Source organism: Brachyistius frenatus, unplaced genomic scaffold, assembly GCF_029030835.1.
Source record: "Brachyistius frenatus isolate BFR_SWC_R1_liver_20210118 unplaced genomic scaffold, ASM2903083v1 Contig_158, whole genome shotgun sequence".
Lineage (NCBI taxonomy): Eukaryota > Metazoa > Chordata > Actinopteri > Embiotocidae > Brachyistius > Brachyistius frenatus.
This window is the reverse complement of record NW_027210757.1, coordinates 601123-745301: the sequence shown is the minus strand read 5'-3', so window position 1 is coordinate 745301 and position 144179 is coordinate 601123. Positions and strand designations below refer to the sequence as shown.

Sequence of the window (144179 nt, the reverse complement as noted above, 5' to 3'; positions counted from 1 at the left end):
TATTCAAAAGTAAGCAAACTTTTGGAAAGTGGAATACTCTCGTCGAGTTGTGAAAAAAAAAACAACGAGCAAAAAAACTCAGCGCGCGGACGGTCTTCACAGCACTCGTTGAATTCCCACTTTATTACTTGGTTTACATAGTTTTTAAATGTCCGCCATGGCAAACATCTGACATCCATTCGAACTATTTAGTTAACAGTGATTTAGGGCTAAACAAAAGCTGTCGTACAGCGGATGGGGATTGGATGTCACAGTTAGTCTTGGATGTATGAAGTGTATGTCATGAGTAAGTACGTTTATTTAGACAGTAAGAGATTTAAGCAACAAAAAAAAAAAAAGAGGCGACCAGATATTGCACGATGATTTGAGATGAAGCTTGTTTGTCACAGTTGGAGGTGTTTACATGATCTTCAGTACCCGACCAGTTTGTTTACAGCGATTGGGTTTCAATTAAGTTTTCCCAAAGCTGATTCTGGACGACAAGCAGCGACCGCCTGTACAGTCTTTATTTTTTTTGGGAGGGGTGTGGGGGGGAGGAATTCCCACTGGGGGGCTCTGGCCTAGATGAATCTGCATTATCATCCTTATTATGAATACAAAAATTTAAAAAAAAAAAATCATTTTGCATTTCAGTTGAGAAACTTTCCCGCTTCAAGGGCATGATTAATGATTAAGAAGGAAAACTTCTCATCTTTGAAGCTCTTGGAGACATCAAAGCTGTTGGAGCTTATTGTTAAACTTTAGTTTATGTCCTACAGCACAGCGAACGCTTAATGGCACTAAAGAAAAGTTTCAGCGAATGTGAGGCAACGAAGAGAAGTGGCAAGTGAACTGAAAGCTGTCCAGAAAGTATTTTGTTTCAGCGTATTAATGGTATGTATGTATTCAACTGGGTTTCGAATGGAGTGTAACATGGATGTGAGAATATAAACATTTACAATCACACAGCCGGTTCATGTTTAATGCTATTCTTATACCTATGAAATACAGGTGAGCATATATAAAGACAACATACTGTGCTTCATATCTGTTGTTTTACGTTCTTTCTTTATCAGGTAAATGAGTGCGATAAAATTGTATGTGGAAAAAAACAACTGTTAGAGATTCTCATTTTATCCAGAATTGCGCAGAAAACTCAGAATAAATCCACAAACAACAGTTCATAGGAGTCATTAACTCATTTATATGATACCAGATACTTGGGAAAGACAATCCTGCAGACAAGTAATCTGTTGGTCAGTCGAGACGAGAAGGAGGTTCGATTTCTTTTCTTGTTAAAAAAGATTTTACTTTTTGCCATCTAAAGTAGTGAAATCGCAAACTTTGGAAGTTTGACTGAAGCCTATTTTTCCGGTAATGCAATATTTGGGACATATTACAGGTTGTATCGCAATTTTTTTTTTAAGACTTATTGACATAAGGACCTTTTGCAGACTTCGGCTACCTGCAGGCGCACTTACAAATTTAGTTTCAGTATTGCATTAACTCGTTATTTTGCAGCCACACATCTTCAGCCTCTTTCGCTACAGTCCGATCGGTTACGGCCGAACTGAGCGCTTGTGTTCGCTGCTCGCCCTTCGGGGGGGGGGACGAAGACACTGCAAACCTCCAGGAACTTCTGGACCGTTACATTAATTGTTTAGTCTCACACAGAGACAGTTGGTCTTCTCCCAAACCCCACGATAACTAACAACAGGCTCCATTAAGTGTTTCTGGTGTATCCGCACAGTGCCCACAGGCATCCACGCTCGCACAGGAATGTGTTTTTAATCCAAAAATAAAGAGTCAAACAAAGGTCAGGTAAAACTTTTGGAGTGGGTATTTGATAGTGGCCTAAAGGTCAGAGACTGTCGAATAAGAGGTCATCGGTTTGGGCACAGGTTACATCGAACTCGTTCAACGAGCAGGTGTTTTAATCGAAGGCACTTCGAGGGGAAAAAAAAAAAAAAAAAGGTCACACCGCAATGACAACTCAGTCCTTCGCAATGTATCTCATCAAGCGTATCTGTGGTGAATTTGAGCCGCCGCCGAGCCCACGGCCATTTAGATACAGTTTCTCGAGCCGAGTCTTATCTCAGACATTAAAGCGATATAGATCTGAATGTGTCGAGATCCAAAAAAGAGCAGAAAATAACCGTCAAAATTTATCTTGGCGACGAGTGCAGGATAATCCAAGTTTGTCGGCTCCGAGTAATTTAACTGTCCTAAAAGGCGGCGATTTAACTGCAGCGTGTAGCTTTTGTTCTTGGGAACTGTACAGTTTCTAGTTTGAAAGTTGTCCACTTGATAAACTCAAATAGACACGAAGGGATAGTCAAGATTAGCACAACAACCTCGATCTGTATCTGTCTTTATTCCAGTATGAACTATTAAAAGAGTAGGACAGCTCGCTGTTCTTTAAACAAAAAAACGACAAAAACTTTAGTTGAAGTGGTAAAACACATTTTTGATGAGACGTACTCGTGTTGCAGAACATTTTGGGGTCCAGCCGTCTGAATTTTGACTTTCTGCTGCCTTGAGAGACAATCAAAGATGTTTAATTACGGGGTGAATAATTCCTTTTCACTCCACCTATCAGACTGTTAATTGGTCTCCAGCAGTAGCCCGAGAATCAGACTGAAATACCCTTGATTGCCTCATTCAATTATTCAGTCCAACATCATTCACGTTACCTGTTGTCTCTTCAAAAGTAAACCCTCAGTAGTGAGTGATGCAGCACAGAAGCCGGAACAGCGCTTTCTGAGGGCAGTTCATGTTTATCCTCATGTTTAAAGAAAAAAAATACACGGGCTTAAAGAAGTGTTATTTCTGAGACTTATAATAAGTACAGCCCTTCCAGCTGCACCCTGTACAGCTGTGTCAATATTAGCCGTGCTCGTTCTTGTTTTTTTGTGGCTATTTTCTCTGTTGCTCTTTTGTGCCGGGTGTCCAGATCGCGATACACTTTAATATCCCGTGAGGAAGATTTGTCTTGTCACTGCCGCACAGAAAACTTCTGACACACACACACACACACACACACACACACACACACACACACACACACACACACACACACACACACACACACACACACACACACACACACACACACTAATGCTTTAAAAAGCCAAAGTTAAAGTGGATACGGTCCGTAAATGAACAAGATATGGTCCGAATTGCGTACTTCCCTTAGTACACTCGAAAGGTCAAACTTAAGAGCGGAGGACGCGAGTTGCGTCATTTAGTGTTTTCTCTGAAACATACTTCTCGTACAGATACGGCAGTATCGGGTGTGAACATGCCAGCTTCTGAGAGGGCAATTAAAAAAACATTCATAACAATAAAGCGCTGTGTTTTCCCCCTGGAAGCCTGCTTTGCACGATTTGGTCCAAGAGTTTGACATCATCTATGCCGTTATAAACAAATAGCCACACCGTACACTTTTTTCTTTTTCTTTTTTAATTTAATTTGTTTTGTTTTTTTCCTCACACACAACCCATACAGGTTTGCACATCATGCCAAGTGATCCCACCTTTGGGTCAAAACGTCACCGCTGGCGTTTTTGATCTAATAATAGCTCAGCTTGAGATCACTTCCACATCGAACATAAAAATGCAGCCTGGTTATGATCATATCTTACTCATTTTCCACGTCTCTTTGCCATCCTGAACCAATCTAAACCGAGCCGGGGAATGTTCCTCGGAATGACAATTAAACGGAACAAAGAGCAACCTGAGCAATGAACCACAACAAATGGGAAGAGCGGGCTGTTGCCAAAATCTATAACTGTGCAGCAGCATTTTAAGCATTGTTAAAAAAAAGAAATACAACAAAAAAAAAAAAAAGAAAGTAAAAGGAAACGTTTCCGTGTAACGGCACCACGAGCGTGTACACATCATGCACGGTGGATACACCTGGATCCCTCCTCAGGTCGCCGGGCGATGGTGACAACCCGTGTCGTTGTTTTGTCTCCACTATTTCCTGAGTCTTTAATTAAATAATCCAAATGGGATTAGCAACGGAGGTCTTTGAAGTCCCGTACAACTTTTGCTTCTGGTGAAATATCGAGACACGGTGCTTCTTTTGATCAGTGCAATCAAAAATCAACTTTCGGAGTGGTCCCCGCTGTGTCGGATCCAGTCCAGGAACTGAAGCTTCCGCATGGCTTCACCTCCGCCGAGGGATTCCCTTATTTACCGCAAAACCTTGTTATGAGCTCATATTTATAAAGCGTTCAGCTGTTGTTGCAGCGTGCATGAGGTAATGGTGTTGTGGTTGTTTTTTTATGATCAGATTCTGGTAAATTAATTAAGCCGAGGCACTCTTGCAACAAATCGTATGTAAAACTTTACAGCCTTTCAGTTGTTGTTTTTTTGGACAACAACAAATTGCCTCATCTCCCGGGGTGAACCGGTGTGTGTGTGTGTGTGTGTGTGTGTGTGTGTGTGTGTGTGTGTGTGTGTGTGTGTGTGTGTGTGTGTGTGTGTGTGTGTGTGTGTGTGTGTGTGTGTGTGTGTGTTCGCCCCGGACATCTGAGCTAATTAGTGCTTTCTTCCGGGGTGGGGGGAGGCGGGATGGCGGGGGAGGCCTCGCGTCCTCAATCTATAGCTCGATTCAACAAATTTCACCTCTGGGGTTTGTCGTTCGTGAGAACCCGGCGTTTCCAACTTGTTTTGAGGCAAGTTCAAAGTTATTGAGGGAGGATGGCGCTTTGTGTCGCCTTTAATCACCCCGAGGAGACTGAAAGGAGTGAAAAGCGTCGCCATGACGAGCTCAGTCATCTGTGAAAATAAGCAGCGGTGTACGTTCACTATGATTAACAAGTAGCCAACATGTTATGATGCAGTGAGGTGTTGACGTAGTGAAGGATGATTGTCCGGTCAGTTACTTCATTTGGGGGGAGGGAGGAGAATACAAAAGGAAAATATTATATTTACGAAAGTAAATGACTTTCTTTAGATTAGTTTTATGATCAATCAGCACGTTGCAAATCTAGATAGTGAAACATGTCCGTCACATCATGTCAAGAGTTAAAGACGATATCACAAAATGGCTTTTGGAGCATTCGGCAACAGAAAATTCCAGAATATTTACTTAAAAAATGATGTTAAAAGTAGCAAATCTGCAACCACCAATTTAAACAATGAATTACCAAACTAGTTGATGATTGATTTAATCCATCGTAAAGTTTTCCAAACCTAATCTTAGAATAGAAAAAAGGAGATGCGGGTTAGAATGACAGCTGCTCATCGGAGGTGCTAACGTGCCATCTTTTTGGATATTACACGACTGCATGTTCACATTAACGCCTTCCGTCCGCAGCTCCGTCAAACTCCTTCCACCCCATTGATTTTTTTTTTTTTTTTTTGTCTTCGTGAAGAAGAGAATTCGGAACAGATTTGGACTGTAAATATGGGGGCTGTTTTATTATAGAAATGTTTGGCACAAAATGAAACGAGTGACACAAAAGAAAACTCGGGGCACAGAGAAACGCTCCGGGTCCGGTTCAGTTTAACACGAGGGGCCGACCGGCTAAGGAACGTACGACGCGTCCAAATGGCACCGAAACGCTCGCACGTGTGAGGAGCGGCGGCGGCGGTGAGCGTTTGATGTCCCGACCGAGCGCCGCGCGGGCTGGTTAAACGCCGGCCTGTGAAACACGAGCGATGTTGTCTCCGCGCGCCGAGCGCCACGTGGCTTTACGGAGCGCCGTCGAACGTCCATCTTCTGCCGCGAGCCGAATTTGTGGCTCGAATTGGATCCGCGGCTCATTACGGCACCGAGTTACACGCAGCTAAATTTAACACGGCGAGGTGAGACGTCCGCCGAAGTAAATGTCTTCGGCGACTGGCGCTCGTCCATGTGGGGCGCGTTTAAGCTCGAAGAGTTGTGAATTAGCCGGTGACATGCAAACAGGTGCACACGGCCGGAAATATCCACCAGCTCAGCTAACGTTTACTGGGAGTGAGTCACAGCAGGCGTAATGATTATCATTCCACGACCTGTTCAAGATGCCCCCCACCCTCCCCCCACGACGTTGACACTAACCATTTTAGTACCTTTCAGCTAATAGTTTTTTTTTTTTTTTTTTTTTTTTATTTTTTTGCCTGGCACTTTTCTGTTATGGTTCACCATCACTATTCTAAATGAGGACATTTGTCTTTAAAAAAAAAGAAGAAAAAAAAAAACACCTCCAGAGTTTGAAAGAAAAAAAATAATGAATTGGGAACTTTTACTTAAAAATAAGAAAAAAAAAAAAAATCATACTCAATGGCATTTAAAAAAAGAAAGAAAGAAAAAAAGAAAAAGAAATCGACATTTTAGTCATGTTTAAGTAAAACTGAGAATTTCTGCTCTGGTTGGGTCCTCGGTTTCCCTTTAAGATTCTCATGTGCCGACATTATCTCAGAGCGGGCCGACACGCCAACTGAGCCGCTTGCTTGGCAGGCTGACCCACTAACCCGCAGCCGCCCTTGGCTCAAGTCTAAGCTACTGGTGAGATTTACTACCGCCAGCGACCAGCCAGAACTTTCAGTTTTCCCCCGAGCCGATCGCAACACGCAGGTGAGTAGAGACATGCCTCTCGGTTTCAGCCGATAAGTATCTGAAAAAGCTTCTGTATTTCTTGAAATCATACATGTTCACGTTGATGTTTTAAGTGGATTTGAGACACCCCCCCCCTCCGGGGTGATTGGACGTATTCAAAGAGAAAAACTTCAAATGAAATTCAGAAAAGAAAACTACAAAAAAAAAAAAGTTCAGCTGGCGAAAGAAGCAGTTCAGATTCCAATCATAATGTATGGACGCTCCAATATCCATCCTGAATGTAAAAGAAACCACGGGCAGAAGACTGCAGTCATTTGTCCGTCTATTTACTTTCGGCTCTATCTGTCATGCCAACATCTTAAGTCACTTGAAAACATCTGGCGAGACTGTTTTTACTGCACGATACTGTACGCATTCCCCTCCAAATCCAGTCGAGTATCACTTTTTTTTTTTCATCTAAAGTGAGAAGAAGGATATAATTTTAATGCCCGATTATTCGGTTGTCAAACAGCAACTTAAAAATGTGCTTCTACGGCAGAGGAATGCAAAAACAGAAGCGGCTTTTTTTTAACGTTGCGAAAGTCGTCTGGGGAATAATTCGGTATCGCGAATGCGTTATTTAAAACTTCACGGGGGAGAGAATAAACAGTTAAATGCGTGAAATCGAGGAAGTAACAATGATTTATCGTGACACGAAAATCTGAAGCGGAGCCGTCGAAAGAGGAATGCCAAAGAAACGCTGCGTTCGGCGTCAAAAACATGTCCGAGTTTGAAGCCAGAAAAGAAAATGCTGCTGTGAACGATCTATTAGCTCTCCCGTCCGCCTCGCGGAGGCCAGCAGGTTAAACCTGCGTGATTTACTTTTAAAAGATTGCTTGTCTAAACGTTAGACTTCAGGCATCTCTGCCCACACACTTTGTCTCTAACTAAATCAAACTCTTAAAAACAAACGCACAAGCCCTAAAAAAAAAATTTTTTTTTTAAATGTTTGTTACTGTAACATTTAAACCAAATATGAAAAATCTAGATTTCAAAGCCACATATTTGACTCATAAACAAGGTTTTATATATATATATATATATATATATCACATCAAGTTCTTCTACATTTCATAGCACATCAGTGAAGGTATGTCTCCTTCTCTCTTCCTCAAACTGCTGACTCCACATTTTTGCCCAGATCTTTTGGGGGGTAGAAGATGTTTTGCTAGGCTCCCTCCATCCCTCACTGTCCTCTCGCCTCCTGCCTGCTCTCCTCTCTCTAAGGTTACCCTTGACATTTCTGAAGTTTTGCACGGACTCCTGGGAAAAAGCCACGCAGCACAAGACCGTGAGGGATGTAATGCGTTTTCCAGAAGTCGCGAACTTTTAAACCGGGAAACAGAGACGTCAATAAGCCGAAGAAGTAAACAGAATTAAAAAAAAAAAAAAAAAAATAACTTTGCTGCCTTGTTTTTGCAGCGTTTAAAGTGTCATTGTGTCTGTACTTGTCTTTGATCTTTACAGCACCGTATGGATGTGGAGTCCGGGTTGGTTTTTTTTCCTACTTTTTGGATATTCGTTGCAGCTGCAGTGACCCAGTTTTTCCCCTCAGATGGTTTAAGCGGTGCTGAAACTGAACTAATCTGCAGACCTGTGTAAAATACTGCTGCATAGTCACTTCGTTTAGTGGCACTTCAAGTCCACATTCTTATATCAGCTGTTTTTAGGTGCACCGACTTCTTCACTGTGATCCTGACCCGTTTGAATCCAGTTTTCGACGAGCTTTTTGTCCCGACGGTCCTGCAGTAGGTTCATTCCTAACTTCTGCAGCAGATATGCAAATGTTTTCAGGAGCATTTTCTGCAGAAATTGGAGATTTGAACTTCAACGACGAGGACTCGACCGGCACTACTTGACAAAACAAAAGTCCTCAGTTGTGGGGATGAACAGATTCTTTTGACATTTTCTGAAATACTACAACTCTGTCTTTCATGTTAAGTATAAATCTACAGCCAGAAGTCAGTCAGCTGAACACTGGAAGACTGAGAGCAGTGATAAAACAGACAGCTTGGCTCCGTCCAACAGAATATACACTTCCAGCACTTTACTACCTTTCACTGCAGCCTCGATTCAAGAAATACTGCGGCACAAAACACCCAGCAAAGACAAACAAACATGTTATTTCGCTTTAGAAATGCCCTCACTTCGATTTTCCACACTTTTTGCGAAACGAAGCTAAAACTGGCCGATAACACTTTGATTTTTGTATCAAAATATAGCACTTTTTTTGCTTATTTGGAATCTGTTTTTAGAGTTTCTTTACCATAAATAAGGCTGTTGTTACACTTAAAATAAGTACAAATCTGCCTCTAAAGTTGCATTTTCCGCTTTCCTCTGAACCGCTTTTCCAAAAACACTACAAGTGATAGAAAAAGTAAAAAAAAAAAAAAAGATATCTAGATTCAGGGTGCAAAAATACATGAGAAAGAGGTTATTTCTTTTTTTTTTTGCGACAAAGTCTTCGTTAACCAACGAAAACCGATGTGAGGACGGTAACGATCTTCTCATTTTGCGGAAGGTCGAACTTCCTTTAAATTCTGTAATCAGCCTTCAAAAAACTCAAATCAACCACGTCTGCAAATGTACTTTAAACAGGTGTTATACAAGTATGATTTTTACATACTCTTTACAGCAAATTATTATATCATAAGATTAGACAGATAAGCATTTGCTTTATGGGATTTCTTTCAATCGTTTTTTTTGTTGTTGTTGTTGTAGCTGAGAATGAAGCCCAGAACAGAACTGAGAATTTGTAATTCAGCTAAAAACAAAAACAAAACAAAAATTACATCAGTCTGGTTTTAAAAAAAACCTTTCCCACCATCAGGGGAATACATTTCTGAAGGAAACAATGAATCTCCAGAACTTGTTTTGAAAGTTTATGACAGAAAGTGGTCAAAATCATTCAATTTTGGCACTAATAACGAGCTTTTGGCAGCTTCGATTTTCAAACCATCATCAATATAAACTTTCAAAAGCTATTGAGTGAATAACAACTCAGCCTGGCTTGAGAGCACAACTTTCCTGGTACTCTTTTCTATTTAGTTCCATTATCGCAGTTTTGAAAGTAGGAAAAAGAGTCGAGCGAGCACATAAATCCTATTGGCTGGTGGCAGAAAGGTCTTGCTGACTGAGTTTTGCCACTATTTCAACTTCCATTTATAGTGTGGCAGCACTTCCTGCTATTGTGTGCCAGGAAAACCCAGGCCCTCCTGGCTGCTCTGTAATGTCCTGCCTCCCTTATCCAGCCTGAAACTCCACACAGACGTACACAACCGCGCACACACACTGAGCTCTCTTGGTACACTGCCTCTTACCGCTAACCAGATTAGTGAACCGGGCTCTTGCTTGGACACGGCTAACAAAGTGCTTTTTGGAAGTCGATAAAAACTGATGTTGAAGTACTTAAAAAAAAGGAGCCAGCGGCCAGAGGTCCTCAACCAGGAAAAAAATTCTGGATCCCTAAATGTCACTTGAGACTATAATTGGGATTGGAAATATTTTTCACTTGGGAAAACGGCTGGTTCTGGGTATCACAAACAGGCCGGGCTGTCAGACACACTACCGAGGAAGCATTTCATTGCTGCACCTCATCAATGAGCTGCAGGCAGCGCGGATTACAGATTCAGACTCCAGCCTTCACTCATTCTCAGCCTCGTCTGAGCGACCGGCAGCAGGGACTCCTTTTGTCTCCGACGCCAAAGGTCCCAGGAGTCGGGAAAAACCATCACGACACTATAAATCACTGTCGTGGGAGACGGGGGGGCAGCCAAAGTATACTCGGTTACCTGGACCGCATCTCTGTGGTCGACCTTTTAACCATACACGTCTTTTAACATCTCTCTCGTCTCTCAAGTGGAAGTTTGAGCCTCTCCGCTCGAAAATCTTCTTGAGGAGATGATTGAAATAGTTTCTCAGACAGTTCATTGACAGCAAAAGCAATTAGCACCTACTTTGATAAATGATCGTTTCAGTTATTTTAAAGCAAAGGCTGCGAGGATTTAAGAGCCACAAAGACCCTTTTATAAATGATTACAGGTGTAGGATGCCTCCCAACAACACAATCAGACATGGAAACATTTAATATTGCCATGCAAGAGCTTCGTATATTACATTGAATACATCTTCTGAGGAAACTAAATCCTTTTTCCGACCGGCAGATTTCAACTCATTTAGTTGTCTGGCTTGTAGCTGTATCAGTAAATGCTACGATATTAATAGTGGAGGACATATTTAAGGGCAAAATGATGCTCCTTCTGATGGCTTCTGTTGCAAAGCTACAGTAAAGACAGCTTCATTTACAACAACCTGTTTTTTTTTTTTATAGAATCAACGGTACAACATTTGTAACTCAAGTGTGTTGGAAAATATTTATTAGTACCTTGACCAACTCTATAATCCTATTGTCTAATTTTAATATATTACAATCTGGTGAAAAATCTCTGTTAATCTGAAATTTAAAAAAAAAAAATCAAGACCAGACACAAATTGAGTTGCTGATGCTTCACGGTGACAAGTTCAGTTCACGGGAGGACTGATGCGTTTGAAGGTTGTTGGTTTTTTTTTGCTCCATTAATCTCAAAACGTGTCAACATATGGAACCACACATGCATACCGAGCTTTCTTGCCTCCGTTATATTCTCTCTGGTCTTTTCAGATACTATCTGAGGCACCAATAACTCAGCAGAAACGTCCTTGCTACGGGATCACGAAGCCACAGAATGCTGGAATGACAAGTATCTGCAAGCAGTTTTGCTTTTTCTCTGTACGTGTTGTTCCCTCGATTCAAAACAACCAACATCCACCTCAAAAATGCCAGAAAAATGTAAAAAAATGCTTGAAGTTCGTGACTGTTCATTGACTGTATTTGCTCTATTGCTTTTCACGCTAGACTGAAAGTCGGAAAGTCTTCACAGCTTCTGGTAAATTCAAGTTTTAGACGTCAAAGTAATTTAATAAAGGCAAACAACCGACTCGTGTTGCCTTGATTTCTTATACGAGTAGAAAAAAATATGTACAGAATGTGTTTGGTTAATATTTTGCATCTAAACTCAATTTTGTTACCGCCAGCAAGCATTCATAACGCTCAGCAGAGATCGGGAGTGATGATATCTTAATCGTATAAAACACACATCAGCAACAACCGCTGTATGTAAAATCTCTTATATGATGGACCATTTCCAAAACACAACCACTCCAACTGTCATGAGAATATTATCCATAGAAGCCGATTTGTGACATTTAATTATAATCTAGAAAAGTATGTTCAACCCTGAAAAATAAAAAAAAATCTTAAAAAAAAAAAAAATCTGTGAATAATTATGGAATTATATTCATAAGTAACAGAGGACCATAAGTAAAATGAATGAACAGTCATTTTGAAGAGTGGTGATGAGAGCAGCGCAGCCGCAGCTTTAAGTGTACGATTTGATTATGACATGAACAGTAAAGCAAAGTGACAGAAAACCGCTGCTTTTGAGTTTAAAACCCGAGCTGAATGTGAACTGTGTGTCAGCGTACGTTTCAACAGCCAGGCTGAGTTTCCCAGAAAAGCCAACATCACAGGGAAATAAACCATGTAAATATGCTTAGTGACATAGTGACAAGACAACAATCATGTTAAATTTAAAAAAAAAAAAAAAAATCCACACAGCTAGACTTGGTTTACAAAAGCAGGAAAGGCCAACAAAGTCAACAGGAACAACCAGGATGGAAATATGCTACATCATGAAAATGAATATCGCACAAGCATCACAATGCAGGTTGCAACCATCAAACAAATACATGAAGAAAAAAGAGCTCAACCAAATCAATACAACAACAAAACGCACAATCAGTGTTGCCAGATTGGGATGTTTTTCCACCCAATGGTGCGACTTTTTCTGCAGGCAAAAATATAGATTTGGGTGGTTTATTGTTTGTGTTCATTTTCAAAAATCATTTGAAATCTGTAAAATGATAGTGGCGGCTGAGTATTTGAAAAACTGCCCCGATCTGCAACCAAAATTGGGAGCCATTACTTAGTCAAATTTGAGCACACATGCGTGACACCCATATTTTTAGATTCACAGTGACTTACAAGGTCTGATTTACATCAATAACTGCAAGGCCCATTGCAAATAGACACATACAAAAAAAAAAAAAAAAAAAAATCACATTAGAAGTCATAGAAAATGAACCTCCTTCCAAATGCAGAACTGCATAGAGAATAAACACGTTTTTAAGTTTTTTTCTGCAGAAGAGTAATTTCTTCACAGTTGTCAGTAGATCCAATTGGTACATCGCACACAGGCACTGCTAACAGTGAATTCGGCATTTTTTTCATGTACTCAAATGTCAAAGGCAAAACCCACAGGGCTCAGGTTGTAGCCCACTGGGATATGCAAAAGCAGGCTGTGATACATGCATTGATTGGGCTACTTTTACACAGCACACAGCTAATACACAACAGCATAGGGCACAATTAAGCTTCAGCAGACTCATAACCTTGGCACAGCCACCAGGTGAACAGAACAACATCACAAAAGCATAATTTCCCAACTGACCTTGTTGAAGTGAAGCGGTTGCATCTCACCTGAGATCCATGAAGATCAAAATACAGCCCCAAAAAATAATAAACAAATCCACCAGAAGTTCTGCTTCTCTGGGTTGAAAGATGTATTTAAGTTCAACAGCTGAGTCCCATCAACAGTAGAAAACATATTATTCCTCCACAAAACTGCCACGAGGAGCACGAACACGTTTGCTGGCTGCGTAGCAGTGACGTCAGACCACACCGAACCGGAGCTGAAGGCCCCGACGGTTTAAATAGTCCGCCTACCTGCGGAGGGTGCGTTCGATTTACGTTACGGAGTCTGCCGTTTGTGGGCGGGTGGAGCAGCAGACACCTTTTTTTTTTCTTTTTTGTCTTTCTCCGATAGACATCAGCGTGTCAAGGAACAGGATAACCGACCACATCAAAACCGACTGTATTTGATGAACATAATAGTAGACAAATCCAGGATCTCTGTCATTGGTTCACTGGGACACCTGATGCAGGTGGTCTTAGTGAAACTATAGAAAATAGCAGATAAAGGGAAAAGTTAGGAAAGTGAAAGCCTAGGGGTTTTTTTGTGGTTTTTTTTTTTTAATTAAGCAACGTTATTTCAACAATATAGAAGCATAAAATATTTTTTTTAAAAGTAGATAATGAACATACTGTATGGTTTATGAAACAAATGTATAAATAAAAATATAATAAATAAAATTTTAAAAAAAACTTGTTTAACTAAATAGAAACTTACTATGCACATTTTTATTTGGAAGAGCTTGTGCGACATAAATTTGTGTTACACAGGATGAGTCATCCGAATCGGTAGCAATCATTCAGACAGTCTTTTTTAAAGTTTGGCCAGATTTATTGTCAACATGTACTTGGATAGAAGCCTTATTCTAACAATCAGCTGAAACCTTTATTGATTATTCCCTGATTTATTGACTTTGTCATAATTCTGGATATTGATGGCAGCCATCTTTTCTGAAGATCGTTTTGTTTTCCGACTGTATTTTCCAATGAAATGATTTCTTTTTCCACCAATTTGTAAAGAAACGTCACCGTGGTCGGTCGGTTGACTGGAAAAAACAATAAAACCGGGTCCAGGTTCTGAAGCGGATGAAGACTTCTCTGTGAATCAAAAGGGCACGCACGTTAAAAATATCCTTTTATTTTGATTTTTTTTTTTTTTCTGGATCAATGAAGATTATGAAAACAGTCCATTCAGCTGCCTCGTTCTGCAGAGCTTCAAGTACTGCTGACACCGACTTCTACCGGCTCCAAGTTTGATTACTCGAATATCTCCAGTGTCTCTGATGAATTATTCTGTTTTTGCCAGCAAGAAGTAGCTTTCCATGCTTATAGCCAGAGAGAGACTTTGGAGGACCAGTAAACCTATCAGGCTCCATTATACGTGCCCTTACTCAAGATAATGGCACGAAGCGCAGGAATTTACTGCTATCTATTAACCTTGGAACCACCTCCGTTCGCTAAGTAGTAAAAAAAAAACTTTTAAAAAACCTAAACGTAGACCATCCTGACTAGCAGACAGATGGAAATTCAGGCCCGTGTGCGGTTTCTGCATCCATCTGATCACATGATGTGTTCGTTGACGCTGTTCAGCAGAGACAGTCCACCGATGTGAGCAATATTCGGTGCCATTAAGTTCCTTTGAACTGTCTCTTAAAAATACCTCAACAGAATCCAAGACGGACTTGTTCAAATGGTGGGTACCCAACATAAAAAAAAAAAAAAAAGAAGGCCCATTAATAGATCCTATAATTGTTGCTCTATAGACTTGTATAGCTTTCTGTCCTCAGTCCACCCCCCTGCTGCCAAAACCAGCAATAAATCTCTCCTCCTCAGAATGAAAGGTTCCCGTCTCTCTCCGGCTCACTTCCTCAACCCCCCCCCCTCCTCCTCCTCCTCCTCCTCCTCCTCCGAAGACTTTTTTTTTTTTGAAGTATAAACGTGTATTTTATATCTCAAAGAGCTGAAATCAAACAAAGAAGAAGATGCGGCGTCCAATGAAAGCAGATTGTGCGGACGGAATACGAACCAGGTGCAGAGTTTGGAGGGTTTTCACAAGATGCTCGCCACCGAATTTAATCAGCTGGAAATATTCCAGCGGAGCCTTCCTCCCCGCCGACCTGCTGAACCCTCAGACGCCGCCTCTTCAGGCTCTCTCCTCTCAGAGCGCTTATTTGACATATACGTCGCACAGTAGGATATGATTACTCCTATTCCTGTGGCTGCATACTTTGTAATTAAAAAAAAAATCACCGTATCAAAGTATGTTCAGCTGCTGTAAAAGAAGCCGAGCGCTTTGTTTCCTGTGTTTCAGACGTAATCGCTGCCGATCGTCTGAACCGGAGCTGGAAATCACCTTCAGCTCTGCACACATGTACGGTGCATTAAAGCGCCGAAGGCCAGCGAGCAGTTTTTGAACGTCCGACCGTCTCCGAGATACTTTGTGCTTTGATTTATTGCCACTGTTGCAGCACACCTGCCTCTGCTCAGATCATTTAGGACTCATCGGCTACCTATTTTTTTCCTCCCACTAAATTCAGAATAATCCGGCTGCTAGTTGGTAGTTTTATTGTTTTGGTGCTACCTGCCCACAAAGCCGGCATATTTCCACATACAAAAGTTAAGTTGAAGCACGGGGGGAGATCATGCATTTTGCAGTTGCAGCCCCCCCCCCCCCAAATTTTTTTTTTTTTTTTTTTTTTTTTTTTTTAAATGCAGCCGGTGCAATACCACAGAGGGCCACTAGAGGACGGCTCCAAAAAGGATCCGGCTCCATTGACTCCCATTCGACTTCTCTCCTGAAATACAAAGTCAATAAATTGTTTCCACAAGTCACGATGGTGTCATTCAGTAAAATCACTCCTTAGTTATTCTGGTGATCCATCTGAAAAATAATCCCGTCATTAGTTCCATTAATTAGCCACAAAAAGTGGTATGTTTGGGGGCGTTTCTGTTTGATTGATGGGCCTGCGGTGCGGTCAGGTTTTTGCCCGTGAGAAAGTTACATGGATTTCTTTGATCAAGTAGTTTCGGTAGTTAACCCTAAAGATGCAGTTTCATCTTTCTCAAGCCAACCACGTGGCCAAGCGAAAGCGTAGCGCTGACACGGCATGCTGTCGTGGACTGACGGATGATTCAAATCCTGATTCCGCTTTCCAACTCGTCTGAATGCTTGCGATTGATTGTCAAACTTATCTCCTTTACTTTTTTTTACTCTGAAGGCCAACTTTTAATTCAAGGTTTTGGGAACTCAAAGCGGTTAAAAAGTGTCCGGTTGCAGGACTTAGCAGAGACTGATACCCTCTTTCAAACTGTAAAACCTCGTATTAGGCAGGTGGAGGGAGAGGCCAGCTTTTTTTTTTATTATTTATTTTTTATTCTGGATGTCATTTTATAGATCTTTCCAAAAGCTTCCCCGCTTTTGGAGTTTAGAGGAGTGAGCTTTCCCAGCTGGAGATATAAAAAGGGGGCTCAATCCAGCCCCCGGACCGGCGGTAATTGAGCTAAAGCTGTTGTGGCAAACTGTGTGGGCTCGGGAGAGAGAGAGAGAGAGAGAGAGAGGCGATGCTCGGCGGAGGTGAGCGCATCGGCGGAAAAGAAACCCGGGTGGTACCGGCGAGAGAGGAAGAGGAGCGCCGGTTGAGCGTGAATCCCATTCGTTATCGACTCGTCCTTCTCTTGCAAGTATCGCATGCGGGATAGCGCTATCATCCCCATGCATAAATAAGAGCCTGAAAGCGAACCCCGAAGAGGCATCTGCTTACATTGGCAGAGACTGCGAGACTCGAGCCGAGAGGTTCAGTGGCGGGTCAGCCGTGATAGGCCCTTTTTTTTTTGTGGGTGAAAAGCAGGCTCAGCATCTGTCGAGAGGGGAGAATCTTTTTTTTTCTTCTTCTCTTTGTGTGTGTGATTTCATGGTGTCTGACGCGAGGGGGTGGGGGGAACGCAATGTTTGCTTTTTGTGTGATTGATCAACACGGAGAAGCGGTTAGTCGGAGTCGGCGTCCAGATGCACACACACATTTGACCCAAACACAAACTCGCACAGCCGAAGGGAGGCAGACAAAAGAAGACGAAGGGTTCCCACACGGGGGTTTAATTATCTGCAGACTTTCATTTCTTGTTTTTAAGCTCAGGGTAAGTCTCAGCTGGAATAAAATTTTTTAAAAAAAAAGCTGCACCCCGGCATTTAGCAACAGATCAACTCACAGCAGTTGACGTTCAAAGATAAATACCAGACACTAACAATCAACGCATGGAAGTTATGGAAGTGAATGGGATCAAATTGCTGCATTGATATAGATCGCGAAAATGTAAATGTGGTAAATCTTGGTGGGTCAAAAAAAATGTTATAAGGTACATTGACAAAAAAAATCAGCAATAATACATCGACAAACAAGTTGAAGATCACACAGGTTTGACATTACGGCTCCACTAACGTCTTAAAGCCGAAAACAAAAGAGAACAAAAATCTTCATTAATTTAGCTGAAGTCTGCGAACCTCTCCTCTTCTTCTTCTCTTTAAGTCTTCACCGCCTCCAGAGTCCCAAAAATAAATTTGGTAAAAAGTTCGCCAGGTCGTCGCGAGCTTTGTCCATCGGCTGTTTGTTGCTGAGCAGGTCAAGTTCAGCGGATATATTGGAGCTTTTTTGCTAAAAACAACAACAACAACAACAACAACAATAATACCTGTTAAACCAAAACAGTAAAAGTCTCGGCTGTTGAACCAAAACAAGCTAAAAGATAATAAAAAAAAAGGGAAAGTTGCTGGGTTCATAACTACGAACGAAACTTTCCACATAAAGGCTAATCATTATTTTGAAAATGTAGATATTGATTGGTGCAGCTTCACGTCTGACATGTCTGTTGAGTACAATAAAAGAATAATTAAAAACTGACCAATAATTGATCATCTGCAAGGACATTTTGTGCCTGTATTGTTTTACAGTCATCATATGTATTGAATTAAAATGACTCTTCTAATTTAGCATTTTGAATTGGCATAATCTTAAAACGAACGATATATCCTATATTCTTTGCAAATGTAGTGCACACCTGTCTGCTTTACAGGTAACTTATCTGAAAAACTGATTTTGGATTTCTGCCAGCAGCCAGTTTGTCTCAAACAACCAAGTTTGAAAAAAAATCCTAAAGTTTTAAAGAATCACAATTTCCTTATTTTATGTCCACTTATGAAAAAAACCAAAAATAAATAAATAAAATGTCCGCGAGACATCATATTTCTAAACAAAACCAAACCCCGTAACAAACAGGACTTTTACTTTTTGTACTCTTTTATTTTGTAACCACAGAACCTGCCCGCCACCCAAAACAACCCCATGCACTAATCTATCGGGACACATATTGGAAATCAGCGTGCTTTCCTTCCGCAACTTGGATGGAAATTACAATTAAGTCATTTTTTGGCATTTTAAAGGCCCAGTGACATCAACAGTGACCAAGGAAAACATTCAAACTGGAGAGAACTTATGGCTTATTATTCTAACCTTCTACGCCCGAGACTGGAAATTATAAATTGGAATTAGATGAATTGGAGTACGTAATAAAAAAATAAAAAAAACTAAACCGAAAACCACGAGAGAATAAAGGATGACTTAAAAGTCAAATGGCCGGGCTGAAGCTCTGGCCAGACGTGTTGAGAGTGTGTGGGAGAAGACAGCCGAGTATCACCGGGTGTTGAGGTTTATTTTTTTTTAACCCTGAGGCGACGGAGTGGGAAAGCTGGTTTTTCATGTTGCGTGGGAACGCCATCTTTAAACCTCGTTATAATAACTGCCTACCCGCGAGACCAAACTGTGACCAGTCTGAGGAGGTTTGATTCCCAGCGAGAGAGAAAAAAACAAAAAACTTCCAGGACTCCCAGACGTACAGGGGAGACGGATTCGGTTTATAAATGTCCACGAAGGGGTTACGGAGGTCTGAGATACAGTTTCCATTTCTCAGGATCCCGGTTCGGTACGATCAAGAACAACGTTGCAGAAGACGCCGGGAAAAGAAACCGCGATCCGACCTGATCCGCTCCGTCTTGTTTCCGTCTCGGAAAAGGTTGTTTCGTAAAACCCAAACCAGACCGAACAGACGGGCCCGTCCGTGCTCGGCGGGACGCCCCGAGAGTCAAAAGAAGCTCTCGACGTGTGAATCCAACTCTGGCTGTACGCGTTGCAGCACTTTCCCTCGCTCTGCTCTTCATTTTAGACAATACTAAATCAATCGAGCTTCAATTGAATTGGCAGCTCCGCGTCAAAATAAAAAAGACCTTTCGCGGGCTGAAATAACTGCTGACGCTGGTGACAGTGACATCAGAGGTGAAGTCCCTGAAATGTCCCAGACGCTGACTTGACAGTTTTCGGGAAATGGATCTGAAATGATGCCGCGCTGATAATCAGAATCAACTCCCACCTTTTTTTTTTTTTTTTTCTTTTCTTTTCTTTTTTCTTTGCATCTCCAAATAAAACACATGTGGACGCTTTGCAGAAAGCAAATATTTACCCACCAGTTTTAATTAGCGCAGCAATTTCGCTATGAAATTAGGCATCTCCATCATAAGTCAATCGCTGTACTGCAGAAGCACACAATACGCACGGAGAAGAAGAAACAAATGATGTAAAAATAGCAACAATGTGGAAGCAATTTATGCTAATTAGGCTTTTTATTTATGGTCCAATAATTGGGCGCATTTGAATTGTTGATGATGTTTTTTTCTTCTTTATTTTTTACCTCCCCCTGTGTCCTCCTCCCTTCCCTTCTCCCCCCACCCCCTCCCCCCCCTCCTTCCCATCGCTCCCCTTCTGGAGGGGAAGATCAAAGCTCGTGCACTTGAATGGATGTTAATGGCGCACGGCTGTCGTCTCAGTCCCGAGCGCTTGAGATCTCCCCGGTGAAAGAAAAACAGCTCGTTTGGGGATCTTCGCGGACACAATCAGCCCAATTTATATGCGCCTTTCACCGCGGCACTCCCGTTTAACCCGCGAGAGGGGCCTCGGCATTCACAATGATTTTCATAACCTTTACACACACACACACACACACACACACACACACACACACACACACACACACACACACACACACACACACACACACACACACTTTTTTCTTTTTCCACCGCGTCTTGAACGCCACAGATCAAAGCTGCTGGCGGACGCGGCGCTCCGATTGAAAGCGAAGCTAATTTCCGAAATTCGGTAGCGGCCGCCGCCGCACGACATGATGAACTGTGTGATAAACGCTGGCGTGCAAGAACTTGTAAGTTGAGAAATTTGAGTTTTTTTTCTGACACAACAGCGATCACACGCAACTCATCCTTCAAAAAAAAAAAAGATCCCGTTGGGTCGAAGCCCACCCACGTCAACTTTCCCCTCGAAACAAGGGGAAGCAAATACATTTTTTTTTTTTTTTTTTCTTGCTCGGTTGGCCGTGCAGCCCGAGGCGCTGCTTTTACAGTCCCTCCTGAATTTGAATAAGCACAACAACAACAACAACAACAACAACAACAACAACAAAACAGTGCAGCCCGGACTGAGTGGAGGAAACAAGGTGCATTATGTAGGTGGGAGGTAACGGTGCCATTGAGAGACAATTAGCATGAAGCCCAGACCTTTTGGAGGAAAAGCGCGGAGGCTGCCGAAGAGCGGGTCCCGGGACAGAATGAAGAGATTAAGACTTTGAGAAAAGATAGCGGGGCATGGGAAAAATCCAATAAGGGACCCGGGGCGACTGAAGTAGCCAATGAGCAACGGAGGGACGATGAGGCATTTTGTGTGTGTGTGTTTCCTTTCGGTGTAAATCTATGTGCTCCTATCAGATGCCAAAGTGTGCTCGCCTTCCTCCGCCGCTAAAAAAAAAAAAAAAAGGTGTCCGTTTTGTTGGTACGTGACGTTTGTTTTGCAGGATACGCGCGAGCCTGTCCGGAGGGTGACAGCGGGCGACGTGGAGGCTATTCAGCGACAAAACAGATTCCGCCGGGCGTCAGCAGATCCGTTCCCGGCGGACCGGCGGCTTCAACGGCTTCAACGGCTTCAACGGCTCGTCGCGTTGCCAACGAGGAGCTTCGTATTGTGCGAATGGTTTTAATGAGCCGTCCCTTTCACGTGTTGCTGCATTTGTCCTCTTCCTGGATTTCCAGCTAAATTCAGGCGGTGGTGGGGGGGCGGGAGGACGGGGTGGGTGACGTTAAATTCGATCCGTATGGCCACGACGCCGCGGGAAACGCTGCCAACAGCCCGACGCAGCCAGCCTTTAAACGTAGGAAACAGATTATCCACACTCGGCGTCGCGGATCGTGACATTTAGCCTTTTGCCATTTCCTGCAGACATCATAACTAATAAGCATCCGCGTGTGTCGGAGCGCCGGGAAAAAAAAAATAAAAAGGCCAGAAGGAGTTGCAGCTGCTTTTTTTTTTTTTTTTTTCCTGTTTGTTTTTTGGTGTAAACAGCGCCGCGGGCTTGTTTACCGTCCGTGCGGTCGGACACCTGCTCGGTCTGCGAGGGGGGAAAGTTGGCGGACGCGCTTCACACGTTCGCCGCCCCAGAAACACTCGGCGTTTCATAAACATCATAAACAGCCGGCTGCGGAGAAGATGTGGTAATAACGCAGCGAGCAGCTGTTTCTGCGTTTCACAGGCGGCGGCCGAGAGACGGCTCTCAGTGTCGCGACGGTCAAGACGAGAACGAGGTGGATGTGCAGCTCTGAGCGGCTTCTTCACAAAGAGACGGATTTGTTTGGACTTTTCGTAAGAATCTTTAAACCATGAAAACCACAGCTCGACATGCTGGGAGTCGGGCCGACTGTCGAGTTTTGTACCGAGATCGGCACGTTCCCGTTTCCCTGTTTCCAGCTCGGAGCTTCCCAGCTCGTGTCGCGACGGTCAAAACCTGCAAATGAAACGACGAGAATGAGAAAGCGAGTGAGAGCGAAACGTTCAGGTGATAAACGAGCGCTCTGAAAGCGTTCCGTCAGGTCGGAGATGCGCTCGTTCGCCCCGCAGGGCGCTCGCGGTGAGTTCTGGAGAGGGGAAGGAAAGAAAAAAAGAGTCCACCGGGTACTTTTAACAAGGAGCAGAGTCTCTCCTCTGATCCTCTCCGTTTCAATTCGTCTGTTACCGTCCCGCGGGGAAATTCTCCTCGTGGCCAAGATGCATTAAAGCATGTAACGCAACTATACAAGGCGTGACGCAAGACTCAGGAGTCATAAATCCCCGCGTTCATCATCCATAAGGCGGCGTTCACGGATGAATGTATAAACAACGTCCGTCTGGATGCCTTATAATACGCAAATTAAGCAAACAGGGATGAAATAAAATTAAAAAAAAACCTTCTTGACAAACGTGTCTCAGGCAGGTTTTGTTTTTTTTCATTTACAGCGTGTGCAACATGGCAGATGAATTGTTGTGAAATCTAAACGTGAGGCGAGGTATCCCCGTTCTACACCGCCACACAGAGTGAACGTCTTCTTTTTCCCCTCCTCCGCCGCCGATTGTTTTTTAGCGACGGTGGTTTTGGCCGAGCAACGACCTCCCTCGGTTCATCACGGATGTTTGTTTTGCTGAAACTAAGGTTCCCGGCGGCAGAACCGGCGTTGCTGTTCGGCCCTCGGGAAGAATCCCCCGAACAGCGAAGGAAAAACGCTGCCGTCCGCGAACCCGAAGAACCTGCGGCGCTCGCACACGACTCCGCGAGCTCCCGTTTAAAATCCGACAAAAATCCAGCCGGCGGCGCCGGAGGATCTTCTGCTGTTCGCAGCGTTGAAGCGTTTGGTTTCATTTCCTGTCGACAAGATGTTGGAACTGCAATTAAATAATCCGCTTCCTCAATCAAAGGCCAATCTGGACTAATGATAGTTAAGATAAGTCACGTTGTAATCAGGCTTGTAAGCACTAATCAGGGACATTTTGCAAATGAAGTTGTAAAAAAATAAATGCCGTTTTATTCCGGCATTAAACTGCAGCTGAAGCATTCAAAAGTGGTTGTTAGCGGTGACTAAAGGAGCCGTAAACATTTAGATAGCCGGTCCACCCACACCAGGCATGCTTGGCCACATGGAGACTCCTGTGTGTGTGTGTGTGTGTGTGTGTGTGTGTGTGTGTGTGTGTGTGTGTGTGTGTGTGTGTGTGTGTGTGTGTGTGTGTGTGTGTGTGTGTGTGTGTGTGTGTGTGTGTGTTACATACTGGTCTTTGTTTTGTTTGTTGATCATCATTTCGACATCTTTGTGCGTCAGCCGCAGGAGATGATGGATCGGTACCAGACCCCCTCAAGCCGACCCTCGACTTGCAGTTGCGGTCCGGCTGAGCTGAACGTGATTAAAGAAGCGCAGCCGCAGAGTTTAAAAACTCTGATGAACGCCAAAATCAAAACGGACCCGGATCGTGAGCGCGGCGATGTGTCAAGTCGTCTCCATGGATATGATAATAATAATGACCTTTATTTATCCAAACAAAAACCGCCCAGCGCTTGGCAGAAAACAGACAAAAACCGCATGCAAAAGTGAATAAACAACAAGAAGTATCGGGAGAATACGATGGACGTAAGCAGCAACCAGCAGTGACGTCCCCCGTCGGTTTGTGAACGTACGTCATGAAAGCCTCGAGGTCGGATCTGGGGCCGGCGCCGTGTTGCTCGCTCGGATCGGTTTGGAGCTCCGGCTCCGACGCCGTTTGATTGGGAACCCGAGGACACAACGCCCCGCCCACCTGCAGCGGAAACATGACGGCACCGCAGGCCTGTCAATCAAACAGACGCGCCCCCAAAAACACACGTTTTTGAAGCTTATTTTTGAGTTCATGACGGGAGTATTTTCAGATGGGCCTCCAGAAAACTAACAAGAAGGAGTGACTTTGGCGAACAACACCGAGATAACGTGTAGAATTGGTTTTTTATTGACTATGAATTTCACGAGGGAAGTTGAATGGAGTCTATGGAGCTACAGCCTTTTTGATGCCGACCTCTAGTGGCCCTCGGCGGTATTGCAGTTTATGGCACTTCTGCATCGGCCTCGTTTGTCCGACCCGGAAGCTAAGTACACTTTTACATAGAGTCTATGACTTGGACTCAATGATGAACTCATTCGATTTTGGTTGTCAAAGGTCAAAGGTCACTGTGACCCCACATTAAAAGGCAAACGTCCCTTTTAACGTTGACAGCGGTTAACTTTTATATGCAGTCTGTGAACGGATGCTGTCATCCCGACTCTAGAAGTTATAGTTTGGATTTTTCTGAACAGTTCAGAAGTTTTTTTTTGTGGTCTATTTGGGGAAAAAAAAAAAAAAAAATTAAAACTGGTTTTGAAGTTTTGATGCAAACAAAAATTGGAAGGTAAAAAACACTAAGTTGACTCTGCCCGGCGTAGCGGACCTACAGGCGAAGTCTTCTTTGTGTCGATCGCCGTAGAAACAGGTGGGAGCAGCTGAGAGAATCCAAGTGTTTCCCACTCAGGCCGACGGGGAGTCAACCGGCACTTAAAGTCGGCAACATCTCCCCTGAATTAGAAAACAAAACAAAACAAAAAACCTCAGGAATCGCTGAGGCAGCAGAATGTCACGCTGGAGATCAGATGCAGATGTGTTGTTGCCTCTGCGGATTTTGACGGAGCGGCTCCCTGACACCCGAGCCAGGGGTCTCACGGCGACGTCGTCTGTTTAGCATCCATCATGCACTTCTTTGAGAAAAACGCTCTCAAGTTGGTGACGACCAAAAGAAGCCTCGTCTCATCCGAGCCCCTCCAGCGCTGCGGGGAAGAAGAAGAAGAAGAAAAAAAAACAACGCAGAGCAAGAAAGGAGCTTTTCCAAAGACAGGACAATCATCATCTTCCTCGAACACACACACACACACACACACACACACACACACACACACACACACACACACACACACATCTATCTTTTTCCCTTTCATTTCCCAGCAGCTCCGGCTGCTCGCTGAAGCTTTCATGTGTGTTGAAAGGCATCGGCTGGCTGCAGTACACACGGCATTAAAGAACACTTATCGAAGACGAGCCTCGCAGCTTTGATGCAGATGTGAAGCGGAGACGGGCCCCCGAAATCGGGCGATAATTTGGGGATGGTCGTTGTTTCGACATCAGAGGATGGACCGGTGATTTGTCGGTCGAGTCGAAGGAAGACTCTGCTAACGAGGAGTGTAAATACCGTCGACTATAATAGTGACATTTAATGTGACGGATATGACGTCACAGCGACATTTGGCCTTCGACCGCCAAAATCTAGTCAGCTCATCCTCGAGTCTGAGTTATAGTCGTGGACTGAAAGTGTACGTAGCGCCAGGGTCTGAAAAATGGGGCCGATAAAGAAGTGCCATGAAGTGCAATACCACCGAGGGCCACTAGAGGTTGGCTCCACAAAGGCTCCGGCTCCATAGACTACCATATTTCATAAAATCATAAAATTCGAAGTCAATTCATTCAGTTATTTTGGTGTTATCAGCTAAAGTCTTTGTTTTCTGACGGTCCATCTGAAAATAAATCCCGTCATTAATTAGAAATAAGCCTTAAAAAGACAGGATTTTAGGGGGGCCGTGTCTGTTTGATTGACAGGCCTGTGTAGTTGTCAGGTCCCCCCCCCACCCCCCCAACTCATCCAACTACAATCACTTCTGGTTCCTAAATAGCAAAATGGCGACGGGCCAAAATTCGAAATTCGAGCTTCAGAACGTCGGTTGGCGAACTGATTGGTGACGTCACGGTTGGTTGCTGCTCGTTGGTGCCAAACATTTGCGCCAAAGTTTGAAGAAAATCCCTCGAGTTGTTCATGAGAGTTTTGCGCTCACGAGAACAGAGAGACGGATGGACGAAAAAGGCCAAAAACACAACGCTCCCGACGACAGCTGGAGTCGGCAAACTCGTAATCGACTTGTTTTTCATCGATAAACACGTCACATTTTGGGGCCCTTCTGTCTATATTTTAACGTCAGAGGGGAAAGAGGATGAAGCGAGGATGTCGTGATGACATGGACGGTGTGTTGGACTGCAGCCGGGACACAATAAGTCAGTCAGGACTTACGACCGCTGAAGGTCTGTTTTTTATATCGGGATCATTTTCAGCCTCGCTGTCTGTTCAGACTACATGTTCACCAGCGAGGAGGAGGAGGAGGAGTGACATGCGCTTTGACATTCGGCAATAAATGTGCTTTTAATTATGAGTCATTTTAGTCCAATCTACGTAGGCGCTGTGACTGTCTGAAGCGCAGAATAATCAGTCTTTCTAAACAAGATTTTGGAAGGATTTTTTTTTATTTTGGGGAGGAATTCTACTGTTTCAAGAACTGGGCAGCTCAGCACCACGTCCTTGTATAAATACTGGGGAAACCCTTAAGTCAACGTGGAAATTATCTTAATGGGAATTATGTTTTGATGACATCTGTGAAAAAAAAAAAAAAAAAAAAAAAGGAGTCAGCACTTCTTCATGGGAAATCGAACGCTGCCTCTTTTACACTTTCGTTCATGATGAATCAGTCAAATGTGGAGAACCTGCAAAACGCATTACGGCTGACTTTACGCGGCACAGCATTCCCCAAACGGAGAACAGCAATCCCGTTCCTCGTTGCGTTTATTGTGTCATTACCAACGTAAAAAAAAAATTGCGTATTACTCGCTGAAATAACAGGCATCAGAGCTGACGGGAATAACATACGCCGTGTTTTCTTAAGGGCGCACGTCCCTGTAATGTAAAACGCAATGTTCGCACTTAGGATACGTGCAGCAATTAATCCTTAAACACATCGTGAGCTCCTTTGCCGTTCTGTGAAGTCGAGCAGCCGTCTGGACAATATCCAAAAACAGCACCGTCATCGTGACCGTGACCTCTCCCCCCCCACACACACACACACACCATCCACACCACCACCCGAGAAAATCAGGAAGACAGATTCATATCAGTCCTCGTGAGTGTTTTACATCCTACCACCGTGTAGAACAATGTGCCCCTTTGTGTGTATACAAGGCTCACCTATAGAAGAGGAGGAGGGCCTGACATCCCTCAGACCCGGCCATGTCGCGACCAGGGGAGACGCTGTGAGCTTTATTTGAATCCATCTCCTATTTTCTCATTATCATTGCGAGTGTTTTTGTTTTATCTCGGCGTCGGGAGCGGTACAGCTTTTTCTCAGAGAGGCCTTCGGTCAACAGAGCTCTCGGCGGGGGTGTGTGTGTGTGTGTGTGTGTGTGTGTGGGGGGGGGTTCCCCTTCCAAGGAACTCACCCGGATTTCAGGGCGGCCTGTCACTCTTCGCCGGGTTCACGGCTCCATGCGTTTTTGTTTTTTTCTCCCGCGGCCTTCGACGATGGAGAAGATAAGCATGTTGCACGCCGAATCGCTGAGCTATGACACACACACACACACACACACACACACACACACACACTCACACTCACAAAATAAAATGAGGGTTTTTATGCTCAATAAACCAGATGTAAATAATTGCTGAAAGCAATATAGGGCCCTGCGTCGCAGAGTCCGCTTGGTGTTTTGTTTGGCCGTGAGCGAGGTGGCTCGGTTTCACTCGGGTCCTGAAATGCCTTTTTAAAATGTTTTGTTGAGACTCGGGTATTATGTAAAGACTGCACACAGAGAGAGAGAGAACGAGAGGGAGGCCAAAACACAGAATAACTTACCACCCGAATGACTTGGGAAAGGAGGTAATCGGAGCTCCAAGGTGTCTATTTTTAAAAATGGCCAACGTTTGCATGCATCTAAATGAGCTGCTCTCCCGCTGCAAGGAAGAAAGAAAAGAAAGGAAAGCACTTTTTAAATAAATACTTTTTTTTATTCTGTTATTGGCTTTTTACAGGTACAAAGCATACAGCATGTTATAGTTTTATCAAAAGTGGAAAATACTGATGTTACATATGTAACAAATGTAAAAAATAAGTCTTCAATCTTACTTTCCCCGAAAGTAAGAACATACATTTCAGCATATGAAAATATCCATAAAAACACAGCTTAAGTAAATTAAGTTAATAAACAGTACAAAAATGTAGAAACCATACATGTCAAAATAATGAAGGACACCAACGACATGACAAAATGACTCCATGATTTCTCATGAATTAAAAAAAATGTACACATAGTTCATAGTGTTTTTTTTTTTTTAGTTGTGGTCATGTTTACAGGAGCATCATCACCACCACCACCACCACCACCACCACCATCATCATCATCATCGTTGCCCGAAGAAAACACTTGGCTGGTCAGAGAACGTGGGAGAACCAGAAGAGGAAAAAGTTCTGTCCCGTACTGAAATCCTCAAATGTCTGTAAGGCAGGGGACTCGATTACAAATCTCACTCTTGAAACGTTTAGCCAGTCTTCTGTGAGAAAAACACAGAAACGGGGGATCATTACTTTTTGGTGAGGTCCGGGATACCGTGCGAGCAAAACGCTGCACTTACTTTCACACCGAGGGGGGCGGTGTCCCGTCACCTGCAGGTGCAGTCGGATCAAACACACATGCTTCCTTTAAAGTTAATAAAAAAAAAAAAAAGCGACCCCTGAAAAGACGAGAGACCGGGAGTTTTCTTTTTGCTCGGTGGGCCCGTTGGAATTCTCTTCCTGTAAGTGCTAATATTATCTCCCCGTCTTATCTCTCAGCTGCGAATGTGACAGTGAAGTTTTTTTGGAAAGGAGAGGCAATATCGGTAATAAAGAACAGAAATGTTTGATCAAGATAATGTGAATGGAGCTTTGCAGTCGCTAAATTGATTTCAGACATGGATTTCTTTCTTTATTTTGTATTTTTTTTTCAACCCACTCGGTGTCAATGGATCCGCTGTAACGAGGCCTCGGAGAGATGAATGCACGATTGTACGGGTTGAACCTAGAGGAGACTGGTAAACTATTCCAAGGTGGCTGGTGACAAAATCTGTCACGTCACGGGTGCCGTTTTTTTCTTCTGCCTTACTGCATTGAAAGTCGTCTTATTATTTTGAGTAATGTAAAAAAAACATGAAGTCCGATGTTTTTTTTCCGAAATATACAGTCGTCCTTTTCTTCTTTTTTTAAACGTCACCATATTCTACAACACCGTAATAAATAGTCTCATACATATTGCTCGGCTTCTCCTTCGTTGAGAATGGTCACCGAGCCATCCCCACTGTTCATTTCAATGTCTTTCGCTGCCGCGTTCTCGGGAAGCAAGGCTAAGTCCTTGAACACATCTACATAATGTCCGAAGCCGGGGCCCCAGTTCAACAGATTGTCCCAGTTGAAGCCCCCGGCTTGCTGGCCCAGTTTGTGGGGCAGGGTGTAGTGCTGGTCCCCGGGGGGCACCTGGGAAATGCCGGGCCCTCCTTCTGCCCTCCGACTCGAGTACCGCCTCTGCTTGAGCCTCCCGCCGTAGTCCTCGTCGTCGCCGTCGGACTCGTTGACTTGGGAGAGCTTGGGAACCCGGGAGCTGTAAGACACGGGCTTGTCCCGGTCGTACTCCATCTCCGAGCAGGTGAAGGAGTCGTGAGAGTCACTTTCCGAAGAGGACTCCGGGGCAGGGATGCCGTCGGCAGGGTTGCGGACCCTCGACAGCGGCCTGCGGCAGTCCTCCTCCGAACTGGAGCGCCCGTGGTCGGCGCTGCAGATGCTGGGGTTGCGCGGACGCGGAGTGTTCAGCCGCTCCACTTCTTCGATGGACAGCCCCACCGGAGGCCCCGTCTCCAGGGGGATCTGCTCGATCGGCTGCTTCAGCCGACTGCCGGGCCTGGAGGTGTGGCCGTGGCTGGCCATGGTCTGCGGACTCTTGCTGCGCCTCCCCAGCCGGGTGGCGTAGTTGAACATGGGCGGAGGTTGGCACATGTCGTTGTGCAGGTCCAGAGGGCTCCCCTCGCGACGAGCCAGGTTGAGTTCCCTGGTGGGAGTGTTGCGGTAAAATGAGGAAGGTTTGGTGAACGGGGCCGGGGAGTGTCTGGAGAGAGGGTTCGGGGTGGGGCAGGCGGAGTGGGAGTGGCTGAGCGGAGTGGACCTCAGCGCTTGGGTGTACTGAGGCTGGTAGGTGTAGCTCGTAGCTCCGAGGGGTAAGGGAGACTGTCTGGCAAAGCCCAGCGGGCTGTGTCTCTGGATGGAAAACTTGGGCGTGTGGCTGCGGAACTGCTTGTAGTGCTGGATGATGTCAGCGTCTGAAGGGGCGATGCTGCTGGCGTTGTCTATATCGTAATGTTCGATATCGGCCTCGGGGCCGTTGCAGGGAGCGCAGGGAGCGCTGGGGACGGTCTCATTGTTGTGGGGTATGTCCGTTTCATCGTAGATCAGATAAGGGTTCTCCCTCTCGATGATGTCCGGTTTGGGGTTTCCTTCCGGCTGCTTCCGTACCGTCATGTCGTCTCCGTATGGCGGGATGTTATCGGGGTCGTCGAACGCGACGTTCTCGCTACCCTTCTTCTTCTTCTTCTTCTTCTCCTTGGGTTTCTTCTCCTTGGGTTCCTTTGGCACTTTGGTCTTGTTGCGGCCCCTGCAGTGGTTGCACAGGATCAGGCTGAGCACCACCAGAGCGAGGACGGTGGCGCAGCTGCCGACGATAGCCGGCACCGCCCAGATAGGGAGGACCATCGTCTCTGGCGCGACGGGACCGGGGCTGCACACAAATCCACCGTTATTGGCCGTGTTGCAGACGGTACCCTGAGGGCACTGGACGCCCAGACAGGCCACCAAGGTCTCGCAAGTCTTGCCCATGTAGAACTCGGAGCAGGCGCAAGTGAAACCCGATCGGGGGTCCGGCACGCAGCTGCCGTGGTTCTGGCAGGGGTTGGAAGCGCAGTCCCCGGGCGGGACACACTGGTACGTGTACCACTGGTTGACGCACATCAGGCCGTCCCAGCACGGGCTGCTTTCACACAGGTTGGGACCTCTGCAGCCGATCTTGACGGACGAGCTGGTCTTCGTCAGGCTGACGAGGTTGTGCTCTCCGGTAAACGGCAGGTTCTCCCCGTTGTACTTCACGTGGGCCAAGCAGCCGTCGAACCCTGCAAATGAACAGGAGAGACAACCAGTTTAGCTAACAAGCATTTAACAAGCACATAACAGTGACCGGGAGGGGAATCATTTCCGAATAGCAGGAGACTCATTGTTTTTCAAAATGTCTGCCGATGCTCGATCTCGTCCTTGTAAATAGCAGAAACTGGAAGCTATAGTCAGAGCTGGAGGAATTTTGTTTAGATGAGTAAGTGGTTCAAGCTTACAAAGAAAAAACAAGTGAAATTTCTTTGTGGAAAGAACCCCCTCAAAAAAAAAAATCATACTTTCAAAATGGGCCGATCAGCCACTGGCCAATTTAAGAGAAGAAATATGAAATATTTTCGAAGAGAGAATCCAATCGTCGGAGCCATCATAGCTTCAAGACGTGCATCTGGATTGGATGAACGTCTCTGTATCTAATTCAATCTTTTGCTTTGTGCATTGCCTAACAGCACTGCCTCGCCGATGTAAATACATTTTTATTGAATTTATCCCCACTGCAGATTAAATCCATTCATGTCTTTTCATTAGCTGCTTGAAAAAGTGAGCACACAACAAGAACACAAATGTTAAAGGCACATGTTGAGGTGAGGGCCGGTTAACGGGCGGTCTGCCACCGGACCTGCGTGCTGAGAACGTGTTTGTTTTGAAATACGCCCCGGTCTCTGAATAAAGGAGGTTAAAAAAATCATTCAAATTGCTTATTTTTACCATATTAGTCCACAGTGTTGAATTTGTTTTCCCCCTCCCATCTGAAATTCTAAAATTTACTGTGTTGCATGAACTCCTTCTGGAAACCTTCTCCTTCACCTTTTCCAAACTGCTCTGAACTCATGCTCGAGGTCATCTGATCCGTGATTTAAGGCTAAAGTCGATGGAAATAAGATGAAAACACCAAAAACTCCAACACAAAGCTTCGAAAGGCGCTCCAAGACAAAGTCGAATTAAAAGAATATTAGTTTGTCCATAAATGATACTCTGGTAAATCAACATTTATTCAACTACTGTAAATCTCAGCAGTGTCAAGTAGAAACAGATTTTTTTTTTTTTTTTAGGCCGGTTCCTCAGAGTTTTGTTGGACAGCCACCAAATATGATCTGCAGTTTAAGCAGCAGACTATTAATTCATTTGGGGGGGGAAAAAAACAAAACAAAGTCTGCACTGGATTTATAAGGGCTCAAAAGCTCATGAGGGCTGTGTCACATACATGTGCTGCGTCTGCATGTGTGCAAACTTTTTAGTACGAAGAAGAGGTTTCCATAACATGTAGAAACGCTGCTGCATTAGTCATTTACAGCGGGTGAAGAGTGGGTGAGTTTCTTGGCTAAACACCAAGTTTTTGAACGCATCAGCATGTGTGTTTGACACAGATCATAAATACACATAGTACATTCAAACACATGTAAATATAGTGTACTTTTAATGTATCAGTTTTTATGAAGGAAATATCGAAGATGAGATTTTCTGATGGCAAATATGACAGATTTATTGTCTAAAACATCAATTCAAAATTCCAGTGTTTTACGATTTTAAATTTATATTCATAAGGTTCTTTGTGGCAGATTAGCAGGTTGTAACTCCTTAAAAGAAACATGACCTGTTCCTATTACATGCATTTAGTACAAATTACATTTTGAGTATAACATTAACTGCAAAAAATCTGCTCCCTCAGGCAATCAAACTGGTAATTTTCCAGTTGCAAGTAAAGAAATTAGGTCGTTAATAGACCAGAAATGACTTCATCTGATGGCCTGCTATCTCATTCTTCCAAAAATCCAAACATTGACATTGTCAAACCTCACCTGCTCCGGTTTTCTGCTGCGCGGGTCCGGGCGGGATCCCCCCCAGGGAGAAGGTCAAAACGCCGAGACCTCCGAAGTCCTGGGTGGCGTGCGGGATGACCCTCGGGTGGCCGGCGTCCACCTGAGCCACGGTGACCGAGCCGTTCTTGACCAGCCGCAGCGTGTGCCACTGGCCGTCGGACAGCACCGCGTCTCCCACGGTCCGCTCCACCTTCCCCCCGACGCCCGCATCCGAGATGTAGTGGATGTTGCCGTTCCTCAGCTTGAGAGAAGGAATAAAGAGATGAAGGTTTGGTCATTGCGGTCGCAGATGGTTAAAAAAAACGAAAGTAAACCGGGCAAACTTTAGGTGATTGGATTTTGTTTTCCTGAGCGAAACCGAGCAGCACCACCAACGGTGACGTCGCCCGTCGGTTTGTGAACGCCCGTTAGAAAGCCTCTCTTTTCGGATTTTGGGCGTTGCCGTCTTGCTAGTTCAGAGCAGGAAGTGACCATATTTAAACGAGATGGGGAGCGAGCGGTGGATCTGACCGGAAACCCGACGATAATATGTCCCGCCCACCGATAGCCATAACCTGACTGTACCACAGGCCTGTCAATCAAACAGACACGCCCCCCCCCCCCAAAAAAAAAAACAAAAAACCCACAATATTTTCTAATTAATGACGGAATTATTTTCATATGGACCGCCAGAAAACTAATAGGAAGGAGCGACTTTCTCTAACAACACCGAGATAACTCGTGGAAAAAAATGTATTGACTTTGTATTTCATGAGAGAAGTTGAATGGGAGTCTATGGAGCCGGAGGCTTTTTGGAGCCGACCTCCAGTGGCACTCGGTGGTATTGCATCTTAACGCACTTCCACTTTTATATACAGTACATAAATAACATAAGGAGCTTCGAATCAATATTTAAACGCATGAAAATTTTTGACATTATGTTATCAAAGCACTTAAATGTGTTTTTACTGCACCGAACATGTTTAAAATCACATCCTGTGAAATAGTTTGATAACATTGTGTCTGTGTGCACCAAGTATGTGTGTATGTTCAGTTAATACATAAAGTAATATGTCTCTACTTTAATATGCATGCGACACATCATACCATAGATCAGCGATGACAAGACCGAGTGATAAACTTTTGAAACTGCTCACTCTCTGAATCTGTTTATTGTTATAATTCCTAATTTTAAGCACATGATAACTAATCTTCTCTGAGGGGAGTCCACACAAATGAGGTCTGTTAAAACTGCCGTTTTGTTTGAGATTAATACAATAAGTTATCCTGTCGGCATCAATCACGACCAATGAGAGGAAGTCTTCGTTCGGGTCCCCCACAAAACTACCACCGCAGCGCTTTCAGACTCGGCTGCTGAGGTCAGAGAGCGAAAAACAAAAAAGGCAACTCGATGCTCATAAATCTTTCTCCCACTGGGACACTGCAGTTAATCATGTTCTCACGACGACTGGTGTGTGTGTGTGTGTGTGTGTGTGTGTGTGTGTGTGTGTGTGTGTGTGTGTGTGTGTGTGTGTGTGTGTGTGTGTGTGTGTGTGCGTGTGGAGTCGATGTCATTCAGTCAGAAGATGATCAGAAGCTCAAATTTGAGCGAAAACACGCTCATGAAAATGCCCGCCAGAGATTGAAGGGGCCTTTTTTTTTTTTTTTTTTTTTTTTTTAGAGGGGAGAGAGGAAAGAGCGCGTCTTTAAAAGAAATTAATCGAGCTCACTTTGGCACAGACAACAAATTTGCGGCTTACACGGCGTATGGTAATCTCATGTGTTCTTCCAGACTTTCGATGGAAAAGTAATCCCGCTTTCCTCCCTTTTCAAAGACCCCCAAAAAAAATCAGCAATGATAAGTAGCTTCCGGAAGAATTGATTTAAAATGGGGAAAGCGGAAAGTCCCCAAAGCCAAAGAATACTGAGAGCTCTGAAGCTGGAAAACTCATCATGGGGTTTTTTATCTATTAAACATCTTGTTGTTTTTTTTTATATCTCAGTTTATATAGTTCTCGCTCTCCACATCCAGTATGTACATACACTATGTATTCCCCTACCACTCTTTTTTTTAGGGGGTTCGGAAGATCTTATAATACTTTTCTGGACCGGGTTTGGAAGCCGTGATGGTGATTTGATGAGCACCAGAAGCTGCTCAGAGCCGGAAAAACAAAACAAAAAAATCATAAAGAGAGTTGCTAAAAAAAAAAAAAGAAAAAAAGTGAGAAGCGGTCGGAGGGTGTCTGAAAGGACAATTTTGGGAAGCGGCCCAGGATTGGTCAGAGGGAGCCGAAAAGAGGGAATGGGGATGGTAGCTTTTCCTACAAGTTTATACAAAGAGGAAGTGTGGGAGGATGACCGGTGGTGAAAACAATACGAGGCCAAAAAACACGCACACATGCATATGTAGACATGTTTTGAGTACATGTATGTTTGTGACTTAAATAAAATAAATGCTGTTGGTGGTACAACAGTATCCTCATCTGGCAGCCACGTCGGAGGGTTCGTGGTTCTGTCACGTCAAAAGACCAGATGAGATGAAGCTGGTGTTTTGTGGCGCGTTGACTAGAAAAACATTACAATCGTGAACTAATAGTGATTCGAGCCGAGTCAGCATTACTGCAAAGTGGCTAATTGCTAACATCGGCCACTTTGCTAAAATCCCAATAAAAAAAATAACAATAAAAGTGCTTTAATTAGTAACTTCTGTGTACATGAGATACTTTCCCTTTAAAGTCAGATAGTCATCGATCTCGACACAATTAATCTCGCGTCATATTCACGATGAGTTGATCCTCCTCAGTGATGCATGTTGTTTTACGGGAGATTTATGATTGCAAACGCAACGCCTGTTTATGAATCATTGTTCCACTAATTCTCAAATAAGAGCCAATCAATCTTTTATTCACCACAACTAATCACATGCAGGGCTTCATTTTGTAAAGAAGCCTTTCTTATTCTTTTTTATTTTATTGTTTTTCAACAACAGTTTTTTTTTTTTTTTTATCCCATTTGCTACTTATTTATTGTTCACAAACACAACTTAAACAGTTAGAATCAACATTCTGACTTGGGAAGCTTTTATTTTGAAATATCTACCAAAAAAAAGTGTTGATTTTCATGAAGAGAATTGATCAAAAGATGGATGTGACTTCAGTTTTCCAGTTAAAATGACATACTTGTGCACTAGGCTGTCTTTGCCGTTTTCATGAAAATTATATTACAAACATTATTCTTTTTGCAGCAAAATCTTCTATTTTTGTGCTTTTTTATCTGCTTTTATTTTGAAAATGTTCTGCTCTCATCTCCCTTTATCTCTTACCTTGACAGTAGTGTAGTTGCTGCTCTCCTGCACGTGCAGCAGAGTGCCGCTCTTGCTGCGCGTCCTGAACTTGACCTCCAACCTGCTGGGACCGACGGGGTCAGAGGTCGCGCCCTGCAGCGACCGCCTCAGCAGGACGTCCCGTTTAGGGCCCTGCTTCAGGGAGTAGTCCAGGCGGCCCGTGCCGTCCAGAGACAGGGCGGTGTCCGCCGTCATGTCTGTGTGTGTGAGAGAGAAAAGACACAAGAGAACGTCCTGAGTCCGGTCCTGACTTCACAGGAGACGCTAAAACTTTTTTATTTCCACTTTGCTCCTGGCCGACGGTCGGGTACAAATGATTTTCCTAATCCCGCTGCCATAACCACAAATTGGCCCTCATATTCTCACCAGCGGTTACAACCCTCTTCCCATAACCGAAAAGATGTAGGTCAGCCCCCAAAGCAGCCTCCGTGCCTTTGAGCAAGACACTGAATCCATACAAAAAAAATAATTGACGCGTCTTAACTGTAAATCCAGAAAAACGTCCGGTCAATATAATGAAAAGAGTGTTAAAGTTTGTATGTGTAACCTGCTAATCACAGGATATGATTTCATTTTCTAAAGCTACAAGCCAATATTTGATCAAACATTACTTTAATAAGAAGAAATACAAGCCCTCTTCATAATATACAGTCAGCACATTAGCATAACATTGATCAAAGATCGGCACAAAAGAATATGAATAAATACCGAGTCAAATTGAAACGTGTGACGAAAAGATCAGACTAAAGTTTTTTTTAAATTCTTGTACCTTGAATTTAGTCTTTCTGCCTTCAAAGAAGAATGTATGTGCGCAATTGAAGTAAAACTTTTTTTGGATGGGTGGATGGGATGGAAAAAAGCCATTCAGTTCATTTTAATAGCTCCTCCTAATCTTTAACTGACTCATACCTCACCATCTTTTTCTCTCCCACAGTTTTTGCTTATTATCTGTTGTCTCTCCATTCAGTTCCCTCGCTCGCGTAGTTTCTGTCCTTTCTTCTGCAGATGTCCCGTCATGGAGCTGCATGTCTCTGCCCTGCGCTTGTCGTCTCCACCAACAGTTCTTCTCTTCAATCTCTATGCTGTCCTTTTCTCTCTCTGCTCTCCTCTCACCCCAACCGGTCGAGGCCCTGAGCCTGGTTCTGTCAGAGGTTTCTTCCTGTTAAGATGGAGTTTTTCCTTCCCTCTGTTGGAGGTTTTTTGGAGGTGGGAATTGTTGAATTGTTGGTTTCTCTGTATAATATTATAAAGCCTTGCTGTAAGGACTTTAATGTGTTAAGTGCCATGAAATAACCTATGTTGTGATTTGGCGCTATATAAATAAAATTGAATTGAATTGAATTAGACATTGTGACACTAAAGTAAAAAAAATGTACTGAAACTACATGACCAGTTCTAGGGACTTTCTTGGGAGGAGGTCCCCCCCTCCCCTCCCCCCCATCCCACCCCACCCCACCCCGAGTTTCCCTTTTCCCTTTCGCTAATTGAGGAAATAACGTTTTCAGTTTACTTGATCTGGTTTGAAACTCATGAACATATTTGATCTGTTTGAAGATCCAAAGCGTGTTTCATACAAGAGGGCCAATAAAAAAAACAAACGGAACAGTCGCAGTACTCTTAATTACATTTAAGACGTTATTAACTCGTTCATTTGAAGCCTTGTTGTGATCCGAAACGCAACACTTCAAACTAAAAGCTCTACAGCCTTTTAAAAGAAAGAGACCGTAGGCAGAGGGAGGACCTGAAATTTAAAAAAAAAAGTCCCCACAAAACGTAGTTATAGGAACAAAAAGGTTCTCGGCCCCTCCGGTCCGAAAGCGCCTCGTACGTGACATCACTGGATTTATTTATGTCGCAATTACTCCAAATTTGGACATTTGTCGATGAGAAGAGGATGTTTCTACTTGATTTTCTTATTTTTTTCTTCTTCCCGGAGGACTGACGATGGCGACACTGACAGAGCACACTCCTTTTGTATTAGAAAGAAAATGTCCCTCACCACTGTTCGTGCAATGAAGCAAAACCAGCAGATTTCCCACAAAATCAAACCTGATGGCGAACAGAGAAAGAAAGTTCCCAGTTTTCTCAGTAACGACCTTGTTTGTCTCCAGTAATGACACGAAAGCCTCCGAATAAACGTGGTAAGAATTGTCTGAGGGGGGAAACATTGCTGAACATAACGTTTGCACCTTACACGGGAGCTATAAGTGTCTCGCAGGTTTTGTGAAGGTTTCTCAGCCTTATTTTTTTTCTTTAATGAGTATTTATTTAATAAAATACACAAATGCTTTGAAATGAATCTCAGAACTCAGCGGCGCAGCTTATATGAAGCTACGTGGTGCACTTCGATGACTCAAGAGGGATGGATCATAAATAATCATGATAAGAATATGTATATTTTTGAAAGTGCAACCTCAGCAGAAAAAAAAAAAAAAAAAAAACCACTTCAAAAGGCAATGTACTTACATTTCTCGCAGAATTTGCCGGTGAAGCCGTCCACGCACTGGCACTGCTGCCAAGACCAGCGGTCCAAACAGGTGGCCCCGTGTCGACAGGGGCTGGCGGTGCAGGCTCCTTCCAGTCTCGGACATCTTTGGGACACAAAGATACAAAAAACGGACAATCAGACAGTCAGTTTGACAAGTCGGCCTTAAAAAAGAAAAACTGCAAAAAACAGCGGCTGTGATGAGCTGTGATTTCTCTCCCCGTGCGGCAACATAAAAAAAAACAACCCCATAAAGACCCCCTCCCCCTGGTTAATTAGCATGTTAAAAGATCTGTTCTCGCCTCCCTATTCACCAGCAAGACAGAAAAGAAAAAGAAAAAAATTCTCTGGAATTCTGCAATTGGTTTTCCCCTCCGTCAACAAAAATCTGCCGTTTGTATTAAAAAAAACAAAAACTAAAAATCTTTTTGAGAACTCTCGAGAGGGTTTGAAAGTGTGAACAGATGTCCCACGGCGAGTCAAGGAGGTCAGAGGAGACGGACAGATGGAGGGGGGAAGAAGAGCGAGAGTGATGTGAGAGCGAGGGGGGGGGGGGGGGGGCCGACCTGTCGAGGATGCCGTGCGATGCCAGCGCCTGACTGGGCTCCAGCGGGCGGCCGTTGACGGCGAACTCCATGATGCAGCCGACGAAGTCGTGGGTGGCGACCTGACCGCGCCGATGAAGGACGGGTTCTATTGACCTGACGCCTCCCACCGAGAGCCTGTTGGGCTGCACGTCCAGGATCCTGCACACACACACACACACACACACACACACACACACACACACACACACACACACACACACACACACACACACACACACACACACACACACACACACACGGACAGATGAACAGGAGCACACGGGCTTGAAATGCATGCAGACAAAGAAAGTACATATGCGGCGAAATCCAAAAGCTCACAAATGCATTCATGTGTTCAAAAGGTGTGAACTCACACACACACACTTATGAACTCACACACACACACACACACACACACACACACACACACACACACACACACACACACACACACACACACACACACACACACACACACACACACATGCACTCGCACACAGACTTACACAGAAAGACACTGCGGGTCATCGGGTTTCACAACAACATGGTCCCTCACAAAGTAAACATTTTGCAGACCTCTGTGGCCCTTTCTCATCTGCCAAATCTCTCACACACACATATACAGCACACACACACACACACACACACACACACACACACACACACACACACACACACACACACACACACACACACACACACACACACACACACACACGCGCACAGACAAACATGCACAGTCTCAGGTTTTCACCCCGCAAGGTTTTGGCTCTGAGCTGTCTGTGTTTTACACGCAATGATCATCCAGTAATTTAATGAAGGTTTACGTCATGTATTGTATATTTACAACAGATGACTTCATGACTTTTTTGAGTCATTGCTGTAAAATCATCGTAGAAATATGCGAGAGACGGGCACGAAACATTTTTTGGGCAACTAACGTACATCCAGAGACGTTGACAGAAAGGCAGGAATGCAAAAAAAAAAGAAAAAAGAGTGAAGGCTTTGATTCTCTGTCGGTCTGGATTATGTTGTCCTTTCTTTCGGGTTTACATAATGTCATAGCGTGAAAAACATTGGATTGCAAAGAAAAGTAAACTAAAGTTAAAACTTGAATGAAAACAGAAGTAATAAAAGTTGTAAAGTTTGAGAAAGTGTGCCACGGAGGTTCATGTTTGGTAAGATGTTCAGCTAATGTGTTGTAATTTTAGTCACGTAGAGTTTCTCTTCATGACTTCGATAACAGCCTACGTCTGAGGGAAATATTGATCTTCATCTTCTTCCTTCTGTGTCTTTGCATTTCCTGCATCACCTCCGCCCCCCCCCACTCACCCCTCCATCCTCCCCCTCTGTCAGCTCGCTAACTTGTTAGCCTCTGTGGCTTCTAGACGCCGGCCACGTTGCCTAGCAACTACGTTTTAAGCCCTCGAACACCAAACGTACGGCGCGCACAATTTCCCGACGGATTCATTACCATTATTGAACTGTTATTCTTTTTAGTTTTTGCAGGTTCGGAACCGACGTTTACGGTTTGACTGCGTCGTGGAAAACAGCTGCTCCGCGTAGCGACGTGCGCTACGTGTCTGTTTGTGCGTGTAACATTTTTCCTTACCAGTCCGTGTGCACCGCCACGTTGCTCACGGCACAGTAGCCCGGCTCCTGGCCCTCACCGCACAGGTCCACGGTCAGCGACGCCGCCTGCACGATGACAGGAAACACACACACACACACACACACACACACACACACACACACACACACACACACACACACACACACACACACACACACACACACACACGCGCGCGTCACGTGTGTGTCCTCTTTAACAGTAACAGCTGTAAAGTCACGCTGCTTCATACAATTACTGTTCAGGGAGGAAAAGTACTTTTTTTTTTTTTTTTTTTTTTTTAAACCAATTTCTGGCAGACTGCGGTCGACATAAACACCAACAAGCTGTGTTACTCACTGTTATTTGTGGTGTGCGTGTGTGTGTGTTAGTGTGTGTGTGTGTGTGTGTGTGTGTGTGTGTGTGTGTGTGTGTGGGGGGTGCCCATCAAACACGCAATCAATATCAGTCACTTCCTCTTCATAATCAGTGTCATATGAGAGTGCAGGGTATATTTCAGCCGCGCCACGCAGATCATTTTTAATGAAGAATATTTATCAGCGGGGTGAATAACCTCATTGGTTGGGCTCGGTGTCAGTGGGTGGAGCCCAAGTGGAAGGAGCCCCGAAGGTGGAGCTGCACTCTTGCTATGAAGTGAAGAAATACAGGCCAGCAGTTTGAGATAGTCTACGGCTATTTAGGTGAGTCACTGAAATAAGAAGAATCATATGATTCTTATACATACGTCCATTTAATACAAGGCAGCAGCCAGACGCTGCAGCTTCATATCTAACTTAAAGATACAAGAGTGGTGTCGGCCTTCTCATCTATCCAAGGTGAACACGGCGCCCCCCCCAAAAAAATGCCCAACTATTCCTTTAAAGTCTGTTAAAGCAACTTTACCGTTTACAGCAATTCCCCACCACAACACAACGCAGACAAAACTATTCCTCGTCATTCCATCGCGGCGTTTTGACGGTGGCGAGTGGGACCAGAAACACATTACACGCGTTGCAGCGAACATTTCCCATTTCCTGTAAATGGCACTAAAGCTTTCGCCCAGATGTGTCGGCTATTCTCTTTCCCTCTCTGCGCTCCGACGGGGGGGAAAAAGAAAAATGGGCTGGTGAGGAAACTGCCCGGAAAAGTGTGTGAAAGTGTTGAAAAACCGGGACAATCACGCTCCACCTCTCCTGCGAGCTTAAAGTAAACACGGACCACACCGACCCACATCCCCGACACACAAATCATCCACCACACACACACACACACACACACACACACACACACACACACACACACACACACACACACACACACACACACACACACACACACACTTCCAAACCTGAAAATAAAACACACCAACCAAACGCAGCGATAAAAACAGCGAAAGCGAAGAACATCAAAAAGGTACAAACCACGTGAGCGTTTATTAATTTTTTTTATCAATGTCCCTTCCTGTGATCAAAGGTCTCACTGTCAAGTGTCTCACACAGCGCAGGGGAAATATTTCTAACAGGGGGAAGAAAAAACAACAACGGGAAATTAGGGCCGAATGCGTCACCAAAAAGTCGATGAGGTTTGGTTTTAGTGCTTGAAACGAAAGCCGGACTGGAGATCGCTGTGCTCCCCGTGACTAATATGATGGAGCGACCGTAGCATCCGCTCTCTGTTGTGGTGCGGGTAACTTCTGTTTGGTTTTTCTAGAACAAATAAATTCGCCTAATCAAAAGCGTCGACGATTAGCCGCAGGTGCTAATCAACGGCAGCGAAACACCAAACTGTCAAACTCCATCTACGAACCTCGTTCACAGAGGACTGTGGTTTTCTTTTTCTTTTTTTCCCCGACTTAAAACCCTGATTTTAAAATAAACGAACTTGGCTTGGTTGTTACCATCTGTGTTTTTTTCCTGTCAGCTACTGTCACACGATATTTCATCCAAATTACGCTCATTATTCTTCTAGTTGTCCCCGAGAGGCATCTCGTTGGACAGGAAGTAGTGTTTCCAGAAACATGAGGCGAGAATCACTCACACAGACACTTTTGTTCTCGTGTGTCATTTGTGACTGTCATGTCGCTGTTCATTGCCCCCAAATGAAGTCCCGGCTTTTTTTTTTTTTTCCCCCAAGTCCTCTAACGTCACTACTGGCACTGTTTAAAAGCTCATTTCAGACTTTTCTGCGAAAGAACTTGCATGTACAAATATACAGAAATGTGCGGGCCCTGATTGTGCCAATGCTCCAGGTGGACTGAATCTGATGTAAAACAATAATAAGAGTATAATAGAATAATGTTCCTCAGGATAATCCACTGGTGTCGCCGTGTTTTAATGAGTTTTCTTTGGGAGCTTTTGAGTTAACGGTTGTGAAAATGAAAAATCAAATGTTCCGACAAATACCAGTGTACCAATCCAAAAGGGAGATTTGTCAAATGTTACGAGATTAGCTTTGTTGTTGCACTGAATCAGATGCCCCGGCTGTATACAGACAATGCTAATGCTAATCCGGATCCCTTGTAGATCATTGTAGTGGGTTGGACAGTTTACACCTTAAACCCGCAGGCAGCTGGCCACCTGTCACCGGCACCGACCCGTCACTCCGAGCAGCTACATCTTTAATCATAACTTTAACCCTGAAGAGAATTGATATGGATGACTTATATAAAACAACCCCCCCCCCCCCTCCACCCCATACAGTTGTTGTGAACGGCAAAATTAGATGTAGAAATCAAAACCATAGCTTGTTCGCGGCTGTAAACGTGTTTATTTAAATTGGACATTTTAACACGGAGGTCCGTGAGACAGCCTCAAGTGGCCATTTAAGGAACTGCAGTTTGTCCGCACTTTATTTTTATTTTTTTGCCCCGGAGGTTGCCACTTTGGTTTGATGAGTTGGGTGATTGGACAGTGTGAACGGCGTCAGTCACTACGGCAACAAAGCGATGTGGTTGTTTGAATTTCAATCAAAAATTCTTTATTTCAATCTGTCTATTTGACACATTTTTCAGCTTCGGCAAACAGAAGCGTGAGCGTGACTCCAACGCGGCGTCCCGTCGAACCGTGAGACTCACCGGATGGAGACAATTTGCAAGAACATTCATCGTATCTGATGATTATCCCGACGGCGACGACGCTAATTGCGATCGTAACAGTATCCGTGAACTCTCTGCTCCGGCTGATTACTTGGAGCCAGTCGCGATGAGGCGGCGCAACGACCGTGGCTGTGGTTTCTCTCTGCTTTATGAGATTGGCTCACAGCAGACATCAAGCCTGACCACTGAAATGACCCGTAGCACCTTTTGCAAACATAGCGATCAGGTTCTCCTTGGCACTCGAGGCATGACACACACACACACACACTTCTCTCTGGTCCTTAAATCGCTCTAACGCGGCCGCCGCATGATATTCGGTATTCGACGTGTGCTGTATTCCTTTCCATCCCGTCACTCTGCACCATCTCAAAACTGACAATTTAACGATTTTACCAGCTTCCTATGAAACTCCCAGTGCACGGTGGGAAATGACAGATTTGAAGTCCAGCAGGAGGGCTACATTATAGCAGCTTTGACAGGGCCTTGTTGGGTTTTTCTTTTCTTTTTTTTCTTTCCTTGCCACCGCATTGCTGGCAGGGAGAAGCCACTCATTCGGAGCACAGGAGACAAAAAAATGTCAGCCTCCTGGGCCATTTTGGATCCCAGTATTGTAAATCACAACGAGCAATAAAATATAATTACAAACCATGAAAACCATAAGCTGGGCTACCCGTGGTTTGGAGAGGGGAGTTTAATTATCATTTGATGGTGCAAAAAAGAATAAAAGGCCAAATGTGGATGGCGCTTTCAGCCATAAAGGCCGACGACATAACTGCTAGTGCACGTCCATACCGTGCGGTGTTTTACTGATTATCCTCATTTTCTTTTGCTGGTAGGCTCGTAAAAATTAATAACATTTTTCACCAGTGTACAATAAAAGAAATTCAACATGTGAGGTCATTTCTGATTTAAAAGCGGTCGTTCTTACCATCCCGGCTCTCCTGGCGATGACCGTGTGGAACTGCCCGTCCGAAACTTTTATCATGGTCATCAATTTATAAGTTCCACTTCCCAAGTTAAAGGAGAATCGCATCTGTCCCTCGAAGATCTCCAACGCCAGGAACTCCGCCTTGTCTCCGGTCTGGTTGTCGTGGTTGTACATCAGCAGCGCGTTGCTTTTCAGGGTGGCGAATTTGATGTATATGTAGTTGTTGTTGGGGTCCAGAGAGGGAAACTCCATGTAGGAGAGCTCCTCGAAGCCGTAGCTGTTCAGTTCGCAGTGTTTGCCGAAAACCCCTGAGGATGGAAAAAAACAAACAAAAAACAGACCAGAATCAAGAATCAGAGGAGAAGAAAGCCGCCGAATGATTCACGGCGGAGCTGTGATAAAAAAATAAATAATATCTGCAGATAAAACAGAATCCGATATGTTGTGTAGTAGTGACGAAACAGATAAAAACTGATGTCGGGTCTTAATCTCGCCAAAGAATCATCAAAAAGGTACAAACTTCTTCTTTTTGCTTAAATTGCAGAGTATTTATGAGAGCGGCATTACAAAGCATGAAAAATGGAGACACAATGAAATGACAGTGTTCACATTTGTTTAAAAAAAAAAAATCAAGAATGAAGGGAATAACTTTTGTTTGCACATCTAAAAAGTGTCCGTCTTGCTTTTCAATTTACACCGAAAGTTTCCTACGATTACTTACCGAACGGACAATGACAGTAATATCCATCCACCCGGTTCTGACAGGACCCGCCATTAAAACAAGGGTTACACTCACAGTGATTGATGATGGAGTCACACGTCTTGCCTGGGTTCACAGAACAACACAAATTAAAATGGATGGGGTGGCAGACAACACAGGAAAAAAAAAAAAAACCCGAGGGGAACACAGTTGACTTTCCCCACAGGCCGAGCCGTGCGGGCTTTTCAACACCTCACAGCTGAGAAATGCACTGCAACAAGACAAAAAGAAGCTTCGTAGTCAGCCTTGAAGTTTTATTTATGCTCGCACAACCTTGAATATGAAATAGAAAGCTGTAAATTCACCTGTTTTAGTGTTTTAGTTTCACTCACTTTCAAATTTCTTCAAATAAGCGAAAGAAATAGAGACCGCTTGTCCAAGATGACATCATTTGAGACAAAACAACATCTTGAAACTCTCATTGGAAAAAAGAGAAATGATCTCATTCAACTGGCAGATTCTTCTCACTAAGAATAATCTGATTCATTCATTGCGAGATCAAATTACAGCTCGATGAAACGGCTTCTTTTTTTTCTTTTCTTGCAGTGCATTAAGACAAACAACAGCAACGTACACGAATCACTGCCACACAAACAGGGAAACACTTAAATGAGTTTTAACATTATGATAAGGAACGTGACACTGATAATAAAAAAAAATAATAGACAAGAGAATAAATGACTCATGCATGGCACAATACAAAAAAGACTTTGACGTTGAACTTCTGAAAATATATTTCACGCTGTAAATCCTGAGACAAGTTGCTTAATGGAGATGGATCCTGCTGCCAAAAAGCCGTTGGGGAAAACAGGAAGTTGAGAGTTCGCTGTGAGGGCATGCAAACTACTGTAAGTCAATAGGTGCTATTGTGCAGGAGGGTCATTCATCTTGATGAAACCTCAAGATATGTGGTCATTTTTTATCGTCATAATAAAAAGGGACAGTAATGACTTGACTTGAGGCAAATCGTCTGCTGCAGCCTGCTTCGTGAAAATGTCTTTCAGATGCTGCAGTCAGAAAGCTGGACAACGTTCAGGGATCCAAATGACTGTTGTAAGTAATTCCACTTAAACTCCTCTCCCCTTTTATCAAGGGTAATAATGTTGCGTATTCATTACATTTCCAAATTAAAAGGCCTGATTGGATCTTTTATAAAGCTGCTCGTTTGTCATACTAACTCCAAACACGGCCAAATGAGAAAAATCCTTGATTAAGGAATCCCTGTGTATACAGTCGGATTAGAAAATGTATCTGTGTGTGGTCACAGTTGCATGCGCGTGAAGGCACACAATGAAACGTGAGAGCGGTGAACTGTGTATGGAGTCTAGACTCCGAGTCCTGACAAAGGGTCAGCTTAGCATCATCCTTTTTATTAAAGCAAACAGCAGGCTGATACGCATCACATCTGATACCCCCCCTCCACCCCTCACCCCTCCAAACCAGTAATCCACAAAACCAAACTGTTTTTGGCAGCCGTGCTTTTGTATGCTATGGCTACAACAGCCCATGGAAACATCGCGAAGCAAATATTTTCATTGGACCTAACTCCGTGTGTGACTGTATTAATGTTGAGTTTGTGTACGTGAGTGTCCCACCGCACGGGTTTTCTTTTCTGAGCTTTACACGAGTGACTGCGACGGTGTGTGTAGTACCTGCAAATCCAGATTTACAGAGGCAGTTGAAGCCGCCGGGGAAGTTCTGGCACAGCGCCCCGTTCTTGCAGGGATTGGAGAGGCATTCATTGACATCCCTCTCGCAGGCCATGCCGGTGAAACCCTCGGGACAGGTGCAGGAGAACCCCCCCACCAGATTGTGGCAGGTGCCGCTGTTATGGCAGGGCGATGGCTGGCACTCGTCGATGTCTGTCTCGCACAGAGCTCCTGCGTATCCCGGCCTGCAGCTGCAGGCGTACGGCTGCAGGGGGTGGTTGGAAACAAGGATCACGGGGACGCTTTCTTCTGTCTTCATATCGGGCCCGACACTGAGACGCCTCTTGCAGCTGCCTCCGTTCTGGCACGGGTTGCGTGTGCAGGGATCATGGTCCACCGCATCTATTTGCACCCCGCTCTGTCTATATAAAATGTCTTTGATACTCTGGAAGAATGTGGCCACGCCGCTGGGGTTGACATATTGTCCGTGGCCCCGTTTCACAGCTGCCATCAGGAAAGTCTGGTTGTTGAGCTCGAACGCTCCGTAAAGCAGCACCCCCGTGCCGAGTCCCGCGAGCTGAGAGTTGGCAATGCGTAAGAAGCTGAGGTAGTGGTTGGTAAGGAAGCTTTTGACTCCGTCCGAGTGGAGCCGGATGAGTATGCTGTTGTCCACCGTGGCGTTGGTGAAGCCCATGAAGAGGACTCTGGCCGTGTTGCTGACCGAGCCGTGGACGCCGTCGCTGCTGCGAACGGTGAGCTCAAAAGTTCCATCTGTCGAGCGGGCTTTGGAGTTGAGGTTGCACGTTCCAGTTGGGATACTGAACAGACCGGAGGACGGCGGGATGAGGGAGCAGTGGAACCTATCCTGAATGTCAGGGTCTTGGGGCTTGACGTCTCCCAAAGAACCTCCGGGAAACATGTTTCCAAAGTAGTGGACAAAGATTTCCATGGACCTCGGCTGCGACGGGTTGTCGTTCTGATCGTTTATTTTGACGTGAATGGTTCCTGTGGAGGACATTTGAGGCAAACCAGAGTCCTTGATCACAACAGAGAGGTAGAAGTCACTGATCTGTTCTCTGTCTATCTCCCGGCTGGTGGTCAACACTCCAGCTGGACTCAGGCTGAAGTAGCTGTTGGCAGAGCCGGAGCTGAGGAGGCTGAATAGGAAAGGGCCTTGGTTGGGTGGTAGGTCTGGATCGGAGGCTGTTAGTGTTGTAACCGCGCCGCCAGCTCTCTGGTTCTCCATTACCTCAGCGTAGGCGGTCGTCAAAGTCGGACCGTTATCGTTGATATCTTCCAGATTCACGATCACGGTCGTGCTTCCGGTCGCGGGAGGTGTGCCAGTATCCACGGCGAGAACAGTCAGATTATACACGGGAGTTGTTTCTCTGTCCAGCTCTGCAGCCACAGACACTTGGCCCGTTTTGGGGTTGATAGTAAAAACATTTTTATCAAAATCAGGAGCGATGGAGTAGGAAAATCTGCTCCAGCTTGGGACGGAGTCTGAGTCTTCTGCGCTCACAAAGGTAACCAGACCACCAGGTGATAGACCTTCACTAACCTGCACGTCGTACAGCTCTTGGGTAAAAACAGGTGGATCGTTGGCATCGAGTATAGTGATATTCACAAACACCTCGTCAATATCTGCCCCGCGGATGCTTCCTGCGTTCTTGGCCAGCACCTTCAGCGAAATCTTTTCCTCTTTCTCACGGTCCAGAGTACCTGTGACATAAATCTGGCCCGTTTTCCTGTTGATGCCAAATCCCTTCTTTCTGCTCTTACCGAAAATGAGGTAGTAAACCACTCCGTCGTCTCCTTGGTCTCGATCGCTGGCAAAAACTTCCCCGACCACTGTGCCTTTTGGAGCGGCTTCAGAGATTTCAAAGTAGTACTGTTTGGAGACAAAGCGGGGAACGTATTCGTTGGCTCCCTTCAGCTGAATGTTGACGTTGGCAAAGCTGCAGCGCTCCTCGTCTGGGACGTTAAAGGCCTTCACAGTTAAATGGTAGACCTGCTTCGCCTCATAATCCAAGAAGCCCTGGGTGGTGATGGTGCCCGTGTTCGGATCGATAACAAATAGGTCGCTGTCTGACGACTGAATCACGTAAGCCATGACGGCGTTAGCTCCCGAATCGTGGTCCGTGGCGTTCATCTTGACCACGGTGGTGCCGCTGGGAACGTTCTCCTGCACGACGGGGAAGTACTCGTCGGGATCGAACACGGGAGGGTTGTCGTTCACGTCGGTCACGTGTACCGTGACGGAGACGTAGCTCGTTTTCGCAATCCAACCGCCGTCAGTGGCGGAAACTCTCAGCTCGTGTTGCTGCTTCTCCTCAAAGTCCAGAGGCTGAGCGGAGGACAGCACTCCAGTTTTACTGTTAAGTGCAAACAGACCCTTGTCGTTGCCTGAAGTAATATTGTACGTGATAAGGCCATTCATTTCTTTGTCTTTGTCTCTGGCGGACACGGTCCTTATTGCTGTTCCCACAGCGAGGCTTTCCGGCACAGTGGCTGAGATTTGGCTTTGTGAGAACTCAGGTGTGTGGTGGTTTTCCTCCGTGACTGCGATTCTCACCGACGTTCTTGTCGACAAGGGAGGGTTTCCTCTGTCGCTCGCTCTGATGTCAATGAGGAACATTTTATTCATATCAGAAGTAAGGGAGGAGGCAACGCTAATCCATCCACTTGTTTTATCTAGTTTGAATTTACTCGAGCTGTTTCCACCTGTTATTAAGTACTCAACCTCCGAATTAAGGCCAAAGTCTTTTTTGTCGTGAGCTGCAACCCGAATCAGTCTGGTGCCAACCTTGACGCTTTTAGTGACGGGAGTAAAGTAGCTCGGCGAATCGAACTCGGGAGGATTATCATTACTGTCTACAATGTTGACAATTACCGTGGTCTCACTCATCAAAGGCTTGACTGCTCGATCTGAGGCTGTCACAATGAAGCTGTGGCGGTTTATATTTATACTGCTGGCACCTGTCGAGTTCTGATACTTTAACTGCTGCTTCACAAATATCACTCCGGTGCTGGCGTTAATTCTGAAATACTCAGACTGGGATCGGATGAAGTAGAAAATTTTGCCATTGAAACCCTCATCGGGGTCGGTGGCGGTGACCTGCGTGACCAGGGAGCCCACCTCTGTGAGCTCAGGGTAGTCCAGATAGTAAGAAGGTCGGCTAAATCTGGGGGCGTTATCGTTAACGTCCGTGATAAATACGGTGACATCTGTGCTTACAGTCCAGCCGGAGTCGTGGGCGGTCACTTTCACGATGTAGTGATCGGTATCTTCCCGATTGAGCGGTCTACTAATTGTTATGTCACCCGTGTTGGGATTAATATTGAATGGAAGGCTGGTGTCCGTAATTGAATACCGGCTGATGGCATTTGAACCGGCATCCTCGTCCGTCGTGGTGACTCTGGTGACGGTGTAACCCACCGGCGCATTTTCAGCCACCGTAGCACTGAAGATCTTAGAAAACCTCGGCGCGTTGTCGTTCACGTCAAGGACGCTGATCAGCACTTTGACTGCTGTGTTTTTGGGTGGCAAACCGCGGTCAGTGGCTTTGACTTTCAAAGTGTACACGGCCACCTTCTCGCGGTCCAGCGGCCGAGTGGTTCGTATTTCACCGGTGGCTCGATTGATGCTGAAACTGGTCTCTCTGTTGCCATCGATGATGGCGTACTCCAGCTGTCCGTTGGGCCCGCTGTCCAGGTCGACAGCGGAGACCATCAGCACCCGCTGAGGTGAGAGGTTCTCCAGTATCTCAGCGTGGGAGGGGTCCTTATCGAACACGGGGTGATTGTCGTTCACGTCCAGCACAGTAACTTCCACTTTCTCGTAGGAAGAGTACGGCGGGAATCCCTGATCTCTGGCCTCGATCCAGAGAACGTACTTCTGGATGTGTTCGTAATCCAGCGCGTGTCTGATGGACAGCTCGCCCGACAGCTGGTCGATATGAAAGGCGTTGTCCAGGTTACCGCTGGCGATGTAATACGACAGCGGTCCACCCCTCATGGAAGACCCCGTCACCGTGGTAACGACGTGGTTGTTCGGCTGGCTCTCGGGGAACGTGAACGCCCGCTCCTTCAGCTTGATGACAGGGAAGTTTCCTCCCGTAACGAAGCGGACGGTCACGGTGGTCGTGTCCGTTTTGGGGTTCGCTCCTCCGTCTTTCACTCGAACCGTGAGGGTGACTTCTGAACTTCCGGTCAGCTTCTCGTTGGCGGTGATGGCTCCTCTGACCGGGTCGATCTTGAATTTCTCAGAGTTGCGTCCGATCAGGGAGTAGTGCAGCTGGGCGTTGGAGCCCGAGTCCTCATCGGTGACGGTAACGGCAAACACCAAGGACCCTGAAAACAAACGGAAACAAATTAGTTTAATTGCATTTAATAAATCTGTAGTTTTTATTGTTTTACAAGAACATGTAGACTTAAATAATTTAAAAAGAGAAGTCACACTATAATTTACTGTAATTAAAATACTTTATCTTGCAGGAAAAGAAAACTTTTTATTCCTATCAGCATGGGAAAAGTTCGACCCACCACCGACATTATAATTAAACCCCGTCTAGGAGCGCAGTACAGCAATAGAGAGAACAGGTGCAGACCGTTTTTAGGACCTTTTTACGGCCCGTACCAACCTGCTGCAGTGGAGGCGGGGATGTGGGTGACGTAAGGGTGGTGGTGGAAGCGCGGAGGGTTGTCGTTGATGTCGGCCACCGTCACGGACACGGTGGAGGAGCTGGACAGGCCCTCGGGCTGCCCTCCATCTGTCGCCACGACTAGCAGCTGGTAATTGGCCCTGTCTTCCCGGTCCAGCAGGGAGCTGGTGATAATCTGCCCCGTGGCCGGGTTGATGGAGAACTGACCGTGTCCTCCGGTCAGACTGTAGCTGTGGGAGAGATCGAGGAGGACGTGTTTAAGGGGAAAGCTTTCAGATATTTGACGATCTGTCACAGTAATTTGTAATGATGTAATAAAAATAAAAATTCAAACTACAAAAATAAAGCATTAGTCTTGTCTGACAAAGTGTGAAGACTCATTTCCAGTAATAAGAGTGAGAATTGCTTTAATAAAAATAAAATAGAGAAATGACTAACAGGTCTTCTAAAGGGAGTTTTACTGCACTTTTAACTGCACTTTCAGCATTTACACTTTTTCTTTTTGTGCTTCAAATAACTACAAAAAAATTAAAACTTAGTCCACCAAATTCTTGTCTCTACTTTCACCCAGTGGCTGTGGAGCTGCTTCAATTGCTGCATCACGAGCAGGTCTGGTATTGCAGCGAGGTAACGGTGTTATTTTAGGTGTCTGTAATGAGCATCAGGTGAGTTGTTACATTTAAGACAGTTTCTCACAACTTTGCAACACAGCCACTGGACTGAAGGGCCTTTAATCAGGACTGACACTATGTGGTCCATAGAGGGCACTGTTTCCAGGTTCAGAAGGGACATTTGAGAGGAAAGTATACTCAGTATTAATCAGCATATTATACTGAAGAGACTTCAAAGCAGTGAGTTAACCGATTAAGGCATCTAGCGAATGCAGCAACTGTTTTCCACCTCGGTGCTCACACAGTCTCTCCACAATCTTTTATTTAATGTATCTCACTCGTTTTAATTGACTTTATAGTAGAACTTTGAAATGACGAAAGGAAAATGAGATTAAAAGTATAACATATCACACACAGTCCAAACAAAACATGAAGTGCATACGTGTATACCATCAGGAGACATAAGGGAGGGAGGGGGGCTCTCCTGCTTTCAAACAAATATCATGTTTCAGACTGTATCTCATGAGTCTCTGGCAGGACCCAGACACAAATGTAAACTGACACATACATGTACACACCAGTGCATATTTTGAAAAGGTTTCTTCCCCCTCCAGAGATGGGATGACAAATTACAGAACAACGTGTGAAAGCCGAGTTGGATGCAAAGCTTATTTGGACATCGTTCGACAACATAAACAGATGCTTACGGTCGGGACGCAGTCCGGGGACCAGTCCAAGTTTAGGACTCGGGGTTTAACGGGGTGCGAGAGTCAACATCCCAAAACTGAAGGTAACCCCGGTTCTGGTCTCCATTAAGGGCCTCGACCCCCCCTGCCCCCTGGAGCCCCCTGATGGGCACATCTCGTACTGTCATAGGCAATTAACATCCTCATTACTGTGTTTTGGGGAAACTGGAGCATGCTGCGGTACCCCCCAATGTGTACCCGGTGGGGTTACCGAGGAAAGAGGAGGGGCTGGACTTGAGTCAGCGTCCGGCTTTGAGAGAGACCGGCCAGAAGCTCTTACAAGGTCCCCCATGGAGGAGGTGGGGATGGGGAGGGGAAGGCAGGGAGGGGGAGGGAGGAAGGGGGGTGTCGCAGTCCGAAACAATGACTTTGGGTGTTGACTAAGACTTAAGACTCGGCACTCTGCGACTGAACTCCTGTCGTCAGTTGCAACATCGGCCTGGAATTTCACAGAGCCGGTGATGAGGTAAAAGCGTTTCGCTGGGGGGCGCGAGGGAAGCCAAAGCTCGGCCCTGAAAAGGCTATTTATTCACACCAGGGAATTTAAGCAAAGTTGATTACTCACAGTTGTTACTGGACAGCTGTACAGAGAGACACAGATCTCCTCTGGATTGTAAAAAATGGACTTGTTAATGGACATAAAAGCTTTTATTCTGGAGTTAATTAAATCTGAATAAACTTTCAGTGCATATGATCTTCTGTTCTCGTGTTTTTGCTACTTCTGGTCATTTTTCATTAAAACTCTTAACGAGAAAATTTTAATGCAACTTTGGTCAAACTCTTCCTGGGGTGATTATTTCATCATGAGGCCCCTTTTAAAAGTGTTCTTTTCACCTTTCACCCTTCAGTAAATGTCTACAAACATGTAACCAGGTCACGGCACCACCGGGGTCCCGATGAGCCGCACTGTCCCCAGAATGTTTTTTTTTTTTTTTATAACGGTCAAAAGAATAAGGAGGAAAATTCTCTCATAGAAATGTCTAACAAAATGAGGATACCTTATGACGCCATTGACGCCCACATCTGCGTCCGAGCTGTTGACCAGAAGCACGTCCGTCCCCGTCGGGGCGTTCTCCGTGATGGTGGTGTGGAAGGTGGACGAGGTGAAAACGGGGACGTTGTCGTTGACGTCGTCCACCAGAACCGTTACCGTGCCGGTTCCGCTCAGCGACGGAGAGCCTGGAGGTGGAAAAGGAAGAAAATAACCACGAGTTGATAACCTTTGACTGATTATTCAAGTGGACGTAGCTTCCGGGTCTGAAAAAAGAGGCAGATGCGGAGGTCACTTAAGCTGCAATACCACCGAGGGTCACTAGGGGTCGGCTCCAAAAAGCCTCCAGCTCCATAGACTCCCATCCAACTAGTCTCACAAAATTCTCTGTCAATAAAATGTATCGCTTCTGCTCGCTAAAGTCGCTTCTTCCTATCCGTTTTCTGGAGGTCCATCTGAAATGAATCCCGTCATTAATTAGAAAATAATAATAAAAAAGCTGTTTTGGGGGGCGTGTCTGTTTGATTGACAGGCCTGTGGTGCAGTCAGGTTACGGCTATCGGTGTGCGGGACGTAGTATCGTCGGGTTTCCGATCAGATCGGGTCAGATCCACCGTTCGCTTCCAACCAGCTCGTCCAAATACGGTCACTCGAGGTTTCATAACAGCCGCTCGCAAAATCCAAGGGGCGACGTCACTGCTGGTTACCGCTCGGTGACAATAGCAGTTAACTTCTCCTCCAGCGAGCACACTAAACGAGAAGCGAAGGAAAAAAATGGCCTCAACGGCCGGCACAGAAGCGACTCATTACACTTTCCACTCACATGACAGACTCAACAAGGAGATATTTCACTGATAGAATTACAAACTCTTTTTTTTTTTTTTTTTTGTGCCACAGGACACACGTGTACATCATTAAGGACACCCAGTTTGGACTTAAGACACATGTACATGACTTGTCATTTGCAGCAAGATCAACACTGAAACCAATTCATGCTCCCGCTGCATTTAATTCCCGAGAAAGTCTCCGAGCGGTGGTTCGCATTTCCATCGGTCACACTGTCACATCAACACACATCAGCGAAGAACACACTAAAGGGAGGGAGGGGGGGGCTCAAAGTCTGTGAAACTAAATCTTTCAGGCGTCCTTCCTGGGGTCTCGGACACTCACAGATTTAATCTGCTCAGCGAGGTATCTATTTTAAGGTGCGCGGCGCTGAGCGAGTCGGTCTGTGGAATTTGAGCGAAGGAAGAAATGCTATTACCAGCACAAAAAAAAATCTAACCGTTTTTTTGTTTTTTTTTCCTCCCAGAGCGGGTGACGAAACGGGGCTCATTGGGCCCTCGGGGAGGGAGTGTGTGGGGGGGGGGGGTATGGATTTAAATCAATAGCAGATGAAAACGAGCCGCAATGCAGAAAAACCTGAAGAGAGAGAGAGAGAGAGAAAAAAAGACATCTGCCTTGCTCGAGCTGCTCTTTATAATCCTTCCTTAAATGGCCCGCCGAACTGCCTGATCTATATTCCCAACGTAAACACGAGTTCAAGCCTCGTTACCGAAAGTCACAAGGCGGGATTTGGGGACATCTTTAAAGGCTTGAAGGTATTTTGAGTGCTTAATGATTTGCATATGGTTGACAGCGAGAGGAGCACCTGAGGAGTGAAAAATACAAAAGGTCAGATCTGAAAGCCACTTTCCCCACCTCTGAACCTCCGAACATGAACCTGTTCCCCCTCTCGCAGCTCGCTCTCTCTTCAGGAATCCGTGTGAATATGTTCAACTTATAACACACCGAAAATAAAAACATACACAGTCCTGAGCTCGTGTCTCCCGTCCCTGTGTGCTCAGCTGTGGAAAACATCAGATGCTTGAACTTGTGTACCGTGGGGGCTGAGATTAATAAGACATAATAAAAAACATTTGGAGGACGGCCACAGAAAATTCTCCCTTAATGCCGTGCCGTGCAAAAATCAAAACATGAAGAATCTTGAGAGAAAAGAAAGGGTGCCGACGGGGCGGAGGGTCGGAGAGACGGCTTTCGGGGACTCGTGGATTATCTTATAAATATGAGCAAAATCGGGGTCACACGCTTGCTATATTTCGCACTACAGACCAAGACTTCTGATAAAAATGAGTCCTCGTACTTATAGTTTATGTCACTAAAAGATGAAGAGGGGCAAAGGAGCGTGATATCGGAGAGACTTCATCACGTACGGACGATCGTGGTCCCCAGAAAAATGGATTTTAACAGCTTTTCCTCTCGAACATAAACTTATGTCCATGTTCGCATTGATCGCCGTGAAATCGCTCGAGAAGGTGACGTTCAACGACTGAGGGAATCTTTTTTTTTTTTTCGGTAAAAATCGGGCCACCGTCAGCTCACCTGGTCCGGTCTCCTATACCATATAAGGTAGCCAGTCCCTCTCTCTCCTGCGGCTTTTACCTTATTTGGTTTTGTTTCCTTTGCACAACGGCTTATTATCCTTTCAGTTCTGGCAAAAATAAATACGAAGCTGTACTTTAAGTGTTCAGTGCTAATTAGCAAATATCGGCACGCCAACATGCAAAACTGGGAAGGTGAACGTGGTAAACACAAGTTCCTGTTAGCATGTTGCTAATGTTAGCATTCAGCTCAAATCCGGGCATAAATAAAGTCTCACTGTGCCGAAAGTGCTGAAGACTATTGTTTAAATTCTACCAATGATATGCATTTATAAACTGTACATTTCGCATGTTAGCTTTGCCACCGTGAACAAACAAAAAAAATTACAAAACTCCTTCACAATTGTTTTTCTAAAATAGTCAATACGGTCTAAAAACTAGTTTAGAAATCATGAAATATAATTTAATTAAACAAGACCCGACATTTAATGCCACATTTTGCTTGGAACCCCCCCCCCCAAAAAAGGAACTAAATTAAAGGAATCTGCATTTTACAACCAGGATGTACCAGCGAGGTTTAAACTCCCCGTTAAACAACCGTGAAGCACGAAGAAGTAAAATCCCCGACAAGCTCTCCAGCTGCTGTGAAGTTGCTGAAACTAAACTCTGAGGAAAACAGGAGAATTTCCCTTCGAAACGTCAACAAATTTGAACATGATTGTGGAGGTATTGTTGGAGACGACCGCAGCTCCTTTCAGGAGGGCGGAGCGGTGAGCGGGGGGGGGGGGGGATTCCTCGCTTAAATGAGATCGGAGATGGTTTACCGTAACGTCACTTCACCGCCTGGCTTCGCGATAATAAACAGACATTCGACCTGAAGCTTTGCCGTGCGTCCAGGTTTTTTGTTTTGTTTTTCTGGTCAGAACAGAAGTGGCTAACGATCTGCGTTCAGAATAAACAAGAGCTGAATTCCAGAAGCCAAAAAACAAGATGACACAAACAGAGGTTAACGGTAAACAATTATTATTATCTTTTTATTTAATTTTTTTACCCCGAAAGAGACCCAGAAACCATAAAGCACTAATGTCGGAGTGACTCATCGCCAAACCGAGTCGCGTCCTCGGCCGTTCGACTTCGCTGACTTATAAGATGTTTACAGCCATGTACGGGCAAAGGTTTGAATTTCTAAGTAATTATGTATTTCCACCTCTGCAAATATTTACAATTATAAGGATCCTACTTGTAAATAAAATACTTCTGGGAGACATCCCACCATAAATTTTTGGTGTCAGAAGAATTACCACGCCGCATGAAATGGAAATCTATCCGCTCCGTATCGTATCATTAAGGAGCTGTTACGTAATAAACAACCACAACACGCGGCCGAGAGCCCGAAACAAATGCAGTCAGCGGGATTACTTCGTCAACGTCCGACTTAATCCCGCGCTGTCGCCCGCTCGAGCGCGCGACGCGATCGGTATTGACGCGAGTCATCCTTCGGGGAGTGGTTGTCACGGCGACAAGATTTCAGAGGCCGCTCCTTCGCCCGGCTTATCCTCTTTAATTGAGAGAGCGGCTCCCGAGTCGGTCGAGGTGTCCGTGTCGGTTTGAGTTGCGTGCGGCGGCAGCTGTCAGGCGACGCCGCGTTTGACAGTCAACAACTCCGCCGGGACCGAAGTGGCTTTTTTGTCTTCGAATGCCATTAGCTCCCGCCTTGAGACGCAGCGAGAGGAACATATTTGTTTTTGAATATCGAGCCAGCTGCTGTGTTTTTTTCTTTCTGAGCTAAAAAAAAAAAAAAAAGTGCCTTCTGTTAACGCACACGGTTGCATTTCAATAGCATTGTTTTCCCCCCACGAAGAGAGGAAGCAGGCCAAGCCACAAGGCTGCACCGGTGTGTGTGTGTGTGTGTGTGTGTGTGTGTGTGTGTGTGTGTGTGTGTGTGTGTGTGTGTGTGTGTGTGGAGCACACGCTGCCCTCCTTTCCAGGCGTTTCACTTCTGCGCAGGATGTGAGGTCACAACCTGTTTACAGCCTCGGGAGAACGAACGGCGCTTCTCGTCCGCCGGCGACCTTTGACCTCCGGCGGCGTTTGTCGCCGAACGCAACGGGGACGGACCGCGAGACGTGGGGACACTGTTGCTGCAGCTAATCCTTAGTAAGCGCAGAGAAAAGACACCCCGCGACCTCCCCCCCCCACCCCCACTTTTTTTTTTTAAATTTTTTTTTTACTGAAGACCTAAACTGCACTTAAAGAAAAACAGAGGCCCCGCTGACGCTCCTCCGTGGAAACCTCAAACAGAGACACCCCCCCGCCGCCCCCCCCCCCTGTTTTTTTTCACATCTTCCCCGCCGTATCACTTCTCACAGCGTCCGTGCGCCTCCGTCCAGCCGCGGCGGCGTGCCTTCCTTCACCGCTATCACATAACCCCCTGGCAGCTGTTAACCCCCCCTCCCCCTCCCCCGGCCTCCCCTCCTCCCCTCCTCCTCCAAACCTCCTCTCCGACGTGTAAATAGTTCAGATCTATCCTGTTTCATCGCGTGGGGCTGACAGATTTAGTCGAGGAACACTATATCGTGGAAGGTATGCAAATGTATGTAAATGACAGTTGTTTCGCATAGTTTCGGTCGGGGCGAGACATTCTCCGGCGTCGTACGACGGCGGCCGCTAAATAACAGCACGAGTACGTCGTCGGGTTTCCGATTCTTAAATTTCCGCACCTGAAATAGTAGGAAATACGTACAATATAACCTCCATCCCTTTCTTCTTCTTCTTCTTCTTCTTTTTTTTATGGAGCGAGTGACTCAACGGGAGAGGAATGCTCTCCGAGAGTGCTGAGACACGCCAGCGTCTCCTCCGAAAAACGCTCTTTGCCGGGTCCTGGCAGAGCCCGAGGGGGGAAGGAGCGTCGGGGTCGATGGCTTTTCGGCGACTTCAGCCGAGGGGCCGGGTGTCGACCTCGTGCAGCTGTACGGCCGACGGCGAGGAAATATGCCTGAATCTGGCAGCGCTCTACGACCGATGACATCATGTTACCGTTGGAAAGAGAGCTGGTGGAAATTTGCAGCGGGAAGTCAGCTGCCTACCGGTGGCTCGCCATGCGCTGCGGTTACACAAGTATTTTTTTCCGTTGGCAAATCCCGTCCCCGTTCCCTTTATTCTTTTATTATTTTTTGCAGTAGTTCTTCAGATAAATTTTATTATTTTTAAGGGCTGCACTAACCACAGCCTTTTTTTTTAAATTTTTGTTTTTGCCTCTTGCGTTGGAAGACATTCAAAGGGTTCAGCCGTAATGCCGCCAGTGTCCATGAAACAAATCCAGCCAGTACAATGTTCATCAATGCTGACTGACATTTAAAAACACGTTGAAGTTACAGTTTACGTCCGCCATCACAGAAAATGCACCGCGGTCGTCGCCGAGCCTAAAGAGCTGTAGTTTTGCAGATTAGGGCCGAAACGGATAAGGCAATCAAGGCACTACCCCGGTCTGAAGTTTGTGAATAATCTTATTTCAGGGGTTAATCTGGGGTCACTCAGGAGAGAAAACCACAACGACCTGAACGTGTTCTCGCGGTGATTACAAAGCCGTCGGGTTTATGAATGGCCGTCATGAAAAGTTTGGATTTTTGCTGGCGCCATCTTCGCTAGTTCGGAGCAGTTTGGAGCCAAGAAGTGACCATATTTGGACGAGCGGTGGATCTGACTCGACCTGATTGGAAACCCGACGATACTACGTCCCGCCCACCGATAGCTAAAATCTGACTGCAGCGCAGGCCTGTCAATCAACACGGCTTTTTTTATTTTCAAATTAATGACGGGATTATTTTTCGATGGACCGCCAGAAAACTAATAAGAAGGAGGGACTTTAGCGAACAAAAACCTTCATAACATGTAGACATTTTTTTTTGGACAAGTTGAATGGGAGTCGATGGAGCCGGACGCTTTTTGGAGCCAACACCTAGTGGCGCTCGGCGGTACCGCAGCTTAACGCACTCCCGCATCAGCCGGACGTTACGTCCACTTTTATAATCCAGTCTACGATGACGACTCCACATCGCTGGCATTCACCTCACGCCAATAACTCATCAACACTCAAACCGCTGCATGCTTTCACAGTGGGGGAACTTTTGCTGCGGCTAGAAAATTGTTTTCGAAGCAACTGCCACTCATCAAGTGTGTGCGTGTGTGTACACTATATTTGATTCATATTGGTTATTACTGCACATGAGGAGAAGTAGTTTGGCTCCCTCAATCAGTAAAGAAAATAGTGGACTTTGTGGTACCGTGTTTCCATGAGGCGGTTTCTAGTCACTAAACTCTGGGGAGGTATGGAAGCTAAGCCCGTTATGATAACTCCGTCGCCACGGCCGAGGCTTTTTTTTTCCCTCCACGGGACGACATCAGACTGATGGTATTGAGATAAGCGCGCTTTCATCCTCCGAGCGGCCGTTACACAATGAGGGCCGAAGTGGAAACGACACTGGTGTCAGCGCACCTCGTTTTCTCTCGCGGAGCAACTCAACCCGTCGGGGTGGGGGGGGGCTCAAAACGCTCCGGCCCCGTGAGGAATCCTCCCTTTGCTTTAATTGAAAATAGAAACACCATTTTTTTTTTCCCCATTTAATTAAACGCAGCACATTTCCCCTTCAGATCTGGGAACGAGACAGTCGGGGCAGCGACGACCAAAAAGAGAGCCCTCTGTTAAGACGTTTCACAATAATCCTTAAAAGCGGTTGTGAAAACTGGCACCGGGAACGACTGCTAAAATTTCACTGCTGCATCCGAGACCAGATCTAAGAGCTCTGCTTCCTCGCGGGTCACGTTTTCGGGGAACCACAGAATAACCCCCTCACGGAAAATGGAAACAACAAGCTTTCCGAACCCGGAGGCTAAAGTGGAACAGCTGACCATCTGTCGCCCCCTCTGCCCATCGAAAGAGATCCACAGACAGTTTTTTTTCCCCCCGGTAAGCCTCTCAACTCAGAAAGCATCGTCTCGCGTAAACATATGGCGAGGTCTAAGCACCTTATTAGTGTCCATTACCACCGGACAAATCACATTAACCTCCAAGAAGGTGGCGTGGCCATACTTTCGGAACCGGAGGGGGTACAAATACATGTGTTAATGACAATTAAGCTGTGTTTTCTGACTGCTTGCAGCTGCTACGAGACTGGACACCGCTGCGAGAGCCCCCTGGTGAGGGAGGGGTGATGGGGGTGAGGTGGGGGGGGGGACTTGAAGGGAAACAGCAGCACCCACCTCCTGGGAATGGGCTGCCAGTCGACCCCGAGTCTCTCGGCCTAAGCCGCGCTAAGAAGCAGGTTTGATTGTCTCTGCTGGCACAAGAGATAATCTCTTCCCTTCAATATATGACCGAGTGACGTTTTTACCGAAAACTCGGAACGAAGCCTCCTCGCACAGGAAGAGGGGGTGTCCAAACAAACCGGGGGTTCATTAAACCGGGAAGTCCAGGACAGGTTGACTTAAGGAGGAGGGAAGACGGATTGAATGTGTAAATTTATGAGACAGCCCATCTGTAGCCCGAAGCTTAAGGCTAAACGGTTAATTACGGTTTTATGGACTGCGGCTAGATTGTGCTCTTAAGGGACAGCGTAAATAAAACACATCATTACTCAGGGGGAAGGGGGGAGGGGGGGAAGACGAGGGGAGAGCGAGGGAGAGGGAATTGGCCGCGGACGAGGCAAAATTGACATTTTTCTGCCTCTGAGAACCTGTTGCTTTGCGACAAAGCTTCTTTTAATGCGGCCCCGGTCCGGCAAACCCCCGTGAAAGGGCCCGAGTGCAGGGTGCAGAGCCGTCCCGCTGCACGGTTTGCCAAACACGACGGAGCAAACAGAGGTTTTCTCACAGTGAACAAGCGACAGAGTGAAAGGGATATCGCAGCAGAGCACTCAGAAGCCGCTTCCCCCGAGTATACAGAGGAGAGGGAGAGGGAATATTTCTAATAATCTCAGAGGCATTCATCAGATTAAACCTAAAATGTTATGCAGCGCGCCAGTTATTTATGGAGTGCTGCGTCTGAATGCTTTTTGTGCATAATTTTCTTCCCCATATGTTACAGATAAGGGAGTTTGGCTGGTTTACAAAAAGCACATCAACAGACACACAGTTGCTGCTTTTTATTTCCTCATATTTTAGGGGCCTGTGGTGCAATTTAATGAAGTGATTTTTGCCTTTTTGTGTTTTTTTGTTTTTTATTGCACGGCTTCTTTTATTTGCTGTGTTGTTTGGATATTTAGAAAGAAAAAAAAAAACAATCCAGTGCCCGGATCTGCAGACCATTCAGCGACATCATTTTATGGTGACATGGCAAAATCCAACAGATCACAACCGGCGCGAGATGTGGAACACTTACAGTATAACTCGTAATACGACTCTATAATGTTCATACGCGGGCCGTATAAAGATGAAAATATGACTTGGGGAAAAGTGTTTAAGAGCGAAAGCGTGCACTCGGACACACGTTACATACTTCTGAGTGTTTTGAGGGCGAGGTTATGAACCGCTACGGCGAGTTATGAGGCAATTATTGTTGTGAGAAAACAAACCGGAGTCCTGAGAGAAACAGCGAATAAACATCATAAAAAAAAGAAAAAAGAAGTGCATCTCGCCAAGGCTGAGGCACTAATCATCCAACCCACACCAACCTTTTTTAATAACCTCCTCCCTCCCTCCTCCTCGTTACTTACCAAAGCTATTTACAAAACACACTCAGATCCAGCGATTGTTCGAGTGGAAAAAAAAAATTAAAACAGGAAAAAAAACTCGGCGAGACCACGTTGTTACCGCAAAGTTTTTTTTAGTTTTTTTTTTTTTTTTTTAAGAGCCCGCTCCAGAATGTTCCTGCTCTCTGAAAGTTCATTTGAGGAACCTGATATGTTATTTGGATGAAAAGTATTGCGTTGCTTGCTAGACTGGTTGAAAACTTCAGAACGAGGAGCCTCGTTAAAGGTTTATTGTGGCAAAACGTCCGGACGGCGATGGAGCGGTCGACCGGACGAGTTTTAACGTCGGTGTTCGTGTTCGCTTCGTATGACGGAGATTTATAGACAACGGCTGGGATTAAATTGGATTTGTAGTTCCTGTTTAAATCCTGATGACAGCCCCCGGAGACTGACGGATCAACTGATCAAGTCAGAGGAAATAAAATAAAAAAATAAATAAAAAAAAAAAACCTCCAGAAGACTGGAGGGTTTACACACCAAATTCATGGGAGCCATTTCGGGGAAATAAAAGATCCTGCTCTTAAATAGGGGATGGTCATTAAAATTCTTTATCTGCTAAGCGGTTGTTTAGCCCCCGCTCCCTCCACCAGCCAAAAGACCCACATACAAACACTGTGGAGCGACGGAGCTGCAGGGCTGGATGTGAAAGACGTGGGATTTCTATGCGACCGTATTGGCCATTAAGAAGGCATGGGCCGAGGGATTTACTGTGCCTTCTCTTTAATAAATGTGGTCAAACGTTGTGCATGTCAATGTGTGCCCCCCCCCCCCCCCCCCCCCCCGCCCCCCCACCCGAGGACACTCTCACCACCACATGCAGACTCGGGAAGCAACACACTGATACAAAACGCACAAACACACACACACACACACACACCGAACACAAATATATAAACGCACGTGGAATAAACGCATGTGCATCCATGCGCTGACTTCTGAGTCCATACACGAGACAAAACGGTTTTATCTCCTCAGTGCAATCTTAATTTTACTTTTACTGAAATTAAATCCTTCACTTGAAGTTAAATCTGTTTTTTTTTTTTTTTTTCAAACTTAACTTGCATACTTTCATTTGGATTTGTTTCTTTGAAGGATGTAAACATACGTGTCTGTTTATATTTCATATGTCTATTTACTGTTGTCTTTGTGAGTACATTGTGAACGTGTGGAACACACCTGGCCAATAAAGGTGATTCTGATCTGTATTGAGCTGTCAAAAACCAAGGCGGGCACATGAAACACAAGATTAGCTAATAACAAATATCTCATTTTATCTGCACAACTAGTCAACTCAGAAATGCAGCAAACAAACTTTCCATGAACAAGAAAATAAAGAGGGGAAAAAAAAAAAAAAAAAGAAATATGTCAGATTTCTTCTCAACCTTGTAAAACACCTTTTTTTGGGAGGCTGAGCTGGAATTTTCAAATAATTGCGGAGGTTTTTTGCCAAATTGTGCTGGAATTCTCCCAAAGCCAGAACCAATAAAGAGAAACCAGCAGCCGGTGAGCTCCTTTTGTTTCCGTCAATTTCATGGCAGATTTAGCAGTTAGCACAACGGAGAGGTTTCCTGTAGCTCTCAATGAGTTTACCTTCACCGACAATACGTCCAGAGAGGAGGGGAGCACGATGCAGAGACAATGATGTATTTAAAATGCACTTTGATTTTGTGCATACAGTATGCCTATGCTCTTATTTTGACATCTGATGTGGTCGAGGTCTATATTAGTCACAGACACATCTGCATCATTTTTAAGATACTTTTTTTTTTTTTGGAGTAACTTTTTGCTCCATGGTTTTCTAAGTTCAATAAATAATTGAAATAGGTGAGAATATTTCTGTGATGTGCAGCATGATTATTATCAAAGAAGGTCATTACATATTTATTCCTTTATCAGGTAGATAAAAATAAATTTAAAAAAAAAAATCCCTTTTTTTCTAATTACCGCAATTTTACCGCATTAAACTCACTTTAAACTCAACAAATTACATCGCAATTTTTCAGAACAAAAATAAATAAATTGCAAAGTCTGATAAACTCCAGAAGGACTGATTAAAGCACACAATTATCTATTTTGTGTCATGGTGAAGTCTTTGTAGGGGACAGTGAGTGCACCAAACACGACGAAGCAGCATGTTTTTGACAAACAGATAATCTAAAATCTTTACTTCTCCAGACTGAAGCCTCTGGATGATGAATCCTCCTTTTCTGTCTTTTACATGGTGTTTTCGGGATGAAACGAGTCAAATAGGGCAGCACAGGAAGACAAAGGCGGACTTTAACATGTTGAGATGAATGCCTTGCGGTTGAAAATGGGTCACGGTAGACGGCAGACTCGGAGACATGTCTGCCCCCATCCACCTTCTCAGAAAAAAAAATTGTCCTGCCAGATAGCGCCGCCTGGGAGAACCATTTCCCCCCGCCGTCTCAGCCGAGGCCTCAAAAATGTGAGAAAACGCTGCCGGGCAATTTGGCCTGTACTATGATTATGGTTTTTTTTTTTTTTTTATATATTTTGATATTCTAACCCCCAAATCCCTCTTTTCTGCCTCAACACTGTACTGAAACGGCCTGTCAAAATATTTTGGAATTGTTTGTCAGGGCTCTAAATATGGAGCTCTGGTGAAGCGTACAAGAAGAGATCGAAGCCTAATTAGTATGTTCGCTTGTTGGGCAACTTTGTCTGTGTGGCACAGACCTCCAAACAGCACACGGAGCCAGAAAAACCTCCACCAAAAAAATTCTTCAATTTGCTTTAGTTATGATCCGATTATCAGAAAATGGGCTCTTCGGGCTTATGATTTATGGAGTCTTTTAATATGAAAAATGTACTCAAAAAGGCTCTTTTTTCCCCCCTCTTATAAATATCAAGTTAATCAAATGAAACGGTAACGCATGTCCTTCCAAAGTCTTCTTTCACAAGTCGAAGTGTCGAACATTTTTCAAAACAACACTCTCTGTGCAGCATCGTCCCAATTCTCACATAAAGTCTGTGCACGGTCAAAAATACACAGCGTTATGAACGGTCACATGGTCAGTCCAGGAATGAAACAGAACCAACCCTCAAGACCGTGACGGCCGTGCCAGAGAGCAGCTCGGGGGGGGCAAACATATACTTAACTGGGATACCATGTGATTTGGCTGCAGCCCGGGATACGCATGTACTCCTTTAACTACACATTAACTGGCCTCCATGCAATAACAAGTTAACCTTTTATCTGGCTATAACGAGCTCTACCGCCGTATCCAAATAAACAGAGGATGCTATTGAATCGGAGCCAGCGAGAGGGAAGGACTTCTGTGGAAGAGGTCAAAAAACACCCCCCCACCCAAACAAAAAAACCCAAAAAACACCCGCTATTTTGAAAGCTAAAAACTCTCCGCGGTGTTTAAGTTATCATGCCACACCAAAGGAGCTCTGTGCACGCTGTGAAATCAAAATGCTGTTTGTTGACATTTCTGTTGGTTCGTGAAAATATCCTTTCTCAGATCAGCGTGTGGAGACTCATTTACACAACAAGTTTGGAGCTTTTGCTAAAACTCAACAGCGCCCACCGAAGGACGCATGTGGCGACGCCATCAGCAGCTCCGGACCGACGTCCGGTGCTCCCGTACCTGAGTCGGTGGCGGTGATCAGCAGGACGTATTTCCCCTGAGCCTCCCGGTCCAGCGTCTGCGTCAGGCTCAGCTGACCGCTGGACGACAGGCTGAAGGCGCCCTCGTCGTTCCCGCCGCTGAGCATGTAGCTGAGCTGACCGTTGGCGCCCTGGTCGTCGTCCCTGGCAACCACCTGGAAAACAGAAAATATATATATATAAAAAACAACAAAAAAAACACATGAACTCAAGGTACTTTAGTGTTTTGAGTTTACATATCAGAGGGAAATGTTGTCCTTTTTACTCAATTACAAGTTATTTGGCAGATAAAGATTAAAATTACAATTTTCATTATTATACGGTGAATTAAATTTCAAAAATGAGCTCATCTGTAGCCGGCTACATCATTAAACTGGTGCTTACATATTAAGGCATCAGTAATAATATCGATTCTGCATCTTTAGTGAGTGCTTTAAAGTACTTTTTGCTGATAGTACTTACATACTTTTACTTCATTGAAGTTTTGAAAGCAGAGTATTAACAAAGTATATTTAAACTGTGGTACTGCCTCTTGTGAGTAAGAAAGCATTTTGAGTATTTCCATTATACTTATTACACTTTTGGACTATTAACACTGATGCATTAAAGTGTAATCAACTATTTCATGTTGTCATGGTGGGGCTGATATTAATCATTTTGCAAACTGTTGAGTCATCAAATGTTATTGATCATGTTCCGTATGTAATTTTTTAAAAAAAAATTTTTTATTAAAAAGCAAACTATAATTACTTCAACTGACACAATGGAGCTTTTCATTTCATTTTGCATTAAAAAAAAAAAATCAATCCAACATGCTCTCGGTTTTTGGCCTCTGCAGTCCTGCTTGTAGTGTTATGACAAGCAGCTTGTGTTGGCAAACTGAAGATATTAATGTGCAGCTGACATCACAGAGTGGAGTTGATGACAAGAACAGACACAGGACTCTTCTGTACTCACTCCTCAGGATAATAAACAACCATAAAAGTTACATCAAGACAAATATCTTGAAATGATTCTTTGGTACAGGCCCCTTTGTCAATATACTTCCACCACATCAAACTTGTGTTTTTCGGGTCCATTTAAATGAACTTGATTTGACACCTCAGTGTAATAACCACACAGATTAGTTGACAGGTGACGTCGGGGAGGAGACACCGAGCCCATAACCTCGGCGACATCTCCCGAAGGTACAAAAACGGTCTTCGCAAATTACCAGGTTTCCTCTTCTTCTTTTTTTTTCTTTTTTTTTTAATCCCCCGATGGAGTTTAGTTGAGCACCTTCATTTAAATGGGAGTCACCCAGCGTCACCGCTGTCCTCGCCGAGCCGTCCCAGCGAAGCAGCCGAGTGGTTAATCACCGGCACCGTGACGGCGAAGGTAATTATCGAGGGGAGGAAGATCATTACTTATTCACTTTGTCCAATCGGACTTCACCAGGAATTCCACAAAAAAAGTCACAAACGTGTCCTCGACTCGTCCTCCACTCCGGGCCGCCGCGAGGATTCGGCGCCCACGTTTATTTAATGCTTTCCGAATACGATTTTTTTTTTTTTTTTTTTCTCGCCCTGTGCCCAAATGCATCGTGGGCTTTTGCAGCACTTCCTGGCCGTGCGCGCCCGCAGTCAGCGCTCAGACTTAAACTCTTGTGTGGTACGTCTGGATCTTTTCCCACCACATACCCTCATTTCCTGAAAAGGTACACACGAGAAAGAAAATGGAACCGCTCTGTCATTGGAAATCAGTGTTTCCCCCCTCCATTATTTCCTTTCTACGTATGGCTCATTTAGTCGTCAGGCTGGTTCGTGTGTTTAATTGCCTCGTCATGCAATTTAGCCGAGTTTCATATTTCGGTGAAACCCTAATTGAGCAGAGCAAATTGCAGTCATATATCATTTCTTTTATCATCTCGGTCAGGTACCCGTCCTGGCCAAATAGGACCACCGTGCTGAGCGGTTCAATGCACCGATACCGCTCACATACCTGCACTTATTAGGTTAGTATTACTACAAATCTGGTTAAGGCATTAGCTTGTTTAAGGTCTTAGGACTGTCATTCAAAACGCAACCCGTCTGTGAATGTTAATTGTGTCCTACACTGTTTAAATTTCAATGAAAAAAAAAACAAACACCGACCTGCAGAATGTTCCTCGGCAGGTTCTCGAGGTTCTCCTGAACGTTGACGGCGTAAGGAGAGAGCTCGAACACGGGCGAGCAGTCGTTCACGTCCAGTAGGACGACGTTGACCGTCGCCCGGTCCACCCGGGGGCTGCTGCCGCGGTCTGCGGCTTGGACCACCAGCGAGTAGGACGACCGCGCCTCGCGGTCCAGCTGCTTGGCGACTGAAATCACCCCGGTGACCGAGTCGATCCTGAAATCGGAGTTGGCGTTCCCGCCGGAGAAAGAGAAACGTATCTGCCCGTTGGTGCCGTCGTCGGCGTCGCTGGCGAACACCTGGATGACGTCGGTCCCCGTCAGCGTGTTCTCCTCGATCTCGATGTCGTAGATGTTCTGCGAGAAACTCGGCGTGTTGTCGTTGACGTCTAGGACCATCATGGTCACGTCCATGGTCGAAGAGAGACGGGGTTCGCCTTTATCTGTGGCCATGACGGTGAGCGTGTAGTTGGAAAGCTCCTCTCTGTCGAGTTCCCCGATCAGCCGGACGTCTCCGTCGATCGTGCCGATGCTGAACTTGTTACCGAAAGGTCCTCTGAGCGAGTACTCCACGTAGCTGTTGGGCCCGCTGTCGGCATCCGCGGCCTTGGCGGCGAACACCACCGTGTCCACCGGCGTGTTCTCCTGGATGTAGGTCATCTTCTGCGAGGTGAAGGTCGGCGGGCAGTCGTTGACGTCCAGGAGGATGATGGACACCTGGGCGGTGCTGGTGAAGCGGGTCATGGGAGGCGGGGCCAGGTCGTTGACCGTGACCACCAAGTTGTAGAAAGACTGGGTTTCCCTGTCCAAGGCCTTCTTGGTCTGGAGGACGCCTTCCTTGGTGACGACAAAGTGGCCCTGGGGATCGCCAGACGCAATTTTGTAGAGGAGCTGAGCGTTTGGGCCTGAAAGACACGCCAACGGGGAGATCATTAAAAGACAAACGCTACACGTCATTTATGGCGACCTTTTAAAGCCACATTAGATAAACCAGTCCAATGCCCGTTAAAATAGCCTGTTTGGCGGTATTGATTCCTTGCTGTGACCAGTCCGCTGAGGACGTAGGTACGGACACGCTCGACAACGTCACGACAAATTGTATTTTATTTCATCTCATTTGATTTTGGCTCGTGCGAAAGTTAAAGTGAAGCACGTGGCCGCTGCTCCTCAATGTTTTCACTTCCACGTTCGATATTAATAATAATATCGGACAGAAAGGCCCAACCTCGAGTCCTCGGAGTCACACCTGCTGAGTTCGAAGGAGGCGGGACATCGGAGGGACGTGGAGGACAAACAGACAGACGGAGATTTCTGAAACCGTTCCGGGAGATTACAACGACGCAAACAAACGATCTGCTCTCTGAGAGTTTAAACTCAAGCTTGACAGAACTATTTAATATGACCCTGAATAACAAAAAGCAAACGGATAACAAGCAGAACACGGTGCGGCGGAGGTCGGATGCTGAACGGCGTCTATTGTTCCACATCTAATCGTTCGATATTCTGTACTGTGTTGGATCGAGGCTCTTTATGCGCGTTATCAACATCCATTTCCGCAAATTGTGGACACACAACAGCTGGCTTGCTTCTTTTGTCCGCCGAGCGGACGGTCCATTCATGCAGCGTGACGGATTGCTGTCGAAAGAGAAACACCGCTGCAAACCACTTCCCTCAACTGACAACAAAAAATGACGGAAAACCCCTCGCGATCGAAGCGTTTATTTAAATGACATAATAACTGCACGATGACTGAGCGGATGGATGCAGCAAAACTATCTATCCTTGAAATCTGGCCTCATCCGCAGAAATGCCCTGCAAAAGAGGGGGGCGAGGGGGGGGAAGGAGGGGGTTAAAATGAGCTTAAATTGAGCGTCTGTGATACAACTCAACGGGGTATTCATGTGGAAAACATCGGCACCTTCCCACACTCCGGAGTGTATTTACAGTACACAAGTAATCCCCTATCAAAAGCCGGAGAGCCGCTTCCATCCGAGTTTAGGCTACACCGTCCGGAGACAAACGTCCGGGGGTCGAGAGGGGGGGGGGGGGTCAGGGCTTAGGAAGTGCTAACAATGGCGGCGTTTTATTTTGACAGTGGAAAAACGGGCAGCTATATATCTGGGAGGACGGCGCGGTCAGATCATGTGGACGGCGGAGAGGAGAAGCCAGACTCCGGTTGAGAACCAGGCAGCGCGTTTTCCCAGGAATGTAGGTCACAATAACCACATTAGGCCCGGCCGAAGCGGTAATTACAGCGGTGGAGCGCAGCGGTGGCTGTTCGAACACCGCACGGCACTTCACAAAACACGAGAAAAAGCCGCCACCTGAAAATTCGGAAAATAACTCCACGGCCACTTAATCACACGTTGAAGACGTTGTATTTCATCGAATCGTTCACGCGCGGCTCAAAACTAAAAAAAAAAAAAAAAAAAAAGAAACATTAAATGTAGGCTTGAGAGCTTCTCTGTAACCGACTGTCATAACACAGTGACAGGCTGACATTAAATTAATCTTCTGTGGCCAAATCACGCTTGATTTACGCACTATGATACTTCTTAAAACGTTCACGCCGAGCTGGTTTTCCTTAAACATATTAACACGTCAGATATACCGCCGGGACTTGATTTAACAGAGGTTTCAAGAACAATTTTAAAGAGCGGTTTTATGACATATTCCTCGATCATTATTGCTAAATGTTGCTAAATATAGTCGTGGAAAATCCCCACAGAAAGTCATATACTATATATTTTCTTATTATGTCTGATAAGTGACATTGATTGATGATCAAACTGTCAATTAACTTTACAATTAAATACAAATCTGATCATGACAAACAAAATAGATCTAATGAGCAAAATTGCAAATATAATATTTGAATTTTAGCAGTGATATCCTTAGAAAAAAATGAAATGAATATACTGAGAGGACTGAATGGCAGGCATCAACAATCATATATTTATCAGTGCATGATTGGCTGATACAAGTTTATTCAATATATTTTGATATCACCAATATATGTGGGCAGATATGGAAGGAAAATGGTTTATTACTGGCTACTTGTTAAAATACATTTGACCCTTATTTGGTATATGTATCATATTTATTCAATATAATATGCACATTATTAAATTATTCTTGAATTTTGTATTGAAATAGAGTAACTTTGTTACCAAACATGTCATTTTCGTCATAAAATATGCTGTCATTATGAGCAAATCTGTGGAAAATCTAAAATAGTGACAGCGACATGGACACAAAACGTAAATGATTACCACCTCCCACGTAATTCCTCACATGTACGTACCGTCGTCGGCATCGCGGGCCCCGACCGTGACGACGCTGGATCCCGGCGGCAGACCCTCCGACACCGACGCGCTGTACGCGCTGGCGTTAAAGATCGGCGGGTTGTCGTTCACGTCCAGCACGTTGAAGTACACTCGGACCGCGCTGACCTGCCCGCCGCCGTCCCGGGCCCTCGCCGTCAGGATGTAGTACTGCTGAGTCTCGTAGTCCAGCGGGCGCGTCACGTTGAAAACTCCCGTCACGGGGTTCAGCAGGAAGGTCTCGTCCTCGTCGTCGTCCTCCAGCGAGTACGTGACCTCCCCGTTCACCCCTGAGTCAGAGTCGCTGGCCAGGATCGCCGCCACGATGGAGCCTGCGACAGCCAAAGGCGAGAAGTTACGACTTTACGAGCTCTTGTAGAACAAAAATGACTGCAGGGGGTTATTAGAGCGGTTTATTAATATCAGGAACTCGGTGATTGTGCCGCCAGATCCTAAAATAACCGAATCATTGTTGGAACCCGAAACCTTTTATTGGTGTTCATTTACCGACGACGTTTCGGTTCAACTGCTAATCAAACAGCTAATTATTATGCGTTTTCTTAGTGCTTCGCGTGATGCCGTTCCTGACATCGCGTCCTTCTTTGATTTCCAGACTTTCCAGTGACTGACGTGGCGAGAGGGAAAAAGCAGCTGTGCCAGGCACATGTCAGCATTGTTGTAAATCCTACTTGTTGCTGATAGATTTCCATATAAATCAAATATCAGTTACCGTCCCTTTGACCCACTAAAGTCTTGATTTTCCCCTCAAGGAAGACACAGAGGTTTTAGGGAAGCTCCAACTCTCACAAAATAAAAAAAAAAGTCAAATTCGTACTACAAAGAAGCTTCTCTTTATAATTCGAGGCCGCTGATGATCTTAACAGAGCCGTCCAAGTCCGGCCCGAAGGTAAAACATTCCCCGAGTCTTACGACCTCAAAGCCGTTCTTCGCATTTCGTGCGTGAACGCTTCGTTTTCGATGGCTTTACCTGGCGCCGTGTCTTCGGGGATGTCGAACGAGTACGTGACGCGGGAGAACTTGGGCGTGTGGTCGTTGACGTCCTTCACCGTGATGTTCAGCCTCATGTCGGTCGACTGCTTCCCGTCGTCCGCGCGCACCAGGAGGGAATATTTGGAACGGCGTTCCCGGTCCAGCTTCTTGGTGGCGATCAGGTCGCCGGACTCGGGGTCGATGCGGAAACTGTCGTCTGCCCCGCTGATGATGGTGTACGTCACGAGAGCGTTGGGACCCTAAAGGATGGGAGGGAGAGGGGCGGGGGGGGAGAACAGTAGGGTCACGATTCGGACTGATTTTGCAAGCAAAGCATGAATTTTCAGCAGTAAATCTGGATGTTTTACAGCACAAACACCCCCCCCTCAAAAAAAAAAACTGAGGACAGAACAGAAATGCTGAGTCGACATTTTTGGTGTTTATTTTCGGAGCCAGGAGGGTCGCACGTACTTTGGTTGGAAAGTTACGTTCTCAGGACGCGGGAGAGGAAAGCGCATCGTTGATTACAGGCATCAAAGCGTCCCCTTTCTCTGGGAGGAAATCAGATCGTCTACGACACGTTACGCCCGTCACGCATCCAGTTCAAACTACCTGCTTGTCCGGCATGAATGAAACCCTTCACGGCGCCTTTCTTCACGGAGACACTCCGGAAAGAGGAGGCTCGTGATTTCAAAAGGGCCGTGGAGCAGATCACAAACGCACACAAGAGACGAAGAGAAGAGACGAAAACAGATTACATCTGCAGCGTCTGACCTTCGTCAACGTGAAACGAGCCTCGAGCTCGATCCGTCTCATCAAGTCGTTCACGTTGTTCACTCGGCCTCAACGGGATTATCTTCTTAAAACCAGAAATCAAACTAGGGTAAAGTTTTTCCAGAATTTGAAGAAAGAATAAGACGGAATAGGCAAATCGCTGCGCTGCGATTACGACGACATTATTTGGGTGGATTTTCTGATTTGCTCGAAAAGACATGCTGCGGTAGGTTTTAAACACAAAGCACCTCCGTACAGATGAAAGGACATTTCCCCCCGAGAGAACACGTGTCATTCGCGACGCCGAAGAGGACCGGTCACACGAGACGGAGGACGAGGGAAAGAAAGCTGAATGAGAACATTCAGGCGAGACCTGCACTTCATCTTTGAACTTTTGGCTGCCGCAGTGTTCCTCTATAAATGCGACTAATAGATCGCTCGCTGCCTCGGACGAGTTGAAGCGCCGTGACGCATGCGATCGCTGCGGCGAGAGAGAGAGAGAGAGAGAGAGGGAGGGAGCCTTTGGAAAGAGGAGAGCCGAGTGGACGAGTGAATGGAGGCCGACGACAGAGCTTGACGTTTATATTTGTGCCGGGGACAATGAGAGATCAGACAACTGTCTCACTCTGTGTCTTCTGCCAGAAAAAAAAGAAAAAAAAGAAGAAGAAAAAAGCAACATCAAAAAGCTGCTGCCGTTCGGCGAGGTTGAAGCGAGGGCTCCGGTTTCAGTCGGTTAAGAGCGAAGCTAAAAGAGACGCTTTCAGCTATGCCTGATGTTTGCGTGATGCTTTTTGATCCCGCCTGAACAATGGGAAGGCTTATAAGGGGAGGTGTTGCGTCGAGACGGTTTTTTATCTGCATACCGACACGTTGAGCGTCCCGGCGGACGATGTTTCTCACATGACGAGCTGCGTCTTAAATAAACTTTACGACAGCGCCGTAGCGTAACGTTACCCGGCTCTCACTTCTCATTATATCTCGTTCCCGAATGGAGTGATTTCATCAGAGAGTTGAGAAGATGAAATTTTATTTGTAAAAATCGGGAACAAAGGCCGTTGAAATGCTTCAGAAAGTCTGCAAATATGAAGTAACGATTGTTTCTTTTCCCCAAATATTTGACACAAAATGCAACGTGCTCTCTCTCCTTAAGTTTCAGGTCTATTGTGAACTTATTGTTTTCTCCTTTTTGATTTTCAGCTTGGTGATAATATGTCAAATGCGTATTTATTGCTGCCTCCAAGTAGTTAAAAAAAAATAAAAATCCATTGGTGTAGTTTACATTCACCATTTGCCACAGCCACACAGTTACCTAATGCTCACGCTCGTGGGATTATTTTCATGACGGCGCATTATTTTTGAAAACGACGACAACAACAACAAAAACGAGACCATAAATGCAGTATATTACATGTTCAAATGCACGTAGCTTTCCTCAGTAGCAGTCTGGGGGAGTTACACAGAGAGCTGGCATCCTGCCAGCGCAGGAATGAATGGTAAAAGGTTAAAAACTTGAGCACATGTGGAGTCAGTATTTGACTCGTTTTTAAAGTTCATACAGTTTGACCAGATCTGAGGAGAACAATTTGTCTGTCACAAAAAAACAAGTTAAAAAATGATCTTTTCTACCTCCTGTCTGTTTTACAGACGTTGTGCAGAATGAAACCGGCCCGAACATGTGGCCGTCCGTCGAAAGCTTCAGACGGAGTCAATAACGTGAGGCTAAGTTCTTATCTCTTTCCCGTGGCCTGTTTTTTTTTTTTTTTTTACATTTTTTTTACGACAAATAAAAACCTCCGTCTTCTTGACCTCGTGTCTCATTGCATTACCAGAGACTCGGTCTGAGATCCAGGTCCAGTAAAAAAAACAAAAACGAGGAGGACCGAGCGGGGAGGTTCTTGCTCATTGAAGGACCCTTCTGTCATCAATCAGCGGCTCCAGATCTGGCAACCCCATTAGCCACCCGGGCCTCGAGTCCAGAACCCAACACCCATGGCTTGCCAATTAATTTTTCTAATCGGGTTCAAAGGCAGAGCAAGGAAGGTGGGAGAGGCCGAGCAAGGAGTCCAACCGGGCCGCAGTCCAACACTCGCACATACCTATACGAATTACGGGCACCGGCGAGTATTTACACACCTATAAAAGTAGCTTAACTCTCATTTCAGTGCATTTAACTTCCCCGAATTGTCCCGTCTCTTTATCTTTACAAGCAATTCAGATCTTACAAACAACGCTCTTCCGCACCCGACGCTTCTTGACCTGTCGACCTTCACTCGAGAGCACGACTACTTTACAGCTCTCCAAAGACGCGGAGGGGTTTGTTTGGGGAAGAGGACCGACCAATTAAACAGCAGCGTACCGGGGAGCGAAGCGTACCAGGCCGGAGCAGAAGGAAACTCATTTAGCAGATGAGTGGTTTTCGGGAGCACGCCGTCCCCGATGAGAGGTGCGAAGCAAACAGCGCCGGCGGTGGGAGGGGTAGGAGGGAGGGGGGAGGCGAGGGGGTGGGAGAGTTAGCCGCCTTCCTGAATGCAACAGCGGCGACCGAGCCAGCCGGCCAATCATAATTCATAACTCCAGGACAACAAGCAGTGTGCTGTTACTGACATTAAAAGATATACAAAAAAAAAAAAAAAAAAAAAAAAAAAAGCCCCTGAAAGCAGAGGGATGATCCACCCGGTGGCTCTGCCGGTGTTTAAATGTGCAGCAGGTTAGTGGGTTTTCAAGGCCTCTGGAACACATTACTGTTCATTATGAAGGCTGCACTTACTTCCAGGGACCTCTCCTAAAACCCCTATTGTTGCATTTTTCTTCTTTTACCTGTGACATATTTTCCACATAAGGTCAGAATCCTAATAAAACACTCGCAGTTTCTCCAAAAGCACACACACAAAAAAACAACAAAAAAAAGGCTGCAGATTTTTTTTTTTTTTTTTTTTTAAATGAGGTGAGAAACATTTTCAGAGGCCTGACTTACATTCGAAAAAGGGGCAAAGTTTTATATTGATTTGCTTTCAACCCTAATGCCACCACCCACCCGCCCTCCTTTTTTGTGGGGGGCGGAGGGGGGTTGGTGGAAATGGGCATAGCAAAAAACGGATGCGTAGAAACAGCATTTTAATACCCTCACACATGAATCCCACATGTAGCACTGTTAAAATTGGATGGGATCATTATGATGTCTGAGTTCAGCCCCGTCAGCTGGCCAACAGCTTGCGCTCTTGGCTGCCTCTCACTGGCTCACACATGTGGCTTTCTCAACACGGGCTCCAACGCGTTCTGTACGCTTAATGTCAGCGCAACTTAAGTTTCCTGCGTAAGGATGTGGGCAAAAACACTTGGCCGGGGCTCGTATCTGGCTCCCAGCGAGAGCTGGAATGAAGTACAGGCTTCTATTTAGCGACCTATTCATGGCAGCGCTGAAGTTTGGAGTAAACATCGCTAGAATCTGCAATTCCTAAAAAGGCTTCTTCTACATTCCCTTTAAGTGTCCGCGTTTTTCTTTTTCAGTCGAGTCCCCCCACTTGGAAGCTAAATGTGACTCGTCTTGAATGAAAGCTCTTTAGTTGGATTGTTCTTATGTGCACATCGGCGCCTGTAAAAACGAATGCTTGCTTTTCTACTAATGACTAAAAGGTTTCAGGTTACGGACCGCAGCTCGGGCTTACAGGCCTCTGAACTCTCTAGATATGAGGAAAAAGTGAACAACTGCGCCGTTTGATTTCAATACCATATGCTAAACCTTTCAAGATCAAAACTGTGACTACTTTAGCTTTGAAATCAGAAAATCATCAAATAAGGTCCTCAAATCCTCCCACTGAAAAAGGCCGACCCGCCTCCAAGGTCTGAGATTTACAGTCGATATAGTATCCCGATAAAAAAGGAGGCACGGCCAGAAGTGGGACTTTCTACGACTTTTCTCACATTTGGAGCGAGGAGAAAGGAGTGAGGCAACAGCTGTGCAATAAAAAAAAACGTGTGGCCTCATAAGTTAACATTAAATGTGAGTCCATATTCTCTCTTTCTAATCTCTCTCTACCCCTCGACGGCCGGCCTTTTTTTTTTTTTTTTCCGTTCCTCTTCGACTTGTGTCCTTTGGCTCGGGCGACGGACCGCAGACCTCTGAGATGGCGGCGGGGCCTGCGCTTTGCTCACTGCAGGGTTTAATGTCCATATCCTGCCGAAAGCAGCTGAAGATGGAGCCTTTCAGAAATTGAGAGTGATGCCGGTGATGTAATGTGAACTACGGGGGCCGCCGAGGGACTGTCAGAAGCGGCGGGGGGAAAATAAAAAAAAATATTTAAAAAAAATCAATCGATTGGCCGCTCTCCTTAATGCCGGGTGACACGAACGGTCTAAAAACATGTCCGATAACGTCAACACGGGAGACCAAAGGACCATAAATGGAGACAGACTGTTAAAACCTGATGATCTGTATGTTTGTGGTGCTGCGGCCACTTTGTGTCATCTAAGATCACAATTTCATGCAGCCAAAGGCAGCGTCTTCAACCACCTGTGAAAAACACAAAGGTATTTTGGCCTCACAAGTGACCAAAAATGTTATTATTGCTTTACGACTCTTTATTAAATGGCTGAAATTGGCCACTCTACTTCTCATATCACGGTTAATTTGAACAAGTCCTCAAATCCAAATCCATTTGACTGTAAAGATTGTTTGTTTTTATGACCCACGGGAGTGTTTTCCAAAATCTGCACCTGTGGTTCGGGAAAGTTAACGGTTTAGGTTGAAATAATGACTCGAACTATGTTCTGTGTTTAAGTCATTACTTCCGTGAAGTTATCTTCGATTGATTTTTTTTGTGTGAAAAACTTTGTAACTCGTGGCTGCAAACGGGAAGCGAACATCGTTCTCCAGCACCAAAATCTACGGTCGTATCGGACCATACCACCTAAGCAGCCATCTCCTAACAAGGATAAACTCGCATTACATGGACTTCATCTGAACCGGGTCACCTCTCCGGGAGGCAGGATTGTCATTATTTATACGACCACTAGAGGTCACTTCACTTTAAAATGGAGCTGTGGGTCATAATAAAGGTGCTTAAGGAGGATTGTAGTGGTGTCAGGTTGGTCTCAGCCTTTTAGCAACCCGTGAATAGGTATGATATTCTGCGCTTTATTGGGTTTGTTATTGCAGATTGTGACTTTAAATTTGGAAGCAGCAACAAAAATGGACGCTTACTAACTTTATCATGACCAGGATACGGGTAAAGTTTCCTACCGTGGACTAAATACATTTTCAAAAGCTTTTCTGCCCTGAATATTTGCAATTTTGGTCTGAAAATGGTCCAGTGTGAAGACGCTAAATGTCGACTCCTTTTTAAATTTTGACAGCTGTGTTGGACTAGAAAAACCCATTTGAAGCTACAGCGGTTTCAACACCGTTGGAACAGAAATTTTGAGCATATTTTTGATTCCCTCCCAGGATATCTATTCTGAAAGCAGCGGTGTGGAAAACGGGCAAGGAAAAGTACAAAAACACTGTCAGACAGAATAGAAACTCGTGGAGCCATTACCTCGTCTGCATCCGTGGCTGTTAGCTGCATTATCTTGAAGCCATCTCCGACGTTCTCCTCGATGGTCACGTCAAGAATGTCATTAGGAAAAACGGGCGGGTTGTCATTGACGTCCTGCAGCGTGATCTCCACCTGCAGAGGAAGAATAAACACCGCAGTTTCCATTAAAGCTCTGCCAAACTGCTCCGGTCCGCCTGCTACAGCTGTTAAGTTCACTGCAAAGAAAGGAAGAGAAAAAAAAAAAAAAAAAGTGTCCATCTTCTTGAATTTCAGAAGATGGAGAAGCTGTGCTAGCGAGGGGAAATTCATCATTCCCCGACTGCAGAGAGGCCGGCGAGGGAAAAACTGTGAAATTATGAAGTGCGGTGTATTGCCTTGAAAGGTCAAAAACAAAGTAGACTGAATATTGTTTTATCCAAAGATCATTTATTTGGAATAAGTCAAAGCCAAAATGCACAAGCTATATTTGGTTAGCTGTTCAATCAAGATCTTCTGACATGTTTTGCTGTATAAAATTTCAAATATTTAAATGTGCAACTAGCAGTTTGTTCAAATGGACCGGAAAGCTGAAAAAGAGACGACAACATTTGTTTGTCGTGACATAAGTAGTCGTGGAGCAGTCGTAGTATTGGTGCTGCTCCAGACACCAGTTGAACCCACATGTTTTAACAGCCATAATCTAACATATCTCCAGAACTGCATTGTGGGTCGAGGGTAGACCTCATGTAGCCCACTGCCACTGGAAACTCATGGAAACTGCACAACGTACAAATTGACTTGAGGCTCTTTTCCGTCGAGACCTGCAGAGAGTGTAACAGTAGCGCAAACTAACTGCAGCTCAGGGAATTATGATTTTCAAGTCTCAGAAAGCAAAATAAACACACATTACAGTAGACCACAGACCCCCCCATGTGGATAAACTCTGTCCCGTGTAGCGAGAGACTCGTTCTGATAAATTAAATTTAATGCACATGCAGCAGTGGGAAGAGGGGAAACCTGTGATTAGATCAGATGTTGGTATAAATTACGTGATTTTCGAGTAAATCAAGGTGACGTTTAACCTTTTGTCATTTTTACACAGAACCACTTGGAGCAAACTTATGGATCCCCAACGATTCGTGGCTTTATATTTGGTTTTGGATAGGTCGTTAGTTTCAATTAACCCGATCAGATTCTAGACAATCTCTTCTACACAACCATATGAAGATATCTCTACTGACAATATTTAATGGTGAGAAGACAAAGACGGCGAAGACAAATTCATTTTTTTCCCCTTCCTATGAAGGCTAATGTAAAAAAAAATATTTGTATTATCAAATTAAATGGTGAAAGGTTTCGGCTGTCCTGAAAAAAAAGCAAGATATAGCATGAATGGTTCGACACTGTTATGACCAAGATATGAGCTTAAAAGTGAAGGTCGTGAAATTACCCTGAAAATAGCAACAACAAAAAAAAGCTTCAAAAAGCTGTGATTTTGGGGGCGTGTCTGTTTGATTGACAGGCATGTGCTGCAGTCAGATCACAGCTATCGGCGGGCGGTGCGTAGTGTCCTTGGGTTGTAAATCAGATGGAGTCAGACACACCGCCCGCTCCTCTCCACCTCGTCCAAATACGGTCACTTCTGACTCCAAACCGCTCCGAACTAGCAAGGTGGCGCCGGCCAAAATCAGAAAATCGAGACTTTATAACGACTGTTCACAAACCAGCGGGTGACGTCACCGTTGGTTGCCGTTTGGCTTCAATGTGACAGTGCCCTGAAGGACGGAGCCAAGTCCGCAAAGAAATGATTTACCCAGTTCGGTGTGGAAAGTAACTCAAACGCAGACTACAAAACCAGGCCTCATCCTCCAACACCAGCGGCCATCATCTCAAATGTTTGACAAGACACCCCCCCCAAAAAAATAAAACCCAACAAAACATCAAACTACCTACAAGAGCAACAGAAATAATAATAAAAAAAAATGTGGACACAAGCGATAGTTTATACTACTTCACGGGACAATAAGAAACAATAAGAAATAAGAAAGAAATAAAGTTGGCTGTCCAAACATCACAGGGAAAGTGGAAACCCTGGAGACAGTGAGAGTGAAGACATTTATGGTTTCAGATGTTCTGTGTCTGCTGTGGCGATATTACATTTCCACTCCTATCCCACAACTTAAACTGCCACCTCCCTCCCGCCTCATCCAACTAACCCAAATATGCATTTCAAAGCCAGTAAACATGGTTCGCTTTTGAATCATAACAGACATTTTGCTGCGCATTCTCTGTTTATTGCTTCTATAAATATGGAAAAGCCGTGTTTAAATTCTCCAGTGATAGGATCTCCATTAATGTTGACTGTGATTATGGTAATTTTTGTGCCAGGCATCACAAGATGTCCCCACCTCTCCCTCACAACCCTCCTGTAACCCACACAGACGAGTCGAGATGAAATAGGAAATGCGGTGGGGGGGTTGGAGGGTGGAGGAGGGCGGGGGTGGGGGTGGGGGGGAACAGTTGTCAAAAGTCGACAATGAGCCGCAGCTTTTTTCGAGGTGACGAGAGTTTCCCAGCGGGCATTTGTGGAGCGCACAATGGGCCTCAAGGACGTACGACCACCGAGGTGGGGGTGGGGGTGGGGGTGGGGGAGGGGTCAGATGCGGCGGTCTATTCATACGCAGCTATTGACAGGAAAAGCAGCCTTAACGTGTCCCACAGATTCTGCTCTGCAAACCAACAGAAGCAGGAAACCCTTCGAAAACAGCTGCCGCCGATTCGTTTCGGAGAAAAGCTCAGTTCATTAATGATGACCCAGAAATTACGTTTCGGGGTGGGGGGAGGGGAGGGGGGGGGGGGGGAGAGAAATGACTGAAATGGTGTCACGGCCTGTCTGAATAAAACATGCTCTCTCCTGCTTACTGCTGTGACACGGCGAGGCCGACTCCGCGCGAGGTCACGAGAAAACCTCATCAGCGAACGCTCGTTCATCTGGACGTCGTCCCACCTATTGAAACTGAGCTGGTGTCCGCCCGTCCGCCCGTCCCGTCCGTCCGCCCGCCCGTCCGTCCGCCCGCGTGAGTGGAGGTAATTACGGAGGAACGAGACGGATTATGTCCCGGGCACCGGCGATGCAGAAGTCGGCATAAACACTCGACTCGACTCGCGCCCGAGCCGAGGGACCGGGGCAAAGTCAACAAACAATGAATATTTATCTCCCGCCCCGCGTGTCCCCTTGATGTGTAAATAATGCACGGCCCACTTCTGAGGAGTGAACTAATTAGGGTAGAAGTGCAGTTTGGAGAAATAATTACGCCTCACGCTTCCAGTTTGCATTCCCCCCCGGGGACGGCAGCGTATCAAAGAGCTTTGGTGAAAAATTCATCGGAAGAAGAGGAAGCAAGGTCAGGCGAGGGGGGGAGGGGGGAGGGCGGGGGGTAAGAGAGGGTTTTGTTCCCTCGTACCTGTCTGCGGGCGTACGGCGGCGGGGCGGGCAGCGGCGGACCCAGTTGCCGCGGCCCCGGGGGCCGCAGGTGAAACACATTAGTTTACAAGGTAAAAGATTGTGTTTCACGAACTACTGTTTCAAGTTGCAGGTGCTGCTAACTGGCTGCCAGGGTTTTATTATTTATGGGGAGGTATGAATGATTCACGCGTCAAGCCGGGTTCCTGAAGCGGCTGTCGATTATGAGGCCGTAAGTGATGGAAAGGTATTTGTCCAGGAGGCTTCGGCTGGAGCTCGTACTTCCAGAGATAAATTAAGTCTTGTCGCTAAAAATTCCCACAGCCTGCGTTGATATACGCGGGAATGACAGGTGGGATTATTTAGATGTCTGAGCCCGTGTTATGTAATCTAGTCTCCTCTCTCGCTCATAAAATGTAAATTGAACAGGCCGTTCCGCTCGAATTACAAAAAGACATATTTTTCCTGAACCTCCCGCTCGTCGAGCCGCGCGGGTATTTGTTTTAATTTTTATGCGCCGAGGTTTTGAGAAACGTCCTGCTGCGCCCCCCCCCCTCCAAAATAAATGCGTCGCAGCAAAAGCACGGGAGAATATATTTCTGCCAACTGAACAGCAAAATCATTTCAGATTTTTTTTTTTTTCACCTGACCGTCGGGGCGAAATGAGACGATATCTTTTGAGTATTTTGGGGGCGAACTGACCCTTTAAAATCATACCGACCCTCCGCGTTAAACCGTCTCTAAAAAAAAACAGAAGCAAAAGTAGACGCGAGTAACAGAAAATCCCCAAATAATTGCACCGCAGTGAGAAGAAACCGGCGTTCCCGGTGAAGGTAAAAACATCACCTGCATCCCTGAGAGCAAGAAGAAGAAGCCGCGCCCCCTCCCGCCCCCCCACCTAAAAAAAAAAAAAAAAAAAAAAAAAAGTGGAAGTAGCGCAGGTTTTTCATATGTTTCCCACTTAAAAAACGTCTCATGCTTGCAGTCCTGCCAAGTCGGCTGCAGACAGACAGACAAGGAGGGAGGGGAGGGTGGAGGTGGAGGTGGGGGGGGGAGTCGCTGCAGGAGCAGGAGATCTATTACTAGAACACGGTCCCGTGTAGGCTGCGCACATATTTTGCCGGTTACCGACTCAGTTGTTTTTAATAACCGAGAGAAGAAGGCTGATTAATTAAGTGAGCGATGGTTTGCATGAGTAATACGGTGCACGCTCGCTCCGTCCAACGCCACGAACCTCCGAGTGGAAAAAAGGGTCAAATTCACATCATTAGTACGAACTTTTCTCTCCCTCTCCCTCCCCACCCCCCTAAAAAAAAAAAAAAAAAGAAAGCGACCTCTGAGTGCAACTGATGCAACAGTTGGCCTGTAAATGCTGACATCATCTGATCGTAAAAAAAAAACAACCAAAAAAAAAAAGAAACACTGGAGCAGGGTGCGCCTCCTGCAGGAAACAATCATTTCAAAATGATTAACTGTCTCATTAGACGCTGTTGACGACTCGGGGGTCAAAGGTCGGGGGAAGCTCCCGACTTCCAGCTCTCGTTATATACTCGGTCGTCTTAGATTGAACGGTTCCATTTTGCATCATCTGCTTCCCCCCCCACCTCCCCCACTGATGTGCTCGAAGCCCGCGTTTAAAAAAAAAAAAAAAAAAAAAGTGTGATCACAAAGCGATCCGGCATACAACACTTCATCGCCGAGCCAGAGCCAGAATCGCATGCTGTTAAAAGAAATTACTCAGGCTTTTTGGCCGGGTATAAACACTGAAATGGCACAAAAGGAATTTTTGCAATGCCGTAAAAGAGTCGACACCAAAAAAAACCTTTGAAACTCGTTACAATGACGTACGGTAAACAAATGAGCACAACTAATCAAATGTTGAGGTGCGAAGCGGCGTTTGTTTTGCAAAGACACGGCGGTTATCTGAGGTTACGCTCGGCGGGACGCTCCAGAAGCGAGGGCCGGTACGGTTTGGGCCGGTTCGCAAGAGTTTTCCGACAGAAGCGGAAGAATTTCGAAGGCTAAACTTTGCTCCGTTTCCCGGAGAGTCTTCGCCGAGCCTTCTGGTGTTCAGACGGAGAGGTCGCGAACCCCGTCGAACCGCCGACTGGAACCTTCGAGGGGCCGCGCCCGTACGGGTCGGCGAGGACATCCTCAATAATTCCCGCAGCCACCTTCAACAGAGGATCAAACTTCCAAAGCGGCATTCGAAACGAACTCCCCGCATTCTGGAAGGAAAGAAAAAAAAAAAAAATCATACGTTCACCGCGCTTCCTGCTCTGTTTAAGGGGCCGCCGTATTGTGTGATGGAGTCTGTCGTCCGCTCGACTTCGGGAATGGATTACCCACCGTCTAGATGAAGCCCAGGCCCCGCGTCTGTGTTTGACTTACTTAATCTGAAAACCGTATGGCGTGATCCGCGCACGTCTGATGAATTCCCTGCTATGAAAGAGGAACTGTAAAGAGGGACCTGGGCGACAGGAGGCCGCATCCGAGACAATTCATTTCCCGCGGCTCCAGATACCAGCAGACAAAGGCCGTCATTATTTCACTTCATCTTCGCTTCCTCCTCTACCTCTCCTCGTGGTCGTCTCAGCTGTTTAGACGGACCGTCGTCGGACTCTCGGCTCCAGATTTATGGAGCCGGAGAAGCCGTGGGGCTCAGCGGGTCGAGGATATGGCTAGAAGTGCCATCCCGTGCTCCAGTTTTTTTTTTTTTTTTTTTTTTTTTTAACAAGAAAGGGAAACGCAACGAAATAATTAAGGGCGAGATCAAGCCGATCTCCCTCCGCACGGCTTTCTCTTAACACGTGTGCAATCGCGAACCGCCTTCGATCTGTCAAACAAAAGCCTGCGGAGTAATTCGTCTTCCGACCGCGGCCGTCGGGCCCGGCGACGTGCGAGCGCGCTCCGGAGGCAGGAATTTGAGCGTGCTCGGAGACGGGAATGTTGCCGGGGAAAAAGCAGACAAAGCTGGACGCCGGCCAAACCTCAACGCACTGCGAGGGAGAGAGAGAGAGAGAAAGAGAGAGAAGTCAGGATACGATCATCCCCCCCACCCCCTCCCCAAAAAAATTAAAAAAAAAAAATCCCCCCAAAAATCTTCTGCAGGCCCGTGGAAAGAAGAAAAAAAAACAAAACAAGAAGTTAGAGGAAAGAGACAGACGAAACAAAACAAGTGTCTGCAAACACTCACGAAGCACCTCGGCCTCATGTGACCAACGAGAGGAGAGACAATGTCGGACAAGTGGTTTCAATAAAGGGGATCGCAGTGCTCTCGGCGGACCACTTCACCAACTGTTAAAAGATTGTTTGTCTACAGACGGGCCCCTTCGAGCCTCCGGCGAACCACTCGCGCCAAACGAGGTTCCCTCGGAGAGCTCTCTGCCGGGACGTGTAATCCGACGGACCGAGGAGCCGACGAGGTCATCGTCCGAACCTGTCGACATCTCGGCAACGTGGAAACAGGTCGAGATGGATTGCCGTTTTTTTTTTTTTTTTTTTTAACGGTCCGGGTATCCGGCGCAAACTGAGGAGTTCTTCTTCACTGTGAATCAGCCGTAACGTGTTCCCTATTATTCCTACCTGAGAGAGTCAGACGGAAAGTTGAGCTAGACCTCGTGCGAGATCAGAGCAGGAGCTAATGGAGGCGAGACGAGATTTAGCTCTCCTTGAAGCTGGAGCACAATTCAAAGCCATCATTGAAATTACCATAGCCGCCTATTAAACGCAGCGCGTTCTGTATCTCTGGATTAAAAGGTTAGAAGAACATCAAAACAACCCTTTTTTTTTTTTTTTCCCTCCGCGCGAGATGAAAGCTAAAAAAACAAAATAATTAGCCTATTTGTGAAAAGTATGCTTTGAAGATGCGGAGAGAAATGTATTTTGTTTTTTTTATCAGTTGTCTGTCTTTTTTTTTTTAAAAGGATTTCTTAAAAAATGGACTCTGAACCGTAGCGGCCGCCTATCTCTGATTGCTGGTGCCACCGAATCTGCGTGACTCGACGGCCTTATCACGCAGCTCTCTCCGCAATTACCGCCTATTATGGCATTCAAACCACACAGACCATGGAAAGGAGAGGAACTGAAAAACAAAAGGGCTTTGTAATTGCACCTCGAAATAGATCAAAAACACGAAGGTTTTGAGTTTTTTTTAACAAGTTCGGATAAAAAAATAAAAAAAAAGAAAATCTAGATCGTAGCAGACAATAAGTACAAGTTCTGAACCATAAAATATTCTGCATGTGTAATATCACTTCCGAAGAAGCAAAAATAATGAACTTCTTTGACGTCTATCGGCTGCGGTTCGGTTACTTGAAAAAATAATTCCCATTCAAAGGCTCATTTGCAGCTCCCAGATAACAATGTCATCTTTTCAAAGCGCTGCCCTTCTCTCAGCCTCGATGACAATATATTTCCACGAAGGATAAAGAGGTCGGAGGAAAGTTTCCAGGCCGTACGGTGAGCGTGTCAATATAAAAAGTTATATTATTGTCTTCTTCCAAACGCCGTTTTGAGGTGAGCCGTCGTAAATGCAATGTGCGCGAGACGGGCAGATTATTCCGCAGACTTCACATCGGTGGGGTTTTAAGCGAGGGACGTTCGATCGGAGTGATGCACGGCAGATATCGGGCACCTTTCTCCAAAGCCGACGTCGGTTTCTGAGACTTCTGGAAGGACCGCGGGAGGCTTTAAAGACTATTATGGCATCCATTTCAAACTCGCTGTCAACCAGTGATGAATGCACGAGATTTACAGGCGCTGGAGGGAGGGGGGTGGGGATGGGGTGGGGAGGGTTTAGACACTAGCCAAAGGATCTCTGGTAGGATTTGACCTAATTATTAACAAGTCACATCTGCGATGACATCCCCCCCCTCCCCCCCACCTCCCTCCCCACTGTGCAGAAAGCTAATTCTGTAACCTGGAAATCTAGGTTAAACAATTAGACTAATGTAATCATGTGTAGGTCTGATATGATTATCAGTTCGTCAGATCTGATTCCCATCGTGGTTGCTGATGCGGCTGCGAGAACATGAAAGGCCGTGTTGATCCCAAACTTTGCATGCTTGTTAGTGAGAAGGTTCAGCGTTTTGAAATCTCTTCTGAAACGTCTTATCGAGTGTGGAAAAAAAATTACAAGATCAACTTTCAGGGTTTCCACGGTTGAAATATTACACACAAAAAAAAAATCATTGCTTTTGCACGTCATTAAGTTGTTGTTTGTTTTTTTTTTTAACCGCGAACGAACCGAAGCTGAAGATTTGAACAAATATAATGAATTTCTGTTCACCTCATTTGAACACGAGCAAGTGGAGGAGTCAGGAATGTACAGACAGATGTGTGTGTGTGTGTGTGTGTGTGTGTGTGTGTGTGTGTGTGTGTGTGTGTGTGTGTGTGTGTGTGTGTGTGTGTGTGTGTGTGTGTGTGTGTGTGTGTGTGTGTGTGTAGAAACCAGCTTTAATCCAAAACAGGAGTTGGATTGTTGTGTGAAAAGCTTCAGGCACCCCCTGCAGCCCCTGTTTATGTGAAAAAAAAACCTGAAAACATTAGTGCAAAGGAGCAACAGAGTGGGGGGGTGGACAGGGTGTGTGTATAAGTGTGTGTGTGTGTGTGTGTGGAGGGGGGGGATGCAGCGGCTGACCTACGCTCCAGGAGGAAACCCGACTGCCACGCAGGACCACTGCTGACCAAATGAAAAAAACATATAACACAGGAGCTCGAGTGATGATTCGGGACGACGGACAGAAAAGTTTGGATTTCACGGCTGCAGCTCGTCGCGTTTTGATGCCGTTTGATGCTCCTGTTCTCGTGCGATGCTTCAATTTAATGACATTTTTTTTTTAATTGAATAATTTAATAACGACGTTGCGGTGAAACGCCCGATACTCTTCTCCGTGTCTGCGCGTTAAGTAACGGAGCCGGAGAGCCGGGCTGAAAAAAAAAAAAATGTCACCAGCAGATTATTGTTTTTAATAATATTGGACTTACATTTATCATACGGACAGATATGCTATATAAATAAGCTGGTTTGCTCGCATGTCAGCCACGGTACCTTCTGTCCTCACTAGCTACGTTAAGAAATGCCATTTTAAAAATAGCATCTGATAGAAAGACCACCTTAAATCCAGCTCTGGAAGTGTGCGCACCACATATTTCAACTCCTTCGTCATTCCCGATCCAAGAAAATACCAAATATCCGTTTAGCGTCGCCGTCACGACATCTATTGCTCTTTTTTTTTGTCCTCTTTTTTTTTTTTTGCCGCACTTGTACATCTGCCGCCGTCATTTAGGCCTCAGCAGGCAAGAAAAACCTGATCTGAAGCCAATCTGACGGGCAAAAAAAAGAAAGAAAGTGACGGAGAAATGTTGATGAATTTAACATGAGGTAGCGTAAAAAAAAAAAAAAAAAAAAAAAAGGAAGACTTCTGCCAAATAACTTGACAATGAGGGACAGTTTCCCCCCCGGCCCAGGCCATTCATGGAAACAGACCCGGAGGGCCGTGAGGTACCGCTCCTTTTTTTTTTTTTTTTTTATTCTTTCTCACAACACACAGATACAAATGGACAAAAAAAACAATGCCAACCGTGCACCAATCACACGGCAGGCGATGACATGCTCATTCATACGTGTGCGACGCAATAGCACCCCCCTCCGTCTCCGTCCCCCCTCCACCCCCCGCCACCCCATTTATATCCCACACATACCTCCGCAAGTACTTCCACACTACAAGAAGGTCTTACAAGGGCTCCACATGTTTAACTCTCTCTTATTATCGTGAAGATGGGCCTTTAAAGAAGTACCATCCATCTTAATTAACAAGCCATTTGTATGCACTTCAGCCCCTCAAGACAAAACAGCATGGGAAGAAATCCTGTGGCCAAAAGACGCATTCTGGGCCTCTAAGACATCATTAGCGGATAAAAAAAAACAAAAAAACAACAACTTCTGCAGTCTTCCCATGTTGCCTGCACATTTCATTATTTCTCCCACTGTTCATGGCAATTCCCAGTTTCATCCTTTTCTTTCTTCTTTTTCTTTTTTTTCAATGGATGCGATTCCAAAACTTTCTCCGCGGAGGAAAAAGAAGCCTTTTTGCTTCTTCCTTTCCTTTTTAAGTTTCAACATAATTTGAGGCACTCTCGTCCTGATTTACATCAATGGCTACGCCGTCTGTAAAGCGCACACAACACACACACACAAAAAAAAAGCGACTGACGTACAGCGTGTCGTTCGGCGGCTACCGAAACGAGAGGAATATCATTTCTGTCTTCAGACGTCGAGCACAAACAAACGTCGGCCTCGATCTGGTTTCTCTCACCGGTCGCGCGGCTCGACGGGTTTTGCAAGAAGAAGAAGCTGTTGAAAAATCACTACTTTAAAGTGGCTCTGCTTTTGGCAGATGTCTGGCTTTTTCCTGAAAATGGTCACTTCGCCGGGTGGTGTGTGTGTGCCAGTGTGTGATGTGTGTGTGATGTGTGTGTGTGTGTGATGTGTGTGTGATGTGTGTGTGATGTGTGTGTGTGTGATGTGTGTGTGAGTCAGTGCATGGGGGTCTTCCCAATCGGGCCTCTGTCTGCAAAACAAAAAGGAAATGTTTCAAAAACAGCCTTATGGGCAATTCGCCGTCGCTGCCATTGCTTTTTCTTTTTTTCTTTTTTTCTTTTTGTGTTTCCCTTTTTGTTTTTTTTCTTTTTTGTCTGGCGGCACGCTTGAACGCAGCCGAATGACCGAGAGACAATCCGTCTCAATTCTGCTTTCAGGGAACCTACAGAGACTATTAATTGTCAACTCGTAGAGGGCCCCGTTGACACCCCTCTGAGAGAGGAAGCAGCTCATACTCCGAGGCCTTTTCTTTCTTTTCATTATCCTCCCTGTCCCTCCCTCCTTTCTCTCTCCGTCTCTTACCGCCATCCATTACACCTTTTAGGTTTTTCTCCGGAGGGTTTGGAGGGTCAGCGCGAGAGGTCACGAGGTGATGATTAATTCCTCGGAGCAGTTGCGTCCCTTGGTTACTCCGGGGGGGGTCAGAAACCCCCGGTTCAGTACAAGGGGGTGTCATTTGTTAGTTGACCTCTCCTGCAGCTCTGACATGTATTTTGCGCATCGGGAGGAGAAAAGACGAGAGCGAGCAGATGACTTCTGTTCTTTATTTCTATCACTTGTTGCTTTACATAAATCCTCCAGACTTTTACCCCAAAAAACGAGACAGACTGCCCAGACAACAAGTCTTGAGGGTATTTGGGAATTTGACAGGAAAAAAAAAAAAAAAAAAAAAAAATTACTCAGACAACAAAAGAAGACACGCTGTCCTCCTCCTCTTTTTTTTTTTTTTTTTTTTTACTTGGGAAGTGAAACCAGCAATCACTCAAACAAAGGGCTCCTTAAAACAGTGAACACCAAAGTCACCGAAAAAGTTGATGTTTACCGGCGAGGAAATTGTTTAGTCTGGCGAACAATCGCAACAACAAAAACAACAAAAAAAATCAAACGTCATTATCAATATCTGCGGTAAACAACGTGGACTCTGTATCCAAAAAAGTCACTCCACACCCGGGCGAACACACAAACAAACCCCGGAGAAGTTACATATTAATTCAACATTTACACAACATTTTTTAAACAATGCGTCCGAAGGGGGAAAAGGCGGATCGTTTTCTAAATCTTCGCGAGATATGTTTAGACTGAGCGGCTTTCGGATAACACAAATACACCAAAAAAGGGAGGCGGGGGAGGGGGTAAGGGGGAATTTAAAAAAAAAATTTTATCCTGAAACAACGGTGTAAAAATCAGATCTGCATTTATTTTTTTCCTGCCAAGTGTTTGGGACAGTTTTAACGGGACGTCAACGACGACAAGACAATATTTACCCACAAAACTGTCAGGAGGACTTTCATGACTTTTTTGTTTTTGTTTTGTTATTTTTGGTGGATTCGGGGCGGAACAAAAACATCACATGCAATGTGAATAAAAAAATAAAAAAATAAAAATCGAAATATTGGTGTGTCAATGCAGGAGGGAGGAAAAAAAAGCACAAAAAAAAAGCTTCTAATGTCTAAGCTGGGGGGCGGGGGGGGTGCGTCTGGCTGGTGTCAGTCAGTCAGTCAGTTCAGAGAATTGGATTTAAGAAGGGCTGCGGTGGGGTAAAAGGGCTTACAGTGTCACATATGATCTGGTCAGCGACAGGAGCAGTCACCACCTCTTAAACCTCCCCCTCTACACCCCCTCCACCCGCCCCATCTCTATCCATAGCTGTAGACCCGGCATGCATGGACGACATCAACCACTTGGCACGATGGGACAGAGAGAAAAAGAAAGGGGGGGGGGGGCTTAGAGAGCTGAAAAAAAAAAAAAAAAAGCGAATAGCAATTGAGAGAGCAGAAAAAGACAAGTGAGGCCCTAAAGTCAATCGGGGCTCTTTGTCTCCCCTCTCTTGCTCCTTTTTTTACTCCCTCTACTCTCCCCTCCTCTTAACCTCGCTTTTCTTTTATCGTGACCCCCTCCCCCCTCATCCTCACCCCCTCCCCGCCCTCCCCGCTTCATTTCAGTCCGTCTCTCAGCTGTCCTGCCGGTGTTTGTGTCCCAAAAGTGTCCCACGGCTACGAACTGAGCCGATAAAATAAACACGGTTCTTCCTCCGAGAACCGAGAACTTCCAATAGCCGTAGTTCTCGTCCGCTCCATTGCGGCGTCCCTCCGACGGTAGTTGCAGTTTAAAAAGGCCGCGTGACCTTTCTGCACCTCGGAAAACAGTGAATCTTAAAGCGGTGACCTCGAGGCATCGCCCTCTTTGTGAACCCCCACCCGCCACCCCCTCAGTAAAACTGACTCATTCTCACGATGGATCTCCCATTTTGTCACGTCCCCGCCTGCGCATCCTGTTTCAGCAGGAAATAGAACGCATTAAGGAAGTAATACCTTTTTCCTTGTGACTTTTAAAATGGCTTATTTTCTTCCACCTAAATGAGGGCAGGCTAAATAACAGAAAACCGCCGCTCTTAATGCGATACGTTTCAACGGCATCACAACCTTCAACTGGTGCCAGACCGTTCGGGGTACCTAACAAACTGGCAGATTTTTTATTTTTTTATTTTTTTATGCCTGAAATGAAATGAAATTCCAAAAGAAAAGGTACGATGCAGCTTTCCTGCACCAAAATGTTCAAAACTACATCAACCTCCGAGAGTCAACCGTCAGTGAAAGCAACGTCCACTCTCTCTCGCTTCCTAATTCCTGTTTCTATTTTTCCCAGAGTTCCTCTTTCATTCGAGATTCCTCCGACACGCAGCTCAGCTTTCGAGTAAACCCGGCCCGGGCCGTTTATTTCCTACCTGTTACAACAATAATAGGACAGAAAAATAACATTGTTGTTTTCTTTTTTTTTTTTTAACAGAATTGATGCTTTCTGTAAGGTTTCCACTCGGTTCAAATATACAGCGCAGCAGACTGCCGCACAGCGAGAGCTTTATTTCCCAATTAGGGCGGTATTCATTTCCATCTGACGCGACGCTCGGTTCATCAGCGGACCGTCGAATTCTCCATCTTTCGATCCATTTAGAGGTTTTTGTTGCTGAGGAGACGTTGCGCTTCGCGTTCATACGTTTCACACCTGCAACAAGCAGCTGGGGCTTGTGTGAGCGGTCGAGTGCCTTCCTCAAGGGCGCCCGAAGGTCATTTAGTGAGGAAGTATTTTCTCCTTCACTTCTCGTTTTCCTACTTTCAAACCGTAGATTTTGTTCTAGTTTTAGAGCTGCTAGCGTTGATAATGTCACCGGCATTTTAACACTGTGACATGCGTAAACATTTTTTTTTTTTTTACAAAAATGGAGACGAATAAAAGTCCTTCCTGGAGATTTTGGAGACCGCAGTTCTCGAAGCTTACGGCAAACTTGGATTACATATAGATATATAGACGAAATGTAGCCGAACAGAGAATAAGAGTGCCGGCTTTCCTTAGACTTCAGTCTCACCTTACTTTTCAGTAGATTATGTCTTTTTGTCTCCATAAAGCTTTAACTCGAGCAAAAAAAAAAACAAAAAAAAGTGAAGAAAAAGAAACACTTCTGAGGAATGTTTTCATAGTTAAGACGTGAGTGTTTCTAAATCTTTAGCTACTGCCTCCCTGTATGTCTCCACGTTGTCTAGGAATGCCTTTGCATAGCACGGTAGCCTTAAAACTTGGTAGGCCAAAAAAAAAAAAGAAGAAAATCTCTCCTGGCCAGATGGTTTGGCCGGACAGCGGAGGCCTTGGATTCCCACGGAGGAAACACTGAGGTTGGAGCTTTTTTTTTTTTTTTTTTTTTCAGTTACGCTTTGAGCACCCCGCGGCAACTCTGCAATGCCACGATTCAAACTCGTTGGGCTGCGTGATGTTTAATTGAACCACAAGCTGTTAATCCGAGGAAAGAAAATCAGCTAATCCAGATTAAGGTCAGCCAGACGGGGAATGGAATTGTCGAACGCACCCCCCCCCCCCCCCCCCGGCCTGCCGGGTACCTTTTAGAGATCGGATTCATTACTTGAAAGCCAAACACGCTCACGTGAAACAAACACCAAAAAACCGGACCGGAGCGGGGTTTTTGTCGCACCGTGAGAAGATTTTGACGTAATCTCACGACTGCTTGGTTTGTTTGTTTTCTGCTTAAATTTAAAGGGATCCAAACCAGGAAACGATCAGTGTGAGAAATGTGTGACTGGACTGACCCGTGAACGGAATTTTAACAAGAGAGTTGTTAGGTGTGAGAGGCGAGCAGACGGCGGGTTATTTGATAGCATTAGCAGATGCGGTTGGCACGCCTATTGGTTTCATTGCGAACACGCTGTATCTAATTCACCCTCTCCTTATCTTCTGCCTATAGACAAACACGCTTTCTCTCTCAGCCTCTTCTCTTTTTACAAACACACACACCGGCCGATTTTTATCTGCATTTCAACCATCTCTTTCAGACTCCCCCTTCAAAACTTTCACTCACTAAAAGCAGCGACCGGGGCCGACAACATATCTTTATGACCGCGGCGGCGTTGACGGGCAAAATTCCTAAATAGTTCCCCCGTTACTCCGGTAACGGCCCCATTTTGCACAGAGAAAATAGCAAGATTATGTCATTTTTGTTCATCACATCAATGGACCAGCGGGACGTTCGGTCAGGCCCACGCTGCGTCCGCTGAATACTGAAAGTGTGAAGTGTATGAAAGTATACAAAAGTGAATGCATCAATGCAGCCGGACCGCTCTTATACACGTAATAGAAGGGATCAGCTTCAAAGAATAATAATAATAATAATAATAATAATAATAATACAAAAACAACAACCTCAAATTCAGTTACAGTCTTCCTCTGGTCCACATTATTATTCATTATAGACAAACAGGCAAATCTGTCTCAAATATATGGACTGGTAAATTCACTGGTCAACGACATGCACGGAGGACCAACAACAGGTGTGCTGAGCTTTTGTTGCCATGGAAATATTTGGGACACGTACGTCACGAGGCATACTATTGGTCACAAGACTAACGGTCAGATCAGGTGAAGTAGGGGGACTTAAAGGGAAGTCTTGGCCAATAATCAATGGCCAATGATAATTTGGAGAGTTGATAGGTAAAACACCCTCTGCCCAAATGTAATAGCCAACCATAAATAGTGTTATTGCTACAAAATATTTTATTTTTGTTTAGTTTTTTTTCTCTTTTAAAGAGTTTTGCTGTCTTAACTTTGGGATTTCAGAACTTCGGATGTCGTGAGCTCGTGAAGCCGACAGATTCTGGGCGCTACAAGTCAACTTCATTGTCGACCTCGGAAATAGTAGTTTGAAAAAAAAAAAAAAGAAGTGTCCTTTTACTGTAGATAGAATTAGCTTCGGAGTCGTGGAGTTTGCGGTGATGTAACCTCCTGCAACTCTTTTCGGTTGTTCTCTGCTTTAAGTTGTGCTAATAAAAGGCAGATTACTTATTGTGGTAAATGCCACAGTTCATGAATAAGCGTGGGTTCCCACCTCGGCGTGTCACTCTGTAACTGGGCTCCATTGTAACTCAGCGATTAGGGTATATCATGCACATTGCCAGGTTTATAAGGGTCTTGTGGCACCGAGAGGTGCTTAAGATTAATCTCTCAAACAATGACAAGCGGCATCAAGTGCTGTACTTTATATTCTGAGGCTATTACTGCATACCAGAGGGGACCAACCCGCAGAAGGAACTGAAGAATGTGTAGGCAAATCCACATTAACACAGTGACACAGTCCCCCTTCACCAAGTCTTGGCCTTTAAATGTAAATTCATAGCTCCCCTGAAGTCAATTATTGGGGTAATCTTTTGCTGTGTTGTACAACACTGGTCCATATTATACATGGCAACAGTGCATTAGAAGAAAATTAAGCCTTAAAGCCGAAAACAAGCTAGACGTATTCAGAGAGAAAACATTTGGCTGACATCTTAGAAAATCATTTTTAAGGCTTCAAGGCATGTCAAACAGAGGACAGTCAAAGAGTCCTGCAGAGGCAGACGGGGATAATGCATCCCACACTGCGTCCCGTCTGAGTGATTTCAGGTGGGACACTAACATTTATCCACAGAGTCTTCGTTTTCCTTGGGGCGACGGCGAAAGAAAAAAGGGGGAAAGGAGTCAAATTTGACAAGGCAGCTGTGTTTGGGAAAGGAAACTATTTATCAAAACCAGGGAGTGATACTCCGCGTGTATCGTCTCATCCGCAACTGTTCTCAAAGATCCATCACGGCCTCAAAGACGGCTGCGCGGCGCTCCGAGGACCTCCGCAATTAGTGCATCAACAGCTGGGGAGACCATTAGGCGCTCCTGGGTGCTTGCTTCATCTCTTTTGTTTGGAGAAGGCCGAACGGCACGGACAAAATATGGGACGCTAATGAATGGTGTCTGTCACCGCGAGTGAGAACGCCTGGGTGGGAAGCGGGGCACGTTTTAAAGGGAACGGTACGAATTTTCGGTGGCAAAAAAAAAAAAAAAAAAAAAAATGGCAAGAAACGGAGGGGAGAATTGACGTCAAACAAACTGTGGAGAGCTGTTTGGAAAATCTTATTAAGATGTGTAATATTTGCAGATGTTCATTACACTTTGGCCGGGGTTAAGAAAATAAGTGGTATTACAGTTTTGCCATTTGTCTTTGGAGAATAGATCATTGGCTGAAGCCTCGACTATGAGCCATTTGAGGCCATTGTAGCACATGCGAGGCAATCAAACCCAAATGTGGACGTAATTCTGGCCCTAATGACTGCTGCGTACTTATGTGCGCTTTCGGGCTCGATCTGGAAAATGTGATTGACTGAACGGGGTCGTGTTACCGTCCATCCGTTGCTGCCCGCGACACCGTTCCGAGCCCAATGATCTGCGCAAATGTCAAATTCCCAATTTGCATCATTTAATTTGCATCCACGCGGACCGCAGGTAGGATCCGAGGCAGCGAAGGCGGCGGAGCGGCGAGAGTGTGGGAGTCTGACAACTGTCCGCCTTATCGGAAAGAATTAAGATAACCCAGAAGCGAATCAGTCAACGCGGTCTGAACCTCGTCTGAGCTGGGGCTGACGTATTCTGCATTATCTCAACCCGCACGCAGGTTTGAAAACAAACTACAGATTACGGATGCCATTCATCCTCTATAAATCAAACCGAGGGAAATGTACAGTGCATGCACGGAGGATCAAATCTTTACCTCCCACCCCAACAAAAAAAAAAAACTCAAATGCGGTTAAATCGGCTTTTAAGAGATACTAGAAGCGATGAGATAAGGGCAGAGTGTTTGCATCTATCTGCTACGGCTTCCAAAGTGAGTGGTTTGTTTTTTTCCACTTCTTCTTGGGCCGAGTTCAACAAAGGTTGTAAATGTAATCTATCCATAAAGGAGTGCTCTCCTCTTTGCAACAGACTCCCCTCGATGTTGTTCCTGGCAAACGCCCTGGAGCTGGCAATCCAAGAGAGTGATGCTATTTTCTGTTGCGCACTCTCTTTTCTTTCATTTTTTTTTTTTTTTTTTTTCCCCTGTTTGGTCTCTACTTCTCATCTATTCCTGAAATGTTATACAGTAAATATGTTGATTTTTTGGGCAAGTGTGGGCTAGAAATCGGAGGCCTGTAATCAGTTTTCCAAACCTCTCCGCCTTCACTCGGCCAAGGCTGTTTATTTCTATCTTGATGACATTGTCCAAAGTTGGTTCATGCTTATGTATGAAACATCAGGGCTCTCAAAGCTACACTCTTGTATTGTGATGAAAAACTTTGTTAGGCGAGGCCTGCTTTTTGTTAAAAATTAAAAAACAAGGCCACATAAAACATGATTAACTTGTCGGAGGGTGATCAAGACGTATTCGCTGCAGTTTAAGGGTACTACGTCTTGGTCATTTTCCACAAATTCCACAAGTGTATTTATGCGGCGCAGCACGCTGCCCATAGGCTATGACATGAAAACGAATGGAACAATTAAACCACTATTGACACTAATTAAAGGTTTTCCAGCATCCAGATTTAGAAGATAAACAGAGCTGAGCCAGATTTAGTTCAAACTGTAACCAACTGCGGCCATCATGTCTGTAAATCAGCTTTACAACCAGTATGGGGGGGGGGATTTACAACCAAACCAGTTTTACTCACCACTATATGGTCATACAGGACACAGTGTGTGCGTGAAAGATTAACAGCTGAGAATAAAAGGTTTAATGCTGAGCTTATTTCTTAAGAAAATATTATTTGTACGTTTCGAAAGAACAGCTGGGTAGACTATTAATGATGGGGCTGTTTACGGCTGGACACATTAATCCATGAACTCACCCGTTTACTGTGATGTCAAGAGTGATTTAATCAGACAAAACGTGACAGTTTTCAAATGGCGTCTTTCTCCGTTTCAGAACAAGAGCTTCAAAGGAAGAAAAGCTTTCAGCAGACCACTTTTATAAATTACTTGGAAGAGTATTGTGGAAAAAAAAAAAAAAAAAAGATGCCTCTGTCAAGTGAGCCAGATCAAGGATGGAAGCACAAGTTTCCAAGTCCAACTCTACCTCTGCAATCGAAATAAATAGCGCACGGCATAGAAAAAAAACACAAAAAAACACCGTGACGAAGAGCAGCTGAGGTTGAAACAAAGCTAAAACATACAAAGCTAAAAAAAAAAAAAAAAAAAAAGCCAGGGCGGAGATATTCTGCTGTTTTTTTGTTTTGTTTTTAGCGTCTTTGTTTGACGCATGTAAACGGACTCCCTCTCACGTTTCCATCTTTGGTCTTTTTGCTCCTAAATCGGGCGAGAGCCGGACAAACAAACAATGTGACTGGAACAATACCCAGTGCCGCTGCTCGGTGTCAAACCACTTCGGGGGGGCCACATCTGACCGAGGCGACACGAGGCTGGAGGAGGTCGTAAAGTTAAGTCAGCAGAAGAAGGGAAGGAGCGAAACACAAGGGTGGGGATTGTTGGAATTCTCGCAGCGCAGCCAGCAACGGCTTCCTGTTATTTGTTTTGTAGTAAATGGTGACTCTCGGGGGGGGAAATGACCGGACACAAGTCGCCGTCTGTCCGCTGAACGCCTCGGGTTGTCTGCGGGACTTAGTGCGAGTGCGTTTGTGTGTGTTCGCGCGTTTTGGATTTATTCACGCGTCCCTCATCGTTTCGCGGCCGTGAGTCCGATTCCCGTCGTTTCTTCCACTGCCAGAATCCAGTTTGCTGCAAATGCCACGTATCCGAGTGGAACTACGATGATGCAAGTGTACGGAAGAAGAAGAAGAAGAAGAAGAAGAAGAAGAAGAAGAAGAAGAAGAAGGGGGCATTTAGGTTTCAAGAGGGGAAGAAGGTCGCCGGCCAAGATCAAAGAGAGGGAATCAGGTCAGGAGCGCAAACCAAAGGGCACGTCGGTGGATCTCAGTGGCACTTCGGTGGTTTGAGCACCGTGAATTCTTCCTCCGGTGTCGGACCGTCGGTTTCTCCGCCTCGCGGCGTTTTTGAGAACAGACGACGCAACGAGCCGCGTGAGTCCGACTCGCCCGATTTGACCGACTTCTTTTTGTTCCCCCAAAATGAAGCTTAAAGCTCGAGCAGTCATCGTGTCAGAACTGTTTGCTCGCACTTTCTACATCTAAATCCGAACCAACAAATCAAAACTGCGGAATGCTTTGTTGTGGGACCTTTTGGACTAAAATATGAGGAGGCACGCTGCGTGAACTCGGCACGGGACCAAAATTAGCCGACATCTACGATGCTGAAAACTTCCCTTACGTAACGCGGCTGCCTGGTTCCCATTTCATCAAATTAGTTGACCGAAATACTACCGAAGCTGGAAAATAGGACTTCAGAGCTGACAGACAATAGACACTAAAAACATATTGAGGGGAATTCTTTTGCTTGTTTACTGTGGTATCGAACAGATTCTGAGGTATTTATGGTTAATACCAATGCTTTTGTTTTTAGGCCATTCATCTAAAGCCGACCTTTCCTTCCTTTTCTTGTGCTGACATTTATTCTTAAAAAAAAAAAAAAAAAAAAAAACTCAATGTACCTTTGACAGAGCAAAATATGACATCAATGAAACATCGATTCGTGACACTTTCTCTATTATCCTTCGATTTAAACCATTTAAATGCCAACAAATGCAACAGTAGTTGGTAACATGTGCACGGAGCCTAAAGAGAAGGAAACAGAGTGTAACGCAAATTTATAATAATGCAGACCGAATGTGTACGTTGGCCGCGTGACCCGGCATGTCAACGTGTTTACCCGAAAAGTGATTTCGACTCAGCTGACTCGGAGCCGTGAAGAAACATTAGGAGGCGTACGAATGCGCCGCTCTCCTCCGTCGGAAACTAACGGGCCGGGACCTTTCCTCGCCTCATTATCTGGTTCTGCTCCTTCTCAGCAGAATAAGAGAGAACGGCGAGGTGGAAAAAAAAAAAAAAAGGGGTTGAAAAATAGAGAGCGGACTTCAGGAAGATGAAAAGCTGTGTGGAAATATACGAGGAAAACACCAAGAAAGTGGAGGGGGGGGGGAAAACACAAAAAAACAGAACGACGGAAAGCGGCGCGGGGCAGACTCTGCGGCGTGAGTTTTATTGTCTAACTACTTAATTGTAAATAACAGGCCTCGGCGATGTGAACGACCATTCATTCGCACCAGACAGAGTGATTAATCCATGCTGGGCTTTGGGAGAGTGGGCAGTGTGTGTGTGTGTGTGTGAAAGAAGTAGAGAGAGAGAGAGAGAAGGGTCTTTCTTTATCCTTTCTTGTCTCTATCTCACCGCCCCGCACGTCCTAATTGGTTAATTTCATAAACTCCTCAAAGGGGCGCTGGCGGAGCCCCCCCCCCCCTTCAAGTCGATTGAGGAAAAAAAGAGAAAAAACAAAACAGGAGCCGGCTCAGCATCGCTACCTGCAGCTCCTCCGGTCTTTATTGCGGTAGGGGGTGGGGGTGGAGGTGTAGGGAGGGGGGGGGGGGGTTCCTTCACAGGGAAATACAGCAGGGAGATAATGGGCACGTCGCTCGGCACCAGACGGGGAAGGGAAGCTTTGAGTTTTAAAAAGCTGGTCACTTCCCAGTGTTTTGTCCACGGGAAGAGAGTCTGACCTGCTCGTTATTTCATTCTGGGGGAGCTGCCGTGATATCATAGCTGACAAGTCGGCCGGGGGGAGGAGGGCGGGATAGAGAAAATCTCGACGTGGTGCCCGGCAGAGTTAACGGACCGCCGCGTGTACTTTTTTTGGGCGTTTTTTTTTTTTTTTTCATGTGTAAAAAGCCGAGAAGCCCGTTGCGTTGGCTCTTTGAACGTTCAGACGTTTTTTTTTTTTTTTACTAAGCGGAGATCAAAAGCGTTACGATTATTAACAAAAACGGGTCGCGACGGCACAAACTACATTCTTTTTCACATGGAGATTAGCTGTTGCGCAATATTAACATCCAGTAGCTGCCTTATATGTCTGTCACGTAGTTAACTGAGCCGAGCAGCAAAACTAATGGGAGCTCCTGACGTTATGAAGTCTCCGGGATGAAGTGAGAAGTTCTGTTAAAAGTGGTTCTCTGACACCAAAAAAAACCCACAATAACACTTCAGTTAAAAAAAACCCAACTTCAGTAGCCTTAGTTATAGGCTCTCCTAATAGAGTATTTTCCACTACAAACCAGGTCATTCTAATCAACACATATTTCTCTTGCTATGTGGATATAAACAAAACAATGTAAAAACCCACATTTACAAAGCACGAGTAGTTAAATTTCATGTATTTCCTGCTAAAACTGCTTCTTTTGGAAGTTATCGTGAGAGATCATGACGATACAATCCGACTTGTTTTTGACTGGCGCCTCAAATAAAGCTGCGCTAAAACTTAGAAAAGGACTTACAAATAGCAACCGAGTCGAGGGGATTGTATTGACGATCGTGTTCCTGCACCGCCGACATAACCTAGGGGGGGAACCTATCATGTTCCCTATCATCCTATCATCTGGCTCTTTGCACAAAAAGTGTTAATAGTTATTCGCCGAGCAGGGAAGTTGTTTCTTCTTCATGAGGCTGAAAATGATGGACGCGATACGCTCGAGATAACATCCGATGAATGAACCGCAATTGCGCATTACCCTCGATAATAACGGCGTGAAATGGCCGCCTTTTTTTTTTTTTTTTTTTTTTTTTTTTTTTTCCCGAAACGAGCGCAGCCAGACGTGGAAACGTCTACATCAGTTACACCGCGCACGGGAGTCGCCATGCCAACGCCGCACTCTCGGATGAAAGGCATCACGGAAACCTCGCTATCGAAGCCGGGGATCGGCGCCTGCGAAGTGTTTTTGCCCCTGAAGCGAGCGCCCGAACCGAGCCCCGAGTCGGTGTTTACACAGCAGAGCGGACCCGGCACGGACGCTCTGGTCCGGGACCGAGATACCATCGAGGTCCCCCTTTTTCCTTTTCCCCGCATGCGACGGGCACGCCGCTACCTCCTCCACCCACCTTGACCGATTATTCCTTTCATTTAGTTATTTACGTGATTTGCGCTCGAGTATCGGGCTGTTTAACGAGAGGAATTCCAGCCTTTGTACGGCGGCGGGCCCTTCGCAGCAGATAAAAACTCAAAGTATAAACACGCTCCCATTAGGGAGCTGGCAGCCGACCAGCCTCTACCTCAAAGTGATCCCGTGTTATCTGCGAGGCGGCCTCGGTCCGAGTGATTCACTGCAGGGACTGCCGCCGAGGACTTTGAGACGAGCCAGGTCTGGCTGCAGCCGCGGTCTGAAGGGCCGATCCGTCTCCATAAAATTGACTTGTTCGCCCGAAATGAAAGAAGACGGGGTGTCAGCGTGTTCGGATCCATGCGTATCGTCTCTCCAAGCCGCCCTACCGCGAGCGTACGTGCGAACTTTGCACATTTAAAAAAAAAATTTTTTTAAAGTGCGCATTAAATCAACAAGTATGAGCCCTCCTTAAGCGCGAGCGTTCTCATGAACCAGGCAAACCTGAAAAGAATAAACATCCCTCAGGTGGGATTTTTTTTTTCCTTTGGGCCGATCTCCCCCCCCCACCCCCCCCTCGTGGTCATCGGCAACACAACAGAGGCACTGTGTTGCATCACCGCGGCAGTTTACAGTTCTATAAAAGTGTTCCTGTGTCTTTGCCTATCTGTAAATCAGGTGTGCAGGAGACAGACATCATGAGTAACATAAGACTAATAAAGCAGCGACTAAATCTGAAGGACTTTCATAAATAACATATTAAGAAGGTGGAAAGGCAATAAAAAACGGAGACCGGTGCGCCATGGGAATGCCGTCCCGCTGCTGAGGCGATGTTTTATTCTCGGTAGAAGCTTACGAGAGGATATTTAAAGAGTCGGCTGGAGAAGAGACCAAAAAAAAAAAAAAAAAAAGTTAAGAGACGAAGTTGGAACGTGAAAGAAATAGTTTGCGGGATGTGTTTCAGAGAGGGAACAAAAAAAATACAAAAATACAACAAAAAAAAAAGGCGAAGGACCAGAAACACAAACATTCTCATCTGCAACTTTCTTTCATCTCCGACTTTCCGTGCCGTTAGCCATGACCACTGTTCACATTCGCATTTACATATACAACTCCGCAAAAGCCATCTTATTTCATTTTTTTTTTTTCTTGCTTATTGAGGCCGCTTATCAGTCGCTGTTCCCAACCCGGCATAAATCCAGAGGATTAAAGGACTTCAAAAAAAAGAAGAAGTTTTTTTAAGGATGGGGGGGGGGGGGGTATACAAAGTGGGGGTTTCAGGGAGGGGAGGGAAGAAAAAAAAAGCCGACAGGATGAAAAGAAGTTGGGGGCCCATAGAAATGCTAAGGAAGTGCCTCCCCCCCCCCCCCACAAGTCGCTCAGGGGTAGGAAGTTCCCAGCTCTGCCACTTCATTAATTCATGCTATTTAACAAGCGGGATTGTGGTGGGGCTTCTTCGGCCCCCTTCACACTGGAACCAACAACAGTGCCATCAGTAACTGACAACCCCCCGGGCGGAGGGGCTATGGCCTCCGGGGTCCACGCTGCAAACAGAGCCACGGGAAGCAGAACCTTGCCATTCAAGAGTTCAGCCTTTATTTGTCATCCCTGGTTTCTCCCCACCATACACATCCCCAATCATGGGCCTCCGGGGGTGGACAGCGGATTGGAGGATGAATCTCCCCTGTTTCCTATTAGGACAGAATGTAGAGGGAGGGAGGGGAGATTTGGGGGTGGGGGGGGGGGTGGGGGGGGAGTTGCTCATCAGGGGAATCAGTATGCTCATCCATAACTACTTAACGTTCGCTGACCACAGGGTTTGTGAGACGGCGGGAGTCGAGGTGGCAAGTGCCAGAAAAAAAAAAAAAAAAGAAAGATGATGTGCTCAAAGACCAGCTCATCTCAACTTCTGTGGAGGATTTTTTTTTTAATATATATATTTTGTTCTGGCGGTAAACGATTCACAAGATGTTTTCTGTCTCTGGCGACAACCGGAGATCTGTCCGATAGAAATATAGTCTGTGAGAAACGCAGCAGCTCAACCTCGTTAAGACTTCACAAACTAACACGCACTTATCTGTAAAGTCACCGCGTCCAGTCAGAAACTTAACAGAAGCGTCTTCTTTCCAGACAGATGAATAATCAAACTCAAATATTTGATTTTAAGTTTTGGGGTCGTGGGCTCTTCCAGAGGGGTCACGAAATAAAGCCAAAACGTTTTTGTGGCTTTTTGTTTCTTCAATTTTTGGTCCTATTTTTTTCTTTTAAATCTTTTTTTTTTTTTTATAACTTTTTGTCAATTCAAGTAAGTGTAATTTACAAACACACTTCATTGAAGAATTAAAGGTAAGCTTGTGTCTAAAAAAAAAAAAAAAAATACTTATAATAATTCTACACGTGTAAAACGTTTTTCTTCAGAGAAATTGTAAATTTCTTCTGTCTGGGGAGTCTTCTGGTTGTTTTCAGATTTCTGCAATTGTAATTTTTACCAATAAAAATGGAGTGGTAAATAAAATAAAAAAATATTGGGAGCTGGACTAAAAAAAATGTTCAACTTAAACAATCCAATAAGGTACTAACACTAAGGGTCTTCTATTCATTAGTGGACAAGACATGATGAGACATGCGCGTTGTCAAGGAGACCGTTTCATCATGTTAAGGCTTCCAAGTTAGTCCTAAATGTCCACTACGCAATGATAGCGCCCCATAATATATCGTACATGTGGGTTTCATCCAACAACAGCTTTATGCAAACACGCTCCGAAGCCTCCGGGGAGCTTCGTACGGAGATAAGCTGACAGATCACTGCGGCTGTGAGGGGGAGCTTCTTCTTTTTTTTCTTCTTCTTTCTTTCTTTTTCTTGAACTCATCCCGCACATTAAAGTTTACTACGATTACGGAACGAAACACGGGCGATCCACTCGGTCAAAATTACATTTTAGCGTTAATGCCTGTCCGGAGGAATGTTACCCAGAAACCCTCGGGGGGGATCCTAGCCTGGGCCCCTGCATCACTCACCACGCCGGGAGGTGTTGAAATCAGGGGGTGAAATTCCCATATCTGTAACCTCAAACTCCAGATTTCTGCCGCTCTCAGCTGTTGCTCGATCTGCTCATTTATTATCTTGCGCAATCGTCGAGGGACGGTGACTGAAAATAAACACTGCGTTCGCCGTTGTACCGCCGAGCGACATTATCTCGAGTCTGTTATCTATTATGGTGAAGACCATAATGAATGAGGGGTTAAAGAGTACATGGATGATGTCTTCTTACAGCCCATTACGCCCCGACCCCAAGCAGCCGCGATGGGGGAAGAGGGGACGATCTGCCCGAGGCAGCTATAGGGTCCGACTGTGGCTCGGCCTCATCCCTTAATTGCTAATATAGTTATTAAGGGATGCCTGGGGAAGACCACCGGGGTAGGATTGTCCCCAAATTATCACAGTTGCCTTTCAGGGCCGTGGAAATCCTCTAAAGGCCAGTGATTCAGTGTCACACAAGGCTTTTATCATTTTCCCACTTTGGGGCCCGGGAGGATCCCCACTAAGACCCACAAAGCAACCTCGGGCACACACATACACAAGGACTCACATATTCACTAACGTTAGCAATATATTGTCATTTTTAGAGCAAGAAAAACACAGAAAATGTCCTACGTACAGACTTGAAATTGTTACGATTTACTGCTTTTCTTTGTCTCGCGTGAAAGTAAACTGGATATGTTGGAGTTTTAGAGCGCCGCTCGGACAAAACAAGCAATCTGAAACCAGAAGTGAACGACAATGGAAATTACGGTGGCCCCTTTTTACCATTTCTTTACATTTTATAAACCCGGCAATCCACTGATTAACTGAGCAAACGCTTGGCAGTAATCAAAGTAAATGTTAGCGGCCTAGTCCCAAGCTGTCCATGTGTAGGATTATCCCACAATGCAACGCACAAAGGAAATGAAAGAAGCCACTTACAGCAGCGAAAAATAAAGCGAACCAAATTGTACCTTGGTGGTAACGAAGGCTTCGGGAGGATCTCAGGAAAGCAGTTTGTTTTCTCTTTCTGAAGTTTATTTGTCACATTTGTCCCGCAGTCTCAATCTGACAGCTGTTTAGCTGCACAATTTCGAAAGAGAATACTATGAAAATGTGTATATAGTACACACTGTATACTATTAGCGTGCAGTAATTATGAGGGAACAGCTGTCCTTTCCCAAAACCTGCAGTGGGATATAAATGTTATGAACATTTCTGCTGCAGACCTTCAGAGCTCAAAGCTTTTATATAAACTGTAGTGAGGTCGTCTTTTAGCTGAGCAGAATCAAACAGTCTCTGGAAATTAATACATACACGTCTACTCCTTGAGTAAACTTCATTCCCAGGACTAGAAGCCGAATGTGTTGTGACAGATGTAAAAGAGAAAAGTACCACTTAGATGACGATGCCTCTTTTCTGCCTTTTTTTTTTTTTCCTCTTCGTGTCTCCGTTTTAAAACATTTCCCAGGGACACATCTTTTCTGAACGAAGTAATGAGCATTAAGGACGCTCTTGCACACATCAACCTCAAGTTTTTCTTTTCTTTTCTTTTTTTCACTAAATGGCTTGATGACTTTAACATACACAGATGGGTAAAACGGGTAGACGCTACTCCCCCCCCCTCCTCCGCCCCCACCTTCAGCCAAACAAGGGGAAATGCCTGGGAATTACCTGCTGGACCCGAGAGATCCTGGCGAGCCCCATGCCAGGGCAAAAAGGGCTGCAGTGAAAACACTCACTTTAACAAACAAAGACAGAGGCACCTCAGGTCTCCGGGGCAAAATTCGCTCATTAATTCCACTTAGCTCGATTTTGCACGGTTTTCTCTGAGCACTGACTGACAGCGTTTCCGACAAAGACGGCATTGAGACATCTTCGGCGGATTGTTAAAGTTTGATAAGGCTACTGTCACGCTGCCGGAGCGGAGAAGCTGCGACTTTCACCACCAATTTGGCGGAGAAATAGTTTCCGATCCGCCTCCCGTTACGACAACTTAGTGCTCATAGAAGAGTCCCTTTTAACACACTTTTTCCAAATTAAACGCAATATGCTGTTACATCGGATCGCCCCAGCCAGCTTTTGCTCAGCTGGGTTAAGTTAACCATCAAAACGGGTCAGAGCTTTTTAAATGTAAATCCGCTGCCAGGATGGACAGCAGCACTCAATTAATTGTCAAAGGGAGAAAAGCGGAAATCCTGCAATAAGAATTTCTAGGACGGTGAATAGGCTGTAAAATGGGACGGAAAAAGAAAGAAGAGAAGTTTTGGGGGATCAGATGTGCCACAAGTTCATGACTGTGTTCCCCCCCGTTTCTGCCCTTCATCTGAGTCGGTGCGATAACTAATGGTGGAAAAGATTGACCAGGCGTCTCTTTGAAGGCAACAAAAGCCCCTCGGGGCTTGTGACATCTCCGCCTGGTAACGCGTAATCTCAGCCGGTCCCAGGCCGTGTCACTATTGGCATGGCAGCGGCGGAGCGCCGAGAGCCGGCCGGTCGGCCTCTGTGCTTGCTCAAACCTCGGCTAAATCTGTCTGATTCTCATCAAACACGGAGGGGGGTGGGGAGGGAGAAAGGCTTTGGGGGTGGATGGGGGGAACCTCAAGCCTAGACTCAATACAGACACTGCGCCACACAACTCGCCTGGCAGGCAAAGCTGTCACCATTCAGTTTACTCGAGTCCTCCAAAAGAGACAAGCCAGCTACAAAAACAGTCTGGCGGTGCCTGGAATCATGGGAAGGGTACGGAGAGGGGAGACACGAGCGAGTGAGGTAATGTCAAGGTGATGGAGTACGATAAGGAAAAGGTGAGTTTCAACCAAAACAAGTCAAGATGACAAAAGAAAGGTTGGTTCCTAACGGCCCCGGCATCGGAGGGCGAGACGAACCTTTGATCTCAGTTTCTGCAAAGTTTCATCTTCAGCGGGACAGTCGAGATATTTTCTTTTTCCACCTTTCATGTGACCCATTTTTACCACCTCTATCCGTGCGCTGCGCCCGCTCCGAGTCCTTTTGTAATATTAGCCGACCCCCCGCCTCCCTCTTCCACTCCAAGGGTTTAACCTCGGGTCACCACCAACTTCTTAATCAGTTCAGCACATGACCATTCCTTTCAATCCCCACATACCAGGAGAGAAGCACTCCCTGATACAGTAAATTATGATAAAGAGCTCACGACCCAAAATCGAGGGACCATATCCCCATATGAAAAGCTGGGGGCCCTGATACATCAATAGGCAGATTTGTGTGCGGGGTGGGGTGCGGAGGGGCTGTGGAGCACTTCTCCAAGAAAATCCACACTTCAAAAGGAGCCAGTATTAGATCGAGAGGGGGGTGGGGAGGGTAGGGGGGGGGAGGAGGAGGAGGAGGAGGAGGAGGAGGAGGAGGGTGTGTGGGATGTTGCGGAGGATAGAGTCCCTCGACAAAGTCGGCCATGCCGATCCACTGCGGTCACCGAGAGAAAGAGAAAACCCGAAGGGGGGAAACCAAGACGATAATGTGTGTTCTCAAAGTTTTCTTTGAAGGCCACGGACCCGAGTTCCTAACAGCGCTAATGGTTACCAGTCGGCTTATCGTCATTTTTGATGTCTTAAACCTCCAATTCACGGGCCGTGATCTTCCGCTGTCAATGCGAGCGTTCCACTTCTCCCATTGTGTTCCCATTACGGTCTCCGTCACCAAACGTCCGCCATGATGGTACCCGCTCGCTGTCAAAGAGAGGAGGGGGGAGGGCGGAGGGAGGGAGGGAGGCGGGCGGGGGGAGGCTGTCGCAATTTCCTGGGTTTGCCAGAAAGGTCAGAGGTCGAAAAGTGCAGCAGGGGTTGGAAGCCAAGTCAGGATGGGGTTAGAGTTCAGGCCGCGCGGTTGTATTTCTTTTCCATCCTCATAAAAAAACAACCAAAAAAAACCAAACGTTTTCAATGTTAGAAAACACAAGCGGTTAAAAAGGAGCACCTTTTCGACCCGCATCGTTTTCTCTCTTAATCGTATATTTCCTTCTGTTTGGTGCGTTCTTTTAATCTGTGTGCAAGATTACAGATTTAGCCGTGAAAGGGTTTAAGATAAATAAGCCTGACTGGCAATGACAAACCCTTTCGGGATTAATGCCAGGCTAAAAAAAAAAAAAAAAAAAAAAAAAAAACATAAACAAACTCCCCGCAGAAACAACAGGACAACAACGCCGCGAGGTCGAGACCCCGGCGTCGTTTTTTTTTTTTTTTGGCACCCGATGATGCGGCGCCGCATTCTTCAGCATCCAGTCAGGTTTTGAAAATGACTTCTGGCAATGCCTTTCGTCATATATTAAGTCGGTGTGTTTTTGGAAGGAGCTTTGAAACCGCCAGAAATGATCCCATCCTTCACACATCCTGGACGTCTGCCCGGACTAAGCCCACATACAGTATTTATCAGGAGGGAAACGGAGCCAGGGCTCACTTCAAAGAGAGGCCTCGATAAGACCGACCAGATAACCTTAAACCCGGACCGGCCTGGTACACACTGACGACCGGACCGGGGGATGTTTGGCTGACACGGACTTGTTCAAACAAGTGCTTGAGAGAAGGACTTGGACTCCGTACCAATGTTTTCTGGACGATATTTGCCAACAGCCAATATTTATAGCCGTTGCTGAGAATAGAAGTGGACTCGGGCTCATGAAAAGTAAAAGGGCCACGGGGAGAGGCGCAGACGGCACCTTTTGTGTTACAGTAAATATAACGTGACCCCACTTGAGGTCTCGCAGCAGATAGGAAAAAAACCAAGAGTGCCCTCTTCTGCAAATGAAGATGACAAACAACCTCCGCACTCGGGAGGCGACGGGGACTCGGTGGGAGGGGGCGGTGAGAGGGGTGTGGGGTGGGGGTGGGGGTCAGAGAATGAAACGGCAAACACCTCTGCAGCCACTTGACAGGATGAAAAAAGAGCGGGAGAAGAGGGGTGGCGGGGTGTTTGAGAGAGGGTGGGAGTAGCACTTGAGGCCAGAATGGAAAGACACAAGCCTCCCAGCAGCAGCAGTCAGAAGCAAAGAGGAGGGGGGGTTTCAGTGGAGGGTGGAGGGGTTGGGGTTGGGGAGGGGGGGGACACAGGGGCTACTGTTCCCATTGAGGCCTTTGTCTCCCGGGCGCTCTCTTGTTTTTCCTCGGCAAACCGTGGGGTACAATGAAGGCGGCGTGCTCCCCTCCCCTCGGGCAAAAAAAAAAAAAAAAAAAAAAAAAAAAAAAAAAAAAAAAGGCTGTCAATACTGGACCTATCAGACCCTGAATAGCCGAATCAGCCTTCCCATGAAAATCAAGTCAATGACCTGCTTCCCCCTGGCTCTCCTCCTTGTGAAGTGGGTGACAGCTATAATTTCAATAAGTAAAACAGAGGAGGGAGGAGGGGGGAGGAGGGGAGGCGAAAGGTTTCTCACATGTTGCTGAGGGGACTTTGCCTCGTACTCGGCATCCTCATATAAAATGCATTAATTCCTTCGCTGTGAGCTCACCGTAAATGATTTGATTGTGGCCGATTCGACATAGTTTTCCGAAACTTCCCTGAGCGGCATAAAAAAAATAAGAGAGAGGGAGAGAGAGAAAACATGACGCTGGGAATGCTAAGACAATTTTGAACCAAACATTTAACTTCAGCCTTCTGACCCAATCAAGTGGAAGAGAAGACAGGCTTTGTCCACCTTGGCCCATCCAAGAAAAGTTAGAGGAAGGGAGGGGAGGTGGGGGAGGGGGGGAGGGAGGAAAAGAAATGTAAAGATTTTGCCAAGCTTTTGTCACGCCTTAAGGACTGGCTTAGTCAATTGCTGTCAGATCAAGAAGACAGAAAGAAAAACAGCCGTGGTTGCCTTATATAAAAAAAATAAAAAAACACTTTCTCTCGCGGCCAAGTCGGGAGAGTCCCCATAGACAGAATTACACAGTTGCTTTTAAAGGATTTGCATTTAAAAGATTGCGTACAGGCCTTGAATGCGGGTCGTTTCCCCGTGACCATAGAAACACTAGAAAAGGTGGAAAATTCAGTCCGCTGAACTTTAAACGACTTTATTAAAGTGTCACTAATCAGACGTGAAAGACACAAGGTTTTAGTGTTTGGGCAAACTTACAGAAAAACTCCCCCCCCCAAAAAAAAAAAAAAAAAAACGCTTAATGACCTGTTAAGAGCATTACTTTGAAAAGCCTCGTTGATGTCCCGTCTCGTAGTAAAGAAAAGGACCGTTGCTCGCGTCGGGAAAAAATTAATACTCAAAATATCCCAAGAATTTTGACTTAAAGATTAGCTTGAAGTTATTCTGATATTCGGCCAACGGGGTTATAAAAATAACCTGCCAATCGTCTAGTTTTAGAACGTTTTACGTTATAATTGAAGCGCTGTTTAAAGTTTTTTTTACTCAAAATTAAAGACATTGTTTTACACTTTAATTCAGGGTATCAACACGTCACTGAGAACCAATGTCTTCCTGCTCCATCTAGTAGACGACCGAGAGTTATCTAAAACAGTCACCGGCCGGGGAAACGCAATCTAAAAATATATATATATATATTTTTTTTTTTTCCTACAAATTGCAGATGATAAATGCTTGATTTAAAAACATTCTGGCATCTATTTCCTCACGGAAAAAAAAAAAATAAAAAAAAAAAGCCAAATTCCTAAGCAGAAAATTGCTACCATTACAGCGTAATGGGATAACAACCCGAAGAATAATCCCTCGCTAACAATGGTGAGGTTTGAAAAGACTCCTGTGAGTCCTGTTTGGTGTCTGCCAGCAGAGCGCTGCGTTTTACAGCCACCAACCGGCGATGTAATCTCCGCTCAATGGAGACCTGAAGACAGCCTCCACGCTCAGTTCTCCACCCCCCAAACCCCCCCCCCGCCCCATCCATTGATCTAGCCGTCCCATCCCTAAAGAAATAGATGGACCTCATTTCCATCTGACACAAACTGTGCAAAGGAGTTGGGGGTCTTATGATCGGAAAGAATAAAACCTCAACCCGCCAGGAAAGGATTGAGAGAAGGAGGAGTTGGTGGGAGGAGGAGGAGGGGGGGGGTGTAAATGAATTAACATCGGTGCTGCAGAATAAAAAAAAAAAGAGCCTCTGATCTTCCAGGCTGGTCCTAATCATATACACCCTAAATGAATCATCCCGGGACTTCTTCCAAGTTCATTTCGGTGCAAGAATTAATTAAAGGCGAGAGTGAACTGATGTATGCAGAGCAGCGGGGAAAAAAACAACAACAATGTAAACAACAGCTAACAATGGGGCAATCATTGCAGGGGGCTAATTTGTGTCATAATGATATGAATTTGATTTTGTGAGAGGAGAGGGATTAATGAGCAAAACAGAGGGTTTTTTTTAAAAACGCCGTTGAAGGGATTCTCGTCTTTTTAGCATAAATACAGAATAATGCACCCGAGATTGCGCAGAGAGGTGCAGAATTTGCCGGATTTTGCCACGATGAACTGCAATTTTGATATCTGTATTTACTTGTGTCACTTCAAGACCCATGTCAGTGGGGGGGGGGGGGGGGCACTGTGTTCTTTATATGTTGGGAAATATGGCTATCAGCCACCAAAACCACTGTTCCTGCTGGAAAACACACCACCTCATCTGAGCCAGCTGATTTTTGTTTTGTACTATTTGTATGGCGACCCCCCCCCCTCCACCCCAGACATGTCTACAGTCAACTCAAGAAATATCCTAATGTGAAACGCCCTCTTTGTCATCTCGACTCCCGAGTTGGGTGGGAGGGTGGGGGGGGGGGGGTGTGATAAGAGTCCGAACTCTTGTGTGCGACTGACGTCGTTGTCGTGTTAATACCGAACAGCTCCGCGTCCACGCAGCCTCCATATGGACTCGTACTCTTGGGGGGGATTGGTGGTGGTGGTGGTGGTGGTGTTGGTGGGGGACGGGGGGGGGGGCTTTGACAGTCAGGGAATCAAACCGGTTCCATATGACCACAGTTGGCATCGCTCCAGGACCCGGGGAAACACTACGGGCCCCCCCCCCTCGCAGCCTAAATAGAGTTTGCTCGTGCAAACTCACCGGCGGGGGCCGCATATAAAGTCTGCGAATAAATCTTACGTTTCAAAGACGATTGGAAATGTGATGCCCGTGCCCTGGTACGCATTGATTTCCATGTGGAGTTTAATTCCCAGAGAGGAGACTCTAGAATTCAAAAGGGGGAAAAAACAAAACAAATGTACAACCTACAAAAAAATGTTGTCATTAAAACATCTTTAAAAAATTTAGCTGGCATTTACATTTTTTTTTTGGAAGAAAAAGTACATCCTTTAACTGACCATTTTTATTTTGTTACAGTTTGCTCTTTATTCTATCTGCCATAGTGTCTGTTTTTCATTATGACCACCAGGGGGTGCCAAATTTGAGAATTGTTTTTGGTCACAACTCCATCCGGGGAATATTATCTGACTCTTCAGCCGCCGAATGGTCGACCGCGGTTCACCAACTACGGGCGAACGTCGATAACTCGCTTCATCAGAACCTTTCCACCGAGGACAGCAACTACTGAAAACGGGACACGGCGTCGGCCTGAGCGACGTCGGGAGACGCTTCTCCGTTGGTTCGCGAGTATACGCGTCCAATTACGACCGTCAGTTGATCAAAACTGCGACATTTTTATCGGTTGCTTCAAGTTACAAAAAAAACGATGAGCATCCTGATAAAAATGGAGACGGGAAGCTAAAAGGCAGCCGGGAACGAGAAAAGCTTTTCTTGTGTCCTGGAAATATTGACACCAAGTTTGGACATTTTCCTCATTAAATACTTTTCTTTTTTTTGTATTACCTCATCGACAAAACACGATAATCTTTTGATCCTGAAACTATGTTGTTGTTGTTGTTTTTTTGCCAATGCAACATTTTTTTTTTTCAAAACAATCCCGTCCCGAGACGTGAAAAAGCGAAAAAAAAAAAAAAAAGTGTCATCTTTGAGAGGACGGTTTTGTGAATGAGGACATGAAGGGCCGGCCTCGACACCACAGAGAAGTACACCGCCGCTGTTTTACGGCTCGGCCCGCAGCGAGGCATGATGGGAAGTAATAACCACATCATTACCAACAGAGCCTCGGCCTTGTCAGACGTCAGAGGAATAAAAGAAGCATGCGGAGTTCGCGCTCGGCGCTGCCAGTCTGCCGCGCCGTCGGACTCTGTCACATGTTAACGCTCGCGCACACACACACACACACACACACACACACACACACACACACACACACACACACACACACACACACACACACACACTTTTTCTCAAAAGAGGATATCCACTCGGACGCACACACACTTAAGAGCGCACACACACATAGCCGCTTGTTTTAGCTGCCAAGACAACGAGGCTGTGCTTCCGCTCGAGTCGTGCCAAGCAGGGGTCAAAGGTCACCCGATTGACTCACTGTTTTCACAGGCTGAGCGAGAGTCCCCGTAACAGGACAACTGAAAGCTCTTCTCTTTTTTTTTTTTTATCACTATAATGTAATATGGATCTTAAGTTTGTGCAAATGTCCAAAAGCGCCGAAGTTCTCCTTTGAAATCCTGGTTGTTGTTGTTGTTGTTGTTGTTGTTTTTTCCTTCATCAGTTGAAACAGGTCAGCAGTGCAGCAAGGACATCCGTATAACCGTGCTTCGGAGAGAGAAAAAAACCCGGTTGTTTTTCTAAAATAAGATTTGTTAAATTATATTTATACAGCGCCAAATCACAACGCGGGTTATTTCACGGCACTTTAACAGTAAAAGTCTTCACAGCAGAACTTTACAACATTACACAGACGAACCGACCAAATCAACAATTCCCACGCAAGTCAGGAGGAAAAACGTCCCTTTAAACACGAAGAAACCTCCGACAGAAGATGGCAAATTTGTTTTTGATTGCTTAATGACATTAATGCCCATTACTGGCTCGTTTTTTAAATTTTTTTTTATTATCAGGTTTTAGAACTCAGTTATAGAAGCCAGACTTCTCTCTCTTTATAACCCACAAGGCCTCTGCAGTCAGTCTGCACACCTCAGTGTAAGTGAAGCTCCAACAGCAGCAGCAGCCCCCCCCCTCCCCTCCACTTCCCCCCCTGCTGAGGAGATAGAGATATAATGTAATATCTGATCGCCCTCCATGTAATACCGTAAGAACTCAATGTCCTGGGAGGAGGGGGTGGGGGTGGGGGGAAATGGAGGATGTGTGTGTGTGTGGGGGGGGGGGGAACTTCATTACGATCTGTCTGTCAGCAGCAGTCCAGCCAAGTTTAGACAACGTTTTGGATGATTCACTTTTTCAGTGGGCTGCTTTTTCTTTTTTGTTTTGTTTTGTTTTGTTTTTTTTCATCTCGGTGAACTACGTGTCAGCGCCAGAGACGCCAAGCGGGATAAAATGAGCCGAGGGGCGCCAAGATTTGGTAGATTGTGCAAAAAGTATGCAAGAGTTGTACTTCAGTGAGGCTGAAGGCATGTATATAAGGCACACGAGCGCACACACACACACACACACACACACACGCACGCACGCACACACACACACACACACACACACTCAAGCAATGCACAGTGAAAATAGCCCTGTGTTTGGAAGGAGAGACCGTAAAGTCAACTTTGAGAACAGTACTTTGTTAAATTACACCTCGACATCCTCACACAATAGAGAGTGAAATTAGGCCACCTCAGCCATTTGCACAGAAAACAACAACAACAAAAAGAAAAGAAATAAAAAAAAAAAAAAGAAACACAAAAAAAAAGAGCAAAAAAGAAAGAAAATAACAGTGTCAACGAACGTAATCGAAACCAGAGTCGAGGCTTTCTCTTCTGCCCTTTAAAAAGTCAAGACTTTCCTTTGGTTAGCGAGCTCCAGATCACTAGAATAATAAAAGTGTGCCTTTTTTGTGCGACAACAAAGCCAGAGGGTGGAGGGGCGGGCAGCTCAGGTACCCCCCCCCCCCCACCACCACACACACACACACACACACACCTCCTCCCCCCACACCCCCCACACAACCGCAAAGCAAGAGCCTGAGTCACGTTGCCTCGACCCTGCACATCACTGCCCAGAACCCTCACCAGCTGCTTCCACTTAAAACTGACCCGAGTGGAGAGGAAGGCCTCGCTGCACCGAGGCGGTTACGTCTCGTCAAGCCAGGACTTCTTTGCTGCTTTCTGTTTCTGACAGCAGCTCAAGTTGTTTCCAAAATGTTCGTGTAAACAAACACTTGTGTTTTTGTTTGCAATCGAGGGGGCCGGCTTCCCCGTGCAACAGTACACAGCATACCGTGCAAGATGCAAGCTTGCATCCACTGCAGTCGGGTGATATTTAGGATTATTGCTTTTGGAAAATGCAGAGCAGCAGGCGGCACCGGCAGCACCGACAGCACCGGCAGCACCGGCAGCACCGGCTCCAATCCCAGAGCTCCAATCCCAGAATCTCCTCAAATGAGATAATAATCCTCCAAAGTGAGGCTCATGCTCTGCAGTTATTGTCTCGGCGACCACAAGCTGTTTTTTGTTTTTTTTCCCAAGACGTTCCACTCGGCTACGTGCTCCAATGACCGCAGCAAAAAAAACACAAAAAAACCCGTCCCAACGGAGGGTTGCGTGTGCCCGGGCAATTAAAGGAGACTCGGCGTTTTCTGGAGGTTTTGTAAAGGTGCTTCGAGGACGGCCGCGCTGCACAGAAACACCCGATAAGAAGCACCTGTCAGGTTCAGACTTCAAACCTATTTCATATGTTTGGATTTCATTTTAATTTGAAAGACTGTACATGAAAGCGGACACAGTTTCCAGGTCTGAAAAATGAGGCGCCTTAAGCTGCAATACCACCAAGTGCCACTAGAGGCGGGCCCCAAAAAATGCAATTTATAATATTCTTAGTCTTGTCTTGATTTTGCAGACAAATCCAATAAAAACTATCCGCATCAATAAAATTCCAATTCAGTAAATGACAGAATATGTCTTTGTCTGGCTTTTGTTTTGGTTGCTCATTCTAATTTGGTATTTCTGGAAGCTTTAAGATCTGCGACTTTGAACGACGTTTGGCTGCAGGAGTTTGCAAAGACTTCAATAACAGTGCACAATATTCACAGTACATAATTCTAGGAGAGGGGAATGAAAGGATCTGAAAACAATAGAAAGTAAACATTAAAATCAGCTATTATAAGGGGGAAAAAAAACATTTAGATCTCAGCAGATAGGTCAGAGGATTTTCAAGGTCCCGCAGAGGGCCAGGGAGCTGTCAAATGAAGAGCCTGAGCAGAATTACGACGAACACTCCATCGCATGATTTTAAAAGCCTTAAACAACTTGCACAGAAATCGAGTGCCGGAAAAATCACGCAGGGACATTTTGAGAGCTGAAATATTTCAATTCCAAAAATTGAAAACAGCTGCAGTTCAACTGCGGCTTTCGGCTTATTTCTGAAGTTGAGACCTGCAAGAGACCGAGAGAGCAAAAGAGACAAAACAAAAACCCTGCAAAGGCTTCGCGAGCTCGGAAAGTAATATCGTCACAAACAAGAAAACATTAAAAAAAACCAAAAACAAGGTCTGCACAAATGCGAACATCCCAACATGGTTAACCTCTTAATGAAAGTGAGCCCGCACAGCACGCCGAGCAGAAGCTACAGTGAGATCTCCTTATGGAAAACTCATAAAATAAATACAAAAAAAGGGGGTGGAGGGGTGGTGGTGGTGGTGGTGGTGGGGGGGGGGGGGTAACAATAACATTGCGTTCGCCGGTGCCAGTCTATCTCTGCTCGTCTCCTGCCCCGTGACACTAAAGCCCTACTCCGGCCCTCCCTCGCCGTCTCTTAGCTCAGAGCTCACCGTCCTCCCTCCTCCCACCTCCAGCTCCTAAATTATCCGTCCGGGCTGTGGGAGATATTCCCCCCTCCCCCCCCCCCACCCCCTCTCCCTTATCCTGCCTGCGGGCCGCTTCGTCTTAACCGCAAGCTCCACTAGATGAGGTGTGTGTGTGTGTGTGTGTGTGTGTGTGTGTGTGTGTGTGTGTGTGCACGTGGAGAACACTGCCTACGAACTCCCCCCCCCCTTCTTCCCCCCAAACCCCCCCACTTCTCGTTTGATGTCCCCGGAGGTGGGAGGATCTGCGGAAAAGGAGCCCGAAACTGCACTAAATGTCACTTTTTGGAGGTGCATTTGACGGACGGCCAGCGAAGGAAGTGAGATGTGCAAAAAAAAAAAAAAAGAAGCATCGACTCTCTTTTCTTTTCTTTTTTTGAGGGGGGGGGGGTTCGGTCGACGAGGCACCGCGGTGAAGCCCCGAGCTCTGAAAACAATGGAAATTTGCCGTGTGTATTTTCTGCGTGCGGATCTTTTTCGCTCGAGTGTTTGTTGACGCTAGAGAGCTCGGTAAGTCACGTGGAAGAACAAATCATTCTGTTGCTGGGATCCATTATTACCGCAGAGCCTACGTGCCAAAATCAACCCACCGCTCTGCCTCTCTCTCTCTCTCTCTCTCTCTCTCTGACTCCCTTCGTTTAACAAGTGAAAGTAGTGGAACATTTTTTTTTTTTTTTGGAAACTGGAGAGACTCGGGCATATTTTATGGTCCCTTCACAGTCAGAGCTGCACGGAGAGAGAAGCGATGAAGAAATCTCGGGGTATGTTGTCATACTCGGGCGGGAGATTTATTTGCCCCGTGTAGCACTTGCTCAGGGAAAAAAAAGAAACGAGTCGCAGCTCTCTACCTGATCGCCCCCCCCCCCCGCGCTTCGACGACTCCCCCGATCAAACCCTCCGCGGTTGAGCCGACTCGGCAAAACTTCAGATCGCCGCTTTTCTGACCCGACGTTTTCTGGTCATCCTTTCGATCACCCCCCGAGATTAATGCGATTTGGGTCGAAAGCGTTTGGTCTGAGCATGTGGGTTATAAGACGGGAAGACTGCCCCCCCCACCCTCCCCACCCTCTCCCCCCAACTCAACCCAAATGAGGCACAGCAATCAAAGTCACACAACAAGAGAAATGTATCTCCAATGTGAAAATAAACGCCACGATGCAAAACCCCGATGGAGCGTGCACGGCTCTGGCCACATTCATTTATTATTCTAACCCGAAGTTCTGCATCGACTTTGCATGAGGCATCAAAAGGGGGGAGAAAACAGCCGAACCGCAGGGGCCCAGAGACTTTTTTTCTTCCAATGCACGTGTACATTCCCCTCCTTCGCCGAGATGATTTAGCGGAAAACCGTGTTTGAAAATAGAACGGGTAAATAATTAGTTGGAACCTGTTTGGTTAAAGCAGGGTGGGGTCACCGCACCGGGACAATTCGCTTCGCCGCAAGAGGACAATACAGTGAGTGCTACGAAGTGAACACAATACCACCGAGATCTCTGAAGAGGTCATTTGGCGCGCGGTTTACTTTCACTAGACCGGGACAAACTCTGGATTTGACCGATTACGGGACCGAAACGCGACACTTTATATCGGAGAATTTTGGAGAATTAGATGAAGCAAAAAAAAAAAAATGCTCGTTTTATGGATATTTGGGAACACCGGCTCACAAGATGAATTTGTGGGGTCGTCAGATGATTAAAAAGCAGGGACGAGCGAGTTCACCATTATCTGAATCGGTTAAACCAGTGGAGGGGCGGGGCCTAACCCAAAGTGGGAGGTGCTTACACCGGAAGTGGGCGGGGACTGTCCAGAAGTTCTTCATTTAAACCCGAAATTGATATGGGTTGGTCAGAAATTGCTAAATGTAGTATTTAATAGAAAACTATTTACAGAGCAGCCTCAGAATTGAGCTTCAGAGTAATGTTGTTTGATCACAAGAGTAACAGAACTATTTACGGAACCATTTTTTTCTTTTCATAAAAGCCGCTGTGTTGAAGAATAGTCAAGTTGAGAACATCTTATTTCTACTTCACAAAATTCAGGTAAATCTTTACTTGTAAATTATTGGGATCAATATTAGCACCTTTAAGTTTTTAAATACAGCGAGGAAGAAGGTAACTGTGGCTTTTACTTTACTCTCAAGCAGACACTTGAAGAGGTCAAATTAAGGTCAAGGCTGGGAACCACTGATCAAATGAGCTTCACGTAATTTTAGTATTAATATCTCGATCATATCATCAAGCAATCATAAACACTTTATATTTTGCGCGTGTTGAACGTAAAACAAAGCCAACATGGAAATAATGTGCCATGAACACTGAATTTGACTCTTCAGTCATGTGCTGCTATGTTGGCAGTTAAATCGTGAAAAGTGAAGTGAATTGTGGGATTTGACCGCGTCTGTGGCTCCTGACCAAAAAAACAACAAAAAAGTTGGACTTTAGTTTTGCTCTTTCATTACTAAAGTGACGGTCGGCTTAACTTTATGGAAGGTGGCACCAGCAGAACAATATGATCCCCTTTCCTGACTTTTCAGCCGTGAGTTCGACAAATTTGTATTATGAGCTGAGCCGGTCGCTGAGAAAGACATTAAGATGTGAGAGAAACGTGAGAAAGCCAACTACAGTTGAAACTTTAGAGGTGAGAAGCCACTCCAGTGAATAAAACACACACACACAGCAACTTCGATATTCATCACCGATGGTCGTTTTGTTGAGTTGGAGAGCAGCCGGAATTGTTCAACACTTTTTCCAAACAAAGTCACAAGAAGCCACAAAATAAATGGAACAAGACAAACACTAACAAACAGTCCAGAACAATAAAAAAAAGGCAGACAATAAAGCACGGACTTCATTAAGGCTCATGCTGAATCTGCAGTATCCCAATAATCTAAATGAAACTGAATCACTCCGACTGCTGCTACCATTTTAATGTTCTCCTAAACTCCAGAAAAGAGTCTGTGTTAGTTTGAACTTGTGGTCAATGTGTGTGTTTGTGTGTGTGTGTGTGTGTGTGTGTGTGTGTGTGTGTGTGTGTGTGTGTGTGTGTGTGTGTGTGTGTGTGTGTGTGTGTGTGTGTGTGTGTGTGTCTCTGGCTGCATTCCCTTGCACGCATCGATGCATGACTGAATGTTTATTCAATTTTTATGGCGACGGCGTCTCGTAAAACGGACAGATGCTCCGAGACGACCGGCCCTCCTCAGTTCACCCCTCGCAGGTTCAACCATCCTCCTCCCCCCTGAACTCCCCCCCTCCCCTGCCCTCCTGAAACGGGACCACCTACCGGGAGAGCCGAGAGGACGCGTCACCTTTTGCGACGAGCGTTTCGAAAAGCGCGTGTCCGGCCAGATTACCGCGTGAGTTACGACCTCGGTTACGGCTGGGACCTTTTTTTTTTCTTTTCTTTTCTTCCCTCAAGCACATCTGCACAAGACACACTCGAAATAATTAGACCATGAATTACAATACACAAGTTATGCAGTTTGTTCTGCATCGTTCCTCATCCAGCTCTAGTAAAAGAATGTGCCTTCAGAGGAACATGAAATTTCAAAACCAAACTAGTGTATGAATCAAATGTAATCAAAGCCCTTTTTTTGGGGGGGGGGGGGGGTTTTTTTGTTCGGTTTCATTCAACAAAGAACACTAACTGCTCAGCTCGGGGAGATATCGGTGTCACCGTCCAGCCTTTCCTCTGGAAACCGCAGTCAATCAATATTTTAATTTTTATTAATACCCTCTCACGCAGACACAGATACACAAACTCAAACCAGCATCGGTGTCATATCATCCATCTGTACATGACCTTTCTTCTGCGGCCTCGCTGACCCGGCTGCCTCTGCAGGTTTTGTATTTCAGCGAGTTGTTTTTTTTTTTTTTTCCTCTCTTCTCTTCTCTACAACCTCCGATGCTCTAATCATCACATTTCGCTCTGAGTTCACGTCAGAGGAGCTTCAGCATCACCGAAAAACCACAGGGAAAGCCAGGAAGAAAAAGCAGAAAGGCTTTGAAGTATGTTGCCAATGAGATTCACGAATCAAGACACAAAAGAGACGCCAAGACACAAAAGATGTTCGGCCCAACGGAGAAAGAGGGTGACGAATATAATGGAGCTTCAAGTATCAGCAAGCAACAGAGATCAACACTAATTTGTGCATTGATGTCCAAAAAGCTGCAGGTGAGCAGAACCACCCCTCATCTCTTTAAGGACGTGATCCTGAACCGTGCAGCCTCCCTTCCCATGAGTCTTTGCAGTGCTAGCCCGCGTCTGACACTTCACCACAACCCCACCTCTTCCTCCATTCCCACAACTCCCAATAACACCGTCTGACACGTCCCCGACAACCCTCCCCCAAAAAACACGAGCTTCTGTCTCCAGGCTCGCGGGTCCGAACGGGCTCTCTCGTACGTGTCCGGCTGACCGGCGAGGAGAGGAGATGGGGAGGAGAAGCCGGCAGACAGGGTTCGTCCGTACGCGCTCGTAAATCTGCCGAAGCAAGAAGCTGGCAGAGACGCCAAAAAAATAAATAATAGAAAGCCTCCTGAAACCGTGGGCCGGGGAGGGTGTGGGTGGCAGCGCAAGGCTTTATCGGAGAAGGAAAAACAAAAGGAAGGCCCGTCTGTGTTTACTTTCAAGGAGGGAACAATGCCTTAAAGAGGACGGGGGCAAGGACTGATGTGGTGCGCGAGGGCCCCTCGAAGAAAAAAAAAAACACAAAAAAAACACTTCATTTTGATTCACAGTGAGTTTAAGAAAACAATTGTAGCAGTCGGGTCTTTAGGGGCAGCGGGGTTTGACTGTGAGGAGGAGGCAGACGAAAGGGAGAGAACAGGGAGGATAAGAAACAGAGAGCGGGATGAGCTTTCTTTTTCTTTTTTTTTTAATTCAAGATTACTCTTAACAATGATGTAATGTATAAGTCTGGAAAGATTTAGAAAACCAACTCTGAAAAGTAAAACTGTGCCTATAGCGGAGCTGCTTTATGTCCAGAACTCTTAAAAAAAAAAAAAAAAAAAAAAAGATCCCAGAATTCAATTCTAGTAAATTATATAAAAACTAAAAGGTACATTGCCATACTTTAACAAAATGACCAAGGAGACCAACACAGCAGCATTTGAAACTACAGTTGCTTTCCTCTTCTATGAAACAAGAAACTTTTTACATTTTGACTTTTTAATACTAAAATTACGTTGGTTTTTTTGGGGGGGAGGGGGGGTGGAGTATCCCTTTAAGACTTCCTGTGAAACAGGAATATTTGCTGTTAATTTGAATTAAAGCAAAAAACAAAAAAAAACACACAAAAAAAGTTTTCTCAAACTGCCATGATTGATTTTAACATTATATAGAACAAACAACTAATCCAAAAAAAACCCCAAAGTAATTCATAATAAATCAATAATCTGTGGATGTAGATCTGCAGCTACTTCTGAGATTGACCTTTACACTTATTTTTTCCTCATTTATTAGTTTACATCAACAACTAAAAGATGATTTCGCTGTTGGACGTTCACACATGAACCCCAAACAGTGACGTGCCGGTGTTTTGTCTCGAACAGCTGACGGGGGACACCTGCTGCCACGTCACTCATGACCTCAAATGAAACCACTACTTTGAGTTCAATGAGAGAAGTCTGCCACAGAGTAAAGTCAGGTATGAATTATGGGTTATAGGAGGAGGGGGGGGGGGGGAGGGGGCTTCACTACCCCCCTCTAAACAAGGACATTTGCAGGATGTGATGAAGCAAAACTTGGAGTGAATTTTAATTTTAATTTTTTTTTAAACATCTTTTCAAACTATGAATGGAATCTGGATTCACCAACAATAGATACAACTGCTGCCAGGATGTTTTTTTTTTTTTTTTTTTTTCCAACATATTTACCCAAACTAGGAAATGGGAGGAAGACACACAATGATTCCTGGGTAATGAAGTCATGTCGACAAACATTCCAAACACCAAACTACAACAACTAAATATGACTTTCGGCCCTACGTGACCCAGATGTAACCCGACAGTCAAGGTCACGACCGTCGACAGAGCACCTCCAGCCAAATTCCCTTTGTTTTGAGTTTTTCCCCAAAATATCACACGTTGTTCACAGCAGAGGGGGAGAATTTTTTTTTTTTTTTTTTTTAAATGCCAGCTTTCCCCTCATGCAGCCAATCAATGGGGAAAATGGAGAATGTGAAAGGGTCACAACCCCAGGGATGGAAATAATCCCCCAGTTGCTACCGGGTATCTGGTGTATAAACACTGCACTGGAAAAACATTAGTCTAAGTCTGAAGGTTTACACTATCGTGCGCCACACCGGGCTTCAAGGTCCCATTGACGGAGCGGAGTACAACCCGTTTAATGTTGGTGCTGCTGAAAATGAAGCAATAAAAAGAAGAAGAAGAAGAAAAAAAAACACCACTGACCATTTGCATCGCAGGACAAAAAAAAAAAAAAAAATCCCATGGCAATATTTCCAAAAGCAGAGGGTGATTTTGAATTCCTCCGAGTTATTAGATCTCACGCTTCTCAAAGTGGGGAGATCGACTGCTCAGCCAGGTGGTGTGGTAAAGCCATCTCTCCGAAGGGGTGAGAAAGTTCAGACTTAGCGTGAAACCAATCTAAGAGTTTAAAGTTTTTTGGGAACGGAGCAGCGAGGCTCTATATATTCTCTCATTAGCTTTCGACATTAGAGTCTGCAGGAAAGCAGATTGCCATTTTCGCTGCAGGCAAAGTGAGAGAACATTTGATATTCCCATTTGGGCCCGGGCAAAGCCTTTAGGTTAACTTTGCTAACACGATTTTGCCAAGTAATCCTTGATTTCAATAATATGCGAGTGTGTCTACGAATAACTGATTGGCGGATTGGATTTCAGTTTAAATATGTGCGGGCGGTTGAAAAGGAATCAATAACAACTGTCAAAGGCATCCTGCTCAGTCTTAAACTCTCACATCAGCCATTTTTTATTTTTTTTTAAACACAAAACACCTTTCATGAAAAGAGAAGCAGCTCACACTTTCTCTTTTATATGAACTATGTCATATGTCATCAAGTCTGGAATAACAATGCAAGTCACAGTTCAAATTTCCAAAGCATATACAGACTCACATTTGTTTTTCATTTGACTCACGGTGAGGCCTTCACCACCCAAACTGGGCTTAGAGGAGTTCCCACGTTACACTTCAGAGAATTTTACTCCACTTTTTTTTTTTCTTTTTAAAAGGGGGAAAGCCTGAAAAAGATGGACAGCTTAAATTTCACTCTCACTGCCCTCAGCATCTTTTCACAAAGTCTTAAGAGGTCACCTGAATTTAATGGTCACTTATTGCCTGTGGAGGAGTTCTCGGTGGTATAAAGGCACCCCAAAGACCACCCCAGTGCCAAAACAGCCTCAGGCTCAAAGGCTCAAAGTAATACTGGCACTGATGATGCATACCTGCAGTGGAGCGCCGTATGAATTACTCTCCCTTTTATTTCATTTTTTTTTTTTTTTAACTCGGGACACTGAAGAAACCATCACTGGTCTTAAAAACTGAAACAGAAGCCTTGACTGATTTATGTCTGCAATGGGGGAAATTAAAAAGTGGTCCCTTTTTTTGGGGTTGATTTGTGCAGTTCATAACCGCTGATAAGAACATTCCGACTCGTGAAAACAGGAGAGGAGCTCGTGCGGAAGACATGCAACACTCATTTCCTCTCCCAGGCTGCTCCACTATTAAAAGGAGGCACATTCAAGATTAATTGTTATGGCTAGTGTGTTTTTTTGGGGAAATGGGAACAATAAAGGTATCATGCCAGAGAACAAGGCCTTCGTGGCCAAGAAAATTACGATTTAATTTAATGCCAAGCTGTGTAAAAGAGGAATTTAATTAACGAGCAGACAAATGAAATAGGTGGCTTTGTTTTATGTCTGACTTGGACAGTCTCAACCCCCCACCCCCTCCCCCCCTTCCCCCCACCACCTTTTTTTTTTCTTTTTTTCCCCCCAGTTCAAACCTTGATCTTATTTCACTTATTTCATCCAAATGTTTCTGACAAGTGCCAGTGGGTGAGTTCATGCCCCTTTTCCCTGCCAAACAGATCAAATAGTGCACAATATAAGGTGGATTTCCAGTACCTGTGGGGAACAGAGAAGTCAGCAGTGTACTCACCTCAGCACGCTGTGTTCTGGGCTGGCTGGCGTCCGTCTCGATGGCGTACACATCCACCAGGTAGAGGTCGGACCCTTGCTCTCGATCCAGCTCCGCGGCCGTCTGTATCACTCCCGTGTGGCGGCCGATGGTGAAAAGGCGTCCCACGGCTTTCCCGCCGCTGCGCACCGCCACGATGAAATACTCCACTTTGGTCGCGGAGCCTCTCGGACTCGAGGCGTCCAGGGAGATGACGTTGGTGCCCGGCGGCTGGCCCTCTTTGAGGATGGTGATGTATTTGGGCTGGGAGAACACGGGCCCGTCCATCCCTTGCAGGAGAATGGTCAGCTCGGTTCTGGAGGTCTTGCGGTCGGTGCCGTGGTCGGTGGCGGACACGGCGAGGGTGTACATGAGTTGGGACGGGACCAGCTGGGAGGCCAGGCGAATGTCCCCGCTGTACCTGTCCATGATGAACGTGTCCGAGTCTCCATCCACCAGCTCGTACTCCACCTCCCCGTTGGCGCCGTCGTCGGGGTCGAAGGCCAACACTGTTGTCAGGATGGAGCCGATGACGATGTTGGGCTCGGCCACCAGGGCGTTCTGGGACACAAAACTGGGAACATTGTCATTCTGGTCCGTGACCCATATTGTGACATTTTTTAGGGCAAATCGGCGGAATTCAACAGGAACTGCCTGGTCGGTGGCTTTTATTGTCAGCTCGAACAGGTTGGAGAACTCCCTGTCGATTTCCCTGTTGGTGTAAATGAGCCCGGAGCTCGGGTCAATGTTGAAGTGGCTTCCCCGAGGAATCTGCTGAACAATAGAGTACTCCAGCTCCCCGTTGATGTCTGCGTCTGTGTCGTGAGCTGCGATGGTCATGACGGAGGCAGAGAGGGGGAGGTTTTCAGGGATGGATTTGAAAATGTCCCCGGGGGTGAATATGGGAGGGTTGTCGTTGAAGTCCCTGACGTGAATAACCACGGGGATGGACGAGGAGCGCGCCGGCCTCCCGTTGTCCTTCGCGGTGATGTTGAGCTTGTAAAACGACTGAGTTTCATAGTCCAGCTTTTTGACCAAAAAGATGCTGCCGGTGTTGGGGCTGATGCTGAACGTGCCGTGGTTGTTCGTGGCCGTGATGCTGTACGTTATGTCGGCGTTCTGTCCCGAGTCGGCGTCGGTGGCGGTCACGGAGGCCACCAGCTCCCCGATCCTCATGTTCTCCAGGACGTCCACGGACAGCGAGGATTTAGGGAAGGAGGGGGAGTTGTCGTTTTCATCCAGGATGCTGATACTCAGCATACAAGAGGAGGATAAGGGCACGGCTCCGGCATCGACAGCTATGATTTTTAGTGAATAAGAGAATGTAGATTCATAATCGAGCTTTCCGATTAAAGTCACCTGTCCAGAGCTGTTCTCAATCGTGAACTGGCGTTCCTCGTTGCCCTCGGCGATGCGATAACGAACCAGGCCGTTTTTGTTCTCATCCACGTCTGAGGCCGACACCCGCAGCAGCTGTGTCATGTTCGGGGCCGACTCAGAGATGGAGGCCTGGTAAATGTCTTTGGTGAATTTCGGCGGGTTGTCGTTGATGTCTTGAACGTAAACCTGCACTTTGGCCTGGTCTCTGAGGGGCTTGGGGAGACCCTGGTCTGACGAGACGACCGCGAAGCTGAACGCGGCGGCGCCTCTCTGTCTCACGAGCGACTCGCGGTCCAACTGCAGCGTGCTGGTCAACTCCCCGGTGATGGCGTTCAGCTCGAAGTTGGGCTGTGGAGTCTCAAACGTATATCTGACTTCACTGTTCGGGCCGAAGTCCTTATCCTCGGCGAAAACCTGCCCGACGATCGACCCCCTCTTCTGCTCTTCCTCAAAATGAAACACGTAATTGGTGCTGTTGAAGAGAGGCCGGTTGTCATTCACGTCGTCCAGAATCACGCTGACGTTGACGGTGGCGCTCAGCGGCTCCACGGCCCTGTCTCTGGCCACGACCACCAAGTTATACCGGTCCTGGATCTCCCTGTCCAGCTCCGCTTTGATGTACAGCTGCCCGTCGGGAAAAATGCCAAACACGTCACCGGTGTTGCCGCCGGCGATGTCATACATAATCTCCCCGTTGAGGCCGGAGTCTTTGTCGGCGGCCTCCACTTTAAAAAAGCGGCTGTTGACGGGCTCGGACTCCAGGATGATGACCTCGTACGAGAGCTGGTCGAACACGGGCGAGTTGTCGTTGACGTCGTAAACGCTGACGATGAGGACGAGGCTGGAGGTGTGCCGGGGGACTCCCGTGTCCGACGCCGTGACCTCGACCTCGTAGGAGCTCGTCGTGACCTCCAGCGGCCCCGTCAGCGTGATGAGGCCGTGCTTCTCGTGGATGTGAAACAGCCCCTTGGGGTTCTGCTTGAGGCTGTAGACCACCACGCCGTTCGTGCCCTCGTCGGGGTCCGAGGCTCTGGCCTGGAATATCACGTGACCCGTGCTCCAGTTTTCCACCGCGCTCACGTGCTCCACGGCGTGGATAAAATGAGGGGCGTTATCATTTAGGTCCTTCACAGTTATGTTAACGAAGGCCTCCCCCGTGATCTCCCCGGCTCTGGCCACGACCTTCAGCTGATAAAAGCCCTGCTCCTCTCTGTCTATCTGACTGGACGCTGTGATCTGACCCGCGCTGTTCACAGCGAAAAGCCCCCTCTGGTCCCCCGATGTGATGAGATAGGAAATGTTTGTGTTCAAATCGACCGTGGTGGCTGACACTGTCCCTATGATTGTCCCGATGACCACATTTTCAAACATGACAAAGCTGTAAACTCTCTGGCTGAAGACCGGAGGGTTATCCTGCGTGTCTATGACAGTTACAGTCACAATGGCCTGCGTGTGCGAGCGCAGGCCGCCGCCGTCTGCTGCCGTCACCTGCAGCTGGTAGGCAGTTTTCTCCTCCCTGTCCAGGGGCACCAGTGTGGTAATTTTCCCTGCGTTGCTATTAATGCGGAATTTGGACGCGTCTCCGGCCGTAATTATATATTTGACCGTGCCATTTCGGCCCAAATCGGGATCCGTGGCGGAGACGGTGGTTACATAAGAACCCGAGGGCTCGTTCTCTTTCACGTTGGCAAAATACTGCACGGGGTAGAAGACGGGCCTGTTGTCGTTGATATCCCACAGGGTGATGTTGACTCTGCCTACAGAGTGCAGGGGGGGGCTGCCGGCGTCTACCGCACGGACGTGGAGCAGGTAGGAGGCCCGGTCCTCCCTGTCCAGGTCCGCGGCCGCGCTCAACCGCCCCGACGCGGCGTCCAGCCGAAACAGCTCCTGGACGCCGGCCGGAGTCTCCGCGTCAAACGAGAAGCGGACGGTCCCGTTGGCCCCGAGGTCGTCGTCCGAGGCGGACAGCGCCGCCAGCTCGGTGCCGGCGGGAGCGTGCTCCACCAGGGAGACGTGATACATGCTCTGCGTAAACGTAGGCACCTGGTCGTTCACGTCAGTGATGTTGACTATCAGTTTAGTGTAAGAAATCTTGGGCTGCAGCCCCTGGTCTTTGGCACTAATGTTGAGCACAATTTCAGATGCTATTTCCCTGTCCAACAAAGCAGCGCTGGTAACCAGACCACTGTTTTCACTGATGGAGAACCAGCCCAAAGCGTTTCCAGACACCAGGGAGTAGCGCAGGTTGGCATTCTGCCCAGAGTCGCCATCTGTTGCAGAGACCCCTTTAATGTAGCTGCCTTTCGGTATGTCCTCACTGATATCTACTCTGTACAGCGTTTCCTGAAATATGGGCGGGTGATCGTTGATATCGTTCACAAAAATAACCAGGCTGGCAAAGGAGGACCTCGCCACGGGCTTGCCGTTGTCCGACACGGACACGGTCAGGTTGTAGGAGGAGATCCTCTCTCTGTCTAACACGCTGGCCACTTTGATCAGACTCAAATTGGGCACGGGGGACGCGTGCACTTCAAAGTGTCTCTGCTCGTTGCCTCCTAAGATTGAAACGGATATGTTGCCGTTAGCCGTGGGGGAGTCCGAGTCCGAGACGGTGAGCAGAGCCACCACCGTGCCGATCTGTGCGTTTTCATCCACGGAGGCGAATTTAGAAGTGGTGGGGAAATACCTGAACTTCACCACGGGGTCGTTGTCGTTCACGTCTAAAAGTTTGATCGTGGCTTCTGTCCTGCCCGACAGAGACGGCACCCCGTTATCAACCGCATGAATAGTCAGGGAATACTCTTTCTTACTCTCGTAATCCAAACCTTCTTTTATAATAATGGTGCCTGCTTTGGGGTCAATTTGGAAAGGTGTCCCCTCATCTAAAAAGTACCTGATTTCAGCATTAGCTCCCTCATCCTGATCTGAGGCTGTGATCTGCAGGATACTTGAACCTACTGCTGCATCCTCAAACACGCTGGTTTGATACTGGTCTTGCTCAAAAACAGGGGGGTTGTCATTTATGTCCTGAATAGTGACGTTTACTTGCAGGTAGCCAAACTTTTTCGGGTCCCCTTTGTCCTCCACTTCGATCAGGAGCTGGTAGGAGGGAGTGACTTCCCTGTCCAAGCCTCCGGTGGAGACGAGGTGCAGGAATGCCCCCTCTCCACTCGGATTGACTGTAATATCCAGGCGAAACTTCCTCTGCTCGTTTCCCTTCACTATTCTGTACGTGGTGTGATCGACTCCGTTACTTCCTATGTCGGAGTCCGTGGCGGTGTCCAGGATCACCTGCCTGCCGCTGCTGGCGTCCTCCTTGAAAGACACCACGAAGGACGCGTCCGGGAACACCGGGGAGTTATCGTTAATATCCAAAACCACAATCCTGACCTCCGTGGGGTAGGTGGGCTGGCTGGACAGCACCACGACGTTGATGACATCACTCTGCAAAACCTCTCTGTCAATCACCACCGAGGTGTAAATGACCCCCGTGGTGCCGTTGATTGCAAAAAGTTTGTGGCTCTCGCTGAAGCGGTACGTGAAGCTGGGCTTCGTCTCTATCGTGCCCACGTAGGTGCCGACGGGCTGCTCCTCCAGGACCTGGAACTCTTGTCGGACTTGGCTGGACGCTGAGTACCGCGACAGAGTCCACAACACGAGTAGAAACAAATGAAAGCGGCCCGATGAGCCCCTACCTGCGAGCGCCATGGTCACTTAGCCAGTCCACCTTTCTCAGACAGAGTCCATGCCGATGATGCATCAACTTCACTGAGGCTGGACGAGTCACTAAAGCATTGTATATTCCAGAGAATGTGCAGAGGGAAAGGAAAAAAAAAAAAAAAAGAAGAAGTCAATGGGAAACCCAGCGACGGCTGTCTCAAAGCACTTAATCAGCGTCCCAAAGTACTCCAGAAGTGTTCTTCTATCCTGCTTCACTGAAAGAAAAATCCTCTGAAACGAAGAAGAATGACTCCTGCAGATCAGGGAAGTTTCATTTCAACTCCTCAAACAGCCCTTTTTTAGGACAAAAAAAAAAAAAAATCGGACAATCCTTTTAAAGAGGGGGGTGGGGGGGGGAGAAAAGAAAGTTCCTGGCTCCTCAGAGATGCAGTTAAAAAAAAAAAGACTTTTATCCAGAGTTGAGTCGTAAGTCAGCGGTGCTGCAGAGTGTGTGTGCAGGCGGCTGAGCCCACGCACCGTCCCGTGGAATAACGGTGCAGACGCTTCAGTCATATTGTGCTCAGGAGTCCCAGTAACTTCGGACAAAGCTGCAGTTCGGCAAACTCCCTCCCATCCCTGATCCCATTGGATAACGGTGCTCCTGCCCGCCCTCCCACCGCCTTTCAAACCCCCCCCCCCCCCCTACCTCCTCCCTCCTGCCATTGTGCAGCACAGCCCGCTTTCCCCGCTCGTGGAAGAGGCTGTCAATCAAAGTAAGACAGGTGAGGATGCCACGAGAGCGTTTTAATTAGGTGAATATCAGATTATTGTGCGTTAAAACTGATCTGGAACAACCAGCTGAGGAAGTAAAAGTCACTCTGTTTCCTGTAGAAAAAAAAAGAAGAAGAAACTGTAAAAATGTGATAGATACTCTTTGCAAAAATATCAAAGCATACCCACAATAAAGGAGTATTTTTACAAAAGGAATACAGTATTCTTCATTTTTTTAACACGGAGAATAAGAAGTTAAAAGCTACAACAATGTGAACTTTACAATCATTTCTGGCAAAGACTTTTTGTTTTGTTTTGAAAAGTGGACTTTTATAAATAACAAAAATGATTAAAAATACAATAACGTATCACAGAAAACCAAATGTAGCCAATTTTGGATACACATATTAAAGAAAAAATCTGTACTAATAACTTAACTTAATGTAACTTAATGTAGGAGAAATACTTCATGTAAATGGTCATTTTGTGGAAAATAATCAAAAAAATTATAAAACGAATTATTTGAAAGTATATAATTCTCAATTATAATCAGGTGTCTATCAGGACTTCATTTGTTTGTCGTTTTATCCCAGAACTCATAATATCAGGTGGGATATTTGCATTTAGTGCAAGGTGCAGGGAGCTTCACAATCATGGGTAAGTAGCACCATCTAGTGGCCCAAGTTCTGGTCCTTCCTAACAACATACATACTGTACAGTATTTCAGTAAAGCTCTCTAAAGAGCAGGAGGCAAGACATTTAAATCCAAAACTGTGACACAGAAAACAAAATCACAACCGTATAGATGTGCTTGTTAAATCTGAAAAACATGTCCAAGTATTAAAAAAAACAGTTTTTGAGGGGAGAAACCACAAACGTAAACTTTTTGAGGTGTGTTGAGCCAAAGCATTTTTTCTTTCTATTTGTTTCGAATTTAGCATCAACATACTAAAGATGATGTTTCAAAAGACTCAAATACAAGTTATCCATTACTGTAAATTATTCATAAATAGATAGATAACTTGCTGTTTTATATTTGAGAAGTGAAGTTCCATGTGCCCTTTTGCATTTTCCAAAATTACTTTCGGCAGAAACCATTTTATAAATAAACAGCTTTAAAAAAAAAAAAAAAAAAAAAAAAAGTTTAAGTTGGCTACAAAACACATTTATGAGCAGAAAACTCATCCAGAGGAGGGGTGACATAAATAGAAAAATATACACTGGTAGAACAGTCTTTGGATAAATTAGGGGTTAGAATGAAATAAATTACATCTTGTCTAAAAGTTATTTTTATGAAACATAACTTTATGACATTTTATAGATAGATGCATGACTGGAAATGTTCTCATTCAGCTGACTGTTTTATGTTTCATGTGGAAATTGCACAAAGTCAGTGTTTTGCCATTGAATTAATTTATGTTACAAAGTACATTCAACGACAAGTTACCGCCAACTTCTCAAAATTTGTCTCGTCGTGTGAAAATGCTGAATTCTCTTTAATTAATTTATCTGAAAATGCTGATTTAAAGAGTTACAGTAAACTTAAACAGATTTTCATTTGAATAAAATTAAATCTACGAAGCAGTAATCCGTTAATACGCAGTCAGTAAGAGTAGTCCGCATGAAATGTTGTGTTTGGTGGTTTTATTGGTTCATGAAGTTAGTTTTTTAGACCAGCAACAACATTTGAATATGCTTTGCATCTCGAATACCAGCGTCCATCTCGCAGTTTCACATTTCGTAAACTGACGTGAAATAGAAAATGCAAAAAAAGAAAAAAAAAGGCAGATTATGTCTGTAGTTTCAAGTAAATAACTGTGACAAATAAAACAAACAAAAACAAAACTGGACACGTCCAAATATTTGCTTGTGAACATGATCTGCGCTGTCTTTATTGTTTGCGCAGCGGGGGAATGATCACAGAGAATGTATTGAATGATAATTTCCAGAAACACCCCTTTAAGGACTGTTTACACGGCTCTGGAGAGAAGGTTGAGGTTCAGGTCAAACGAGTGCAATCGAAAAAGTCTAATTGCAGGACGAGGAACTGTTTGAATTTCTGTGTTGATGATCTGAGAAATGAAACCCGCCGCTGAACTCCTGCACTGCACTTCATCTACCCTGCAGAATAACATTACGGGGGAATAATTACAGCCCTCCTGGTTTTTGAGAGACATAAATGTTTATTCAGGTTCGGTATTTGACAATTTGTGGCTTCCGTAATCAGGCCGTTGGCCGCCTGGACGTTAAGTAGGACGTGAGTCAACTGGTGTAATTGAATTACAGAGTGGGCTGGACTGGTGGTTGCTGTTCAGACTGACACAGATTCAATGTTTTGGTAGCAGACAGAGCATCAAAGTAGATTACTTCCTCGCAGGAGACGTTCGGCTAACCTGATTACACCGGCTAAGCCAGGAGCTCTCAGGATGCTTTTGATAGAAATATCAAGTTGTTGTTATGTTTGAGCTGTAATTGCCTTCTGCTGACGGATGGCTTTTTTATGCGCTGTCACTGATCCGAGCCTTAAATTCTTGACGTGGGAGAGAAGCACATTCGAATACAGTAGCAGAGTGGAAGTTGAGCCGACTTGTGCAGCGGCCCGTTCGTTGGGTTTGTAAAGCTGTCTGCTGCTTGACGTCACGTCGTAATATGAAAAACATGTGACTGTTTGAGTTGCTCTGCATCGAATCCTTCAGGCTTAATGTCCTTTCCTCGTCCTACGGTTTTCACTTCATGTCACTCTTCTCATCTGCTGACATTGTGTGTGCGTTCCAACACACAGACATGGATTTATGCTGCGTTTCAAATGTCGCACTTGTGTGCTTACAACAGACTGTACGTAAAAGTGGACGTAGCTTCCGAGGCAGAAGCGCCTTAAACTGCAATACCACCGAGTGCCACTAGAGGTCGGCTCCAAAAAAGGATCCGGCTCCATAGACTTCTATTCAAATTCTGTCGTAACATTCAAAGTCAGTACATTCCTTTCGTAAGTTATTTTGGTTTTTCTAGCTCAAGTTGTTCCTTCTTATTACTCCTGTCATTAATTAGAAAATAGGCCTTGAATAGCTGTGTTTTTGGGGGCGTGCCTGTTTGATTGACAGGCCTGTGGTGCAGTCAGGTTGCGGCTATCGGTGGGCGGGACGCAGTGTCGGCGGGTTTCCAATCAGATCGAATCAGATCCGCCGAGAGTCGGTGGCGCCCGATGCTCGGCCGGGTTGCAAAGCACAAAAGGAAGAAGGAAAAAAAAGAAAAGAAGAGGCCTTAAAAAAAAAGCGTTTCAGATCTCATCCTTTTTCTTCTTATTTCAAAGTTCAAGCCGCATTTTTATGACAAAGCCGTATATCCTGCTTAAAGACCGAGCAGGGATCAAACTACCAGTTCTACCAGGTTGCAGCTCAACGTGTGATTCAGGCTGATCAAAAAAAATGCTTTTGACATAAGAATACGGCTGCTGCATCAAATGTTATTTACCACCTGAGTTCTCGTTTGTTGATGATTACCAAAACGTATATTCTTTTGAAGCTGCGTAGAAAGATGTAAGCAAAACTATGAGGACGATAAAATAAAAGTGAAATGACGTTATCTTTGGCTCCGTTGATGAGGAAACATTTAGAGCGGGCCGACAGACGTCAGAAAAGTGAAATCCCCTCAATAAGATTACTTCAGACCATCAAAGGCCGAATCATTTCCTATGCTCCCAAAAAAAAAAAAGCCCCCCCCAAAAAAAGCTCAGTGCCAAGTTACAGTGACTACTCTCATAAAATCCATCAACATATTGTAAAGTCAAAGCTCGGTCATAAAGATCAAATACGGGCGTCAATGGGAAGATGAAGGGGGCTGCTGTAATCCAAAGCAGCTATTCATGCACCGTGTTCTGTCTCCTGTGAAGTGTACGGAAATGGGATCTGACCCGAGTGAACTGACAGCGAAAAAAAAAGGACAATCAAGTCAGATTTAACCTTCACTTAAATTAAAAACCAGGACGGATAACGAGACGATGATCATCGTCTCTTCATTCGGCGGCACTTGAGCGCCGTTTTCAGGGTGAATCCGCTCTCATCCTCGAAGGGTCGCGGAGAAACATTGTCGAGGAGGAGGGTATAAATTATTAGTCCTTTTTTTTTTTTTTACAAGCGAATCGTTTGTTTCGGTCTCCGGCAACAGGACTGGAGTCGAATAGGCTTTTAAAAAGCAAGCCACAGAAAGGTTATTGTACGCCTGAGGGAGGGGGGAGGGGGTCAGCAAAACAACACTGCCCTCTTTTTCTAATAACGAGCGTGTGAACGGCCGAGCGTTAACGCCGGCGGTGGAGCTACGGTGTGTCTGTATTTGTTTAACATGCTTCTGGGTTTTAAATTGTCGTCCCTGCTTTTTTTTTTTTTTTTTTTTTTTTTTTGGGCAGCAGCGTTTTTCCCAGCGGCCTCGAGTCCAATGTGAGGGCCCGCCGTTTTCCTGCAGGGGTGCGCGCCTTCCCTCGACTTTTCTGTTCGGTAAACTCCGGCTCTTGGGTACGTTACGCGGGCGTCGGTACGAGATTATCGTTTGCGGAAAAAAAATAGGGGCGTAACAAATTGCCTACTTCCCAGAAAACCAAGAGCAAGCCCTTATCACCCTCTAACATCAGTGGCTGACCTCATTAAAAGCTCTTTATGAGCACATTTTTCCAGCAACTATTAAAACAAAAGAACGAAAATGTTTCTTTTTTGAGCTTCAATCCAACATCGTAGCATTACTTTCTTTTCTAAACCCGTGAGGACTGATTTTTCTTGCCAGCTGGGGGGGGTTAGAAATAAGCCGTGGACACTGGTGACATATCACCTTTTACCAGTCAAAAAAAAAGTCCTCCAATCCGTGCGACCATAAAGGTCGTTTGTTCCTACTCTGAAAATACGACCCTCGGGAGTGTTTCCTAAATCAGCACCCCTGATTAGGTTTAGGCACACAAAAAAATCTAACTTAAAAAAAAAAACCGCCCCGACTTGTGGTTGGAAACAAACAGTCGTCTTTTATCTAACTATCCACCCGGCCCTCCTCCTCCTCCTCCTCCTCCTCTTCCTCCAAGCAGGGAAAAATCCCATATTATATAGACGTCATCTGAACTGCGTAACTTCTCCGGGACACCAGACTGTCTTCATTTGCTCGACCGCTCGAGGTCACTTGGCTTTACAAACGTAGCTCTGGGTTTTACCAAGCTGTTTGCCCAACAGGCCTATGGGTTCAACCTTTTGGAGGAGCACAGCCTCTATTTATATTTTGTTTAATGTTAATTTAAATAGAGGTTAAAATTGTTCCATTAGAAAGTTGGGGCTTACAGAGCAGCTGATACTATTATAATATGTTTTGTGAGACTGACTACAATTTGTGTGTGAAATGAACATTATTAACTGTGATTAAGCGCGAGACGTGTTATATTTATTGGTATTTACTCAAACCCTGTAGATATATATTATTAGCACTTGTAGATTTAAAGTTTTGATGCAAACTATGAAAGACTTGTTCTATTCTGTTTTTGATGTGCAGTAAACTGAGCAGCACACAAGAGTCCAAGTGAACACGCAACATTAAACCTGACTTTATATTAGGAGTTTGAGATGGGAAAAATATCATATTAATAATGGATAATAGTTAAAAAAAAAAAAAAAAAGATAAGAGTACGTCATGGTGATGAAGCCACTCTACATGCGATCCCACTGCTGGCCTACAGGTGTCACTGCTGCATCAGTAAACGCTCCTCTGTGATCAGCACTCACCAGTAACAGTGAGAACATGACAAGACAGAATCAGACTTTTTAAAATGTTTTGTTTTTTTTCTCCTCAAAAACAGTTTATTCCTCAGGACATGGGCTTGTTTATAGCAGAATCATGTTGATGGAAATCTGGAAAATATTTTTCCTGAGAGTCCAGAGGGCAACGGCCACTTCTCTTGCCTTTTCATCTCACAAAGCAAAAACAACGATGCCAAAATGTGACACCGCTGGTGCAGCAGCTACAAATATTGAATTCATTTGTTTGTTAGTGAGTAAACAATCAGACCGCGTGTGCGTAACGTAACAATTAGATAGTTAATTATGTGACTTTATGTATCGTCACATATTTGTGACGCTGGAGCGGTCGCTGTCACTGTTTGACGAACCGGAAAAGAAGCGCGAGGCCATGTTGCAGAGTAGCACGTAATTAAACATGGAGATGATACACACGATGAAATATCCATCAAAACCAAACCATTCGATACGAGGATTTGAATGTTTAAAACCGACACAGCAGCAGCGAAAAAGCATCTAAATTGAGTTCAGGGTGACTTGAATCAACCATTCAAGTGTATCTGCATTTATTTATTTTTTTTATTTTTTTCTGATGTCAGTTTAACTTTCACTCTGAGATTATCATGAAATATTTTCCAGGGAGAGATTCACTTCCTTTACTGCCCGCTGTACACAAAGCAACCAATCTAAAGTCGGCAACCGGAGTCGTTTCAATAACAATCTGACCTTCGACGGCTGCCGACGGGGGTTCGGTACGCCACGCCGGCTCTCATTTGCCGTACACGTACACTGCCAATTGCTTCGCCCGTGCAGTCGGATCCTGAGTGAAGATAAGAAAATGAAGAGAGTCTGTGCTCTTCTTGAAACTAATATGAAACTGCATGCAGAGGCTGCGGAGGAGAGAGGAGGACAGTGACAGATCGCAGCGAGCGGAGTGTGCTGCTGTTCATTAGACCCCTTTATCCCATTTCACACTCGCGCCGGACCCTTTGCTTTTTTTTTTTTTTTTTTCTTGGACGCCCTTTCAACAGCGAAGCGTCGACGTTTGAGAGTCGGAGTTTCTGCAAAAAACACCCGAAGGCGCGGACGATAGTTCGAAGACAAAATTCAAATCTGCAGCCCCCTTTTTTTCTTTTGGCGAGTTCCCTGTCACGCGGCATCAAAGTCGGAGTTGTTTGTTTGGTCCGCCGTTGGTGGTTCCTCATTAAATTCGAGCGCGACAACAGACAGAAGAATCACAGCGGCTCGTGTCTAGAAACGATAGCAGCCGACACCGATGCTCGAATCGCATTTTAAAGTTGAGCGTTAGGAGGTTTGCGGCGTGGGTGCTGGCCAACGCGGCTGCGCCGCGGGCTACGCTGACATGCCCTGAGAAGACGATGGAAATACCCGGCGGAGATCATAACAATCAGTGAGTATATGAGATGCCTGGTTGATCTCCAACACGTTTCCCCGCATTGGTAGAGGCTATTGAGAGCTTAATGCTGCTTAAATCCAGCTTTACCGCAAGTGATCTGTTCCTGATGTCACTGCTCACTCAAATAGCAATTCAGTATAATGTTGTCTCTTCTTTTAGCCATTTATTTCAATTTAAATTATTATTCTACAGAAAATACTCATTTCTGTCTGACTGGTGAGTCCAAAATAAAACATGCCCCCCCCCCCAAAAAAAAGAGTTCCTGTCATCAGCGTAAAGAAGAAGCTTTAGTGACATCTTGTGGCGAGGTTGCAAATCCCACCCTTTTCACATGTATAAGATAATGTAGCGTTGGTCGCAAAACTCACCAAAATCCGGCCGAAAAAGACAAAATTCACCACTTGTAACTGCGAGGTCCTTCCGACTACATTTCTAAGTTGTTAAAAGATGCACCGCGTACAATAAACCAGCTCCCTCGTCACAAATAAAGGTAACGACTTGGCAAAAAAGCTGCAACGACGGCGTTGTCTACCGCATCAGCAGGGGGCACCATTTTTCTAAAGCCATGAAAATGGTTCAGTTGCAGGGAAGTGTACTACGGAGAGTTTATAGACTTCGGTTTAACGACGCAGGTTAATTGCAGATCCGAAAGGCACGCCGGGGTTTGTTGTCGGACTGATGGCGTCTTGGGTTGAGTACGAGTAATAATGCTTTCAAAACACTGAAGCAGTTCACTTGAGACGACTACACATTTGAATTTTGCCGAGTGTGCATGTCGTCTTGATTTTCAGACAACAGTGTGTGTGTCTTCCGTGCACAATGCCCACATACTCAAAAGGGTTTTTATTGGTTAAATAATCTTTACTAAAAAGGCATGAAAGCAATTTTTGCAATTGGACTTCAACGCTCGACTTAATGACTATATTGCGTCATAGTAGGAACTTTTGGGGCGGATTATGTCCACAGCTGAGAAGCCTTTTTTTTTTCCTTCCGTTACATCAATAAACACTAATTGTTAACCCTGATAAGAGCTGCCAGCGGGTGTTCTGTGCATTTTTTGAACAGCGGGTGAAACGATCCCGTGTTATATCTCGTAGATTCACTCCACCACACCCAGATACATTACAATGCTATCCACACATGAATGCATCACAGTGCAGCAAAAAAAACAACAACAACAGCCAAAAACTTCACACTGTCATCCTATCACCGAATGATTGAAGTTAGTTTTTTTTTTCCCGATGAAAACTGCTGCCTGCTGTGGCTGAAAATGTGGTGTTGATGCCAGCGAAGTTGCGGGCGATAAAAAACTGAATAGAAAACAAAATAATAAGATAGTTCAAAAGCAACAACAACAAAAAAAAGAACAAATGAGCATAAACCAGAGGGGAGCTGCTTCATTGTGGGTTCACAGTTATACCTTTCACATTACAGAAAGTAATGAAGCAATCAACACGTCCTCATACCGAAACTACAAAACAGTTCTATTTCCAATCACTCTGACAACAACACATATATATATATATATATATATATATATATTTGTTTTCATTGCCTTCTTCAGCATTAACACGTTCTAATACCAAAAAGACAGATATTTGATTGTTGGAAAATACCATCGACAAGCATACAGACCCTTCATCGTCATAGTAACAAGAACAAACACATGGTTAACGTTAGGAGACGGTCGCAGCGCGCTTAGTTGAAGCCGCCATCACCATCGAGGGAAAGAAACCCCATTCTTAATCAATTCGGAACAATTCGATTATTAATCGAGGATTCTCAACGTGTTCTCCTTCTCCTTACGTTGTGTAATGGCGGCTGGCAGGCAGCGTTTAGGTGCATTACCGCCACCTTCTGACGGGAGTAACGCATTACAACACGTTGCCAGTAAAAAAAAAAAAAAAACGGGGACAACGAGGAAGAACGATAGTCGCGTGTGCCGAACAGCAGAAAGTCCTCCAATCTGTTCACCGTACTGTATCATCACAGGTTTTCGCTGAAGACGTCAGTTAAAACCTGAAGGACGAGATGAAAGATGCAAAAAAAAAAGTTGGATGTTAATTCTTACTGGGGTTTTCTCATTACAAGCCACACTTTCACATTACACGTGCTCATTTGATCTGCTGTTCATAAAAAAAACAACAACTATTGATTAGTACAGCTTTAGGTAAAGGATGTGAACACGTCTTCACCATTACCTGTAAAAAGATACATCAGACAGCAGTGATTACGCAGCTCCTATCTGTTTACTCAGGTGTGAAGTAAGTCAGGGCTGTTATCCTCTGCGGTGGCCGTGAGAGAGCTGTGTATCACACGCAGATGAAAAGCCTGAACCTGTCTAAGGAGAACTGTGTAAATCTTAAACCTGTACATTAAGCCGCCTCTTTAAAATGCCTCCCGCAGTTATATTATTATGGGGTGGGCATAGATTTTGTGTTTGTCAAGGCAGAAAATGATAGCTTTGAAAGTGTTACGTTCATCCATGAAAAAGGAAAAAAAAAAAAAAAAAAGCCTCTGTTAAATTGTGCTGACACTGGGCGAGCGCATACTGTACCTCCCACGAGGGAGAGGGGGGGATCCCTTGATTTGTGTCCCTCGATTCAGTGATCACGTATCATAAACGGCGTCCCGGTGGGGGTAAAGGAAAGAAAAGAAAAAGAGGTGCAGATGGATCCCTGAGGCACCCCATTAAGCAAAGTTTAACTTGGTAAGCATTTCTTGAGTTACACTGGTATCAAAAGCGCTGCTGCCAATGAAGTGCCCTGGGATACAGTTTTGAAGTTTGAATACTGTAAAAAAAAAAAGAAAAAAAAAAGGCCTGAGGACTTAAACTATTGCCAGAAAATTTGTTGAATCAGTAAAACCTATTCTAAAAATTACATTCACCGTGCCAAAATAAACGTCCATCTCCTGTATGATAAACTAGAAGAAAAACACACACACACACACACACACACACACACACACACACACACACACACACACACACACACACACACACAAAATGTGGACAGACATGTCTATTTAGCCATCTTGAAAGGGAAATGAGGGGGGGAAATCATTCGACTGCAGGAAGCTGGTCCTGAAAGTTGGCAAGCTCCTCCGACGAGTTCCACTGAGGTTGGGAGATGTTCTGTAATTTCCGACCCCGAGCTAATCTGTACAGCATGCTGTGTGGTGAGAGTGCGATTTCTTCTCGAGGCGGGGGGATGACGGATTTGTTACATTTGAACTCCCTCATGTCTTCCTTGTCACGTCTGTAATTAAATATGTGCTCCCTGGGAGACGGTGGGGTTCTCGGTAATAAAAAGCCTGCTTTGTGAGCGAGCCTCCCACTCTGCTCTCTTTGGCTTTTTTTTTTTTTTTAAGTGTGTATTTGTCGGCATAGTGACAAACCCCCAGACATGCTTTACACGCAGTTTTAATGCTCGTAAAGCAAACCTCCATATCAGCCAAGAACCGTATCTGCTCGAACACCGCCGTCTTCATCTTGTCTGATCTCGACTAAACGGCTATAACGGATGTTTCCTCGCGTGGAGCTCAAATGGAAACATGAAAGGCGTGTAATTTCCATTTTAACGATGATCTAGTTCAACTACTGTATGTCTTGAAGACTTCCTTGAATGAGACGGGCTCCTCGAGGGTCCTTGACCGTGACTGACCGGCAGCATTGCTGACCTCACATCCGCTTCCATTTTTCCATTTCATTTTTCTTCGTTAGTCTTGTGCGTAAAATCGCCCAGCTGGACTACTTTCTTCTGTAACTCCAAGTGGTTTGTGTAGGTTTTTTATAATTAAGACGAGGATTGAGGTGTTTTCCAACTGCGAACAGTCGAGCTCGATTCAAAGTTTGAACCCTTTCCACGTCAAAAGGGTCACCAGGGGGCGCCACA

The 144179-nt window shown here is 45.5% G+C and overlaps 1 protein-coding gene across 1 annotated transcript; it reads right to left on the bottom strand.

Annotated features, from left to right (window-relative positions):
- Window positions 1-27909: 27909 nt before the first annotated feature.
- fat4 (FAT atypical cadherin 4) lies at window positions 27910-132841 on the bottom strand. The gene is made up of 17 exons (XM_069716515.1): window positions 127276-132841; window positions 79899-80030; window positions 73589-73850; window positions 72582-72932; window positions 69260-70182; window positions 67108-67282; window positions 54374-54554; window positions 51998-52248; window positions 47358-51707; window positions 45667-45771; window positions 44946-45253; window positions 40927-41012; window positions 39294-39473; window positions 38709-38833; window positions 36222-36439; window positions 32900-33161; window positions 27910-31105 (listed from the first exon to the last, which is right to left on the bottom strand). Exons 1-17 carry the CDS (start codon window positions 132379-132381, stop codon window positions 29196-29198), a joined length of 14925 nt encoding a protein of 4974 aa, XP_069572616.1. The 5' UTR covers window positions 132382-132841; the 3' UTR covers window positions 27910-29195.
- Window positions 132842-144179: the final 11338 nt, after the last annotated feature.

Bases quoted from the DNA above. Each gene is read 5' to 3' on its own strand.
- fat4 (XM_069716515.1), bottom strand. From the start codon at position 132,381: ATGGCGCTCGCAGGTAGGGGCTCATCGGGCCGCTTTCATTTGTTTCTA. The intron at 67,283-69,259 runs GTCGGTGTTTGT...TCTGTTTTCCAG, and splicing joins TGCCGAGGAACATTCTGCAG to GTGGTTGCCAGGGACGACGA. The intron at 38,834-39,293 runs GTCGGCCCCCCC...TGTGTCCCAAAG, and splicing joins TCGCACGGCATCCTCGACAG to ATGTCCGAGACTGGAAGGAG.